The sequence below is a fragment of the Rhinopithecus roxellana genome, chromosome 14 (assembly GCF_007565055.1).
Source record: "Rhinopithecus roxellana isolate Shanxi Qingling chromosome 14, ASM756505v1, whole genome shotgun sequence".
NCBI lineage: Eukaryota > Metazoa > Chordata > Mammalia > Primates > Cercopithecidae > Rhinopithecus > Rhinopithecus roxellana.
This window is the reverse complement of record NC_044562.1, coordinates 72,057,384-72,194,766: the sequence shown is the minus strand read 5'-3', so window position 1 is coordinate 72,194,766 and position 137,383 is coordinate 72,057,384. Positions and strand designations below refer to the sequence as shown.

Sequence of the window (137,383 nt, the reverse complement as noted above, 5' to 3'; positions counted from 1 at the left end):
GAGGCCAGGAGTTGGACGAAGGAGGTCAAAGTGAGAAACACAAGCGGGTCCACGCAGTCACCCAGAGCTGGTCTTTGTCAGTTGGCTCATGAATAACCAAAAAACAAAAGAATGAGCAGTGACATAGAAAACAGAAGAACCCACCTGATGTTGGTCCAAAGGAAGGTATAGTGCCCCTCCTTTGCTGAGGACAGACATATTGGGAACATATTATTTCATTTTGTTACTTAAGGAAATGATGAGAGGGCACACAGACCACATTCTTCCTGCACTTAATCACTCTTGTTATTTGCCATTGACTGTTCCTAATGCAGAGGCACAAGCCATTCCATCACAACAAGGCAGCTGGCCTAGTGGCACGTGTACATCATTAAATATGTGAAGTTATCCTACCTATTGTTAACAAATTCTGAAGTTAGCAAACTCTGTTCCTGACTCTCTTAGTAAGATGTACTGAAACTATCTGAACCTCAAATTTAGGATACTTCAGGAAAACCCACTGGAGTGCCAAGAAGAAAAGCCAAATAACAGTGGATCCAAACCAAATCCTGAGTAGTTCACAACAGCAGCAATGCCTGAAATGAATGCTCAAGCTGAATAATTGTATCATCCTTCACCCTGCAAATATCATTTTTAAAAGACAAACATTCATCTACAATAAAGATGCAGTGGAGGAGATCAGTCAGCATATCCCCCAGTATCCTTTCATGAGCAAAAAAAGCAGGGGTTGCAATCCTAGTCTCTGATAAAACGGACTTTAAAACAGCAAAGATAAAAAAGACAAAGAAGGATATTACATAATGGCAAAGGGATCAATGCAACAAGAAGAGCTAACTATCCTAAATATATATGCACCCAAAACAGATTCATAAAGCAAGTTCTTAGAGACCTGCAAAGAGACTTAGACTCCCACACAATAATAGTGGGAGACTTTAACACCTCACTGTCAATATTAGATCAATGAGACAGAAAATTAACAAGGATATTCAGGACTTGAACTCAGCTCTGGAACAACCAGACCTAATAGATGTCTACATAACTCTCCACCCCAAATCAACAGAATGTACATTCTTCCCAGCACCACATAGCATTTATTCTAAAATCGACCATGTAATTGGAAGTAAAACACTCCTCAGCAAATGCAAAAGAATGAAAATCATAACAGTCTGTCAGACCACAGTGCAATCAAATTAGAGTTCAGGATTAAGAAACTCACTCAAAACCACACAACTACATGGAAACTGAACAACCTGCTCCTGAATGACTACTAGGTAAATAAAGAAATTAAGGAAGAAATACATAAGTTCTTTGAAACCAATGAGAACAAAGACACAAGGTACCAGAATCTCTGGGACACAGCTAAAGCAGTGTTTAGAGGGAAATTTATATCACTAAATGCCCACTGGAGAAAGCAGGAAAGATCTGAAATTGACACCCTAACATCACAATTAAAAGAACTAGAGAAACAAGAGCAAACAAATTCAAAAGCTAGCAGAAGACAAGAAATAACTAAGATCAGAGCAGAACTAGAGGAGATAGAGACACAAAAAACCCTCCAAAACATCAATGAATCCAGGAGCTGATTTTTTGAAAAGATTAACAAAATAGATAGACTGCTAGCCAGACTAATAAAGAAGAAGGAAAGAGAAGTATCAAATAGACACAATAAAAAGTGATAAAGGGGAGATCACCACTGATTCCAAAGAAATACAGACTACCATCAGAGAATACTATAAACACCTCTATGCAAATAAACTAGAAAATCTAGAAGAAATGGATAAAATCCTAGACACATACACTCTCCCAAGACTAAACAAGGAAGAAGTCGAATCTGTGAATAGACCAATAATAAGTTCTGAAATTGAGGCAGTAATTAATAGCCTACCAACAAAAAAAGCCCAGGACCAGACTGATTCACAGCTAAATTATATGAGAGGTACAAAGAGGAACTGGTACCATTCCTCCTAAAACTATTCCAAACAATAGAAAAAGAGGGACTCTTCCCTAACTCATTTTATGAGGCCAAGAACATACTGATACCAAAACCTGCCAGAGATACAACAAAAAAAGAAAATTTCAGGCCAATGTCCCTGCTGAACATTGATGCAAAAATCCTGAATAAAATACTGGCAAACTGAATCCAGCAACACATTAAAAAGTTTATCCACCACAGTCAAGTTGGCTTCATCCCTGGGATGCAAGGCTGGTTCAACATACTCAAATCAATAAACATAATCCATCACATAAACAGAACCAAAGATAAAAACCACATGATTGTCTCAATAGATGCAGAAAAGGCCTTCAATAAAATTCAACACCCCTTCGTGCTAAAAACACTCAATAAACTAGGTATTGATGGAACGTATCTCAAAGTAATAAAAGCTATTTATGACAAACCAACAGCCAATATCATACTGAATGGGAAAAAGCTAGAAGCATTCCCTTCGAAAACCGGCACAAGACAAGGATGCCCTCTCTCACCACTCCTTTTCAACATAGTATTAGAAGTTCTGGCAAGGATAATCAGGCCGCAGAAAGAAATAAAGCATATTCAATAGGAAGAGAGTAAGTCAAATTATCTCTGTTTGCAGATGACATGATTGTATATTTAGAAAACCCCATCATCTTAGCCCCAAAACTCTTTAAGCTGATAAGCAATTTCAGCGAAGCCTCAGGATACAAAATCAATGTGCAAAAATCACAACCAATAACAGACAGAGAGTCAAATCATAAGTAAACTCCCATTTACAATTGCTACAAAGAGAATAAAATACCTACGAATACAACTTACAAGGAATGTAATGGACCTCTTCAAGGAGAACTGCAAACCACTGTTCCAGGAAATAAGAGAAGACACAAACAAATGAAAAACATTCCATGCTCAAGGATAGGAAGAATCAATATCGTGAAAATGACCATACTGCCCAAAGTAATTTATAGATTCAATGCTGTTCCCATCAAGCTACCACTGACTTTCTTCACAGAATTAGAAAAAACTACTTTAAATTTCTATGGAACCAAAAAAGAGCCCACATAGCCAAGGCAATCCTAAGCAAAAAGAACAAAGCTGGAGGCATCACACTACCTGACTTCAAACTATATACTACAAGGCTACAGTAACCAAAACAGCGTGGTACGGGTACCAAAATAGATATTTAGACCAATAGAACAGAACAGAGGCCTCAGAAGTAACACCACACATCTACGACCATCTGATCTTTGACAAACCTGACCAAAAAAAAGCGGTGGGGAAAGGATTCCCTATTTAATAAATGGTGTTGGGAAAACTGGCTAGCCATATGAGGAAAACTGAAACTGGACCCCTTCTTTATACCTTATACAAAAATTAACTCAAGATGGATTAAAGATTTAAATGTGAGACCTAAAACCATAAAAATTCTAGAAGAAAACCTTGGCAATACCATTCAGGACATAGGCATGGGCAAAGACTTCATGACTAAAACACCAAAAGCAATTGCAACAAAAGTCAAAATTGACAAATGGGATCTGATTAAACTAAAGAGCTTTCATACAGCAAAACAAACTATCATCAGAGTGAACAGGCAACCTACAGAATGGGAGAAAATTTTTGCAATCTACCCATCTGACAAAGGGCTAATATCCAGAATCTACAAGGAACTTATACATATTTACAAGAAAAAACAAATAACCCCATAAAAAATGGGCAAAGGATATGAACAGACACTTCTCAAAAGAAGACATTTATACGGCCAACAAACATATGAAAAAAAGCTCATCATCACTGTACTTGTACTGTGTATTTACTTGTACATTTCTAGAGAAATGCAAATCAAAACCACAATACCATCTCATGCCAGTTAGAATGGCGATCATTAAAAAGTTAGGAAACAACAGATACTGGAGAGGATGTGGAGAAATAGGAACCCTTTTACACTGTTGATGAAAGTGTAAATTAATTCAACCATTGTGGAAGACAGTGTGGAGATTCCTCAATGATGTAGAACCAGAAACATCATTTGACCCAGCAATCCCATTATTGGGTATATACACAAAGGATTTTAAGTCATTCCTCTGTAAAGACACTGCACATATATGATTACTGCAGCACTATTCACAACAGCAAAGACTTGGAACCAACCCAAACGCCCATCAATGATAGACTGGATAAAGAAAATGTGGCCCATATACACCATGGAATACTACGCAGCCATAAAAAAGAATGAGTTCATGTCCTTTGCAGGGACATGGATGAAGCTGGAAACCATCATTCTCAGCAAACTATCACAGGAACAGAAAACCAAACACCGTATGTTCTCACTAATAGGTGGGAGTTGAACAATGAGAACATATGGGCACAGGGTAGGGGAACAACACATACTGGGGCTTGTCAACAGATGGGGCATAAGGGGACGGATAGCATTAGGAGAAATACCTAATGTAGATAATGAGTTGATGGGTGCAGCAAACCACCATGGCACGTGTATACCTATGTAACAAACCTGCACATCCCAGAACTTAAAGTGTATATATATATATATCCAGAAAAGAATATCACACTGCTTACTGGCTCCTCCTCCATGTAGTAAGGGGCACTGTCATTCTTTCCACTTTCACCATTGACTGTGATGCCTCTGTGATGTCATGTAGAGTGGAGTTGATTTGTAACAACACCAGAAAAGATGTCCATAAATTACACTTCCATTCTTGGTACTAAGGGAATTTCTAAATCTAACATTTAAATTCTTCTATTCTGTGCCATTTTAAAAATTATCTCTCCAATGAGATTTTTCATGGAAAACACTTATCAAAATATTTGTTCTGAGTACACATCAAGTGCTGGTTTGACTTATACAAAGGATGCAGACTTCTTCTTGGCTGGATGTCCAATGAGGGACTAATCGTCTCTCAGGTACTGAGTGAGTGGAAAAACACACTGTTCCCACACCACAACAATCAACACAGAAGATTTCTTTGGCCAAATGTGTGGGGGGTTTTCTGCACACACCAAGCAAGAAATCAGTTCTGCCGCAGAACTGGAAGTCCTCTGATTCAATTCTGCCACCATCTACCTGGAGACAGCATCAGCTCTCACAGGGCTCAGTTCCATAAAGCTGCCCTCTCTTCAGACACCAGCAGCAAGTCCAAGTCTCGGGAACTTCTGACCAACATTCTTCAACTTGGGGCTCCAATGGGTTTGATTAATTTACTGGAGTGGCTTACAGAACTCAGGGAAACATCTCTACTTATCTTTTTATTATAAAGGCTATTACAAAGAATACAGATGAAGAAATGCATAGTGCAAAGTATAAGGGAAAGGACGCGGAACTTCCATGTTCTCCCTGGGTGCGCCACCCTTCATAACCCTTCACATGTTTATCCGGAAGCTCGCTGAAACCCTATCCTCTTGGGCCTTTTATGGGAACTTGTTGAATAAGCTTGAATGAAGCATGGACAACCATGTAGAAATGTGACTGGACAAACAGGGTATGAACTAATACTAACAGACTAAACCCAGCAAGTCCTAACTGTTCTGATTCTTCTTGGCCTCTCTGCGCAGCATTCCTTCCTCCAGGGTATGGGGCAAGACCTCTTCTGAAGTGGGGGTCTTATGACCTCTAATCAGTCAAGGTAAGCCAGAGAATTTCTTTATGACCAGCTTCAGGACAGAAAGGGAGGGTTGTTTTTCTGTGTGGTTTTTTTGTTGTTTTTTTCTGAGACAGAGTCTTGCTCTGTCACCCAGGCTAGAGTAAAGCAGGGTTTTTATGAGCCACCTTCACCTTGGGGAGAAATAACAAGGGCTTTGGGGAGTTATAAGCTAGGAACAGTTGATGGAAGCATGTAATTTATAAAAAAATATAAGTACAATAATATCACAGTTACCTTCAACTCTCCACTTAGAACTGTGCTTGGCTTATTTCTTAGCAGGACACTGTGTTCTGCTGTCAGATCCTCACCTCGTCTGACATTTGAGATACTTGAATGTAGAAACCTATGGATTTTCTTGTGCCTCTAGGTTTTCTGCTATGGCACAGTAGAAGACAAGGAGAGAAGGGCATGGGCTGCTGCTACCCACAGCTATCATCCTCTTGAACTTTACCTAGAGGTACAGGCATTGATGACCACCGGCCTTTCTCCACTTAATCTTTGGTTAGAGGCACTGGACCTACATAAAAGTCCGCTCCCCCTACCTTTTCCCTTCCTTCTTCGCACATCCTTCTGTGATCATCCTGTGCTCAACTGGCACCTTCATCCCCAGTACTTTGCATGTTCTTCTGTTGAATTTGGGGTCAATATCAACATTTCTGTTAATTCTTCATGGCTTTTCCATGTGTTTTTCATGGCTGCTATTTATTATATTTAATTCCTGCATTGTGATGGTTCTATTCACAAAAAACATCTTTTCTACAAACTCTATGAAGACATTTTGCTGTCCAGTATTATTGCCAAGTGTTTGATAAGATAGATGAGAAAGTCATTTAGGTCTTTGATTCTCAGGCCCACCAGGAAGGTCAAGAAGAGAGCAATGAGGAAGTGGGTTGTCCTATTGCTTCCAGGCACCTCAACAGCCTCCACCTTTGCTGACACCTCCCAAGAGAAGTCTGGGGCCATCTCCATCAGTCTTTGCAGAGTATGGCATCTTTTCCAGCAGGCTAGGTAGCTCTAGTTTTCATGCTGAGCTCCATAGAAACCCAAGATTCCACAGGGTCCTTTTGTTCTTCTTCAAACATTTGATTCAGTTTTTAAAATGGATGTGCAGTAGGCTTAAATGATGCACATACAGATGTATTTTATAACAAAGGTTCACACCTTGAGGCCACTAATTTGTGTCCTCACCTATGGATGGATTTCACAATACATAAATGTCACAAATCAGAATTTGTGAAATAAATTTATTCACAACCTAGATGCTGGCTATTTCTGTAGGCAGCCTCTATTCTCACTCCATGCTGTCCAGACATGGACTCAGCTTTTCTTTCAGATCCAATCCCCTCTCACCTCTCAGCTGGCTTATTGTAGCAGGCACTCATTTACTTTCCTCACAGTTCATTCTCAACAGCAGCTAGAGTGATCATGTTCACAGGATCAGCATTAAAAACCCTCCTCTAGTACATCATCTTATTTAGACTAGAAGCCCATCATTGTGATGGCACACAAGGTCATACACTACCCACCACCATTCCCTGCTTGCTGTTTCTCTTCTTATTATCCCATCTCTCTTTGGCCTCACTGGTGCACTGGCTGTTCCTCAACATGCTGGGCATACTCCTGCTCAGAGCCCTTTCTCTTTATGGCCTCGCCTTGAAACTTTCTACTTGGTTTGACCCCCATCCCCAGATCTTTACTCAGATATACCTTATCCCTAAGCTGAGAACACTATCTTTAAAATATCTTCTCTTCCCCTGCATTTCCCCCTCCATTAAAACTGTCTAGCTTTTCCATTATCACCAACATTTAGTAGCAATGTTATCACCAACAAATACACTCTATATTTTACTTATTTATTTAGTCTATTGTACCCCCTCCCCTAGTAGAAAGGAAAATCCATGTTGCCAGAAATTTCTGAATGTTTTGTTCCCTGCTGTATTCCAAGTACCTGTAAGATAGATTATCAATAAGTATTTGAATCCCCTAGAAATAACCTATGATCCTCTAAACATTACTATTAATATATAGGCTAGGTTTTCCTGGGACTTTTGCAGAGAGATGGAGGAGATGGTTTATGTCCAGGGGGAGATTCTCCTTTCAATTACTATTTTCCGGAGAGTTGAGATCAACCTACTTTGGTTTAAGAGAGCTGCTCTTCCATTGCCTTTGTATACCACTAAAAACATATTCTCTTTAGGGCAGCACAACATTTAATCAAGGAGACCAGATGGGAATGTTCACAAGAATCTGAGAGTAAGATGTGCAAAAGTCAGCTAGATTTTAGGAAAAAAGGTTTACAAAAAAATTATTATTACCTTCAAATACAATGACATATATAAGCCTAAATAAGTAAAAAAATTAAAAAAAATTTCTAGCCTCCAACCACTGACCACCTCCCTCCTCACCTCTATCACCACCCCATCAAAGAGGTAAAGTCAAACTTATTGTCCAAATTGTGGATTATCCAGGCTATCCAGATGGGAAACAATGTAATAAGATGAAATTAAGGTAGTCAATGTGATTACTTCTGGTAAAAAGTGTGGAGGGAAAGATTATTGGCTAAAAGGAAATTTGAAGAGTTCATATGCATTGTAGTCCCATGCATTTCATTAGCACCCATAATTGATAGCAATACTAATGCATTAAAAATGATTGTTCTTTACTACCTGTGTGCATTACTAGCACACTTGTTTTTCATTAACACACATAAGGGCACTATACATGTAGTAAAAATGAGTTTTTTTACTAGCCATTTTGCAAAGTTAGTGAGTATTTGTATGGCTGATCTACTTGTGTATGTAAATGTAAACACCTCTGTATGCTATGGTGACATCTTAAAGTAATTGAAAGCTCAGTATGAAAACTGTGTCCAGCCTTAAGACTACCTTCAGTTAAAAGGTTGTACCTTTTAATAGCTGAAAAGGCTGCCCTTTCAGACATATCTCAGAATAGAGAATTTATTATATAAAGTACAGTCTCATTGGGTATGCAAGGTAAATAACCCCATTAAGAACGGAATGTGAAGGAAATTCAGTACTATTCAAATAGGGCAAAGAGGGGCCAACAAGGTAGAACAAAAGGCAGTTATGGAAGTCAACCACTGCTTCTATTTTGGGTTCAGATTTTGTGCTGGATAAAATAGATTATAAAAGCTGACTGCTTATAATCAAGAAGAGCCTAAGCAAGAGGCCTGCAAAAAATGTATTCTTTTGTAAAAAAGCACAAGTAGAACATAGCCTGTTGGTCACGCATTAATTGAACAATCCCAAAAGGTGGAAAATGTTAACTACCACAAATGAACTTTCAAAGGTCTATGAATGAAAAGATCCTCTCCTGGCTCTATAAGCCCTAGTAGACCTTGTGCACAAGTTTTCCAAAGCATGAATATTCTTGATGGGTGACTCGATTAACTGTCCTCTTGTTTGACTGAGCCCGTTCCTGGTGGTGGAATTTCAGAATCATGGCTATTCCTCTCTATGGAATATTCCTCTTCTACTTGAGGTACCACACAATAGTTTCCCACCACTTAGTACCTACATTTGTTGTCATCCACATCTATAACATCTACACTTATTGCCATTTACCTATCATTACAAAAATTAAATTGCTCTTGAGCCTTTAGAATTGAATATTCCTGAAATGGAAGCACTCGATAGGTCTTGGAGGCTTATTTGGTTCACACATCTGCCTTTAGGTTGTTAAAGAACTGATTAGACTATAGGACACTGAGATATCTTCTATTTTCCAAAAAATACCATATCTACATTTGGGCAACAACTTTCCCTGTAGAGTCTGTTCTGTGTTTCTATAATATGAGTTAGCTCTTACATAACTGGCAAATAGGAAAATGAGGCTAGTCTAATTCAGAAGTCATGTTGGTCATACATGATTTTTCTCAGATTATTAATGCTTTACATTCCAAAGCATTGTCAGCTGAATATAGCCAGCTATGGAAGATCATAGAATATAGAATTTATAGCCTAACTAAGTTAGGGGAAACATCACACCATAAACAGTTCCGCTATGTACTTTGTCTCAGAAGTCCTTATTGTGTGGCTTTTTCTGATTTAGGTGTATTTTGCTTTTATCTCCTCAAGTCAGTAGCTTCAGTCCTTAATTTTATGCCTTCCATCAAGCTAGCCTCTCTCTTTCTGTTTCTTTTATTTTAGTAAAATATTCATTTTTCCCCTGTGTTCACAGTATCTTTTAAATCAGAAAGTTAAATAGACTTTTTTAAACTGAGAATATTTTATTAGGTTTTTTATTTTTGTTGGTGTTTTTGTTTAAAAGTTACTTAAGTTCTGAATGGTCTACTCCTAAGCCTATTTTACCTAGAAGTCCTGTGATTTTGCACAGTACATGTATTTTCTGAAATACTGCTTATAGCAGAAGAGTCTGTATTTCATTTCCTGATGAATGTTAAGACAGCTGTTTATAACTGGCCGTTTTCAGGGCTTGTCCTAGTAAGTTAAACTAAGATTTGAGCAGAATCATTGGTAAAGTGCATAGTGGGTTACCAGAGCAGCCCCAAGACTTGCTGAAATGTTTGTAGGTTTATTAGTTGAAAGTTCAGAAGTCTCACAGCTTATCAGTTTTAGTGCAATGCTCTTATTCCTCAGGCCTCTCCCATTTCCAACAAATGAGAAACTATAAAATGCTGCCTAAAGCATATAATGGTGACTTTTATGAATTTTCTTGAAACCATTAGAAATAATTTTTGATGTTAAGAATGTAGTTGCTCAGGCACACTGAAGCCCCTTTCTAAACCTTGTTCAGCTACATAAGAATTTTGAGTTTTCAGATAGAATTTTATTTCCTGCTCTCTCCCCTACCCCCAACCAGTGCTCATGACTCTTGTTCTGTCCTCAGACACTTCTGCTTATGGCTAATTGGGCAAAGCAGTTACATGGACGTGATCTTATGGGTGCGATTTCAACTCAATAAGCATATATCGAACACCTACTACATGTGGAGAACTCTGCTAATGAGATACGACGCTAACTCCCAAATCAGATATTGGTGTATGACCAGAGATCTTCTAGAGGCAATGCCTCAATGCAAGACAGCAACCAGAATGGAATAAGGACTCAAGTATTCTTTAAGTGTCCTTTAAATCCCTTAAGGGGCCAACCCCGATATTTTGCTGGAATGCCTTTTTTTTTTTTTTTTTTTTTTTTGGTGTAGTGTCTGCAGACAAGCTGGGAGCTGAGAGAAGGGTGGGAGAGTGATGGGCATCCATACCTCAGAAGCTACCTTATTTTGTAACTTGTCTTATCCCTGACATTAGTTTAATGACATATGTGTGTGTATGTGTTCTATTACTTCACAAAAGACCACAAATCCGTAAGTGATCTCAATAACTAAATTTCTCTATGTCACAAAGCCACAAAACCAGCTTGGAATAGTGAAATTCCCATGAAATTGAATCGATCCTCAAATTATTGCTTAAATGAAAGGACAGTAGAAACTTAAGATCATATTAATGCTAATGGGAATTACTCAGCTAATGCTGTGCAAGACCAGCTGAGAAGCACACTAGGCATGCTACAAAAAAAGCCATTATGCTCATTTTTCCGGAGATGCATGATTTGTTTTATTCTTAAAACATTTGAGGTTTAAAGTTTTTATACTATGCTTTATAAATAGAAGTGTAATGAAGTTGAAAACCAAAATAGTGCTCACCACTGTGCAGAGAAAGAGAAAGAGGAAACAGTAGCTGAATGGTGCCCATTTGAATTCCTTTTTCTAAAAATCCAATTTAATTTGTTATCAGTTGTCTCATTAACCCTAAGATTTAGAAAATCAAATGCTACTGGAGTAAAATAAGAGTGACAATGCAAAATAATTTTAAAGAGCTTATTTTTATGTTGGTTTTCTCTTTAACATTTTAAAATTAAAATGTTCTTACATCATAAAACTATTTTGCAATATGTATGTGATTTATCCCTAAGTTGGAATCCACCTGTTTTAAATGTATACTGAGCTTTTACTTATGCTTTGAAAATATAGTAGATAAAAAGCATAAATGTTCTGATATTATGTTTTGTCATCTCCAGGTAAGAAGATTGAAATCCCGAGAAACAATTTTCTGAAGAAATGAAATCGTATGCCCTCCTGAACTCTGGGGGGAAAATAGCCTCTCTGTTTGCTCAGAATATGAAACAGTAAAACAGTACAAGTAAAACAGCCAACCTTGCCACACCATGTCACAGTGCTATTTGTAGTGTTTGAAATGACATTTAAAAAGATTTTCTGGGACTTTACTTATTTATTTATTTAAGACCTAACTGGTGCAAATAATATTTGCACAATCTTGCTGATGTAAGATTTTTCAAATCAGATGTATTTTTTTCTGGGAAACTTGGGAGATTGCTTTGAAGATTTTGTGTTGCATAACTTCACAGAGAATATGTGAAAAGGAGATTTTGGAAGTGCTCTTTATAGTGGTAACATTTCTGAAAATGTTAAGAGCATCTTCCAATGTCCTTATTTCCTCAGCACTTGGAGTATCTTCAGTAGACTCTGGTCTTATAGGGTGGGCAAAAGAATGTTGAGGATGAAAACTTATTAAAAGGCAAAAAATCCCTGTTTATATTTTAATTACTATGTTTTTCAAAGAAAAAAAGCACATTTAAAGAATTTCTGCATATTGTCACTTCTCATCCCTTGGGTAATAAATGTTTCCCTTGGGCTAGATGATGGTCCAGATAATTTGGTGGTGTTGAGGTTGGAAGTGAAGATTCTATAAAAATCAAACCTGATTTGTTTTACAAGTTTGCATAATATATCAATTTTGGCAGCATATTATTGCATTTTGGGGGTTTTGAGACAGGTTTTCACTCTGTCATGCAGGCTGGAGTACAGTGGCACCATCATAGCTCAATGCCGCCTCGACCACCTGTGCTCAAGCAATCCTCCCACCTAAACCTCCCAAGTAGCTGAACTACAGGTGTACACCACCACGCCCAGCTAATTTTTAAAATTTTTTGTAGAGGTAGTGTCTTACTATATTGCCAAGCCTGGTTTCAAATTCCTGGCTTCAAGCAATCCTCCTGCCTTGGACCCCCAAAGGGCTGGGATTACAGGCATAAGCCACCACACTTGGCCCTCCTTTTGCTCTTATTGTAAGATCTTGAATTTAGGGAGAAGAGGTTTTCCTTCTCCTCATTTATGAATGTGATTAGATAAATCATATAAATAAGATGTTATATTTTACTTTGCAGTTAAACTATACTGTATTATAAAATTATAACAGTGCACAACTGAGCAAAACCACCTGTCAGTGGCAATTTGTAAATAATGACAGAAAAATCTATCTTCATATTTCTACTCAAATATTATTTTTGACACCAAATAGTTTTCTGAGTTTGATTGCTCACCTTAATCAACAAACTTGGCTCCAAATATTTGGCTCATCTCAAAAGTTAAGACTTGTCTCCAATGATAAAGATTTGGTACCACCGAGAATATTCAGAGAAATAGGTGGTAAGCTGTGAAGGTCATCCTCAAAATGGAGTTCCAATGTTGCTTTCAGAAATGGCAGCCTCATGGAGCTAAGTGGACAGTCCTAGACTTCTGGCTTTGAAGGGAGAAGAATGCACTTTGGATTTATTAGAGTTTTAAAAATTTGTATAAATTTATGAGGAACAAGTGTAAATTTGTTACATATGCAGATTGCCTAGCCATGAAGTCAGTACTTTTAGAGATCTATCACTCAAATTGTACCCATTAAGTAATTTTTCATCAGCCACCTTCCTCCAACTCCCTCACGCTTCTGAATCTCCATTTTCTGTCATTCCACACTCTATGTCTATGTGTACACATTGTTTAGCTCTCACTTACAAGTGAGAACATGTAGTGTTTGTCTTTTTGTGCACACTTGGGGTTTAGACTCTAACATATATATTTAAAAATAAAAATCTGTTGCTTTATTGTGGAGTTATATCTTGTGTACCATTTTGATTTAGAATGTATATCTTCCAGATTCTTTAAAAGTTCAAGAAACAGTTGGGGAACTGCCATGGCTTAAAGCACATCGGATCACCTCGTCCTAAAATTTCTGGGGTCAGAGAAGAGGGACAGTCCTAAGAACTATGAACGCAACTGAACCACTTGGCAATGTTAACTCACTGGACAGCTGCTGATCACCACTTTCAGGGAAGGGTTCCCTGATCAAACTCTCTGTATGTATTTACATGTTATTTTAAATAGTGATACAGCAGTTCTTGTTCACATGTTATTTTATAAAGGTTTTTTTGAATACTTTTTGTGTGTATAAATCCTTTATGCTTGTGTTAGTCAGAAGCCTCACCTCTCCCTTTTTTTTCTTCAGAGTCTCACTTTGTCACCCAGGCTGGAGTGTAATGGCATGATCTCGGCTCACTGCAACCTCTGCCTCCCAAGTTGAAGCAATTCTACTGCCTCAGCCTCCTGAGTATCTGGGACTATGGGTGTGTGCCACCATGCCCAGCTAATTTTTGTATTTTTGGTAGAGACAGGGTTTTGCCATGTTGACCAGGCTGGTCTCGAACTCCTGACCTCAAGTGATCCACCTGCCTTGGCCTCCCGAAGTGCTGGGATTACAGGCGTGAACCACTGCGCCTGGCCAGAACCCTTTTTGATCCCAAGGGGCAGAACTCCAACTAGCTTAAGAAAGAGGAAAATATTTGGGAAGGCTACAGGTTTATCTCACGTGACCTAAACTCAGGCAAGAGAGGCATGTGGCTAAACCTTACAGAAACAGGATCTAAGCATTCTCTCCAACTTTCAACTGTGTTTCTCTTTGTCTGTTGAGTTAAATCCCAATGGCTGTAAAGCAATGTCCTCTACATCAGTGGTCCCCAACCTTTTTGGCACCAGAGACCAGTTTTGTGGAAGACAGTTTTTCCATGGACCTTTGAGGGAATGATTTCGGGATGATTCAACCACATTACATTTATTGTGTACTTTATTTCTACTACTATTACATTGTAATATATAATGAAATAATTAAACGGCTCACCATAATGTAGAATCAGTGGGAGCCCTGAGCTTGTTTTCCTGCCACTAGATGGTCCTGTCTGAGGGTGATGGAAGACAGTGACAGATCATCAGGCATTAGATTCTCATAAGAAGCATGTGACCTAGATCCCTCACACGTGCATTCACAATAGAGTCTGTGCTCCTGTAAGAATCTAATGCTGCCACTGATCTGACAGGAGGCAGAGCTCTGGTGGTAATGCAAGTGATGGAGAGCAGCTGTAAATACAGATGAATCTTCACTCACTCACCTGCTGCTCAATCCTGCTGTGTGGCCCAGTTCCAAACAGGCCACAAACTGGTACTGGTCCATGGCCCAGGAGTTGGGGACCCCTGCTTTATATGGTGGAGAATGCACAGCAATGATGCCAACCCTAATATGCTACAACTCCTGCCACTAGATTCACCAAACTGTCATTTCCCAGTTCTAGTTAAATAAAGCCCAGACAGATACACGTCTAGATCCATCAGCTGTGGCCAAAGAAGTCACGCATGAGAACCTGGCAGTTCTCATTGAGATCACATGGTTGAAGAGGAAGGGGGTTGGGGAGAGAAGTTCTCAATAGGAGGGAGGTTTTGGGCAGAAAACATGATAATAGTTTATCATAGTTTCCAAACAGAAATACAAATGCCCCAGGATAGAGGTGGTAGTGTCTTAAGTGCAATGTTCTGAATGCTCAATGCATGTTTGAGACTGACTGCTTTCCAAATAACTTTCAGGACTTGAAAAATATAACTGTTCTCCAACCAGGTAGCAGAGTGGTGCAGTGGGAGCATGCTGAGTCTATAACAGTTCTACAACCTATCAAATTAGTAGGAGAAGATCTCCCAGATTTCCTTGACCTTACCCCTGAATTATTTGTAATGAAATTATAGTGAAGGGTATGGACTCTGGACCCAGACTTCCTGAACTGAAATCTACCCTTCTGACTGTGTGACTTTGGGCAGGTTGCTTAACACCCTATGCCTCAGTTTTCTCATCTGTTAAGTGGAGATAGTACCTAGCTTAGAGGGACAGAGGATTTGATGAAGATTCAATACCTGCACCCGGCAAAAAGTTAATAGCTCAATACATGTTAATTGTTATTATTATTCCCATAGTTACATAATTATAAGAAGAAACTCTACAGGAGAAGCTTCTATTTGTCTGTATATGCTGCTCCTTATGCTGGGATGGCCCTTCTCCTGCTTCGTCAATATGCAAAGCTCCAAATGTGCTGCAGTTCCAGCTTTACTCTCTGGTTGCTCAAAGCATCCTAAAGGAAGAAAACACTGACATGCTATTTGTTGGGTTGTTGATTCTGTTCTCTCCATGTACCATGATAATGAGAGTTTAGACCATATCTGGTTCATTTCCATATTTTCAAAGTTTAGCAGAGAAGATGAATGGTTGGTGGGATGACTAAAAACACTGTACATTTCAGTTTTTTCTTGCTGGTATCGCCTCTGCCATTATACTCAAGATTCCTTCTTTAATCCTTATCTTACTGACATCTTAACAACCCTTCAAAGCCCAGCTTAAAGGCCACATTTTTGGTTAGGCTTTCCCTGACCACCCAGCCTGGTCTCTACAATCTTAGCGTGTTTTCCTCCCTAGTCATGTGGCATGGTCATGTATTGTAGATTAACCTAAAAATAAGTGAGATGCACAGGTTTCATCCTTATGGTTGTAGAAATTTTACGTAGTCAAATTAATGCTTCTCTTTGCTTGTAGGTAGAATATATGTAACTAATCCTGCCTTTTAAAATATCACCTTAATATATTTTTATTATTTTATTTTAATATTTTAGAGACAGGGTCTCGCTATGTTGCCCAAGCTAGACTTGAACTCCTGGGCTCAGGCAGTCTTCCTGCTTCAGCTTCCTGAGTAGCTGGGACTACAGGCACAGGCCATAGCACTCGGCTTTAATGTATTTTTAAACATAGCTGTGTGCCTTACAGCCAGCAAAGAGTTCTTTTACTTCTTAAAGTCTTATACTTAATTTTAAAATTTGTTATATTCTTGGTAAAAAGATTGAGTCTATTAAAGGATTTATCCTATTATAAGATAAATTGGAAATTCTGTTTCCTGACTCTACTAGATTTAATTTAATTCAAATTATTAAGCATAGAGAAGCCAAATAATCTTAAGAAGTCAAAAGAAAATTTGCCAAAAAGAAGAAATATATTTGATTTATGCAACTTCCTAGTAGGTGTTGGGCATCAGATTAAAACAGTGAGCAATCTATGAGAAAAGCCCAGCTGCCAATTTTGGAAATGTGAATTACAGCTGAGGATAGTCAATGTCTTAGGTGTCCTTAATTATGAAGAGTTATGGATGGAAGTATTTCTGATCTTAAATTGCATAAAATTCCTTGTTTCTCTGTACTTTTTATGATGCAGGTGGTCATTTTTTTCTAATAGGAGGCATCGTATTTGATAGAGATGAGAAGAACTTGGAATTGGTTCTAGTTCTAGCTCCAGAGTTCCTTGTCTATAAAGACAGAGGAAATACTACCTGTCTTGACAAGGATCCAAAGACATGGGATCTGGGAGTTGTGCCTGGAAGCCACAGTATCTTTCACAAACACCGTAAGTCGTAAGCATTCATTCATGGGATATTTTATCTAAGTATTTTAAAACAATATGTTTTGTTACATCAAAACAATTAAATAAGAAAAAAAGGTGGAGGGGTAGATCTCTCCCAAGCACTGCTGAATTTTTCCAGGATGATTTATTTAAAACAGAACAAAATGAAACACAACAAAATATTTTAAACCACTCTTTCTTTCTATTAGCTGGCTTCTAAATAGGTCACATGACTAGGTCTTCAAAAGTCTAACAGAACAGGCTGAAACATTTTTAAAGTGCTGGCATGCCATATTTCTTTTTGGTATTCTCAATGTCAAATAATTTGCTAAGCTGGTCTTTTATCCCAGTGCTACCAGATGGATTTCTAAAACTTGTCCTTTCATCTGTTTGCGTCTTCTAGCTCCCATTCCAAGACCTGTGCCATCTGTTTTTCTCTTATCAATTCCTTCCTCACCCTCTCCTCCCTTCTACCTTCCCCTCTTCGCTATACTTTCCCATCAGCCTACAGACTCAAGCTTTCAAAATTGCTAAAGAATCTTTCCTCTACTCTGCCTCTTCTACACCTACCTTGTTCCCGCCTCTTTCCAGCCAAGTATCTGAAAAAGATATGTCAGCTCCTGCTTTCTCCTTTTCAGCTGCAGAGTCTGGCTTCCGCTTCCACTGTTTTCTTCAACTGCTCTTGCAGAAGTGCCCAATGTCCATTGAATGCCTGGTCAATGTTCTTTCCCTACTGCCCTACTCTACTAGGAGCTGTTGACAGCCCCTCCTCCTTCTGGTCCATGTGCAACTTCACTTTTTTTGAATCCAGATTATTTCTAGTTCTGGCATCCTTTCTCTGTCTTCTTTAATAGCTTGCCTTCTTCTGTCCACCCCACCAAGTTGTTGGCATTGCTTTTGGTTCTCTTCTTGCCTCCTTTATTGGAGAACTCATCCATTCCCATAGATTTAATTATAGTGTGTGCACCCACATGTTGATAACTCCAAATTTGGTATTTCCCATACTGAGAAGGTCATAAAGAACACCCGATTCAATAATTTTGTATTTCTAACTGTCCATTTCCTTTATCACTATTACTTTTAAAAACATAATTCTAACTATGTCACTTGCCCGCATAAAATTCACTAGTAGCTCCTTGCCACATATGGGATAAAGGTCAAAGCCCTAAACATTGCAGGGGCATGTAAAATGCTTCCCCATTCCTATCTAAGTGTCAGTCATGGAAAATGCCAGGCTGTCTTTGAACCTCAATGTCTTGCATGACTCTAGGTCTCTACTCTCACCCTCTCCCTGATCTTGCCCTCTTTGGCTTTGATCCTTGAGTGGCTCCCTATTCCTAAGATCCAATTCAAATCTCAACTTCTCCATGAAGCTTGTTCTGATTTTCCCTTAGAGACACTATATTATAACTGTTAATGTGTCCGTCTCCTGTCAGAATGTAGGGACCCTGAGTGTGGGGATTATGTCTCACTTATCTATGAATCTCATATCCTTAACACAATCTAGCATATGTAAATACTCAACAAATGTGTGCTAATTGATATATATGAATTGACTAAAGCAGTTAGTGATTTGGTGAAGCATAGCCCTGACTATAATTATATTATGTCAAATAAGAAGATAATATGTAAAAATATTAATGCAATCCTATATTCCCAGTATATAGTCTTCATGTTTTTGAGATTGTATCAGCAATGATGCCTCTATAATGTTCATATTCATGATGATTGTTCTTTTCCTAAATTTTCAGGGACTTCTCCAATTTTCATCAAGAAGTTTTAGTATCAACCTCTGCCTCCTTTTCCCCACAAGTTAGCTTTTTGTTACTTTTAGCCAAGTGGCTTTGCCTGTTCCCACCGACAGTTTTTCTATATGAGAACAGGGCCCATAACCAATACTATAACTGAATCACTTGGGAAATCAATAACTAGAAACTGTTGAGCCACTAGGAGCAGCGCTGAAGACCTAGCACATGACCTAGAGAGTATTGGGCCATTAATGTGGCTCTAGTTTTTCTGGCTAAACTACCCCCGAGTCACGAAAATTGTCTTGTTCTTAAGACCCTCAAGGAAGATGTTGCTGCCTCTATCCAGACCGTTTATGCATTGGTTAATCAAACAATCAATCAAGCTATCTATCCTGCTATCCTGCTGCCTTGTTCCACAAAGGATTTAAGATAAGATTATTTGGTTAATAAATATATCAAGACAGCAAACACTAGAAGTAATTTTTTTTAAGTCAGTGAGAAAAAGTAGGGAAAATAAAATGGAGCCAGGAATTAGGCTCCTTTCAAGGTGCTTACAACAGAGGTCTAAATATTTACTTGAGGCAATATACAATATTTCTGATTTGATTCTGAGCTTTCCTGCAGCTCCTGTAAAGAGGGACAATCTGATAAGCTATGAAATTCATGATATCTGTAAGTATAAGCCAAGTCAATTTTCCCACACAACTATTCTTTATGCTAAGACCTGAAAGATGGTTTCCATTTGCTTGGTAAATCTTCCTCCATCCCTTTATTTTGAGCCTATGTGTGTCTTTGCAAGTGAGATGGGTCACCTGAATACAGCACATCGATGGGTCTTGACTCTTTATCAAATTTGCCAGTCTGTGTCCTTTAATTGGGGCATTTAGCCCATTACATTTAAGGTTAATACTGTTATGTGTGAATTTGATCCTGTCATTATGATGACAGCTGGTTATTTTGCCCGTTAGTTGATGCAGTTTCTTCATAGTGTCAATGGTCTTCACGTTTTGTTATGTTTTTGCAGTTGCTGGCACTGGTTTTTTCCTTTCCATATTTAGTGCTTCCTTCAGGAGCTCTTGTAAGGCAGACCTGGTGGTGGCAAAATCCCTCAGCATGTGCTTGTCTGTAAAAGATTTTATTTCTCTTTCACTTATGAAAGTTAGTCTGGCTGGATATGAAATTCTGGGTTGAAAATTCTTTTCTTTAAGAATGTTGAATGTTAGCCCTCACTCTCTTTTGGCTTGTAGGGTTTCTTCAGAGAGATCCTCTGTTAGTCTGATGGGCTTCCCTTTGTGGGTAACCCAACCTTTCTCTCTGGCTGCTCTTGACATTTTTTTTCATCATTTCAACCTTGGTGAATCTGACAATTGTGTTTTGGGGGTGCTCTTCTTAAGGAGTATCTTTGTGGTGTTCTCTGTGTTTTCTGAATTTGAATGTTGGTCTGTCTTGCTAGGTTGGGGAAATTCTCCTGGATAATATTCTGAAGAGTGTTTTCCAACTTGGTTCCATTCTCCCCGTCACTTTCAGGTACACCAATCAAACGTAGATTTGGTCTTTTCACATAGTCCCATGTTTCTTGGAGGCTTTGTTCATTCCTTTTCATTCTTTTTTCTCTAATCTTGTCTTCATGCTTTATTTCATTAAGTTGATCTTCAAACTCTGACATCCTTTCTTCTGTTTGATCGATTTGGCTGTTGATACTTTATGCTTCACAAAGTTCTCGTGCTGTGTTTTTCAGCTCCATCAAGTCATTTATGTTATTCTCTAAACTGGTTATTCCAGTTAGCAATTCCTGTAACCTTTTATCAAGGTTCTTAGATTCCTTGCATTGGATTAGAATATGCTCCTTTAACTCAGAGGAGTTTATTATTACCCACCTTCTGAAGGCTACTTCTGTCAATTCGTCAAACTCATTCTCCTTCCAGTTTTGTTCCCTTGCTGGCAAGGAGTTGTGATCCTTTGGAAGAGAAGAGGCATTCTGGTTTTTGGAATTTTCAGTCTTTTTGTGCTGGTTTTTCCTCATCTTCATGGATTTATCTATCTTTGGTCTTTGATGTTGGTGACCTTTGGATGGAGTTTTTGTGTGGTTGTCCTTTTTGTTGATGTTGATGCTATTGCTTTTTGTCTGTGAGTTTTCTGTTTAACAGTCAGGTCCCTCTTCTGCAGGTCTGCTGGCATTTGCTGGAGGTCCACTCCAGACCTTGTTTACCTGGGTATCACCAGTGGAGGCTGCAGAACAGCAAAGATTGCTGTCTGCTCCTTACTCTGGAAGCTTCGTCTCAGAGGGGCACCCACCAGATGCCAGCCAAAGCTCTCCTGTATGAGGTGTCTGTCGACACCTGCTGGGAGGTGTTTCCCCATCAGGAGGCACAGGGGTCAGGGACCCACTTGAGGCAGTCTGTCCCTTAGCAGAGCTCAAGTGCTGTGCTGGGAGATCTGCTGCTCTCTTCAGAGTTGGCAGGCAGGAACATTTAAGTCAGCTGAAGCTGCGCCCAGAGCCACCCCTTCCCCCAGGTGCTCTGTCCCAGGGAGATGGGGATTTTATCTGTAAGCGCCTGACTGGGGCTGCTACCTTTCTTTCAGAGATGCCCTGCCCAGAGAAGAGGAATCTAGAAAGGCAATCTGGCTACAGTGGCTTTGTGGTGCTGCGGTGGACTTTGCCCAGTCCGAACTTCCTGGTAACTTTGTTTATACTGTGAAGGGAAAACCACCTACTCAAGCCTCCGTAATGGTGGACACCCCTCTCTCCACCAAGCTGGAGAGTACCAGATAGATGAACTTCAGACTGCTGTGCTGGCAGGGAAAATTTCAAGTCAGTGGATCTTAGCTTGCTGGGCTCCATGTGGATGGGATCCACTGAGCAAGACAACTTGGCTCTCTGGCTATGGCCCCGTTTCCAGGGGAGTGAACGGTTCTGTCTCACTGGTGTTCCAGGTGCCACTGGGGTATGAAAAAAACTCTTGCAGCTAGCTCAGTGTCTGCCCAAATGGCCACCCAGTTTTGTGCTTGAAACCCAGGGCCCTGGTGGTGTAGGCACCTGAAGGAATCTCCTGGCCTGCAGGTTGCGAAGACCCTGGGAAAAGCGTAGTATCTGGGCCAGATAGCACCATCCCTCACAGCAGGGTCCTTCACGGCTTCCCTCGTCTAGGGGAGGGAGTTCCCTGACCCCTTGTGCTTCCCGGGTGAGGCAACGCCCCACCCTGCTTCTGCTCACCCTCCATAGGTTGCACCCACTGTCTAACCAGTCCCAATGAGATGAACAGGGTACTACAGTTGAAGATGCAGAAATCACCTGCCTTCTACATTGCTCTCACTGGGAGCTGCAGACTAGAGCTGTTCCTATTCGGACATCTTGCCTGGGAATCCTGGTTCTTCATAATAGTAAAATCTCTAATAGTGCTTGGCAAAATCAAGCCAACCTAAGGAGTGCTCATTTTACCAAAGGCATTTTTCAGGATATTCCTCATTTCTTCAAAATATTGAACAAAAAAAAAAAACACTATGGAACATTTTTACAGGATATTTTAATCACTTTAAAGTATATAAGGTAAAGAGAAGTGCTGCGGATAAAAAGCCAGCTTTAACAAATGGACAAGAATGGAGATTGTGTGATACTTGAAATGTTTATGGGCTTAGTAATCAGATCAGGCAGTGTTCAAATCCTGCCTCTGCAGCTTACTAAGTGACCTTAGATGAGTTACTGAACCTAGAGCTTCAGTTTTCGTATCTACAAGATGGAGATGAAAATAATCTATTTCAAAGAATTCTTCTAAGGACCAAATGGCACTGTATATAAGCTGTCTTGCTGGGTATATATTATGTATTCAGTTAATTATAGTTTCTCCCATAAGAAACCAGCACATCAGAGTGGCCTTCACTTACACTGCTGTACATAGTTAGATAGTTAAAATAACTACCCCTTAGGTAAATATTTCTATAAAATCTTATGTATGCTATAAATTTACCTGAATTCTAATCTTTTAAATACTGAAATTCATTCTTACCTCTATTATTAATACAAATTATCAGAATTCTCGATTTGTGGAGCTTGAATTAGATCTTGCTATAATCGCTGTCACAAGACAATTCTAGACCAAACTGCTCTGACATGCATTACAGCACACTGTATTGTGATCACTTAAAAATGTATGTCAGAACCTAGGTTTAGAAATTATTTTGATATCCATAAGAAGCAGTCTCAATATTAACTTAGTTGTGAAATTTTTAAAGAAATATGTTAAGGGAAGATCAAAGATTGTGGTGCCATATTGAGCATAATAAAGCAAGTACTTAATAGAAGACACAGCAAGTACTTATTAGAAGACAAAATTCATTTCTCTTAATTAAAGGAATTAATGAGCTATGTGTGTGTCTATATATATGTGCATATAAAGGGAAGGGGAGGAAATATGTAAATGCATGCAGGGAGCTTTCATACTACTCTACAAGCTGAGCGTCCTTTAAGCTGCTACAAGAAAAAAATATCTGAGCTTCTCAGATTCCTTCCTTCCCAACTTTTAAACCTGTATCATTCATAAAGCATTCATTCCTCTTTTCTACTTTCAGAGTAACAGAAGTCCCTATATTTTTACTGCTCAAATAAACTTTTTCTTCTTCTCAGGCTTTGATTCTGTCTCCCTTTTGAAGCTGAACGTAAGTGAACTCTTTCCTGAGAGACTTTGCACATATGAAAATGCTCTGAATTTGAAAATAACTATTAACATGAATTTAAACATTTTTCCATAACAAAATAATTTGTTGTAGATCATTATTTTAGATTTTAAACTTTTTTACTTTAAAAATTAGAATTTCTGAAAATAATATACATCTTTGATATTAAATTTAGAAAATACAGGGAAAAGGGTAAGGAAAAAAAGTAACCCATATCCTATAACCAAAATATAATCAGTTAAAAGATAACTATATTTCTTTCCAATTTTTTATATATACATGTGTGTATGTATTCTTGCATGTAAGAACAGACTACATATACTGTGTAACTTTATATCCACTTTTCTCTTAATATTAAATCACGGGCATTTTCTCACATTATTAAAACTTCAAACTACATACACTTTTTTTTAGATGGAGTCTCGCTCTGTCACCCAGGCTAGAGTGCAATGGCATAATCTTGGCTCACTGCAACCTCCGCCTCCCAGATTCAAGCGATTCTCCCACCTCAGCCTCCTGAGTAGCTGGGATTATAGGTGCACGCCACCATGCCTGGCTAATTTTTGTATTTTTAGTAGAGATGGGGTTTCACCATGTTGGTCAGGCTGGTTTCGAACTCCTGACCTCGTGATCCATGCTCCTCGGCCTCCCAAAGGGCTGGGATTACAGGCGTGAGCCACCGTGCCCAGCCTAAATCTTCAAAATATTTTAAATGCATTATTTAAACACCCTCCCCCACTTCTGAACATTCTGATCATCTATTTTTTTCCACTGTCATTAATAATTCTATCATGAACTTCATTTTACCATGCAACAGGCTTTGGCCTACAGAATGTAAGCTCAGACTCAAAATACATTCTGAGGAAGAAATTATAAAGAGGAGATACTAGGGAAAGGAGTGAGACTAGGCATCTGAGCCCCCAGTCTGCCTGAGTATAAGGGAAAAAAACACATTACCATTTGACAGCTGCTCTGATGCCTGTAAAAAGTAACTTAAAGAGTTCTAATCTCTTCCCGATGGCCAGAGGTTCACATGGCTTCAGATGATACCAAGTGGTCTGTACTTGATTCCCAAGTTTAATAATGGCATTTCACATGAGCAGAGGTACAGGGAGCAACTGTGATCCCATACACAAAGCATCAGACAGTTTTAGTTTAAGAATACAGCTGTGTACATATCCATTTATAAACATGTAAGCTAAAAGGACTAAAGACTCACTGGAAACCCAAGAAAAACAATGAATGTGTTACAATGATAGATTGCAGTAAAATAGCTTTTTAAAACTTTTATCGTTGTGCTTTAGATATCTAATATTCAAAACAGAGAGAGAGAAAAATAGGCAGACCTTCATTTAAAAAAAGAACTAATTTTATGATATCATTGCATAAGCAAGAGCTTCCTGGGAAGGGGAGACAAGGGGACAATTAAAGAACAGCTGGGGTGGGGAAGGGTAGAAATACAATCTTTACAATATCAAACCCAGTATGATATCTTACGATTGCTTATAATACTCCCATCTTACTTTCAAAATTCACCTTTACTAAGTGACAAGTTACTAACCTGACAAGTTTTAAGCTATTCTTACGTTTGAAAGCGATCCTTGATAAAGCTATCAGAAGTCTAAAAATATTCAAGACTCATGCACTGAATTTATTTGTATATTAATTTTGCCGCTAGTGTGGCATGGCTGCTTTTTTCCTAACGGTATGGCTTCTGGCCATAGGAATATTTTGAAGAATTCTTTAATGCCTGAAGAAAGGGTACTTGAGATCCAATTAATTTTTTTACCTAATCAATCCAAATATTACAGTAATGATAATATCTTTGATAGTTAGCTATTCTCCAAGAAGAGAGCTACGTTTCTCCTCTACTGACTCATGGTCCCCTCTGAAAATCAGTTGAGGGCTATATCTTCTCTTCCTGAAGAAATGTGCATGCACACCTACAAAATTCTTCAGTTTCCAAAGGCCCTTGCACTCCCTGAATTCCTGTTAACAACCTGTATACCAGAAAAAGAGGAATTTACAGAGAAATTGTAAACTGGCAGACTGAGAGTTGGAGAAAGAAATAAAGGATGGGAAGTAGAAAATAAAGTTTCCCACTCTGGGCCAGACCTGGCCTAAACATTTCCTCTCACTTTTCACAGCAGCTCTGTGCGCTACATATTTTTAATAGTCAAGGAAACTAAGGTTCAGAGAGGTTATGTGACTTTCCCACAAGGTCATACTGCTGCAAAGTGGCAGAGCCAAAACACAAACCTGATCTTCTGACTTTAAGTCCAATGCACACCTCACTTAGCACTTAGAAAGTGAACTTACTATGGTTTCATCTTGGGACTTCTCAAGACTGAACTATTAGGCTAAATGCATCTACTGTGAACTCCCTGAGACGGGGGGGTCCATGTCTCATTCCCTCTACATCTCCAGCACACAGACAGCATATAGAAGGCATTCCTTAAAAGAGGAATGAGTGAATAAATGAAAACACTGGGGCAACAATCCCACTGATAGTGGCAGAAGCTACATGCAGCTGTATGTTGCCACAACATAAAGGTCCTTATCATCACTAAATATTCCTTTAGATGACCACTGGACACAGACATTAACATATTTTAAAACACATATGGTAAAATTCTTGTACTAGAACAGTGTTTAATCCTCTTGAAAAATAACTTATTAATAAAACAAAAAGTAGCTTTCTATCAATCTGCCTAATACTATCAGAATAATTAACATCCTTTGTTAACCAACTAGTGTATCTTATAAAAGCCAACTTATATTGAAAACGAATACATAAATTAGGACTACTTTTAAAAAATACTTAATTTTGCTAATTTCCTAACTAGAACGTAAGTGCATTTTTGTTTTGTTTTTGTTTTTGCAATAATTGCTCTGAAGATAAAACCAAAGCACCATTTCAATGTAGCAAAGGTAATTGGTGCATTTACTGCTCGTGGCATGTTGATGTATGACTATGTATCAAAGGTCATCCTTCTGTACTCATACATTATCAAATTTGAAAGCACAATATTTGATTCTGAACAACCTTTAAACTACCCAAAATGTGCGTGAAAAATAGATAGAGTTCTACTTTGGGTTGAAAAAAAAATGAACCCATGTTTTGGAAGCAGAAGGGTCAAGAAGCCAGTGGCAAGGTTAGATGTCAGCGCTATGAATCTCAGACTGTCTTAGCTTATCAATGAGGTCTAGTACAATGATCACAAGCTAAAATTGCTGTACTAATGAAGACAAAGGTCTAAAAAATTAGTTAGTGCAGGCCCCCTGACAGAGGGCAGTACCTCGTGGACAATAATGCAGAAATAAGGATATAAATCACTCTTTAGAGATAAGAAAACCTATAACACACAAATTGAGTTGTTTACATGTCCATTGGAGGCACTGTTAAAAACAGAAGGTGTCAGCTGCCGTATCTCTTCTTATTCATCTGGAATGCAGGTGCCCCAAATTCAGCTTCTTTATTAGAAAGCAAGGCATCTGCTTCCCATTCTCTTCTTCCAACTCCAGATACACAGCACTACTTTGCCAACACACAATTTAGTAGTCTTGTGCCATCCCGACCTGAAAGAATTGTTGACATTCACTCTGGCTTCAAATTTTTGCTTACAATTGTTTGCTAGGTAGATAAATTGGTCTTATCAGAATGTACTAAAACATAAACAGCTGTGGTTTTCTCCTTTGATGGTTCAGGTGCAGGGGGAAACAGTGGAAAAGAAAAAATTCCCTCCTTTTTCTATAATGATTGTGGTTTTTTTGAAATAAAACATAATTTAATTTCATCAAGCCCAACTACAGGAGACTGCCTTATTGAAGAGAAGATCATACAAACATACAAAAAGAATCTGGTCTTCAAAAAAGAAAACACTGTGCTGAAAAGGACCAGGAAGAACCCATAACATCTACCCAAAACATGTCTCAAGCATATCAATTTTCTTTCAATCTGTACTTTATTTCATACAATTCACAGCATCCCATTCTGAAAATTCACGATTCGTTGGCTATGTGAATATTCTTAATTGAGAATACAAGTCCATTCCAAATATATTTTTGTTTTTGTTGCTGCTAAAAAAGATATTTTTAAAAAGCAAACCACTGTAATTTAATAAAACAAGAGCCAACTCATGGCAGCTATGCAAAGTCTTTAGAATTCTTGCTATAGACAGTAAGTCACAAGTAGCCAGTTTCATTTTGGACACAGGGTGGGGAACATCACACACTGGGGCCTGTCATGGGGTGGGAGGAGGGGGAAGGGATAGCATTAGGAGATGTACCTAATGTAAATGATGAGTTAACGGGTGCAGCACACCAACATGGCACATGAATACATATGTAACAAACCTGCATGTTGTGCACATGTACCCTAGAACTTAAAGTATAATTTAAAAAACAAAAAAAGACAATGAGGCTGGGTGTGGTGGCTTACGCCTGTAATGCCAACACTTTGGGAGGCCGAGGTGGGAGGATCACCTGAGGTCAGCAGTTCAAGACAAGCCTGACCAACGTGGTAAAGCCCTACCTCTACTAAAAATACAAAAATTAACTGGGCGTGGTGGCATGCGCCTGTAGTCCCAGCTACTCAGGAGGCTGAGGCAGGAGAATCGCTTGAATCCAGGAGGCAGAGGTTGCAGTGAGTCGAAATCACACCATTGCATTCCAATCTGGGCAACAAGAGCCAAACTTCATCTCAAAAAAAAAAAAAAAAAAAAGACAATGAATAACTTGGTTGGCTTTAATTCATAAATTATACCACAACTAGAGCAAGTTTCAATTACACTTGCCATGTACAGTAACACATTTCCTTTAAATGCTATTTATTTATGTATTTATGTATTTTTGAGATGGAGTCTCGCTCTGTCACCCAGGTCGGAATGCAGTGGTGCGATCTCGGCTCACTGCAACCTCTGCCTCCAGGATTCAAGTAATTCTTCTGCCTCAGCCTCCTGAGTAGCTGGGACTACAGGCACACGCAGCCACGCCTGGCTAATTTTTTGTATTTTAGTAGAGTCAGGGTTTCACCATGTTGTCCACACTGGTCTCGAACTCCTGAGCTCAGACAATCCGCCTGCCTCAGCCTCCCAAAGTGCTAGGATTACAGGCATGAGACACTGCACCTGGCCTATTTTATTTTTTTGAGACAGAGTCTCGCTCTGTCGCCTGGGCTGGAGTGCAGTGTTGCAATCTCGGCTCACTGCAACCTCTGCCTCCAGGGTTCAAGCAATTCTCCTCTCAGCCTCTGGAGTAGCTGGGATTATAGGGTTCCCCACCCTGACTAATTTTTGTATTTTTAGTAGAAATGGGGTTTCACCATGTTGGCCAGCCTAGTCTCAAACTCCTGACCTCAGGTTATGCGCCCACCTCAGCTTCCCAAAGTACTGGGATTATGGGTGTGAGCCACTACACCCAGCCCCTTTTAATACTTTTTAGATGCATGTGTCTGACTTTAAGGTCTGAATTTCTATGGTCTATATACTGAAAGAGAAAATATTCTTACATTATTTTGCATGTTGTATGTATATGCATGTGAGTGTGTCCAGGCTCCACTAGATACAGATGTCAAAAAAGCAGCAACTTTATCCAGACCACTTCTAACTTAATGCCAGTTATAACACTAAATGAGTCAGAAATCAGATAATGAATAAAAATTAATATAAAAACAAAAAAATATGTTTAAATACCTCATTCCATAGATATTTATGGGAGCAGGGGGTGAGGGGTATTGGGATCTTCAACAATGGGAACTCATTAAACAAACACAAAATATTTTATGTACAAGTTAGAAACCTTACCCAAATCATGGATTCATGTGAATGAGGGATGAGCTCCTGTACTGTAATCCCCCTGAACACCTGTGCTGTGAGTTCATCTCCAGTTCAATTCATTCACGATTAGAGCTTCTCCTATGTCAGGCTTTGAGAGTACAAAACAGGTGAATCCCCCCACCCTCAATGTGCTCAGTTTCCATATTCTTATGTCTTGAGCTAGTCCTTCTCACTTTCAAGCTCCAATTCCTGGATTTGTAAGAGTTTCAAGAGAAGCAGCACACCAACCATTGATGCTGAGAAAGTCAGATCTATCAGTTATATGAATCCACTCAACATACCTGTAGCAGGCACCATGCCAGGTTTTGTTTTTATTTCCTGTTATTTTGTTTGAGGAGAGCAAAGGTGCGAAAATAAAAATTGAGGAACATGGCCTATCTTCAGTGTTAGGTCAAACGAAGGCGGTAGACAGAACAAATAACAAGAGGTCAGGAGACTACAAGTTACATAAAGTGTATAAAGTGCAATCAGAACAAAAAAGCAAGTAACTGCTTAGAAAAGTTGAGGATGATGTCACTCAGAAGATTACAGATAATGCTGGGTCTTGAAGAAATGAGAATTTAAAAAGAATAGATCATATGAGAGTGCATGGCATCTCTCAGATGTACGAAATATTTATCTATGGCTGGAGTATACAGGAGAGTACTGGGAAATAGGCTGAAAAGGTGATATTTGATTCTGAAGGGTTTCCGTGCAAGTTGCCTAAGGAGTTGCAATATACAAATGAGCCGTAGAATATTTTTAAAGATGTGTGTCTTAGAAAGCTCCAAGAGCAATGTGGACAATGGTTCAAAAAAAGACAGAGGAGCCGGGCGCGGTGGCTCAAGCCTGTAATCCCAGCACTTTGGGAGGCCGAGATGGGCGGATCACGAGGTCAGGAGATCGAGACCATCCTGGCTAACACGGTGAAACCCCGTCTCTACTAAAAATACAAAAAACTAGCCGGACGAGGTGGCGGGCGCCTGTAGTCCCAGCTAACAAGTTATCTGACCCTTTCCCTACTCAATAGTTCAAACAATTAAGGATTTGCAAAATTCCCCACACTACAAAATCCGCACTAAGAGTATATTTCCCATTCTGTGTGGTCTGTCTGTGCATACTACCTATTCAACAGATACTGTCTTCCGTGTGTTGAATACTGGGAATAAAATGATGAGCAACAACAGATATGGTCCTGCCTTCAAGGATTTCATAGTTTGATATGGGAGATAACATTAGGAGGAATTTCAAGGAAGGGTGTTGAATAGGGTGTCTGGCAAGTCTCAGGTTAAGACTGCCCTGAAGAAGTAACAATTATCACAAAAATATGAAAAACCAAAAAGAGCATTAATCTATTTTTTACATCTGCCAAAGGAGAGGATTCACAGGTAGTAAAAAGAGCATGGACTTAAAGATCCTAGGTTCAGATTCCATTTGCAATGCCCATAAACTAAATAGTCTTGGGGAATGAATTTAATCTGTTTGACAGGATTCTATCTCCTCACACGGTTGTTGTGAGAACTGTGTGAAAGTACTTAGCATACAGTGCCTGACCAAGAGAAGGTATTCAAACAATGTACATTTAATGTCCCACATTCTTCACCCTTCAAAATATTTATTTTCATGAAAATAAATGATTTTTTCCAGTTCTCCTAAATCAAGTGCCAGGGATCTGGTAAAAGTCTTTGGCAGCTGAAAATCTGGCCTATTCTCACAGAATCCTGGACTAAAAACTTAAAAGTCTAATTTACAAGGGAGATTTTTGAGAACATTTTTTAATCCTTCCAGAGTACTTCCAACTTCTATTAATTCTGCTGCCAAACAAAAAGGAAAGTATAAATACTTAAAAAAAATAGAGAAAAAAGCATAAAGCAGAAAATCTAGGTTTTAAAAAGCATCAAATAATATAGAACTATATAACTGGATGGTGTTTCCTTCTCCTAAAGTCCATTAATATTATGAATTAAACTAGGTATGATAGATGCTCTGGAGGACCAAGAATGGAAAATTAAATGGAATCTAAGTTTCATACACAGGCAAACTGATAAAGGGCAACTGGGGCAGGATACCTACTACTCAATAAATTTAGTAATTTTTAGTCATTTAAAATAGCATTAAAGTAGAAAATGTAGATTAGTTTCTGAGGAGGAAAGAAATTAGAATGAGACAAATAATATATGGAGTGATACAATTTAATAAGATTTTCATTCTGTACCCATTTTAATTTTTATTCTTATTTGTCTTCTAACATGTGTACTTTTCTTTATTTATATATTCATCTGTCTACATTCAGAGCCTGAATATATTTACTTATTGACCAGTAGAATGCATACACTTAAAACTTTAATAATTTTGAAACAAGTCAAATTACATAACTGTAACATACAGCAGATCATCAATTCACAACCATCTCTACCTTAGTTCATCTTTACATAAGTACTTGAATTCCTTTTAATGTCTCTTTAGGAGTTCATAAACTATATCTAGATCTCTGCTATGATTTTCACAATTAATTGAAGTTATACCAGATACTTAATACAGTATCTTCTCCCAATTTTCTAGAGTAGCTAATCTCCATGACCATTTCAAAATAGCTATTCATAATTCATAAACTATCTTTATTCTTTGGCCCTTCAACTAACTGATTTGTACACAGATAATAAATCCAACAGTTAATATTGTAAAGTAATATTATAAGAAAAAAGTTTTAAGACAATTAAGTAGTTGCTATCCACTGGAAATAAAAGTAGACTTACAAGGTTTTATTTTTTAAATAAAACTTTATATAACCTTAAGGTTGTATTTTTTAAATAACCTTAAATGCTGACACCAACATTGAGAGGCAGTGTAAAATTCATGGTTCAATACGAATCATCTTGCATTCTGGCTTGGCTCAGGTGCCTGCTATCCCTATGACCCTGAGTCTTAGCCCATTTGTGTTGCTAAGGAATACCTGAGGCTGGGTAATTTGTTGGGGGCGGGCGGAGGGGAACGAAGTTTATTTGGCTCACAGTTGTGCAGGCTGTACTAGAAGCATGGTGCCAGCCTCTGCTTGGCTTCTGGTGAGGGCCTCAGACCACTCATGGCAGAAAGCAAAGGGAAGATGGTGTGTGCAGAGATCACACAGCAAGACAGAGGAAGCAAAGAAGAAAGGGAGGGAGGCTACCAGGCTCTTTTAAACCATCAGCTTCCAGAGGAGGACAAATAGAGCAAGAACTCATTACTGCAAGGACAACACCAAGACATTCATGAGGGATCCGCTCCATGACTCAAACACCTCCAGCAATGGGGATCAAATTTCAACATGAGATTTGCAGGGGTCAAACAAACCACATATAGCACCATTTCTAAGCCATTTAGGATTTTTAGAAACTCAGCATACTATATTTAATGAAAATCATCATATAATCAGAATATCGCTCCCTTGATGCACACACACCCACATCCAAAGCTATAGCTCTCCTGATACAATTATGTTCTCCATAACAATAGTGACTGTGTGTGTCTAATGCATAAAAAGAGTTTGTATGAGAAATAGCAACTTTAAAAATAAAAGGCCTAGCTTAACAAGTAGCAAAATTTCCAAACTTGGGTTCCAAGTGGAACGATTCCAATTCAATTAAACAGCTATTTTTATTTAGTGCCCCCAATGTCTATGTGAGTGGGAGCATATCTCAGGCTGAGGAAAAGCTCAAGAAGGCTGGGAGATGAGAACACTTTGTATATGCAAAGCACAGAAAACGCTAGTATTGTTACTTTTAAAATGTGTGGTGGGGGAGGTGGCAGTGGCCATAGTTGTGGTGCAGATACCAGCCATAACTAGGAGCAAAATTACACAGGGCTTTGCAGGCCTTATTAGTAAATTTGGACCTCATTCCAAGAACACTAAAGAGTCATTAAAGGGTCTAAGCAATGGTGTGGCATGATTCATTCCCCACCTTTTTTTTTTTTGAGATGGAGTTTCACTCTTGTTGCCCAGCCTAGAGTGCAATGGCGCAATCTCTGCTCACTGCAACCTCCGCCTCCTGGGTTCAAGCAATTCTCCTGCCTCCGCCTCCTGAGTAGCTAGGATTACAGGCATGCACTACCACGCCTGGCTAATTTTGTATTTTTAGTAGAGACGGTGTTTCTCCACGTTGGTCAGGCTGGTCTCAAACTCCCGACCTCAGGTGATCCGCCTGCCTCGGCCTCCCAAAGTGCTGGGATTACAGGCTTGAGCCACTGCGCCCGGCCCCTCATTTTCCATTTTTTAAAAACTCAGGCTGCAGCACACAGAACATATAGCAAGTGCACAAGGTGGGAGACAAAGAAACCAGTTAAGAGACAGCTTGGGTGATCTGAAATGATGGAGGCCAAAATTAGAAGGCAGTACAACAGAAATTAAGAGTAAATCCTCTGAAGTCATTTACTTACATTTAAATCCCTGTTTTCCACTTACCACGTATACAACTTTAAACAAGTTGCTTCCTGCTATGGTTTGAATGCTACAAAAAGCATGTGTTGAAAATGTATGCTAAACTGTTGCATTGGAAGCTGGAGCCTAATGGAGATAATTAGGTCATGAGGGTGAAGCCCTCATGAATGGATTAATGCTCATTATAAAAGAGCTTGAGGTTGCAACTTCTATCTCTTGCTCATTCTTGCCCTCTCTTACCCTTCTGCCTCTGGCATGGGATGACAAAGCACAAAGGCCCTCACCAGATGATAGCATCATGCCTTTGGAATTCCCAGCTTCTAGAACTGTGAGTCAAATAAATTTTTCTTCATCATGTTACCCAGTCTGTGGTATTATGTTATAGTAGCTCAAACGGACTTAAATACATATTCTCTCTACAACTCAGCTTTCTCTTCTATATGTCCAAAGATAAAAATCTTCACAGGATTCTTGCCAAAGTACAAATAAAATAATACATATACAGCAGTTAGCATGTTGCCTAGCACAGAATAAGAATGCAAATGTTTATCATCATTATTAATGCGATGTGAATAGAGAAATGAGAATATAACTAGAAGATGTTTAGGAGACAAAAATTGACAGTTTGAATAAAGGGAAAAGAGATGAGTTTACAGCTTCTGGCTTAGAGAGAAACTATTTGATTAGATGAGAAACAAACGGTTTGAATGTTCTGAAGGTTTGAAGCAAAGTATAGTATTCATTCTTGAATATATGGATTGTGAGAGATAGGCCAGTAGGCAGGCAAATATATAGCTCTAAAGTAAAGGAAACAGATCAAAGCTGGAGATCTGAGATTCAGAGAGACAGATGGTTAAGTCCATTGGTGTTGAGAAGAATGCCTAGAGAAAGAATATGCAGAATGAAGAAATGATGACACTAGGTAGAACTTAAGGAATACCAACACTTAAAGGAGGTTGAGAGCAAGAGGCCAGAGAAATAAGAGAATAGTAGTGTGATATGTGAAAAGCCAAAAGAAAAAAAGCATCTCAAAGAAAGAGTATTCAACAATGTCAATAACTGCCAAGCAGTGAAACAAGAACTGAGAGTTTTCACTGGATTTATTTATTCACACAATATGCATCAAGCATTGTGCTAGACCCTTGAGATTCAGACGTGAATAAGAAAAATAAGACCCTTGCACAAACAGACACTATGTTGTGAAGACAGTAAACTAGCAAACAAATCAAATACACATTGTGATAAGAATGGTGAGTAGAGAGTGACATGATGGAGAGTAAAAGGTAGAGGCCAGCTTTAGATGGGGAGTTTGGGAAGGCATCTTTCTGAGGGAAAATTTAAGCTGAAATCTGAGGCAGGAAAGGGCATGGTCAGAAAACTGAAAGGAGTTCCATATGGCTATAGCACAATGATGGAGAGAAGATGGAGACAGAAGCTAGACCATGTTTGTAGATCATGCTCTGGACACAGAAGAGTTTAGATGATGACCCATTGAGCAATTGTAAGCAAGGAAGCTAAGATCACTCTAGCTAATGGTATTTAAGAGTTTGGCTTTCCTCATTTATACTAGTCTTAATAATCAAAATAGGACATTTTACTACTGTTTCAACCATTAACTGTTTATTATAATAATAATGAAAATAAGCTTTTGTATCTAAAAGGATACTATATGGTTACAAACATGTTACCTATTGCATTAATTTTACTAATCCTCTTTTAACCTTCCTCTATATTTCTTTCAAAGGTATTTGTCATACTATCTGTTTGAGTCTATCAAATTTCTCTGAGGTACTCACTCATTTTCAAGCAATGTATATCAGAATTTGAACGTTTTGTAACAACATGACTAAGCAAGATGTTACGAAACTCCATATGGGTAAGTAACATACAAAAAACCTGACGCAATTATTTTTAAAAAGATTATATTCTATAGAGTTTCAGTTTCCTATTTCCGTAATCTATGCATTTATACACATACATACAATAAAGAAAAGTTGATGCAAAAAACATTGGCTTGAATCTCAGCAGCTGAATTACATGTTCATATTATTTTTAAATTTCCTCATCTGCAAGAGGAAAAACTTACGGTCCTTGCATATTTTAAAGATGTTAATAAGAACCAACGCCACCATTATCAGGTAGTGTGCTACGCACATTACATTATTTTTAATTATCCTAATACCTTTCAAAAATAAACATAATTCTTCCCATTTTACAGGTGAAAAAATAATCTCAGTGAGTTTAGGTGACTTGCCCAAGACTACAGACCTGAAATTTAAGCCCAATACGGTAGGCTCAAAAACTCTGGTTACTATACTAAGATGTCCCAGACTGTTAACAGATTGAGTTAAAAAAAAAAAAATTGTCACATATGAGATATTAAATCATAAAAAGATTTTTAAATGATAAAAATGTTTTGTTCAGTTTTTAATAAACTGTGTGCAACTCAGAAACATTAGCCAGACACACCGTTCTTACACAGGTATATTTTTCCCTTCAGCATAACTTGATTTCCATTTTTTTTTAATACTGGAGAAGAGACATAAAAGGAGGCCGTAACAGATAAGCACACTGTATTAAAGGTCCAAGAATTAGCACTGAGACACATTTTTTTCCAGTTAATCCTTAATACAAATATTAAATCCAATTAACTACCAGCAACCCACATCCTATTCTCACAAAACTTGTTTCTCAAAGTTAAAAATCACAAATGCCTGGCCTAAGATGTTCCTGAATCAGAAAAACCTAACTTCTGATTAAAACCTCTAAATGTCACTATTTGTCTTAACTAGAAAGGAAACAAGTCTGAATAAAAGTATCATAATTTGCTCTAAGAAGAATCTACAGATTCATTGTATTGTGAGCTATTGCTCCTAAGATTTTTCAGGCAGCCAAGTCACCCACCAAGATACTGTTTGAAGAAGACTAGATATTTAGCAAAATGAAACTGATGCCAGATTATTTTTATTTTCCTTAATAAAATACAAACAAGAGCACAAAATTCACTTATATATCATCATTTTACATGTATAAATAATGTTCAGAATTCAAGTACAGTCAAGTGCAGAAATATTTCCTATATGCTAATGTGTAAATATAAACTAATTATATACATCATGTGCCTTTGGCCCAGTTGTAAAATAAAAGACATCAAAAAGAAACACTGCACTTCACTGTTTCATTGCATTCTCACTGAGAATTCGTACCAGTGCCTATGTAGTTATGGTTCTACCTAACTGTTCCATTGCATTCTTATTGAGAATTCGTAACAGTGCCTATGTAGTAACAATAACAAGCTTCATACCACTTAATGTAAACGCCTAAATAGACATTTCCCCCAGTTGTAAATATCTCAGGAGCTAAAATTCTATCAATTTTTAATAATGAAATAATCAAAATCTTAACCAAGTTTCATTCCTTAAAACAAACACCATTAGAGAACTTACTCTTAACCAAAGTTCTTCCTATGTCAAAATGGATATTTACAGGTTATACATACAGAAAACAAGAAGGCAATCATGTTTGTTTACTTTTAGAATGGATAAAAAATATCTAAAACCTGTCTCAATAGCATGGGTCTTTGTACATTCAAAAGGATCTTACTTCACTGATATCACTTGCTTTTAATTTTAATACCCAGTATATATAACTTTGAGATGTTCAAATAGCTAGGCAATCTGAATTCAAATGATACACAAGCATACCCTTAGAGGGGCAAAAAAAGTAAGTGCCACCGAAAAAGCAATAACTGACATCACCAAGACTATAAATATCCAATTGAAGGCACGTGGAAGCATTTACTACTCTGCCGTCAAAGATTCTCCACTTAGTTCAGGATCAGGAATAGAATCAGCTCCGGGAACTGTGGAGTTGGCTTCAATCACTGAGGCTTCCTCATTCTCAGTCTCTTGTTTCTCCTCTGGTTCCTCTGAGTCAGATGCTTTTTCAATCCCTTCGTGTGTCTGTTCTGTAGCTGGCATTTTGTCATCTGTCTGCTCTGTACTATTATCAAGAACATCTTGTTCTAAAGATTCTGCAAAGATAAAGATTCAAAACTTTAGGAATACCCAAATGTTAAAACTGCTAAATAAGGCAAGCAAAAAATAAATACACACACACACGCACGTGCACACACACACACACACGCACAGAAACCATACAATTGTCTAACATTATCCTTAAAGCCTTTTTTTTTTTTTTTTTGAGACGGAGTCACGCTCTGTCGCCCAGGCTGGAGTGCAGTGGCCGGATCTCAGCTCACTGCAAGCTCCGCCTCCCGGGTTTACGCCATTCTCCTGCCTCAGCCTCCCGAGTAGCTGGGACTACAGGCGCCCGCCACCTCGCCTGGCTAGTTTTTTGTATTTTTTAGTAGAGACGGGGTTTCACCGTGTTAGCCAGGATGGTCTCGATCTCCTGACCTTGTGATCCGCCCGTCTCGGCCTCCCAAAGTGCTGGGATTACAGGCGTGAGCCACCGCGCCCGGCCTATCCTTAAAGTCTTTTAAAATAAGTACATAACTCCCTTTACAGTTAGTATGGTAGAAGAAAAAAAATAATTCAGAGGAAATAAACTCATAATTATACTTTTTCTAATGTCCCATATTTTCATACAAAATAAGTTACTAAAGACACATCTGAAATTTGAATGTCCAAAAATCATAGTCCCAACAGAATTATGTGCTATAATACAACAGTCCAGCAAACAATGCAAATGTATTAATGTCCAGATTACATTTTCTGAAGAAACTGTTTCCCTTGTGTCCAGGCAACCCTGTAAGCAATGTGTAAATGTGTACTTTGTGGGTGGGTGGGTGGGTGTGTGTGGGTGTGGGTGGATGGTGCTTTCCTACACTGATATATATCGCTATTATCCAAAAACCAGGAAGTCAGGTTTCTATCTTTTCCAAAGGCATGACTAGTCTCTCCTCATCCCTCTCCAAGATAAGTCCTCTGTATTTAACCTCTGGGTCAGAATGTGCTACATACCTAGCATGTGAGGGAAAGAAAGAGAAGGGTCTTTTAATCCCATCTCCATAGCAGAAGTTAAGTAAGGGTACTAGTCCCTACTGAAAATTTACTCCTTTTAAACTCTCTTTTTAAGTATTACTTAATTCAAATCCCTTAATAATAATATAACAATTGTATTGAATAAACTGCCTTTAATTCTTTAAAATTTAAAGAACAGGATGGGGGAGGGAATGACTGAAGCAGACAACTTTTGGGCCACCCAATTTCTATGTTAAAGATAAAAATCTGGCTTTAAGGTATTTATTTGTTTATGTAAAAAACAGCAATTAATATTTTTGCTAGGAGAAATATGGCTAAACCATATCAGTTCAGAAAAAAAGCAGATATTTCTACTCTCATAGATGACTCCTTAAGATATACTACAAATATTACTAATTCAAAAACTCTGGAGGGAAGGCCAGCCTTAGCAAAAAGTTCTAATTAAGCTCCTTGTATAATAAAGGTCAGTTTTGCTAAATAAATAGAACTGTTTTGCAAAGAAATTATATGTTATATGCACACATGTTAATATGGAAGTCTTAGAAATCCATGGTTTTACCAAACCAGTTTTAACAAACACAAATTATCTATAGCTCACATACTCTATGCCAAGACTTTTAAAATACTTAAAAATAATTATTTCTTTAAAGAGATATCTTGGACTCTGGCTTATATAATTAGTTATAACCACCTTCCTCCTTTTAATATGTAGAATAAAGGCCCAAATTCTATAGTTTTACTATATGAAAACTTCCTATGGTCACAAAAAGTAAGGAATGTCCATAAATTAATTTGTGCCAAATTTCATTTTTTAAAATCTTATTTGTATCTTAATATGGAACTTAAAATAGCATTGCTACACACTTGGAATCTTATAAAAATCCAAGTTAGAAAAGCAGTAAGTCACTCGAATTTTGTTATTTCAATGTTCCAGAGCAGAAAGGAAAAGCAGAAAGGGCAAATGAAACTCCAGGCATGTACAAATCATTTCTGCTACAAGGGCAAACAAGTTATCTGTGGAAAACTTCAGGAGTCACCAATCATTTGTAATTCTACCCTCACAGAATATATCCAAGACAGAATTTTAAGCATCATGGTTTTCCACAACTCTCTAGCCATACAGCAGTCTTTACTCGGCAAGAACTTCACAATTTCTTATAGTTTAGTAAGCCTTCTGAAACAAACCAATAAAGCTACAAGAAATGAAAAAACAAAAAGCTCAGAATCCAGGATGTAACTCACCAATAAACATGTTTAAGTGGAAACAGGCCCATATAGTTTGTCATATTCTATCTGACAGACTGCCTCAATACTGTACTGAAACAGGAGAGGTATCAAAATTCAAGGCTTGTCATATTAAAGTTTTGTGATGTTACTATTTTCAAATATAGACTTTACTTGTCAAAGCCAATTTAATGTACAAATTCTGGGGCCATAAAGAAGTGGTTAATACAAGAAGGAGAACTACAATACTGAAATTTTTAAATGTCTGCAATACAAGAATTCATAGAAATACCATGTGCTATCATACTCAGAAAACAACAAGATACACAAAGTTTTCCAGTCACTATTGTATTTCAGAGAATATGTGGAAGACTACAAAATTGGTGAAATGTGTGGAAATTGAAAATAATCAAACAGCCTATTAATGATTAAGTTTCTTCTCCTGGGTTAATTTGCAGAAAAGCAATTTTTTAATGGCAGTAACACTACAAAAAATTGGTATGTGACATGACACCTACGATGTAGACATCAGGTAGTCTAAATAAGACAGGTAATTGATGTTTGGATGCCAATGCCATTTTGTAAGAACTCATCAAACAAGATCTAAATAATTAAGTGTAAATGATTAACAGAGAATTACATATAAATTTAACAACCACAGAGCTTTATAAGATTATTTAATGTGTTACAAACATACTTTTTTCATTTTTATGGAAGTTCTTCATTTGCCCATTCTAACAAAAACAGCAAATTTCTTCTGTGAATTTGTAGTTTAAAACAGCTTGGTGGAATAAAATATATTTCAGAAGATGTTAATATTTGGGCGTAAAATACTATGAGAGAAACCAGGCTTTGTGTTCACACTAATTAAACAACCCTACTCTTCCCTTTATGGCCCACTGAGATATGAAACAATTACCTGAATGACCTAATTCCATCTGTAAGAAAAAGGTTAAACTCGACTCTGGCATCTATAATGCCAAGAAAACAATATACCACAATGTGATAAAACAAAAAATGATCCATGCAATTTCTTTCCCCACTCCTGCCATCACCCCATCGCAACCTCAATATTCTTGGGAGATTATTATTATTATTATTATTTTACCAAATAGTAACAATTGGCTTCTGGTTGTCTGGACAAAGTCTCAACTCAGCTAGAAAACTGAAACTCATAAAACAGTGTAATTATATAATGAATATCACTGCCTCACCTATAAACTACACACATGCAAAAACATATAAAGAATATCATGTTTAGGTTTTTACTCTAGTTCTTGAAAAAATAATTTTTTTAAGAAAATTAAATAATAGTCTAGCAAAACAACTTCAGATATTTTTGCCTTGCTAACACATCAGTGCCCACTATATAAGTAAGCTACAAACTTACCCAAAGGAACTATGTTAAATTAAAATTGACATGTCTTTGAATTCACAAGTTTTAAACAAGGTACTTTTTACAAGATTTTCCTGCCTTAAGGAAAATGGTTAACTTATATTTAAGAAACAAAGGTATAAATTTCACCCCAACTCAACCCAACAACTCAGTAAATAAAATTCAATTAAATTATAACCACTCATAATAGCTAGTATTCATCAACACACAGAATACCATTTAATTATTTACCATTTCTGAACAAATCAATTAGACAAGTTAAGAGTTCAATTTTTTTTTTTTTTTTTGAGACAGAGTCTCACTGTGTCGCCCAGGCTAGAGTGCAGTGGCACAATCTCAGCTCACTGCAACCTCCGCCTCCCGGATTCAGGTGATTCTCCTGCCTCAGCCTCCCATGTAGCTGGGACTACAGGCACGCATCACCACGCCTGGATCATTTTTGTATTTTTCAGTAGAGACGAGGTCTCACAATATTGGCCAAGCTGGTCTCAAACTGACCTCATGATCCACCCGCCTCAGCCTCCCAAAGTGCTGGGATTACAGGTGTGAGCCACCGTGTCTGGCCAAGAGTTTAATTATTAAGCAATGATCTAAAACTAAACTATTAAGTGAAAGTGTTTTAGAAAACGGAGTGAGAAGGCCAAAAGATCTCTATACCTAAAACAAACATGCAAAAACATACTGCAAGCAAGTTTATATCCTGAGAAGGCTGCACATAAGTAAATATAAACAAAGGTATAAAAAAATTATTTAATGGATCTGGTAAATACATGGAATTCAACAAAATTTACATTATCAAATAGTTTAATTTCCTGGAGCATCATAACAAAAATACTAAACTTAGAATTTTCCCTTGTTCAGCGCAACCTAATGGTAACAGTATTTTGCATAAAAGAAAGGGAAGGACTTTTAAAATCATATTATCAAGTTAAATTTTACCTTATATAAATTTCACTTGCTATTTTTGATAGTATTGATTAGATGCCATGAGTTTTACTATTAGGAAGTTATTTCCAATTGGACAAAAACTATATTCTACTAAAATAATTGCATGAGACCTAGACAAACACAACTGAGCAATACAAACACAATATTAACAGTAACATTTTTAAACATGCTAGCCAAAAAAACACTGCATTAGAATACTAACAATGTAGAAACCTAGTACTCTAATGATTATCACATACCATTAAAAGAATGCTTTTTAAAAAAAAGTAAAACTGATAAACCACTGTAATATAACTTAGCAGAGATTCAAGTATTACGGTACTATCCATTTAACCATAAAAGAAACTGAGGAACCTAAAAGCAGTTCATTCCTTGGCATATTTAGTATGCCTTCAAATAAAAAGACAATCTGTATCCATAATTTCTTGTATTTCTCTAATAATCTATTACCAAAGCATCTGGATGTAAAATTCCAGAAAAAAAATACTCTAGGTATTCAGGTGAGAAATTAATGGGAGAAATTTCTTCTAGGTCTCCTCCTTTGATGAAAACTTTCCAAGATTCTGTGTGTTTTTCTAAAGAGTGGTCCAGAAATTTTAACAGCTTTGTGCCTCATCCTAAATGAGAAATCTTCCAAAATCAGAATCCAGGCAAAACTTAACTTCAAAATCCTTACATCACAGATTGAAAAAAATATATTTCTTCTATTAATTCTTGATTGCTCATAAAAATGATTACTGATATTTGTTTAAAGAAAAGTTCGGATGGAAGAAAGTTACCTTTTGGTTCCATCTGTAACTTCAATAACTTCATCTCTACAATTTTTGCTGCTAAGAATGAGCCACTTCAATACTTTTAATAATATAAGAATTAAAGCAGAAAAGTTTTTTCAGACCTCAAGTATCTACATCATTTAGAAATCAGAAGTCCAAAACACTGGCTGTTAGCAAAGAGTAGATGATTGAGATGATATGATCTTAATAGTTCAATATAATCATAAGCCACCAGTGTTCAAAACAAATGCAGCTTCATCTGTTCATCAGATATACTTCTAGTTGTTTACTAAAGGAAGCCAGCTTGGAATTGATAACTGCGTATCACAGTGTTGAGTCAGAAGTCTTGAGAAAAGTTTCAATCTTCTGGAAAGCCAAAGAAAAAGATGCCCATGGCCACTTTGATGAATCCAAAGAGAAGTATGAAAGTTATTATTCTAGAAACTATCTTAACCAAATGGAATTGTTGCTTCAGTTTTTAGCATTATGGAGTTATCAAACTCTGCCTCCAGTTTTGTCTTCATGTAATAACATTACCTTATTGGGTTGGGTTTGAGCAAGTAAGACTTCTTTCCAGGAATTTCAGACAGAAAATGAGACGTCTGGGGTATTGCTCCTCCTATATTAGATAAGAAGGAAAGGTATAGCTAGGTGTTGTTTGCTAACTATCTATCTTGACTTTAGCAGAAGATAAAAAGCATGGGACTCATTATCAAGATTTTCACTGTGTTGGCTGTTTTTTCTTGTCTGGTCTTTTTTGTTTGTTTTTGTCCCAACAATTAGCTTACAGATATTCACTTTAGCTTCTATAAGCAGGGCTAGTCATAGAAAAGACTTCAATTTTTCCTCTAGGCATCTTCAGTATGAAATCCTTTAACTTTCAGTTCCAAGAGGCTGCAATGGCAAGGCAGATGGTTTGCATGTGACAGCATGCAGCTCAGAGCACAACTTAAGCAAAAGAAAAAAATGGACATTCTGTTTGGAGTTGATGCTGCAGACTTGGAGAAGATGAATGCATTGATTCAGTGTTGGAAGAAACAGGCCTCTGTCATAGCTATCTGTATTCAAATTCACTTCCATATTTGTTAGTAAGCCAAAAGCCAAGCCCAATTCAACACAGGCATTTTAGGTTCACTCTTCAAAGTTAAAAAATATATATAGATGCTCAAACTCCATACTAAATTTCTGATATCTGAAAATTCACTGCTTCATATAATATTCTCAATTAAAGCAATTTTTACAGTACTCAATGTTTTTATGAAGAAAATATCAAATACATGTAAATGGTAATTCCTAGAAATTAAAATAATTAATCCTGACTGGTAAATAAATTATGTGAACTAAACTTCTAATATGCATTTTTTTTTCATATCACACATAGCAACAAAATATTATGGCCTATTTCATAATTTTGGCAATCTTCATAATTCAGAGCTGATTAACAAAGAGCTCCTGGCCAAATATTAACACTGTAGCAAGAAACAGCTGGCAATAGTCTAATCTTCCACCTCATCTTTTCCATTTTTTTCATGAAACTTCCTCAAGAATTCCTAAAACAGAATTGTAAGATGAATTCCAAAACCCAATAAATTCTGATAAATTGTTTCTCTACAACAAGGTTGATTTTTACATCAAAGGCAATGTTTATCTTCTGAACCTTTATAAATTGTTTCAATGAAATACCAGTCCTATTGATACAGTAATCCAAAAAAATGTAAGGATAACTTTATAATTCCAAAGTTTCCTGCTTTCTGGTAATTTCTACCAATTCATGTGGTAGATACAAACCTATTCTATCAACGTTAATCACAAATTTTGTATTTTATCCTTTGAATAGTTGTTTCATAATTTCAGTAATCTGTTTCACTCAGATAAATTGAAAAAAATAACCCATGAAAATATTACTAATCAAATCTCCCAACACTTTTTAGAAAAGGTCACTCCATATACAGTATTTAACTAGCTGATGCTAGATGCTGCTTATCACAATACAATCTGCATGTTAAAAGTAAAACACATCACACTTAACACACAGGAGGCTACAGTAACAGAGCAATAGTTGACATATGCATGCAGCAAAATCTGATAAATTAATCCATCTTTATCTAAAAGCATTATGCTTTTATTATTGTTAAACAACACATGTTATTAAGGGACAAAACTGTTTAACATATTCATACCTTCAGTAAACTGGTTGTCTGATGAAAGCACACTTCCTGATGGCAAGGGACCAACTGAACTTGAACCTTCCACCATCTGCCTCTTCTCAAAACTAAACTCAGGAAGTCTTGGAGCCTGAGGTCTGGTTTTTCTCGCAGGGTTCAAGAAAAAACAGTAGGCACATCGAAAAGCTGCAGAGAATTTTTTAAAAATAAGCAAAACCACAAACCAAACAAAGTTCAAGGACTAATTAGTTAACTCACTTAAGATTATTTTTGCAGATATTCAAAAGAACCTTTTAAAAGTTACTGTGCACGTTATTTAAATAATAATATGGTAGATGCTCTAAACAGAACTAAAGCATACTTCCTAATTATTAGAATTTTAATTTTTAAAATTGAAGGCAGAAAAGGCATAATAGGTTACATAGCAGGCTAACTACATAGTAAGTGACGCAGCAGGTTGATAGCAGAATAATATTAATGACTTAAATGAATTTGTGAGATTACATTTCTAGTCACCACAATCATTAGGTATTTTAAAATCCAGAACCTTGCACATTTACCCATGAAAATGTAGTACATAATATTTTAGAAGCATTTTCAATTTACCACAGTTTTTAATAGTGGCTACACATGAGAATCATTTGCAGAGCTTTAAAAAATATACTGATGCCTGGACCCCATACTCAGTCCATTAAATGAAACTCTTTGTAAATGGGTCCTGGGTATCATAATTATTTTAAGCTCCTCGGGTGACTGTGATGCACAGTGGGGTTTGAGAACAACTGCCCTAGAGGCTGTACATTATACAGGAAAAAACCTGAATTGTCTTCCCTGCTTTGCTCTATGTACTAAAATGAGGATAATATGCCTAACCAATGTATACAAAGACAGTATATAAAACAAAGTGATACTGCATAGAAAATGGCATAGAATAAAATATTTAAGCATAAAATATTTAAATCTCATTGCCCAATAATTCTTACCAATGTATTCAAATTCTTCCTTCAAAGCCATGCCATTATGAGAAAAACACTGCTGGCATATAAGTGCATACCTACACCATAAGGAAAAATGAACAGACCAATTACAAAAGCAGACAAAGCTCAAGACAGAGACTAATTTAGCCATCATGACTAATTTATATTTTAACACAGCTAAATATGCCATAACAAATTATGTGAGACTTAGTAAACCACAAACAAATTCATTAAACAAAGTAAACAAAAGTCAAAATTAACCAAAGTCCAAATTTCAAGCATTAAAAAATATAATTTATACATCAAATTTAAAATAAACTAAGCAACAGTTAAATGAATACGTCTTTACTAAGTTAGCAGAAACATATTTGACAACTGAACACTTAAATTTTGGTGTTTCCCAAAGTATAGTGCTGGGAATGAAAGCCTTCAAATCTGTGATAAGGCTGGAAAAGTTGGAACCCTCTTAAAGATTCACAATGAACATTATTAAAACCTGAGAAGTCTTGCAGCAAATAAACATACTTAATTTTGTTTAGTACAACCCAAAGATTAATTTCTATACATGATTCTTATACCTTTCCCAGTTACACTAAACATCTTCCTTATTTTCTATTTATATACTTTCTCAGTTCTCTGTGGATATACTCAACGAATACTTCACTATATCAAATGTCGTTCTATTTTGAATAACATACAATTCATTACATAAACAAATTCTGATTCCTTTTTTAAAATAATATTAATTAGGAGAGCTGTCAAACATCTACTACTCTATGAATTTTTTAAAAATCTATACTTTTGACAATTGCTCTGTACATATCATACGATCTTCCTAGAGTTATTTTAAGAATTGGAAAAGCATTTTGAGAACTGCTAAGTACTAAATACATGCAAATTGCTCTTAACATTAAAAGTACTACTATCACCAAGTCCAGTACTGATACCTATAAAGCTCCATTTCTTAGAACCTATCAGAATTGTATTATGTTTTTGCTCTTTAAGTTTAAAAGTTTCAATGAAATAATCCAGTTTCTCTAAAAGTTATAGCAGAATTAATATTTTTTCAAAATGGATTTAACCCAGACTATGTTGTCAAAACTTCTACTGTCAAATAATTGAATATGTACTCTTTTGCAGGGCTATAAAATATTCCATTATGCTATGAAGTCAGAAAATAGGTGCCACAAAACTGTAGAACACCTAGTGTGTGCACACACACACATCCTGTTTTCACTTTCATTTATCTACCACCCCAGTAAATATTACCTGTTTTGTGGACCATCACCAACCAGATATTCAACAATTCTATCCAAAGCACCTCGTTCTCGGGGGAGAATAGGTCTTGCTAAAGGTGGACCTGGAGGATGAAGACCTATTAAATAAATAAATACATACAAAATTTATATACATGAAATACACATAAAGTTTAATTCCATTACCAAGAACTACCCATGCTTGTTAGAACTTTTAAAAGGTTTTAACAAAATAGCAAAATATTAATTCTTATAAATCTCTGAAGAACATTCAAGTTTTCATTAATAATACGGTACTACAAAAATAAATTTAAGTATGTGCTATATTAGAACTACCTTTGCTAGTAGATTCTATAGTAGATTCCTACATAACTACTAGCAAATAAAATTATGCTTAGTTCTGTACAAACTGATTTTTTTAAATGCTCCAACTCTTAAAAGCCTACGTAATAGTAAATCAGGGGACTTCTATTTCAGGCCATAATAGAGTAACAGGAGTCAGATTTAACATCCCACCTAAAACAACTAAAATACTGTGCAAAACATATGAAGTAACAGTTTTAAAGACACTGGATATCAAGCAATGTAGGTTATTGTTCCCTGAGAAGACTAAAAACAAAACATGCCCTACAACTGCCCCAGCTTATTGCCTATAGTTTCCACTTAGCAGTGAAAGTAAACCCAGGTGAAGTGTAGCAGGCTCTCATAGTTGAGGAGACAAAGCCAGAATTCTGAGGAGGCCAAGGCATATCGAGTTCACAAGAAAGGGTACCAAGCAGGAGAGAAGGCACAGAGAAAGAACAACAAAGATCTGCAGAGCGTCTACTGGAGAATTCAGCAGAGTACTGACTGGTGTATGCACATGAGAAAACTATCTGAGGATGGAGGAAAAAGACTACTCAAAAAGGTGAAAAGAAACAGCGTTTATACAGGGCCAAGAATATTGCCCATTTCCAATCAGAGTGGAAAAACCTCCTAACACACAGGCCATTAGGTAAAGTATTCAGAAGAGTACTGTATAGGAATTTTTAAAACCCAGCATTCAATAAGGTAAAATTCACAATCTCTGGCATCAGATTAAAAATTACTAGACATGCCAAGAAGCAGGAAAATATCACCAATAAGAAAAATCAATCACAATTGACCCAGAAATCATGAAAATGACTGAATTAGTAGACAAATATTAAGACAGTTCTTATATTTTCTATGTTTGAGAATCTAAAGATTCAGTATGTTAAGTAGACATAAAAAAACTTAAAACTTAAAACCAAATTGAACTTCTACAGACAAAAACTACAATGTCTAGTATAAAAAAATCCACAGATTATGTGTACAACAGTTTAGACACTGCACACAAAAAAACTGGTGAACTTTAAGACATAGCAATAGAAACCATACAAAATGATACCCAGGCGCAGTGGCTCATGCCTGTAATTCCAGCACTTTGAGAGGTCGAGGTAGACAGATCACTTGAGCTCAGGTGTTCAAGACCAGCCTTTGAGAGTTCAAGGTAGACAGATCACTTGAGCTCAGGTGTTCAAGACCAGCCTGGGCAATATGAGAAAGCCCCATTTCTACAAAAAAAAAAAAATACAAAAATTAGCTAGGTGTGCTGGCATGCACCTGCAGTCCCAGCTACTCAGGAGGCAGAGGTAGAAGGACTGCTTGAACTCGCGAGGTGGAGGCTGCAGTGAGCCATGATCGTACCACTGCACTCCAGCCTGGGTGACAGAGCAAGACCACAGAACAATCTCAAGCAGCCTAATATGTGTGTGTGTGTGTGTGTGTGTGTGTGTGTGTGTGTGTGTGTGTATAATTGGAGTCCATCAAGAAGAGGAGAGAAATGAAGAAAAAGACAAAACTATTTAAATAATGCATATTTTCCAAATTTGATTAAATCTATAAACCCACAGATTCAAAAATATCAACAAATCCCAAATACAAGAAACATAATTTTGCTCCAACACAGTACATGAACAAATTGCTTAAAACCAATAATAAAGAGAAAAATCTTGACCGGGTAAGGTAGTTCATGCCTGTAATCCCAGCACTTTGGGAGGCCGAGGTGGGCAGATCACAAGGTCAAGAGATAGAAACCATCCTGGCCAACATGGTGAAACCCCGTCTCTACTAAAAATACAAAAATTAGCTGGGCGTGGTGACACATGCCTGTAGTCCCAGCTACTCAAGAGGGTGAGGCAGGAGAATTGCTTGAACCTGGGAGGTGGAGGTTGCAGTGGGCTGAGATCGTGCTACTACACTCCAGCCTGGGCAACAGAGCGAGACTCTGTCTCAAAAAAAAAAAAAAAAGAGAGAGAGAGAAATCTTAAAAACAACCAAAAAAAAATAGATTATGTACAGAAAAAAAGATAACAATGACAGCAGACTTCTCATCAGAAAAGACTCAAGTCAGAAAACAATAAAACAGTATGTGTAAAGTTCTGAAAGAAAAAAAACTGTCAAAAATTCTATATCCAGTATGAACATCTTTTTTAAATGAAGACTTTTTCAGATATACAAAACTGAAAGAATTCATCACTAGAAGAACAACAATACAAGAAATGTCAAAAAGAAGTCCTTCAGGCAAAAGGAAAGTGATAGCAGATGGAAAGCAAGATCTACACAAAGGAATAAAGAATCTAAAACAGTTATCATGTGGGTAAATACATAAGACTTTTTATTATTTAAATCACCTTAAAAGATAACTGACTGCACTCTATTATGCATTATATGTAATCTAGAGATGATTTAAAGTATATGGAAGGTTATGTATAGATGATATGCAAATACCATGCCATTTCTTTTAAGAGATTTGAGCATCCGTGCATTACGGTATCCACTGGGTGATCCTGGGACCAATCGCCCATGAATATATGTTCTTTCAAGTAAATATAAAACATTTACCAATACATGGCATTCTCAGACATAAAACAAGTATCAATACACATAAGAAGATTCAAATAACACAATGTATGCTTTCTAACAATAGAATTAAATTAGAAATCAGCAGCAGCAGATAAACATCTGAAAAATCTCCAAATATTTTGTGACTAAATAACATATATTTGAATAACCCAGGATTCAAAGAAAAAAGGAAAATTAGAAAGTATTTTTAACTGAATGAAAATGGAAAAAAAATCAAAATTTATGATATGCAGCTAAAGCAATACTGAGAAGAAAATTTATAATATTAAACACCTATATTACAAAAGAAGATAGGACTAAAATCCATAATTTCAGCTTCCATATTAAGAAACTATAAAAGAAGAGCAAATGAAACCCAAAGTACAGAATAAAAGAGATAATAAAGATCAGAGAGGAAATTAATACAATAGAAAATACAAAAATAATAAAGAAAAGCTGGTTCTTTGAAAAGATCAATATAATTGTTAACTTCTAGCCAGACTAATCAGGGAAAAAAAGATACAAACTATTAATATCAGAAATGAGAAAAATGGCATAATTCTGGATTGTAAAAACATTAAAAGAATAATTAGGGAATATTATGAGCAACTTAATGCCAATAAATTCTACAGGTTAGATAAAATGGACAAATTCCTTGAAAGACTACCAAACTACTAAAGTTCACTCAAGAAGATAAAAATAATTATTTGTTAAAATTTTGTTAGGAATTTTTGCATCTATGTTCATGTGTGGTATTTGTCATAGTTTTTCTTAAAGAAATTGAATTTTTAGTTTAAAAAAAAAAAAAAAACCTTTTTCTCTCAGGAAAAAAAAAAAATAGGCCCAGATGCTTCAACTGGTCAAATCTTTAAAATTAAGGAAACATTTAAATTAAGGAAGAAATAATACCAATTCTACACAAATTGTTCAGAAAATTGAATAGGGAATACTTACTCATAATGTTATGAAATGAAACCAACATAACTCTGATACCAAAACCAGAAAAAGATATGACAAGGAAAAAATAAACAAAAAAACCCCAGAGACCAATATTCCTAATGAGTATTGATATAAACATTTTTAACAAAATATTAGCAAATCAAAGCCAACAATATGCATATAAGATAATTCATCATGATCAAGTGAGATTTATTCCAGGAAAGCAAGTTAGTTTAACATTTAAAAATCAATGTAATTCACTATATGAACAGGCATTAAAACAAAGAAACAAAGTCCAATAAAAACATCTCAATAGCTGTAGAAACAGCATTTGAAAAAATCCACAATCTATTACTGATTTAAAAGAAAACCTTCAGCTAACTAAGAATAGATGGGCACTTCAAGCCAATAAGGAGTATTTATTAAAACAAAAAACCCTAGAGCTAACATCATGCTAAACTGTGAAAGAATAATTGCTTTTCCCGTAAGATCAACAAAAAGACAAGGATGTCCACTCCTAGCACGTCTATTAACACTGTACTGAAGGTTATAGCTCATATAATAAGGTAAGAAAAATAAATAAAAGAAAACCAGATTGGAAAGGAAGAAGTAGAATTTTCTTTATTCAGACAATGTGGCTATGTAGAAAATACTACATAATCTACAAAAACGTTATACTATCTAGAGCCAATAAATTAGTTATCAAGGTTATAGGATACCAGAGCAATATACAAAAATCAATTGTATTTCTATATACTAGCAATAACCAGTTGGAAATAGTTAATAAAACAATACCATTTACAAATGCATTAAAAATATGAAATAATCAGATGTGAATTTAACCAAAAAGTGTGCAAAATCTATACACCAAACACTACAAAACATTGCTGAAAGAAATTAATGACCTAAATAAGTGAAAAGAAATACACTGTGTTCATGTAATAAATTAGACAATATCATAAGAGACTAATAGTGAGTGGGGAGTGGAGGAATAACACATAAAATTTAATTTTTATTTTATATAAAAATAATAAAAATAAAGAGTTACACATTCAAACGTTATGAATTGTAACCCTATAACCTCTGAAAACTGAAAGAGAATTATTTGCAGAAGATACTCTGAATTGAAACACCACATAGAAGGCACTGAGAAGAAAGTGACAAAATAAAATGTGATGTTTGCCTTTGTAAAACAAGACAGAATGAACATAATAAGGTGGACAGCAATGGAGGTTTACACGGAGACTTCATAGAAGACTCTGAAACAAAATGGAACCCTGTTGGAAGACGCCCTGCAATATAGGGATACAAAGGTTTCAAAATGGCTGTGACAAATTCTTTCAAGTATTCAAGATGGCTTTAGGATAGCAATACATTATACTAAATTCCTATAATTTAAAGGAATAAAAAGGAAATTTGATTTGTAAATAATCACAAACTTAAAGGCTATTATCATCTATAAAAGGGCAACTGATGTCAAAATTATAGCTATTAGTAAATAAAAGTCAGGTTCTAGACTAAGTTTTTGGTATTACAAATCAAGTACACTGTTTTTTTTTTTTTTTTTTTTTTTGAGACAGAGTCTTGCTCTGTCGCCCAGGCTGGAGTGCAGTGGCATGATCTCAGCTCACTGCAACCTCCACCTCCCGGGTTCCAGCGAGTCTCCTGCCTCAGCCTCCCAAGTAGCTGGGATTACAGGCGCCTGCCACAAGGCCTGGATAATTTTTGTATTTTTAGTAGAGATGAGGTTTCATCATGTTAGTCAGGCTGGTCTTGAACTCCTGACCTCAGGTGATAGGCCCGTCTCGGCCTCCCAAAATGCTGGGATTACAGGCGTGAGCCACTGCACCCGGCTCTCAAATACACTTTTAAGATTCCATCACTGGCAGGGTGCAGTGGCTCACACCTGTAATCCCAGCACTTTGGGAGGCCAAAGTGGGCAGATCACCTGAGGTCAGGAGTTTGAGAACAGCCTGGCCAATACGGCGAAACTCCTACTAAAAATACAAAAATTAGCCAGGCCTGGTGGCGCCCGCCTGTAATCCCAGCTACTCAGCAAGCTGAGGCAGGAGAATTGTTTGAACCCATGAGGCAGAGGTTGCAGTGAGCCAAGATCCACGACACTGCACTCAAGTCACACAAGACTCCGTCTCACAAAAAAAAAAAAAGATTCCATCAGCTAAGTTACTGGTTTACTTGTGCTGAGAACATTCAATTATTATCATCAAAAAATAAACTTGAATCCAGACATGGTCATCCCTCATTATCAAATTTTCAACTTGAATAAGCAAGCCAAATTAGATTTGGAAAGCATTTAAGCCAACTTAACTTTTGCTAGAGTATTTTACTTCTACATATTTAAAGTGAACATATCCACAAAAGAATCTAGATACATGAAATAACAGATTTCATAAAAATGTCTTAAACCTCTTGCACATGCATCTTTATATTCATGCTGTTACAGACAATGGTAATTAATACAAACATCAAAAGCAATCATTGTAGGAATACTGGTCATTTTTACACAGCTTGGCAAATTATCAAGTACCTGCTGGTTATTAATTTTCAAACATATGGGAGCTCTGTGGTAATACATATTAAACTGATTCTCTTCCACAAATATGGCATAAAGAAAAAATTATGTATTAATCTTCTTTATAATAAATTATTTAACTCATTCACATTTTTGGCAATGTACAATTTAAACACAGTCTTTCACACAGAAACTAATTAAAAACTTTAGTAAAACATGTTATATTAACATGATCATAAAATCTAGGCTATTATTCCTCCTATAGCCCTATTCTTACATGTGCAAAACAGTTTTTATTACTATATATGTTGCTAAACTTTATGCTTAAAATAAATTAGATATACAAAGGTATATAATCCATACATTCGCACCCAAAAATGTTATTTCATTAAACAACCAGGAATTTTAATTTACAAATCATGGGTATCTCAAATCAACCAGATAACAACAGAAACATTAATTTTCAATCAATTTAACTTTTCTCAATTGCATAAAATATATGGCCGCCTTAAGTACTGTCATTATATATCAAATTTAAAAGTATTATTTTACGTAACTATTTTAAAAGTTTTAAGATTTGTATACATTTCATTTATAGTCAGTATTCTTAATTTGTTAATAAATGAAGAGGTTTTTTAGTCTCCTAAAATCTCATGCTGCATTTGTGAAGGAAAACAGGAAAAACATCTACTGTACTACGTAGCATTTCCATTTTTTAATGATTTTACTACACAAATACTCTGATTACCTGATATCAGCTACTGCCTAGTCTCAAAATCATTATTAATTACATATTAGTAATTAGTCATGAAATAACAAATTAATCTACATTAGAATTAAATAATCTAAAACAAATAATTTACTATCATATGCAACAATATGACATGGAAATCTATGTAAAACAATGTGATCTGTGCTAAAGCAGTGGACTTCCATGCCCCAATCACACTCCAAAAGAAACTGCAGGGTACTCTAGTCTATTACACTTCAGAATGGGATCTTCCCCTAGAGATCCACCACAGTGAAAAGAGATAATCTATGAAATAAAGACAATATGTTCATTTTAGAGCTTTATAAAATATCTACCAGAAAATACTAAGGTTCTATGCCTTAAAAAAAAATCTACTAGCCCACATTAACAAAAGTGTACCATAATACAGGAGTATTATTCCTGAAACATGTTGTCATGTTTAAAAATATATGTATGGAGTTTAGCAAAAAACATCAATACATTCCAAAAGTGTTTTCTTCTATCCCCATTTTATATAAATCTGGAGGCATTCTAAAGTTGAATATAAAAAGATATGCTGTACTGTTGGCTACAGAATAATACAAAGTTTTATTGCCACTTAAACAAAGAAGCCATAACAGTTAAATGAGCTCGAGAAATAGGTTTCAGTATCGCAAGGTGCCAGCTGTAAAGAGTTATGGCTAATTGAATATGGAACTCCTGCTTAATCAGATAACTGCTCTGCTATTTCCAAATGAAATGCCATTTCCATACCATCTGAAAATGGCCCATTTTATTGGTAACCAGAGAAAACAATATAAACTGTAAATAACATTAAGTGCTCTGTTTACCCATTCCAGGCACTGAAGTAGCAGGGGATCCAAGATGTCTTGGTAACACATTTGATGGGAGGGCTGGAGTAACAGTCCTTTCTGGGGGTCCACCAGGGGCAGAACTGTCCTTCGGTGGTCCAGGAGATACTGGAACTTGTGGAGGAGGGCCCTGGTTAGGGCTTGCTGGTGTTGGAGAAAGGTTTCTTTGAGCTGCAGTTCGCTGACGAATCTCTGAGAAGAGTAAGTACATACTAGACTTAATTTCCAATATACCATATTAGCCAATATCACAAGCAATTTATATTTATTAAAATTTTACAGCCCCAAAAGGCATTGTAGTGTCAAAATTACTTATAATAAGAAATCTATAATATGTGACATTGAAAACAAAGTACTCTATTTCTGAACTTACAGTTCAACTGTACATGTTTACACAACAAGCCATGATCTAAGCGTAGCTACTGATACCACTTTTCAAAACAAATTCAGTAAAATAAAATAACCCAATTACGTGTGAAGTCTTTTTACAGTAATCTTCCTAAGTATGATAAAGGAAAGAAAGTTTATCAGAATTAGTGAAAACTCCAAATTGCAGATTTGTTTTTCAAGATTTAAAAAACTAAAAACTAAGAGATAAAGTGAATAAGTATATTCTGGAATTATCAAAGTAATTAATCTAAGTAGTCATAGAAATGCTGAAAAAGTATTTTTACTATTAGGAGGTACCATTTCCATTCTCCTTTATGGTATTGCTATTCTTTTGGCAAATTTGTTTTGGCCAAAAGATTCAACAGATCTACTCCGTATAAACAATGTTTCATCATTAATAAATCTTAAGCTTATAGTTACAGAAATTACAAGATTCTCTGTAACAGGGGTCAACAAACATGCCAAATCCAAGCTGCCGCCTGCTTTTGTAGTTTTATTAGAACACAGGCCAGTTCTTTTGTTTACATATTGTCTATGACTGCTTTAGAAGAGTAGAGTCCTTGCAACAGAGACCATATGGCTCTCAAGGCCATTTAACTATATTTACTATCTGGCTCTTTACAAAAAAAGTTTCATGACTTGTACTCAGTAACATAAAACTAAATTCTATTATTCTCCATTCCCACCAATATTTTACTTGAATGTCAGTGGTAAGATTTCACATAAAGAAGCCTTTATACTTTTTCAATTCTACCTACCACATTAAATTATCACAAATCCTGAATTAGTGAGCTGAAACTAAATGAGTTATTTTTAATTGGCATAAATAGTAAAAATACATACGTCCAGAAGCAAAACACTTGGACTCTACTTGACAGTTAAAGATTTTCATGAAAGTTCATTGCAATTGAAAGTACAGGTCTAGCGTCAGATCTTAGTTCATCCCAATCTAGTCTACTAGCTAAGAACCAGGGTCCTGAAGTCAAAAGATTTGGCTGGAATCCTGGCGCTGGCTACATGACTTCAGATGGGTTACTTAACTTTGATAAACCCGTTATTTTATCTGTAAAATTAGGATAATATTATTAAGTAACAATTGTTATGAGAATTAAATATGATAATGTCTGTAAACTGATAGCTCACATTTAATGAATACTTACTTCAGATGACAGTTTTTGTGCACAACTAAGTATTTTCAAATGATTTTAGCTAAAATTACTGGGACCAACTAATTTTCCATTGGTTCACAATTTAGTCTTTAACCAAGCCATGGCAATAATAAATTATAAGCATAGTATCATTATAAAAATGGAAGCATCTTTATATTTTGCTACTTTCCATGCAAATTATGTAGTAAATTTCAGCTTTTACCTGAACAAATCATATCCTAACATCTGCAAATTAGCTGCTAACTTTATTTTTTACTCACAAGGAGCACCTTAATAGGTGGTTGCATATTAGGAAAGCTTTTAAATGCTACAAAATGTACTGAGATCAATAAAATCATATTAGGATTTGATAATTTAAACTGCTCTTTTGAAAATAAGGTATCAAATACTGTAAATCATTTTTCAGCCAACTTTCAGGTAAAGCATAACTCAAAAAGCGGCATTTTTTTTCCAGATAAATAAAAGTTTAGCATTTATTAGACTATATAAAAGCAGCTATTATCCTTCCTCTTCATGAAGACTTGAGACTACTTCCTCTAAATGTACATTTACCCAGTGAAAATTACCTGAAATGCTTTTACTGTCACTAGTACACCACTGAAAGGTGACTAGCTAACAAAGGACACCATGTCAAGCATTCCATAAAAGAGATGTCCCTTAATAATTCTAAATCTAAACTTAGGCAAACGGGGAAAATGTACAGCAGAGTCACAAAAGGGAGAAAATGTAGTTTCATAATTTTCAAAGGAAAAGCAAGTAACAAGGGTTACAATATCTTCAATAGTTTAAAATAACAACAAGTTACCAAATCTATATTTGGCAAAATATTATAAAATATTCTGGTAGTCTCAATTTAAAATACCTCAGATTTATCTCCTTTTAAATACCTGTGATTCATAGTTTTGTATTAATTACTCTAAAAAGTTTCCAGTACTCAACGAAATAGTCATATTAGATATATTCCACATTTCCTGCCTTAATTGTAAGACACAAAGCCCCCAAAGCTCCCAAAAGAGCCACCAAGCATTCCACATGAATCTGGCAAAAAAATCATAAGAAGTATGCCATAAGGTTAATTTTCAACTGGAGTATGTTTTAACATCCTCATCAATGATCAATGACCCAACAAAAATCACACTCACTGAGGATGATGACATGCCTATATTAGGTTTAAATTCAAAATGAAGCAAACAGACCCATTACCAACCTCTTTTCAAAGAGGTTATTTATTAAGAGTTATGAATAAAGTTAGTTTGGTTAGTGGGTACAAAATATAGTTAGATAGGAGGAATAAGAACTAGTGTTTGATAGTACAGTAGGGTGACTACAATTAACAATAATGTGTCATTCAAAATAGCTAGAAGAATTGGAATGTTCTCAACATAAGATAAATGCTTGAGGTGATGGATATCCCAATTACCTTGATTTAATCATTATAAATTGTATGCAAGTATGTAACCCCAAAAATATGTACAATTATATATTAAAAATGAAGCAAATAGAATCCAAATGATATATTTTTAAAACTACTATATTAAACAGAAGCTTAATGATAAAACAGCATAGCTGTGCAAAGCAAAAACTCTGGGATCAAATGGTCGTAATTTTAGCTCCACCCTGTTTATTAGATGTGTATGCCACCTTTTCCAAGTTGATGACATCACTCAGTGCAGCTTTCTCATAATGTGAATACTTACCTCTTATGGTTGTTGTAAAGATTAAATGAGAAAATCAAGACAAAGAACTCAGCCAAAGCACATGCGAAGTACTTAACAGGCAATAACTATTAGCATAAATAGTGCACATCTAAAGGTTCCAACGATTATAATAAATCAAAAACTAAACAATCTAGAATTTCTAAGGCAATTATTTAAAATATATAGATACTAATTAACACATTAAATGTTTCCCTAAAGTTATCTGTAAAGTACGTTTAAATGTATAAATTCACAATTTATATAAAAACTTAAATGTATAACTCTAGTTTGCTATTAAACAATATTGGGATGAATGTTTTATAATACTCATCCCTTAATTATCAGATTTTTTAAATACTTTTTTTTATGCTGCTAGAAGGTTTTGTCTCTGTTCTATTATCAAGCTGTAGTAGGAAGAACACCATACAATAATTAGGAGGCCTGGATTTTCATCTAGCTAATAGTACCAGTTCCTTTATTATTATTATTTCCACAGGTTATTGAGTAACAGGTGGTTATATGAGTAAGTTCTTTAGTGGTGATTTGTAAGATTTTGGTGCACCCATCACCCAAACAGTATACACTGCACCCTACTTGTAGCCTTTTATTCCCATCCCCTTCCCGTCCTTTCCCGAGTCCCCAAAGTCCACTGTGTCATTCTTATGCCTTTGCACCCTCATACCTTAGCTCCCACTTATAAGTGAGAACATATGATGTTTGGTTTTCCATTCCTGAGTTACTTCACTTAGAATAATAGTCTCCAATCTCATCCAGGTCACTGTGAATGCTGTTAATTCATTCCTTTTTATGGCTGAGTAGTATTCCATCATTCATTCATATATATATATATATATATGAATACAAAAAATATATATGAATACTATATATATATATACATATATATATTACAGTTTATTTACTCATTGGTTGATGGCATTTGGGTTGCTTCCACGTTTTTGTGATTGCGAATTGTGCTACTATAAACATGTGTGTGCAGTATCTTTTTCGTATAATGACTTGTTTTCCTCTGGGTAGAAACCCCATAGTGGGATTGCTGGATCAAATGGTAGTTCTAATTTTATTTTTTAAGGAAATTTCCATACTGTTTTCCATAATGGTTGTACTAGTTTACATTCCCACCAGCAGTGTAGAAGTGTTCCCTGTTCACCACACACACCAACATCTACTATTTTTAAATTTTTTTTATTATGGCCATTCTTGCAGGAGTAAGGTGGTATTGCATTTTGGTTTTGATTTGGATTTCCCTGATCATTAGTGACGTTGAGCATTTTTTCATGTTTGTTGGCCATTTGTATATTTTCTTTTGAGAACTGTCTATTCACGGTTTTTTTTTGGTTTTTTTTTTTTTTTTGAGAGGGAGTCTCACTCTGTCGCCCAGGCTGGAGTGCAGTGGCCGGATCTCAGCTCACTGCAAGCTCCGCCTCCCGGGTTCACGCCATTCTCCTGCCTCAGCCTCCCAAGTGGCTGGGATTACAGGCGCCCGCCACCTCGCCCGGCTACTTTTTTTGTATTTTTTAGTAGAGACGAGGTTTCACCGTGTTCACCAGGATGGTCTCGATCTCCTGATCCTCGTGATCTGCCCGTCTCGACCTCCCAAAGTGCTGGGATTACAGGCTTGAGCCACCGCGCCCGGCCGTCTATTCATGTTCTTAGCCCACTTTTTGACAGGATTGTTTGTTTTTTTCTGGCTCCTTATGTGAACTAAAACCCCACTATGTTCCAAATTTCCTTAACATGAGAGTGTTGGCAAAACTACAAAGGCAATATTCATATTTTCCCTAGCAGTGGTCAAAGGCTTTCTGAAGTATTGTGTCCAGTTCTAAGACTCATAAGAGAAAATTTCAGAAATTGGATTTTAGTAATGGGGATAAGGGAATCTTTAAGCCTATTTGCATATGCAGATGTGGAAACTCGTAGACTTAGGGTGAATTCTGCTTTTCAAACTTGTGAAAAAATTATACTATAGTACTATAGTCAGGGCACAGGGATATATTTTCAGGTAAATTTCTATTGTTTTCAGTATTTTTTAATTTATTTGAATGTAATTCCTTTAAATAGTCAAAATAATAAAGACATCTCTTCCTTCTACTTCCAAATTTTTCTGAAGTCCATATTCATTATATCTTCTCTTCACATTCACTCATACTAAGCTGCTCCAAATTCAGTTTCTACTCTATTTCGCTACCAAAATTGTACTCTCAATAGGTCAATGTCTTTTTATTGCTAAAAAATGACTTTATAAACTCTTCCTTCCTATAGAGGCAAAGCTTTTTGAAAAACAAAACAAAACAAAAAAATTTCTCTGCATTTCACTTCTTAACCCAACTCAATCTGGTTTTTCGGCTCCTTTTTAGCTACCACAGTATTACCCACCACTGAAAGTATCATTGCTTTGGTCACCAACAATGTGATAATACCACTAGTAATGTTGCGTTATCATAGCTACTCTTTATCAAATCCCTATTTTCTGCTAGGAACCATACTAGGCACTATATACGAATTTACTAATTTCATCTAGTATTTACATCAATTCTTTGGGGTAACTCCTATCCCCAGTTTTCAAAAGAAGAAACCAAAGTTCAGTGGTTAAGTAACTTGCTAAAATTCTCACAGTAAAATAAGAGATGGAACCAGGATTCAAATTCTGGTTTTTATGACAAAAATGCCCATATTCTCTGTGTTATGCAACCTGTCAAATTCAAAGGCCTCATTCAGTCTTCTGCTTACTACCAGTCTAGCTCTACTTTTGACTCTGATCATTCGTTCTTTTTCCTGGGCTCCTTTTTCTTCATCTACCCTTAAATGTCAGTGTTCCCTGTAGTTCTGCCTTGGGTGCTCTTACTCTATTTTCTCTCTCTGGACAATTTCACTCAATCTCATATTTCCAATAATAATCACCTATGCTTCCCAATTATTTCTAATCTGTATATCCATAACCTCAACCTTTCTCCTGAGCTCCATATGAAATAATCAACTACCTATGAACCTCAGCATCTTGCTATAACTCCCATTCAACAGATCCAAAAGTAAATTTATTATCTTCTACAGAAACCAGTATTCCAATTATGTTCTTTATCTGGCATAACATATTAACACCTAAGCAGCTGTCCAAACCAAAAACCTAGGTCACATCTTGATTCTTCCTCCCACCCCCAAACCCCGCCCCACTTTCCAAATCTAATTGCCTGTATCAATCTACTTCTGAATTATCTCTTAAATCTCTTCTTTGTCCTCAACACTATTGCTGTAACCTTATCTAGTACAGGCCTTTATCTTGTAACTGTATTAGATGATATTCCTAATTGATCTCTATGGCTCAGTCATATTCTCTCCAATCCAACCTCCATGTTACCAAAACAAAAAGTATTCTTTGTAAAATGCTAACTTGACGTAAAATTTAAAGCCTCCATTTACTTTACATGTTGTGTATAAGATAAAGTCCTGAACTCCAGAACTATACTATATAATGATGCAGACAAAGCTCTTCATAATTTGATCTCACCTTCATATGAATCCTACCTTCCTTTTTCAGGGATATGGCAATATTTGTAGTGCCTCAAGGTGCCAAGTTGTTTCTCTCTTCCAGTCCTTGCACATGGAGTAAATCCTTTACCTGAAGAGTATGTTTTCAATTCCATTCTCATAGAAAATTATTATTAAAAGTTATAATGCACTGTAATTCGTGCCTACCTTCATTTTGGTCCTTAGCATACTGTTTATTTACGTGTGTATACCCCTTTTAATCAAAAGTTAATAAGCAGAAACTGCATCTCTGCAGACACATGATGTGGGAAAGGTAACTGGTACAGAGTATGAGCTTAATAAACACCTATGAAATAAATCTACTTTCCTCTTGCATTTCAATGTTAAATTTCCAACTGCCTATTACCCAACTTATTTGGTGTGAAAAACAGGAAAATGGCCTCTCAAAAATGTCCCCTTCTTCATGTCCATTCTGTAAATATGTTACATGCAAGGCAGATAAAGATTGCAGATAGAATTAAGATTGCTAGTCAGCCTGCTGCATTTAGAATCTCAGCTTAACTTCAAGAGTCCACACAAAAGAGCTATCTTTAAGCAGAAAGCTTGCTATCAATAATAATACATAACACTTGCCAGCCTTTAGATGAGTTTATTCTTTTGTTCTACTTTTCAAATTAAAAATACATTTTGCTTTACAGTTCTTTGTCTTAACATTTACTTTCTTTTATCACCTTAATGATTTATTTTTGATCTGGTCTAACTTCTAGCAATCTGAACATTAAACCACATGAAACTTGCAGTTCACCAAAGTCCTATTTGGTAAATTACTATTTTGTAATATTTAAACAAAATACAGGAATGCCACCGGGCGCGGTGGCTCACGTCTGTAATCCCAGTACTTTGGGAGGCCAAGGCAGGTGGATCATGAGGTCAGGAGATCGAGACCATCCTGGCTAACACACTGAAACCCCATCTCTACTAAAAACAACAAATTATCTGGGCGTGGTGGCAGACGCCTGTAGTCCCAGCTACTTGGGAGGCTGAGGCAGGAGAACAGGAGAACAGCGTGAACCCAAGAGGCGGAGCTTGCAGTGAGCCGAGGTTGCACCACTGCACTCCAGCCTGGGTGACAGAGCGAGACTCCAACTCAAAAAAAAAAAAAAAAGGAATGCCAAAATAAATGTTTACTTTTATTTTCTTCAACTCATTTATTAAGCAACCACTAAGAGTAAAACACCAGCATAAGCACATTGAAGGGGATGCAGAGTTGCATACAGAGGTAGCAAGCTATCTTTAAGACAAGAAAAACAAACTCACTAAATATCCTAATACAAGCTAAATGCCATATAATGGGAGCCAACAAAGTACTATAGAGTGAAGTGAGGACTTCACAAGAAGTGAGGACTGACAAATTAGTCATCTAGATGGGATGAAGAAAGGGTTTACAGTGATGGTGGCATTTGAGATAAACAATGAAAACTGGATTGGGATAGAAAAGCCTTTGTTATCCATATTTTTTTTTTTATTATACATTAAGTTCTAGGGTACATGTGCATAACGTGCAGGTTTGTTACATATGTATACTTGTGCCATGTTGGTGTGCTGCACCCATCAACTCGTCAGCACCCATCAATTCATCATTTATATCAGGTATAACTCCCAATGCAATCCCTCCCCCCCTCCCCCCATGATAGGCCCCGGTGTGTGATGTTCCCCTTCCCGAGTCCAAGTGATCTCATTGTTCAGTTCCCACCTATGAGTGAGAACATGCGGTGTTTGGTTTTCTGTTCTTGTGATAGTTTGCTAAGAATGATGGTTTCCAGCTGCATCCATGCCCCTACAAAGGATGCAAACTCATCCTTTTTTATGGCTGCATAGTATTCCATGGTGTATATGTGCCACATTTTCTTAATCCAGTCTGTCATTGATGGACATTTGGGTTGATTCCAAGTCTTTGCTATTGTGAATAGTGCCGCAATAAACATACGTGTGCATGTGTCTTTATAGTAGCATGATTTATAATCCTTTGGGTATATACCCAGTAGTGGGATGGCTGGGTCATATGGTACATCTAGTTCTAGATCCTTGAGCAATCGCCATACTGTTTTCCATAATGGTTGAACTAGTTTACAATCCCACCAACAGTGTGAAAGTGTTCCTATTTCTCCACATCCTCTCCAACACCTGTTGTTTCCTGACTTTTTAATGATTGCCATTCTAACTGGTGTGAGATGGTATCTCATTGTGGTTTTGATTTGCATTTCTCTGATGGCCAGTGATGATGAGCATTTTTTCATCTGTCTGTTGGCTGCATGACTGTCTTCTTTTGAGAAATGTCTGTTCATATCCTTTGCCCACTTTTTGATGGGGTTGTTTTCTTCTTGTATATTTGTTTGAGTTCTTTGTAGATTCTGGATATTAGCCCTTTGCCAGATGAGTAGATTGCAAACATTTTCTCCCATTCTGTAGGTTGCCTGTTCACTCTGATGGTAGTTTCTTTTGCTGTGCAGAAGCTCTTTAGTTTAATTAGATCCCATTTGTCAATTTTGGCTTTTGCTGCCATTGCTTTTGGTGTTTAAACATGAAGTCCTTGCCCATGCCTATGTCCTGAATGGTATTGCCTAGGTTTTCTTCTAGGGTTTTTATGGTATTAGGTCTAACATTTAAGTCTCTAATCCATCTTGAATTAATCTTTGTATAAGGAGTAAGGAAAGGATCCAGTTTCAGCTTTCTACTTATGGCTAGCCAATTTTCCCAGCACCATTTATTCAATAGGGAATCCTTTCCCCATTTCTTGTTTCTCTCAGGTTTGTCAAAGATCAGATGGCTGTAGATGTGTGGTATTATTTCTGAGGACTCTGTTCTATTCCATTGGTCTATATCTCTGTTTTGGTACCAGTACATGCTGTTTTGGTTACTGTAGTCTTGTAGTATAGTTTGAAGTCAGATAGTGTGACGCCTCCAGCTTTGTCCTTTTGACTTAGGATTGTCTTGGCAATTCGGGCTTTTTTTTTGGTTCCATATGAACTTTAAAGCAGTTTTTTCCAATTCTGTGAAGAAACTCATTGGTAGCTTGATGGGGATGGCATTGAATCTATAAATAACCTTGGGCAGTATGGCCATTTTCAGGATATTGATTCTTCCTATCCATGAGCATGGTCTGTTCTTCCATTTGTTTGTGTCCTCTTTTATTTCACTGAGTAGTGGTTTGTAGTTCTCCTTGAAGAGGTCCTTTACATCCCTTGTAAGTTGGATTCCTAGGTATTTTATTCTCTTTGAAGCAATTGTGAATGGAAGTTCATTCATGATTTGGCTCTCTGTTTGTCTGTTACTGGTGTATAAGAATGCTTGTGATTTTTGCACATTAATTTTGTATCCTGAGACTTTGCTGAAGTTGCTTATCAGCTTAAGGAGATTTTGGGAGGATAAGCCGAAACAATGGGGTTTTCTAAATATACAATCATGTCATCTGCAAACAGGGACAATTAGACTTCTTCTTTTCCTAATTGAATACCCTTTATTTCTTTCTCTTGCCTGATTGCCCTAGCCAGAACTTCCAACACTATGTTGAATAGGAGTGGTGAGAGAGGGCATCCCTGTCTTGTGCCAGTTTTCAAAGGGAATGCTTCCAGTTTTTGCCCATTCAGTATGATATTAGCTGTGGGTTTGTCATAAATAGCTCTTATTATTTTGAGGTACGTTCCATCAATACCGAATCTATTGAGCGTTTTTAGCATGAAGGGCTGTTGAATTTTGTCAAAAGCCTTTTCTGCATCTATTGAGATAATCATGTGGTTCTTGTCTTTGGTTCTGTTTATATGCTGCATTACGTTTATTGATTTGCGAATGTTGAACCAGCCTTGCATCCCAGGGATGAAGCCCACTTGATCATGGTGGATAAGCTTTTTGATGTGCTGCTGAATCCGGTTTGCCAGTATTTTATTGAGGATTTTGCATCGATGTTCATCAGGGATATTGGTCTGAAATTCTCTTTTTTTGTTGTGTCTCTGCCAGGCTTTGGTATCAGGATGATGTTGGCCTCATAAAATGAGTTCGGGAGGATTCCCTCTTTTTCTATTGATTGGAATAGTTTCAGAAGGAATGGTACCAGCTCCTCCTTGTACCTCTGGTAGAATTCAGCTGTGAATCCATCTGGTCCTGGACTTTTTTTGGTTGGTAGGCTATTAATTATTGCCTCAATTTCAGAGCCTGCTATTGGTCTATTCAGGGATTCAACTTCTTCCTGGTTTAGTCTTGGAAGAGTGTAAGTGTCCAGGAAATTATCCATTTCTTCTAGATTTTCTAGTTGATTTGCATAGAGGTGTTTATAGTATTCTCTGATGGTAGTTTGTATTTCTGTGGGGTCGGTGGTGATATCCCCTTTATCATTTTTTATTGCGTCTATTTGATTCCTCTCTCTTTTCTTCTTTATTAGTCTTGCTAGCGGTCTGTCAATTTTGTTGATCTTTTCGAAAAACCAACTCCTGGATTCATTGATTTTTTGGAGGGTTTTTTTGTGTCTCTGTCTCCTTCAGTTCTGTGCTGATCTTAGTTATTTCTTGCCTTCTGCTAGCTTTTGAATGTGTTTGCTCTTGCCTCTCTAGTTCTTTTAATTGTGATGTTAGGGTGTCAATTTTAGATCTTTCCTGCTTTCTCTTGTGGGCATTTAGTGCTAGAAATTTCCCTCTACACACTGCTTTAAATGTGTCCCAGAGATTCTGGTATGTTGTATCTTTGTTCTCATTGGTTTCAAAGAACATCTTTATTTCTGCCTTCATTTCGTTATGTACCCAGTAGTCATTCAGGAGCAGGTTGTTCAGTTTCCATGTAGTTGAGCGGTTTTGATTGAGTTTCTTAGTCCTGAGTTCTAGTTTGATTGCACTGTGGTCTGAGAGACAGTTTGTTATAATTTCTGTTCTTTTACATTTGCTGAGGAGTGCTTTACTTCCAATTATGTGGTCAATTTTGGAATAAGGGCAATGTGGTGCTGAGAAGAATGTATATTCTGTTGATTTGAGGTGGAGAGTTCTATAGATGTTGATTAGGTCCGCTTGGTGCAGAGATGAGTTCAATTCCTGGATATCCTTGTTAACTTTCTGTCTCGTTGATCTGTCTAATGTTGACAGTGGGGTGTTGAAGTCTCCCATTATTATTGTATGGGAGTCTAAGTCTCTTTGTAAGTCTCTAAGGACTTGCTTTATGAATCTGGGTGCTCCTGTATTGGGTGCATACATATTTAGGATAGTTAGCTCTTCCTGTTGAATTGATCCCTTTACCATTATGTAATGGCCTTCTTTGTCTCTTTTGATCTTTGATGGTTTAAAGTCTGTTTAATCAGAGACTAGGATTGCAACCCCTGCTTTTCTTTGTTCTCCATTTGCTTGGTAGATCTTCCTCCATCCCTTTATTTTGAGCCTATGTATGTCTGTGCATGTGAGATGGGTCTCCTGAATACAGCAGACTGATGGGTCTTGACTCTTTATCCAGTTTGCCAGTCTGTGTCTTTTAATTGGAGCATTTAGTCCATTTACATTTAAGGTTAATATTGTTATGTGTGAACTTGATCCTGCCATTATGATATTAACTGGTTATTTTGCTCGTTAGTTGATGCAGTTTCTTCCTAGCCTCGATGGTCTTTACATTTTGGCGTGTTTTTGCAATGGCTGGTACCAGTTATTCCTTTCCATGTTTAGGGCTTCCTTCAGGGTCTCTTGTAAGGCAGGCCTGGTAGTGACAAAATCTCTAAGCATTTGCTTATCTGAAAAGGATTTTATTTCTCCTTCACTTATGAAACTTAGTTTGGCTGGATATGAAATTCTGGGTTTAAAATTCTTTTCTTTAAGAACGTTGAATATTGGCCCCCACTCTCTTCTGGCTTGTAGAGTTTCTGCCGAGAGATCTGCTGTTAGTCTGATGGGCTTCCCTTTGTGGGTAACCCGACCTTTCTCTCTGGCTGCCCTTAAGATTCTTTCATTCATTTCAACTTTGGTGAATCTGACAATTATGTGTCTTGGAATTGCTCTTCTGGAGGAGTATCTTTGTGGCGTTCTCTGTATTTCCTGAATTTGAATGTTGGCCTGCCCTACTAGGTTGGGGAAGTTCTCCTGGATGATATCCTGAAGAGTGTTTTCCAACTTGGTTGCATTTTCCCCCTCACTTTCAGGCACCCCAATCAGACGTAGATTTGGTCTTTTTACATAATCCCATACTTCTTGCAGGCTTTGTTCATTTCTTTTTCTTCTTTTTTCTTTTGGTTTCCCTCTCGCTTCATTTCATTCATGTGATCTTCAATCGCTGATACTCTTTCTTCCAGTTGATTGAGTCGGTTACTGAAGCTTGTGCATTTGTCACGTATTTCTCGTGTCATGGTTTTCATCTCTGTCATTTTGTTTATGACCTTCTCTGCATTAATTAGTCTAGTTGTCAATTCTTCCACTCTTCTTTCAAGATTTTTAGTTTCTTTGCGCTGGGTACGTAATTCCTCCTTTAGCTTTGAGAAGTTTGATGGACTGAAGCCTTCTTCTCTCATCTCATCAAGGTCACTCTCTGACCAGCTTTGATCCGTTTCTGGCGATGGGCTGCGCTCCTTTGCAGGGGGGAGATGCGCTCTTATTTTTTGAATTTCCAGCTTTTCTGCCCTGCTTTTTCCCCATCTTTGTGGTTTTATCTGCCTCTGGTCTTTGATGATGGTGACGTACTGATGGGGTTTTGGTATAGGTGTCCTTCCCGTTTGATAGTTTTCCTTCTAACAGTCAGGACCCTCAGCTGTAGGTCTGTTGGAGATTGCTTGAGGTCCACTCCAGACCTTGTTTGCCTGGGTATCAGCAGCAGAGGTTGCAGAAGATAGAATATTGCTGAACAGCGAGCGTACCTGTCTGATTCTTACTTTGGAAGCTTCCTCTCAGGGGTGTACTCCACCCTGTGAGGTGTGGGGTGTCAGACTGCCCCTAGTGAGGGATGTCTCCCAGTTAGGCCACTCAGGGGTCAGGGACCCACTTGAGCGGGCAGTCTGTCCCTTCTCAGATCTCAACCTCGGTGTTGGGAGATCCACTGCTGTCTTCAAAGCTGTCAGACAGAGTCGTTTGCGTCTGCAGAGGTTCCTGCTGCTTTTGTTGTTAACTGTGCCCAGTCCCCAGAGGTGGAGTCTACAGAGACAGGCAGATTTCCTTGAGCTGCTGTGAGCTCCACCCAGTTCCAGCTTCCCAGCGGCTTTGTTTACCTACTTAAGCCTCAGCAATGGCGGGTGCCCCTCCCCCAGCCTCACTGCTGACTTGCAGTTAGATTGCAGACTGCTGTGTTAGCAATGAGGGAGGCTCCATGGGCGTGGGACCCTCTCGGCCAGGTGTGGGATATATTCTCCTGGTGTGCCCGTTTGCTTAAAGCGCAGTATTGGGGTGGCAGTCACCCGATTTTCCAGGTGTTGTGTGTCTCAGTTCCCCTGGCTAGGAAAAGGGATTCCCTTCCCCCTTGCGCTTCCCAGGTGAGGCGATGCCTCGCCCTGCTTCAGCTCTTGCTGGTCGGGCTGCAGCAGCTGACCAGCATCGATTGTCTGGCACTCCCTAGTGAGATGACCCCAGCACCTCAGTTGAAAATGCAGAAATCACCGGTCTTCTGTGTCGCTCGCGCTGGGAGTTGGAGACTGGAGCTGTTCCTATTCGGCCATCTTGCTCCGCCTCCTGTTATCCATATTAAAGTACATGTGGCAGTTTTAAAATAAGACTCCAAAATCCTCTGATTCTCCTCTTAACAAACGGGAGTGGAGGGTGTCTGTGTACCCTCTCCTTGAAACTGTACTCTGACTTTGATAAAGTGAACAAAGTTGTGCCAGAATCCAGGACCTTCTGTCTCCTGTGCTCTTTGGTCTTGGAACCTGCCACCAGGGAAGAGTAAGCTCAAGTGACCCCAGAGAGAAGTCCATCTGAAGAGGAACCAACAGCCAGCACCAACTTGCCAGCTGCATAAACCACCTTGATAATAGATCCTCTAGCTCAATAAAGTACCTCTAACTAATATGAGACACAGATAAGCTGTCTCCACCAAACCCTAGCCAAACTGCAAATTTCATGAGCGAAAAAAGAATGCTATTTTAAGTCACTAAATTTTAGGATGGTTTGTTGTATACTAAATAATTGTAACAGTATAAATTTGATACTTATGTAAAGAACACCCAAATTTCTTATAAGGCAAATTTATTCAGGTGAATTTATTATTTTGTAAGGCATTTTCAGATTCTCTTAATCAAACACATCCCCAAAAAACAGCAAAATATAAAGTATTGCTCCATTTGGTATAAAGATTAAAAAAATCTATAATTTCTACTTTAATTTTCAATACATGCTATGGAACACAAGTGAGTAAACTCTAAAACCTACTGAAATAAGAAGTTGTAGTCTATTTCCTAAAACCATTAAATGTCTCTGCAAAAATAACTGATTCTGAATCTAGCTGTGGCAACATACAATTGACTTTTCTTTTGTTACATTTCATTAGTAAAGGTGCAGGGTTGAGTACAAAAGGCAAATGAAAATGTGTAAGTGGTTTCCCCCTAGAAAACAATAGGAGGGTCAGTTAAGGATTTGTTTTCAGGCTGGGCATGGTGATTGAGGTCTGTAATCCTAGCACTTTGGGAGGCCGAGGCTGGTGGATTGCTTAAGCTCAGGAGTTCGAGACCAGCCTGGGCAACACAGTGAAACCCCATCTCTACAAAAAGTTAAAAAATTAGCTAGATACAGTGGTACATACTTCTAGTCCCAGCTACTTAGGAGGCTGAGGTGGGAGGAAGGCTGGAGCCCAGGATGAGGTCACAAGTAAGCCATGAAGACACCCCTGCACTCCAGCCTGGGTGACAGAGTGAGACCATGTCTTCAAAACAAAAAGACTCATTTTTTAGGGTATACTCCAAAAATGTGATCATTCTCCCTATTTCAATCATTCACTCCTATGGTGATACCTATTCCTATAACTTTGCAACCAGAAATAACTGATCCCCTCTCAGGTTTAAGCATCCTGTTCTCCAACCACACTAACCTCTCAGTTTACCTCCTCCAACTCCAAGATCTATAACCCATTAATTATTAATTATTAACAGGTCAGTGAACATTTTTGGAAAGAGCCACCTAATAAACATCTTAGGCTTTGCAGACCACACAAGGTCCTGTTGCATATTCTTATTCTCTATTTTTTAGAATGCTCTGAAAATGTGAAAACATTCTACGCCGAAGAGCCATAAAACACAGGTCTTGGCCCACATTTGCAGGCTGCAGTTTGTGGATTCCTATATTAATACTATCAACACCTTTTGACTGTCCATCACTACCACTCATGTCTTTATTTCCCTCATAATCACCTTAAATTCCATAATCCATTGTTATAATGACTCACCAGAAACAACTTCAGCTCCTGGCCCCCTTATCAAATTATCCAATACACTAAGCAACACCCCAACCCTGGTTAAAACCAACCATTTGCCTACTCCATGCTGGCACCTACACAGGTGACCGTAACTGGAAAAGCATACAGAATCCTCCATTAAATGTATGACTACTCATTTTAAGTAGCCTTTAGAGTCCCCTGGCATTATTCCATACCTTTTCTTCAAGCCTCCAACATTATCTCCCCCAACCTCATCCTCACTAAGAAAATAGAGATACAATCAGAAAATTGGCTGGGCACAGTAGCTCACACCTGTAATCCCAGAACTTTGGGAGGCTGAGATGGGCAGCTTACTTGAGGTCAAGAGTTTGAGACTAGCCTGGCTGACAAGGTGAAACTCCGTATCTGCTAAAAATACAAAAATTAGCTGAGTGTCATGGCAGGCACCTATAATCCCAGCTACTCAGGAAGCTGAGGCAGGAGAATCACTAGAACCTAGGAGGTGGAGATTGCAGTGAGCTGAGATCACGCCACTGCACTCCAGCCTGGGTGACACAGTGAGACTTCATCTCAGAAAAAGAAAACAGATAGAACCTGACCACCCACCTATATCTGCCCATGTTCGCAGACTTTCCTCATTGCTAAAGATGAGTTATTACACACTTATCAAAAGCCAACTTCTCCACTTGTATACTAGATCACATCCCCTCTTGCCTACTCATGGACAGTTCCAAATCAATTCTCCCTACTCTCTCCTCCATCATTAATTATTCCACATCCATACTGCTGCAGATCATTCCAAGATGGTCAAATAGGAACAGCTCCAGTCTGCAGCTCCCAGCATGATCAACACAGAGGATGGGTGATTTCTGGATTTCCAACTGAGGTACCTGGTTCATCTGACTAGGACTGGTTGGAAAGTGGGTGCAACCCACAGAGGATGAGCTGAAGCAGGGTGGAGCACCGCCTCACCTGGGAAGCACAAGGGGTCGGGAGATTTCCCTTTCCAAGCCAAGGGAAGCCATCACAGACACTACCTGGAAAATCAGTACACTCTCACCCTAATACTGCGCTTTTCCAACTGTCTTAGCAAACCACACACCAGGAGATTATATCCCGTGCCTGGTTCGGCAGATTCGAAGCCCACAGACCCTTGCTCACAGCTAGCACAGCAGTACAAGATCGAATTGCGAGGCAGCAGCCTGGAGTCGGGGAGGGGCATCCGCCATTGCTGAGGCTTGAGTAGGAAAACAAAGCGGCCAGGAAGCTTGAACTGGGAGGAGCCCACTGCAGCTCAAGGAGGCCTGCCTGCCTCTGTAGACTCCACCTCTGGAGGCGGGGCATAGCTGAACAAAAGGCAACAGAAGCTTCTGCAGACTTAGACGTCCCAGTCTGACAACTCTGAAGAGAGCAGTGGTTCTCCCAGCATGAAGTTTGAGCTCTGAGAACGGACGGACTGCCTCCTCAAGTCGGTACCTGACCACCGTGTAGCCTAACTGGGAGACGCCTGCCAGTAGGGGCCAACTGACACCTCATACAGCCGGGTGCCCCTCTGAGATGAAGCGTCCAGAGAAAGGATCAGGCAGCAATATTTGCTGTTCTGCAGCCTCCACTGGTGATACCCAGGCAAACAGGGTCTGGAGTGGACCTCCAACAAACTGCAGCAGACCTGCAGCTGAGGGTCCTGACCGTTAGAAGGAAAACTAACAAACAGAAAGGAATAGCATCAATATCAACAAAAAGGAAATCCACACCAAAACCCCATCTGTAGGTCACCATCATCAAAGACCAAAGGTAGATAAAACCACAAAGATGGGAAGAAACCAAAGCAGAAAAGCTGAAAATTCTAAAAAGCAGAGCACCTCTTCTCCTCCAAAGGATTGCAGCTCCTTGTCAGCAATGGAACAAAGCTGGATGGAGAATGACTTTGATGAGTTGACAAAAGTAGACTTCAGAAGGTCGGTAATAACAAACTTCTCCAAGCTAAAGGAGGATGTTCGAATCCATTGCAAGGAAGCTGAAAACCTTGAAAAAAGATTAGACCAATGGCTAACTAGAATAAACAGCATAGAGAAGACCTTAAATGACGTGATGGAGCTGAAAAACATGGCACGAGAACTACGTGACACACGCACAAGCCTTCAGTAGCCGATTTGATCAAGTAGAAGAAAGGATATCATTGACTGAAGATCAAATGAATGAAATGAAGCAAGAAGAGAAGTTTAGAGAAAAAAGAGCAAAAAGAAATGAACAAAGCCTCCAAGAAATATGGGACTATGTGAAAAGACTAAACCTATGTCTGATTGGTGTACCTGAAAGTGACGGGGAGAATGGAACCAAGTTGGAAAACACTCTTCAGGATATTATCCAGGAGAACTTCCCCAACCTAGCAAGCAGGCCAACATTCAAATTCAGGAAATACAGAGAACATCACAAAGATACTCCTCAACAAGAGGAACCCCAAGACACATAATTGTCAGATTCACCAAGGTTGAAATGAAGGAAAAAATGTTAAGGGCAGCCAGAGAGAAAGGTCGGGTTACCCACAAAGGGAAGCCCATCAGACTAACAGCGGATCTCTCAGCAGAAACTCTACAAGCCAGAAGAGAGTGGGGGCCAATATTCAACATTCTTAAAGAAAAGAATTTTAAACCCAGAATTTCATATCCAGCCAAACTAAGCTTCATAAGTGAAGGAGAAATAAAATCCTTTACGGACAAGCAAATGCTGAGAGATTTTGTCACCACCAGGCCTGCCTTACAAGAGCTCCTGAAGGAAGCACTAAACATGGAAAGGAACAAACAGTACCAGCCACTTCAAAAACATGCCAAATCATAAAGACCATTGATGCTAGGAAGAAACTGCATCAACTAACGAGCAAAATAACCAACTAACATCATAATGACAGGATCAAATTCACACATAACAATATTAACCTTAAGTGTAAATGGGTTAAATGTGCCAATGAAAAGATACAGACAGGCAAATTGGATAGAGTCAACACCCATCAGTGTGCTGTATTCAGGACACCCATCTCACGTGCAGAGACACATAGAGGCTCAAAATAAAAGAATGGAAGAAGATCTACCAAGCAAATGGAAAATAGAACAAAACAAAAAAACACCAGGGCTTGCAGTTCTAGTCTCTGATAAAACAGACTTTAAACCAACAAAGATCAAAAGAGACAAAGAAGGTCATTACCTAATGGTAAAGGGGTCAATTCAACAAGAAGAGCTAACTATCCGAAATACACATGCACACAATACAGGAGCACCCAGACTCATAAGGCAAGTCCTTGGCGACCTACAAAGAGACTTAGACTCCCACACAATAATGGGAGGCTTTAACACTCCACTGTCAATATTAGATCAACGAGACAGAAGGTTAACAAGGATATCCAGGACTTGAACTCAGTTCTGCACCAAGAGGCCCTAATAGACATCTACAGAACTCTCCACCGCAAATCAACAGAATGTACATTCTTCTCAGCACCACATTGCACTTATTCCAAAATGGACCATATAGTTAAAAGTAAAGCACTCCTCATCAAATGTAAAAGAACAGAAATCACAATAAACTCTCTCTCAGACCACAGTGCAATCAAATTAGAATCAGGATTAACAAACTCACTCAAATGACGAATTGATGGGTGCTGACGAGTTGATGGGTGCAGCACACCAACATGGCACAAGTATACATATGTAACAAACCTGCACGTTATGCACATGTACCCTAGAACTTAAAGTATAATAATAATAATAAAAAAAAAAAAGAAACTCACTCAAAACCACACAACTACATGGAAACTGAACAACCTGCTCCTGAATGACTACTAGGTAAATAACAAAATGAAGGCAGAAATGAAGATGTTCTTTGCAACCACTGAGAACAAAGACACAACATATCAGAATCTCTGGGACACATTTAAAGCAGTGTGTAGAGGAAATTTATAGCAATAAATGCCCACAAGAGAAAGCAGGAAAGATCTAAAATCGACACCCTAACATCACAATTAAAAGAACTAGAGAAGCAAGAGCAAACACTTTCAAAAGCTAGCAGAAGGCAAGAAATAACTAAGATCAGCGCAGAACTGAAGGAGATAGAGACACAAAAAAACCCTTCAAAAAACTGATGAATCCAGGAGCTAGTTTTTGAAAAGACCAACAAAATAGACCGCTACCAAGAGTAATAAAGAAGAAGAGAGAGAAGAATCAAATAAACACGATAACAAATGATAAAGGGGATATCACCACCGATCCCATAGAAATACAAACCACCATCAGAGAATACTATAAACACCTCTATGCAAATAAACTAGAAAATCTAAAAAAAATGGATAAATTCCTGGACACATACACCCTCCCAAGACTAAACCAGGAAGAAGTTGAATCCCTAAATAGACCAATAACAGGCTCTGAAATTGAGGCACTAATAGCCTACCAACCAAAAAAAGCCCAGGACTAGACGAATTCACAGCCGAATTCTACCAGAGGTACAAAGAGGAGCTGGTACTATTCCTTCTGAAACTATTCCAATCAACAGAAAAAGAGGGAATCCTCCCTAACTCATTTTATGAGGCCAGCATCATCCTGATACCAAAGCCTGACAGAGACACAACAAAAAAAGAGAATTTTAGATCAATATCCCTGATGAACATTGATGCAAAAATCCTCAATAAAATACTGGCAAACCAAATCCAGTAGCACATCAAAAAGCTTATCCACCATGATCAGGTTGGCTTCACCCCTGGGATGCAGGGTTGGTTCAACATACACAAATCAATAAATGTAATCCATCACATAAACAGAACCAAAGACAAAAACCACATGATTATCTCAATAGATGCACAAAAGGCCTTCGACAAAATTCAACAGCCCTTCATGCTAAAAACTCTCAATAAACTAGGTATTGATGGGACATATCTCAAAATAATAAGAGCTATTTATGACAAACCCACAGCCAATATCATACTGAATGGGCAAAAACTGGAAGCATTCCCTTTGAAAACTGGCACAAGACAGGGATGCCCTCTCTCACCACTCCTATTCGACATACGTTGGAAGTTCTGGCCAGGGCAATCAGGCAGGAAAAAGAAATAAAGGGTATTCAATTAGGAAAAGAGGAAGTCAAATTGTCCGTTTGCAGATGACATGATTGTGTATTTCAAAAACCCCATCGTCTCAGCCCAAAATCTCCTTAAGCTGATAAGCAACTTCAGCAAAGTCTCAGGATACAAAATCAATGTGCAAAAATCACAAGCATTCCTATACAGCATTAACAGACAGAGAGCCAAGTCATGAGTGAACTCCCATTCACAATTCCTTCAAAGAGAGTAAAATAACTAGGAACCCAACTTACAAGGGATGTGAAGGACATCTTCAAGGAGAACTACAAACTACTACTCAACGAAATAAAAGAGGACACAAACAAATAGAACATTCCACGCTCATGAATAGGAAGAATCAATATCGTGAAAACGGCCATACTGCCCAAGGTAATTTATAGATTCAATGCCATCCCCATCAAGCAACCAATGACTTTCTTCACAGAATTGGAAAAAACTATTTTAAAGTTTATATGGAACCAAAAAAGAGCCTGCATTGCCAAGACAATCCTAAGCAAAAAGAACAAAGCTGGAGGCATCATGCTTCCTGACTTCAAACTATACTACAAGGCTACAGTAACCAAAACAGCATGGTACTGGTACCATAACAGATATATAGACCAATGGAACAGAACACAGGCCTCAGAAATAACACCACACATCTACAACCATCTGATCTTTGACAAACCTGACAAGAACAAGAAATGGGGAAAAGATTCCCTATTTAATAAATGGTGCTGGGAAAATTGGCTAGCCATACAAAGGAAGCTGAAACTGCATCCCTTCCTTACACCTTATACAAAAATTAATTCAAGATGGATTAAAGACTTAAATGTTAGACCTAAAACCATAAAAACCCTAGAAGAAAACCTAGGCAATACCATTCAGGACATAGGCATGGGCAAGGACTTCATGACTAAAACACCAAAAGCAATGGCAACAAAAGCCACAATAGACAAATGGGATCTAATTAAACTAAAGAGCTGCTGCACAGCAAAAGAAACTACCATCAGAGTGAACAGGCAACCTACAGAATGGGAGAAAATTTTTGCAATCTACCCATCTGACATAGGGCTAATATCCAGAATCTACAAAGAACTTAAACAAATTTACAAGAAAAAATCAAACAACCCCATCAAAAAGTAGGCAAAGGATATAAACAGATACTTCTCAAAAGAAGACATTTATGCAGACAACAGACACATGAAAAAATGCTCATCATCACTGGCCATCAGAGAAATGCAAATCAAAATCACAATGAGACACCATCTCACACCAGTTAGAATGGGGATCATTAAAACGTCAGGAAACAAGAAGTGATGGAGAGGATGTGGAGAAATAGGAACACTATTACACTGTTGGTGGGACTGTAAACTAGTTCAACCACTGTGGAAGACAGTGTGGCGATTCCTCAAGGATCTAGAACTAGAAATACCATTTGACCCAGCCATCCCATTACTGGGTATATACCCAAAGGATTATAAATCATGCTACTATAAAGACACATGCACATGTATGTTTATTGCGGCACTATTCACAATAGCAAAGACTTGGAACCAACCCAAATGTCCATCAATGACAGACTGGATTAAGAAAATGTGGCACACATACACCATAGAATACTATGCAGCCGTAAAAAAAGGATGAGTTCATGTCCTTTGTAGGAACATGAATAAAGCTAGAAACCATCATTCTGAGCAAACTATCACAAGGACAGAAAACCAAACACTGCATGTTCTCCCTCACAGGTGTGAATTGAACAATGAGAACACTTGGACACAGGGTGGGGAACATCACACACTGGGGCCTGTTGTGGGGTCTGGGGAGAGGGGAGGGATGGCATTAAGAGAAATACCCAATGTAAATGATGAGTTAATGGGTGCAGCGCACCAACATAGTACATGTATACATATGCAACAAATCTGCACGTTGTGCACATGTACCCTAGAACTTAAAGTATAATAAATAAATAAAAATTGAATTATAGCCAAAAAAAATACTATCGCAGACTAAAGTGATGCATGATGTCTTCTATTTAATAACGTTACTAAAATCCCAAGAAAACAGAAATTACTTATGCCTGCCTGATGCATTTTCCAATATACATACCATCCCTGCTACAATGGTCAATCAAGCCAGATAGACAAAATGAAACATAAACCCTGATATGGCTTGGCTCTGTGTCCCCACCCAAATCTCAAGTCGAATTGTAATTCCCAATGTTTGGGGAGGGACCTGGTGGGAGGTGACTGGATCATGGGGATGGATTTCCTCCTTGCTGTTCTCATGATAGTGAGTGAGTTCTCATGAGACCTGTTGGTTTAGAAGTGTGCAGCACTTCCCCTTTCGTGCTGTCTCTCCTACTCCTCCATGTAGGACATACTTGCTTCCCCTTCACCCTTCCACCATGACTGTAGGTTTCCTGAGGCTTCCCAGCCATGCTCCCTGTACAGCCTGCAGAACTGTGAGTCAATTAAACCTCTTTTCCTCATTAAAAAAAAAAAAAATTTCACGTCTTCCAAAAAGTGTTTCTCTTGCAGTTTCCACCATTTCAGTAAATGGCAACTCCATCTTTCCAGTTACTCAGGCCAAAATCTTTAAGGTCATCCTTGACTACTCCTTCTTTGACTCCATATCCAATGCATCAATAAATCTTTTGGATTCTATTTTGAAAATATATACAGAATCTGACTATTTCATAAACCACCTTAACCTGGGGTGAAGAGAAAGTAAGAGGAAATTAAGTTTTAAAAAATATAAACAAATCGTTTGTTTTTGAGACAGAGTCTTGCTCTGTTGCCCAGGATGGAGTGCAGTGGCACAATCTCGGTTCACTACAAACTCCACCTCCCGGGTTCAAGCGATTCTCCTGCCTCAGCCTCCCGAGTAGCTAGGATTACAGGTACCCACGACCACGCTTGGCTAATTTTTGTATTTTTAGTAGAGACGGGGTTTCACCATGTTGGCCAGGCTGGTCTTGAACTCCTGACCTCAAATCATACACCCACTTTGGCCTCCCAAAGTGCTGGGATTACAGGCATGAGCCACCATGCCTGGCCTAGTTAATTATTTTTAAAAACCACTTCCAATATTACTATCCAAGGTCTAAACCAAGCTTGTCCAACCCATGGCCCACAGGCTGCTTGTGGCCCAGGATGGCTTTGAATGTAACCAAACACAAATTTGTAAATTTTCTGAAAACACTATGAGATTTTTTTTTTTTTTTTTTTTTTTTTTTTTTTAGCATCAGCTATCATTAGTGTTAGTATATTTTATATGTAGCCCAAGACAATTCTTCCAGTGTAGCCTAGGGATTGGATATCCCTGGTCTAAGCCATCATCAAATGCTTTCCTACATTACTGCGGTAGCTTCCTAATCTTTCTGCTTTCACTTTTGCTCCCTCTGCAGCCTCTTCTCAATACAGTAGACTTCCTTTTAAGACATAATTAAGACCATGTCAATACTCTGCTCAAAACAAAACAAAATTTCTTAGGAAAAAAAAAAAAAAAAAACCTAATTGAGAACTGAAGTTTTTGCAATAGTCCACATTCTACAAGGCCCTGCATGAGATGTTACTTTTACTTGTTACTTTTCTCACTGCCACTTTTCCTAATCTCCCCCTTGCTCAATCTAGTCCAGTCATACAGGCCTCCCTGCTATTCTACAGCACTCCAGACATGCTCTTCACTCAGGGTCTTTGCACTTACTGATTCCTCTATCTGGAATGTGCTTCCCTCAGGTATCTAAAAGGTTCATACTCTCATTTCTTTCATCAAATGTCACCTTATCAATGAGGTGTTCCCTGACAATCCTATTTTAAATTTCAACCTGCCCTCACTCAAGGTACTCTCTATTCACCATCCTTTATTTTCTCCTAACAGTAATTTACTTTCTATCTCCTCACTCCCAACAAAAGGAGAGAAATGTTTTTACCTGTTTTGTTCACTATTGTATCACCAGGGCCTAAAATGTACCTGGCAGATAGCAGACACTCAGTAAACATGTATTGAAAAAAAAAAAAAAAAGAATAAATCAGACACTAGTGCATAAAAATGAAATTTAGTTCTGTATACCAATCAAAACCTTAAAGACAAGTTTAATTTTCCACCAGCTCCAAATATCTAGATTTGTTTAGAAATCTATAGAAACTATTCAGGAATTCATACTGTGGCAAATTCTATTTTTCATTTACATCCAAACTATTACATTTTAATCTACTAAAGACATTGTCTTTCCATCTCCCAGTCTATAATTTCTACAGAACTAAAATACTAAGCATCTAAGTAGAAAATAATGCCATTTAATGTGAACATATACATATATTTACTTTTATGTTTGGTTATTCCTTCATATCAAGTGATGGCCCTGATTTTCTAAGATTAAGCACCCATAGATAAAAATTCCTTCTAGAAAAGAGTTGGGGCAAAACTGTCAAAGTCATTAAAAACAAGGAAAGTCTGAGAAATGTCAGCCAAAAGAAGCCTAAGAAGATAAGACAACAGAATGCAATGCTGTATCTGGATGGGATCCTAGAACTAAAAAGACATCAGATAAAAATTAAGGAAATACGAATAAACTATGGACTTTAGTTAATAATAAAGCATCAAACTGTAACAAATGTACCACATGTTAATATAAGAGAAACTCAGCACAAGAGTATGTGGGAGTATTTATATTATCTTTGCTATTTTTGTGTACCTCTAAAATTATTCTAAAAAATAAAGTCTATTAAGGGGTGAGAGTGGAGGGACTAGGTTAGTTTAGGGCAATTGTCTGGTAAACATGATACTCCTTTTAGTGTTAAACCTCAGCAAATCAAAGAATACCTATCCTCAAAATTTATAATCAATAATATCCATCATAAACAACTTAATAAGAAAAAATAAAAAGAAAGATGCCTAGTACACATGACTCAAAGTTCTGGTTCAGCAATCATGCAGGAGAGTTACTAAGATAAGGATATCACAATCAGATTCATTTTGGAAAGATCTTTTCAAGGGCACATAGGTACATACATGTATCTTTTAGTGTTTGTTTTCCACTTTCTATTGTTTAAGTTTAGAAACACGCTAAATTCTAAAAACAATAAGAAAAAGAGAGAACAGTGGTTTGGCAAAAAAAATAAAGACCTGACTTCAAACTCACAGAAATTTGGAAATTAAACAAAATTAATGACTAAATCACCTATAGAAATGATAGGAACTAAGAGATATTCAAAACAAGTAAATTAAACACAAAACTAAAGTATAATTTTCAAAAAGTAGAATAAAGCTGGGATATAATTTAGAATTTTTTTTAAGTTAAGAAAAAATTCCAAACAGCAATTAATTACTACATACTTGGAAGAACAATGAACACAACAATAGTGTACCCCAGAAGAAGTATTTTTTAAAATAAAATAATTAGGCCATAAGCTTAAGGTCAAAAACCATGTTATTTATTTCTTTATTCCCATATTGTCTGCACATAACAGTCATTCAGTATTACACCTAAATGTTAATTCTTCCTAAAAGAATATCCAAAAGCAAAGTCACAGGAATCCAAAGATTCCTAGAGAGATCAGCAATCTTTTTTTTATAATTTCAATATGACATCAGAAGGAAAAAAATTTGGGTTTCAAACTTTACTAAGAAAAGATAAATTCACATTTTTAAAATAATTATGTTGCCTAAATATTAATAAATACTGAAGAATGTTAGTAAAGGGTATCATAATTTTGTTCTTTAATAAGACAGAACATACATTAGTAAAAAGTAATAGCAACAGCTTTCTACAAAATATCACATTTTAAAAATACATTCACTAAGGTCATTTTTAAAGTATTTTATACATTGGGAAAAGATTACTATAGTCAAGCTAATTAACAAATCCGGGCGCGGTGGCTCAAGCCTGTAATCCCAGCACTTTGGGAGGCCGAGACGGGTGGATCGCGAGGTCAGGAGATAGAGACCAACCTAGCTAACACGGCGAAACCCCGTCTCTACTAAAAAATACAAAAAACTAGCCGGACGAGTTGGCGGGCGCCTGTAGTCCCAGCTACTTGGGAGGCTGAGGCAGGAGAATGGCGTAAACCCGGGAGGCGGAGCTTGCAGTGAGCTGAGATCCGGCCACTGCACTCCAGCCTGGGCGACAGAGCGAGACTCCGTCTCAAAAAAAACAAAAAAAAATCCAAAAACTCAGTTACCTTTGTGTGTGTGTGTGTGTGTGTGTGTGTGTGCTGAGAACACAAGATCTACTTTCTTAGCAAATTTCAAGTATACAACACAGTATTAGTATTGTCACCATGCTGTACTTAAATCTCCTGAAGTTATTCACCTAAATAACTGAAATTTTGTATCCTTTGACTAACATTTCCCCATTTCTCCCATCCCTGCTCTCTACCCCTAGAAATAATATTTCTATTCTCTGCTTCTAAGAGTTTAACTAAAAAATATTCTTGACTGGACATGGTGGCTCATGCCTGTAATCCCAACACTTTGGGAGGCCAAGGTGGGCAGATCACCTGAGGTCAAGAGTTCAAGACCAGCTGAGCCAACGTGGTGAAACCCCATCTCTACTAAAAATACAAACATTAGCTAGGTGTGGTGACGCATGCTTGTAATCCCAGCTACTTGGGAGGCTGAAGTGGAAGGATCGCTTAAACCAGGGAAGCCAAGGTTGCAGTGAACTGACATTGTGCCACTGGACTCCAGCCTGGGGAGCAGAGCGAGACTTTGTCTCCAGATAGACAGACAGATAGATAGATAGATAGATAGATAGATAGATAGATAGATAGATAGATAGATAGATGATAGATGATAGATAGATAGATAGATAGATAGATAGATAGATAGATAGATAGATAGAGATATTCTTGAAAAATTAGTTCCAGTTATACAAAATGCTTTAGAAATTATAGAAATCTGCTTTATAGGCCAAAAAATGTTTTTGTATTTACTAGAAAGTATATACATTGTAGAAAAATTTAAATTGGTTATGAAAGTAGGAGTTTCATTGCAAGTATATATGCCTAACTCATTTTAATCATATGTGAACTTCTACTTTTTGCAAAAGTGAAGGCTTCAAAACAAAAAAAAAATGTTAATATTTCTATGAACCAAAATCCTACTTATGGAAAACGTGGAGGTGGAGGGAATTCTTCCCATATAGAAGAATGCCAATTGGAAAACCTAAAATTATTATGACTTATTTAATATCCATGATATTTGTGAATACTTATAAAAAGATTTCCATTCAAAGGTCTAGATATCATCCTACCTTTACAAAGTAGGTTATAATTCTGGGGGGTTGCAAAAATTGAAATTAAATTTTTAAAAGTAACATTCTATATTGCAACAAAACCCTTACAAACTATATTATTAAAGAAAAGAACAAAGACAAAAGTCATTGCAAACTCAGAATATCTTTTCCCATGGCAGTCTTGGGAATATTTAATGTAACCACTTAATATAATGACTGTTAAAATTTTATCTAATATTTAATGATGTAATAGGAATGACTTCATTAATAATATGGTAATACAAACTCAAAAATAAAGTTAACATTATATAGCGATAATTCAATTTTCATTTTTCTTATTTCTAAATTATTTTATTCTATTCTTAAGTGTTATTTTAGAAGAAACTTAAAATTTCACAGAAATCATAACATTTTTCAAAAATAAAACATAAAATGTAAGGATTTTCATAACAGATATTCCAAGAGATTATTATTTGAAAGTGGGAAATATTTACAAAATATTGATGAAATTACTTAAATTTTAAAAGATTAAAAACAATGATATATTTAATCTCAACACATATTTGATATCCTAACAACATATTCCCATAAAATCAAAATGAAATAAAATTATTGCTATCCACTCTAAGGCATATCCCAAATCACCAAATATAAATCTACATAGAAGCATTCTACATAAGTTTTTGCACGCCTCCAACACACTTTTGAACTCACTTGGGTAAATATGGATCTTTCCAACAGCAGCAGCAGTTTCTACAAAGCTATTTACCTTGTCCAGGTCTTGCAGTTACAGCTGCTCCAGCAGATGGCGGCTCACACTCCTGTCAATTATAATAATGTTATTACAGTGACCTATTACAATGTGCAATTTATAATAAAATAGTAGTTATATCACAGTCTTACCTTTGCTTTCTTTGAGTCTGGATCAAACCTTTCAAGTATTAATTTAGCCGTCTTGTAAGTTTCTTTTTCCATGACTTCTTCAAGCTACGAACAAAAATTCCATAAATTGTCACATTTCAAAACACACACTACTTATTTTTATAAGTCCTATTCAAAAAGGTTTAAATATGCTTAACATATCCAAATAGAATGAAAGACTTCCTACATTCGAATAATTAAAATCCAGATTTTAAAATGGCTTCTAACCTCTAATATGTTACTTGTACTTAACAGCTTTACTGTGAGGAAATACCAAATATTGCTAATTGTTTACATATAATGAGGAGAATAATTACATGCACCAACTTCAATAATGGAATGTGCAAAAATCTATCAGCCATCATTATTGGAAGTTATTAGACATGACAAGCAAATGACAGGCAATTCCTTAGATTTATTTCCTCATAGCACTTAATGCTATTAATTTAAAGAAGGTCGTTAGCCAAGAGCTTTACAAAATAAAATCTCTGTGCCAATTAACTGCTGTCAGCATCGATTTTAGATTATTTATTAGCAGAAGCAATTAGCTTGCTGCAAATGCAGTGAAAACTCACTAACTGGGAGAACAGCCATGGAATTTGTTCAAATGACTTTAAAAGATAACCCTCACCTCTTTTTTACTTAGACTCAAACAACTTTAGAGGAAAAAACTGAGCACAGAATTTAAGTAAAAATTTTACTGAGTTCTATGTTCACACTAGGGACTATAATTAAATCACTTCATTATTGTAGCATTTTATTTACCATGCACTCAAGTCACTTTATAACTTAATACACGGGTTTAACTTAAAATATAATCGCTAGTAAAGTATCACGAGCAGTTACGGCTAGTTCAACATCAGAAAAAGGTTGAACTTTAGTACAAGACAGTCATAGTTATGACAAATTACCTAATGTGTAGGATAAAATGCTTTTGCAAAAATTGGAAAAGAACCTTTTCTTTCTCAGTGACCACTGATAACCACTTAGATTTATTAAATGTCATATTCATTCCAAAGGACATTTATTTTAAAATGCAACCCAGAGCACATTTACTGAGTTAAAAATATGCTGCCACAATAGCAGTTAACAGATTCCTCATTAAACACTCAATTCAACATTTAAGAAGTAGGTACTTAGATGAATGATTTATTTGCCTTACCTTGGTTTAATGAAACTAAAATATTTTCCTATTTCAAAATTATGATAAATTCTCAAAATAAGCAAGTTGATTTTTCTGATGTAAAGGAGATGTTTATAGTATCACTTTAGAGTTAGAAAAAAAAAAGAAACTAGGAACGGGGGTAGAACGAGGGCATAATAAAATACATCCCCAAATCAACGTAATCTACATGGAATATCAAAGAAACAAATCCTTGATCTCTACACAATAGACTTTTGATGTTCTAGCAGTGTCCTGCAGTAAAACTTTAGGCAATGACGAAAACGGTCTACGTCAGCATAATAGTAGCCACTAAGCCCTATGTGATAAATGAGCACTTAAAATGTTGCTTGTGCAACAAGGGAACTGAATTTGTACTTTTGTTTCGTTTCGTTTCGTTTTGTCTTAGATGGAGTCTCACTCTGTCACCCAGGCTGGAGTGCAGTGATACGGTTTTGGCTCACTGCAGCCTCCACCTCGCAGGTTCAAGCGATTATCTGCCTCAGCCTCCCAAGTAGCTAGGATTACAGATGCGTGCCACCACACCTGGCTAATTTTTGTATTTAGTAGAGATGAGGTTTCGTCATATTGGCCAGGCTGGTCTCGAACTCTTGGCCTCAAGTGATCCACCTGCCTCAGTCTCCCAAAGTGCTGGGATTACAGGTGTGAGCCACCGCACCCAGCCTGTAGTTTTATTTCATTTTAAATAATGTAAATGTAAACAGCCATACTGATTTGGACAGATAACTCTAAAACTACTACTAGGTTTAAAAAGATTAAACTGTGATCTTTAAAACAACCACCAAAACTCCAAATCAAAATGCTACTTTATCGAATGATTGCATTCCTGGTAGATTATTCAGCAAGTATTCAAGTGTGTCTATGTTTTTATTTATCTTAAATAAAATCATTTTTAAGTACTAAAAGATGCTAATCTATTTCCCATTTTTTACATTTACTTCTAATAAAATATTTTCACATAATAGCTTAATTAACACACATCCATACAACATTTAAGTAATAATATGTTTTAAATACATTGTTCAGTGGAAAGAACATGAACTTGAAACTTCAAAGTGAGAAAAGATCTGGGTTCAATGCATATTTCCATTCTTAGGAAGACTGTTAGCACATCTGTCAGCCTCAGTTGCTCCTCTGCATAGATATTTTAATACTTCACAGCACTACTGTGCAATTTTAAAAATATATAATGTAGCAGAAAGAGTCCACAACAGTGCCTAAAATATTAACATAATTTTCAGTGACACCTCAATTACTCAGAATGGGCCTGAAACAAACTATTTCCAAAAACTCAACATATTAACCTCAAGATTCAGGAAAAAGAAACTAGGATTCTTGAGAATTCTCTAAATCAAGCTTGTCCAACCCTTAGCCACCAGCCACGTGGCCCAAGACAGCTTTGAATGCAGCCCAACACAAATTGGTAAACTTTAAAACACTGTAACATTTTTTTGCAATTTTTTATTTTTGAGCTTATCGGCTATCATTAGTGTTAGTGTAAAGAATGAATCATTTTTCTGTAATACAGTTGTACTAGAAGTTTTAGGGGCTTTTTTCTGTAATACAGTTGTACTAGAAGTTTTAGGGGCTATTATTCTATCTTAAAAGATAGAATAGTAAATACATGATTATATTAAGAGTCAACATTGTGATAAGACTGTATATTTCTATGACATGTAAAAATTATTTCTACTTGATACAACCATTACATCATAGAAAACATTAAAAGATAAAAGGCAACAAGAGCAAAAAAAGTGCACAAAACTTATTTTGTGCATACTAGCACAAAATGTCAAAAAAATTTTTTTTAAGTTTCGAAAGATAATTCTAAAAATATTTCACACTAAAATTATTCTTGAAACAGAATTTTAAAACACACAAATCATTAATTTCCCTAACCAACATTTATTTGTGAAAAATATTCCAGATGTAAGAAAACTTTCTTTCATTTCTTTCATTTTGCATTGATTTTGCAATTCAGAGTATTCAGGAGCATGTTACACCATATAAACTCATCGTTTTATCATGCTGAAAATATCGTCTGGTATCCCTGATTTGGGGTTTGCTGTTGAAATTGATGATGTTTTTACTAATTCAGATGTTATATCATTTTCTGCTTTCATATAAGAGTATTCCACAATAATAGTCACATCTTTCTTCTTTGCATTTTTTTCTGTTACTGTGTAGCCTAAAGTGAATATTCAAACACTGGGAAAAGCCAGAAAATATTACTGGGTAATATAAAAATATAACATTTGAAGCCACTATAAGGTTAAGAACTCTATAGAGAATAAAAGCTAAATTTGCCAATTTAAGGACTTCTTTTGCTTCCAAAACTTATTTCATGGAATATCATGCATAGGATTTGTACAAAGTATACTTTATACATTTATGTAAATTATAGTAGGTATATAAACATTTTTATTTGCAAGAATGACTCACCATTAATAAGAGCGTGCCATAAATGCCCACAAGACTGATTAGATTGTACCACTTCCGTATGATCCTGTACTGTTCCCAGAAATGTCAACATTAACCTGTAACTCAGCATGTCAGAATTTCTTGCTCTTGCCTTCAGCTGACATTAGTGAATTCCTTTGAACTAGTAACATCTGTAGTTGATTGTTAAGCTTTAATTCTCAGGGAACTATAACACTTTTCCTCATGCTCCCAATTTCTCAAGTGATTTTTCTCAGGATTCAGAAAAATACAGATTTCCCAAGGAATGCTAGAAATTACCACACAGGACTACTATTCTGAAAAAAGCACAAAATTTTCATGAAGCCATTTAAAGAGGTAATCTTGACTCATGTATTTTGCTAGAGCTTGATTTCTGAACTGTTTTGAAGGAATGCTCATGGATGCAGAGGGATTATCTGCTTGCACAGATTACTCAGTGATTATTAAAAACTCAAGTTTTGTTAAAGGACTACAAAATACATGAGTGGTAAAATGCACACAGATCTAGACTTGGGAATTTTTTAGATAACTAAAGATTACTTCCTAACTTCATATTAATAAGTAAATACTTATATTAAGCTCTTAAAATCTTGTTAAGATGCTTTTTCCTAATTTAACTTTTTAATCAATTGATAATTCATATCTGTCATTACAAATTACAATTTTACAAATTTCAAATTACATTACAAATCTATTCAGATTAAAGGGATGCATCCCCAAGGAAACCACTTTTAATAAAATATCAAGTAGTGACCAGCCTGGCCAACATAGTGAAGCCCCGTCTCTACTAAAAATACAAAATTAGTCAGGTGTGGTGGCACATGCCTGTAATCCCAGCTACCTGGGAGGCTGAGGCAGGAGAATCACTTGAACCTGGGAGGCAGAGGTTGCAGTGAGCCAAGATTGCACCATTGCACTCCAGCCTGGGCAACAAGAGCAAAATTCTGTCTCAAAAAAAAAAAAACCAAAGTGCAAAACTACTCAAAGCAGCTCTGTTAAAGACTTGAACAGTCAAGACCACAGACTAGTTCCAGTAGCAAACAGTATTATAACCAACAATAATAATCAAGTAAATGCAAATTGTGTTTAATTAACAAAGTGAATTAGAGCCAACTTATTTTTCTTTAGTCATACTACAAGAGAAATGCCATACTGAATTATTAATACTGATGCCTAATGAACCATTTAAACATACAGAGCTATTGAACTCTGAACTTTTTCAACTGTTGTCAGACTTAAAATGGAACATCTTTTATGTTGCAATTCCTTTAAAGGCTATTTAAAAGTAAATAGCTTGACTTATCCTTTCACACAATTTTCCAAGTCGGCTCTGTTACTCTATTGAGAGATTTTCCAAATCATATATTCTTCAAGATCCTGTTTTCTGGCCATGTGATGCCAGTGACATTGGGCTGCTTCTCATCACTTAGGACTTTTTTCTTTTCTGCTTTCCTTTGTCTTCATCTTTGCTACTTTAACTAATATTTCTCCATTTTGGTATAAGCAGGACTTGTCTCTGATCACCAGTACCAGCTTTTCTTTTTAATCTCATCAGCAAGTCAAACCAATCATATCACAACTTCTAAATCACCGACGCTATCAGTATTTTCTCACTTTGAATTTTTGGCTATTCCATAATGTGCAGAATAGCAGAAATATAATAATAAGATAATTCTGTGTTTGGCAATTTAGGGCCACCAAAATTGTCAATGCAATTTTGATAAATACTTTATAGGACACCTAATAAGGAGCAAACAAATAAAGCGAAGGAATCCTTTCAAAATTAAAGTCCTCTTACTTTTCAGGTACTTAAAGCCCTTAAAACCAGTATCTAATATCATCAATTCACAGAATAATTTTTAACGTTAGTTAAATATTGGTTATTCACAATATTCACAATATTGGTTTAATTATTACTTGTTACACACTAGACTAAAATGTATCAAATTGATCATTTGCCCCGATTACATTTTACTAAATACATTTCTATACAATATAATACTATCAGCAGTTATCATTTTCACACTTCAAAAATAAACATTAAAAAATTAGTAGCTCTATGTCAAACACCAACTTCAATTCACTTATTACAGACTACTATATTATCAACATTTAGAGCTCCTTCTGTCTTACTCATGGTCCTCTTTCCAACACATCTGAAAGGATGCATCAACTAGCCCCACAATAGATATCATGTGATCAGAGTTACTGATAGAAAGTGGAAAACTCTGAAGAAAACAATTAATCTCTCTCTCTCCCATCTCTTCTTCAGTACTTTCATGCTGAATTTCTCTTACAACCAGTCTTCTTGATTCCCTCTCTTTCTTGGTGTCAAGAAAACCTAGAACTGACATGTGGAGATATTTTGTCCTTTTGTATTTAGCTCTAATAAACAATCTGGGTACCCACCTTTTTACCCTCTCTGTCTCATTTAGACCTGGAATATGACTCATTTACTTACTTCTCAGCTTCCAACTGATATAGACTCTCAGAATCTCAAAAGTCCTTCTAAACTACTTTTTCCTATCAATCATTTTTAACTAGCAAAAACATTCACAATTTCACTTCATCATTAAAATGCTATCTAAAAGCATATTTCTTCCTTGTAGACTTATTAACTTCCAACACAAAAACATTAATTATTCAGTTCTTATTAGTTTAATATAAATTAATTTTAAATAAAAGTTAACTTACTATTTTTTTCCTCTGGGATTTTAAATCATCCAATGCTTCATCTAGAAAACAAGATTTCAATCAAAGCTAAATCAAGTATTAAGATATTTAGATATAAGAAAACATCATGCCAAATGACACATGGTAGCAAACACAAGAAAACTTTCTCATTTTAGGATGTCTCAAAATTTAACTGATGTGTAGAGACAAAAATTATCTCAATCTTCACTCACATATAGTTCATATTTTTGCCTGTGTTATATATTACAAGCCGTTTAGGGAAGAAATTGACTTTACATAGTATAAAGCACCTTTCTAAATTGAAATATATACACATATTTTTTAATGTGTTCAGAAACATTACTTTCTACTATTTCTTTTTTCCTTTCAACACCTCACCCACATTAATTTACAAAATTAGTATCAAATCTCTTTTTATACACTGGTAATAAAAATGTTCTCTTTGTTTATAAGGAAATAAGTATGTATTTTACTTAGTCAAGCCTGAAGATATTAAGCATGACTTTTTAAAAAACCTTGAAAATCTATCTTATTGCATCTGAGAAGGGACATGGAAAAAAAATACGAATAACTTTTCAAAATTAAACATTTCTAAGATTTGCCTGCTTATATAGGTTGGCATGGTGGAACAGAAAGAATCATCTCAAAGGATACCTTTTATGAATGTCAATGTTGGATTTACAAATGTATTTAAGTTTCTAGTTTTTCTCTACAAATATTTAATACAGATTGAAACACTATTCCATATGGAAAGAAGAACTTATGGCTTAAATGTTATCGAATGAAATGTAAATACTTGTTCTTAATAATTAAATTTATAAATAAAATTATTACTTCTTCACTGAAATTCTAGGTAACAAATACCTGAATACCCAACTCAAAGTACACCATTTATGTAAAAATTCAAAGAAACACAAACATATAAAAAGATGATTTTACTATAAAAAAATTTTTCAAAACAGATTAAGCAGTCTTTAATGTGCTAGCTAACTTATTACTAAAAGGGGGAGAAATCTGCTAACATCTTCAAAGAGAATAGTAATTTTTTGTTAGATAAGACCAAGCCAAACATCTGTACTTTAATCCAAGGGTCAGCAAACTTATTCTGTAAAGGAAAAAGTAAGTATTTTGGGCTTTATGGACCAAAAAGCAAAATCGAGTACGTACTTTTTGATTTTTGAGACAGGGTATTGCTCTGTCACCCAGGCTGGAGTGCAGTGGCATGATCTCAGCTCACTGCAGCCTTTGCCTCCAGAGTCCAAGCAATTCTCATGCCTCAGCCTCCCAAGCTGGAATTAAAGGTGTGTACCATCACACCAAGCTAATTTTTGTATTTTTAGTACAGACAGGGTTTCTCCATGTTGGCCAGGCTGGTCTTGAATTCCTGAACTCAGGTGATCCACCTGCCTTGGCCTCCCAAAGTGCTGGATTACAGCATGAGCCACTGCACCCAGCCTAAGAAATACGAAAGAAATACAAAATTTCCACAAACTTTATTGACTAAATTCAAATACAGGTTGAGTATCTCTTTTCTGAAATGCTTGGTGCTAGATGTGTTTCAGATTTCAATTTTTTTTTAGTTTTGGAATATCTGCAGAATACACCCCAGCTGAGCATCCCAAATCCAAAAATCCAAAATCCAAAATCCTCCAAGGACCATTTCCTTTGAGTATCATGTTGGCATTCAAAAAATTTTGGATTTAGGAGCGTTTCAGATTTTGAATTTTCAGATTTGGGATATTCAACCTATATAATAATTGAGTTCAATTTTTTGTAATATAAGTCTACCAGTGAAAAGAATGGAATACTTTTGGGGGTGGATAACATTTCACTTAATTGAGGTTCAAAGCTAAGTGTTCTCTATCATCAAAACTGATTGCAAATGATAATCCATTAATGCTGATCTGTAATGAGATTTTACATATCTGATTTTTTAAAATATCTTTTCACACAGGTAGTTACTGCCAAATACTGATACCAATCCACAAGCATATGATTTTAATTGAGCATATTCACTAGTTTGGAAGGCATTTACAAAATTCTATTAGATTCTTCTTTTGGCATTTGCCTTTTAGAGTATTATTATATTGGAAGTTAATCACCTCCAAAGACTGAAGCTCTTCAATTATACAGTGAAATGGATTTAGAAACATGAAAATTTCCTTTGCACTTGCCTTGAGGTCTGAAAAATTCTACTGGAACTATAATTTCAGCTTGGATAATGCATCTGCTGCAAATTTGTGTGAGAATGGCAATCCTGTTTCTTGTTTTCATTTTTATAGCATTTTTTTAAAAATTACTTGTCATTACAATGTTGTTTTCTAAATGACTTTACCACATTACAGGTTTTGCATATATACATTGTTTTGCCTTGCAATCTTAGGTTGCAATAATTAAGAACCATTATCAAGGCTGTAGCAAAAGCTAATTTCCAAAGCCAGTCAGTATTCAAACACAGTGGCTGAAGTTGGTTCTTCTCATTTGGAAGTATTTCAATCTAGGTTTTGAGTTCAAAATATGACAATAAAACTTTACCATTGCTAAGCCATCAAACTGCTGTGAGGCAAGTCAAGATAGCTTCTATTCATAATTAAAATTCACATAACTAACAATGGTTAAGTCCTTGAGACGAATGATGTTCCCTTTGGCACTACACACTAACAAATTCAAATATCTTCTGCAAAGTACCTGTTGTTGAATAATACAATGAATAATCATAGAATTTAAACACCTTACAGTTTCAAAAATTTTGTACAATTTGTACAACTAAGTCTTTTTCTGCTACATACATATTTTTACCACCAGTAGTTACAGTACATCTTAGCAGATTCCACTTCAGGTTGTAGGAAATTGCTGTTTTCTAAACTTCATTGAAAATATTCTCACCTAAAGTTGTTCTGCAAAGACTTTTTATAGAGACTAATTCTTCAGTCACTTCAAGCTCAGCATTGACAACTCAAACTACAATTGAGTGGTATTGATAGCATCTGTCAACTCAACCACAGCCAAGGAAGATCACTTGAAATAATTTGCCTTGTTCTTTAATTGACTACTCATGTTTGTTTTTCTGAATTTTTCTCAATTCTTTAGGCAACTGTTCTCACTGAAACGTTATTAGTCTTAAGTATATTTTCTCTGAACACATTTCTTCTGCTGCAGCAATCAAACACAATTTAATTAACTCATCATTGGTAAATAGCCTCCCTTTCTTCACGAACAAGCCACTCAGAAACTTTCTTTGGCTGAAGCTCCATTTTTCCCTTTCAGTTTCATGAAGCAATTCTGCAATAATATATTCCATTTTAAATTTTCTAATTTTTATGACCATTGCTTTCTGTGAGTTGGGAATATGATGATGAGTAGTTAGTATTGTAATGTCAAATACATATTGTACTCTTTTAGCACAGCTATAACATCATTGCATAAAAAACACAATGCTTTGCATTTTGATAACAAAATAGTCCACATTCCATTATGTACTAAAAGTGCAACATTCAAAGTCCACTTTTCTTTTCCGGTTTTTACATGATGGGTATGCATGGGTAATAAAAATAAAAAAAAATTGTCACAGTACAATACACATGACACTTAAAAACTGCTGTCAAGTTATAATTGCATCAGTTGAAAAACAATGTGAAATGATGAAATGATTAGTCCTACAAGTGCCTGAAGTGATGAGAGCACCACATACAGTCGGTCACAGGTACTCAATTCTGCCATTGTAGGATGAACGCAGTTAAAGACAGCATGACTCTGTTCCAATAAAAACTGAAATTTGAATTTCATATACATTTTACATGTCAAAATATTCATTTTAATATTGTAATAATTTAAAAATATAAAAGCCAATCATGAGCTGTACAAAGCAGTGGGCAGGACTTGGCCTACAGGCTGCAGCCACCAATCCCTGCTTTAATTTATATAGGGTCCAACTTGTAAAACAAAACAACTAAAAATAATCGAGAATAAAAAACAAGGACAGGACCAATAGCTGAGGCTTAAAAAAATACTATGTGACTGCAAGACAATCTTTCACAAAGTCGATTTTAAACATACATGTAATACCTATTCAAATGAATTAGTACACTTAAAAACAGAAAGAACCTCTGAAATATATTTTAAAGCAAAAAGAAAATCCTTTTAATAACCAAGTCCGGATCTGCCTATTTATTACATAAGTTAAAAATATTCATACATTTGATTTCCTTAAAGAAGTGTTCCAAAGGACTCTTGAAAAGGGTTTCTTATATTTCTTTTACTATCTTGCTATTCCTTGCAGTCAGAAAGCATATTTGCTTTAAACTTCTTCCTATTCTTCCACCATCTGCTATATTACTAAATATCACCAAAAACAATATCAGAAACTTAAATTTCCTTAATCTGATAAAAAGCATTAACTGTTTTTTTTTTTTTTTTTGAGACAGAGTCTCGCTCTGTTGCCCAGGCTGGAGTGCAGTGGCCAGATCTCAGCTCACTGCAAGCTCTGCCTTCCGGGTTCATGCCATTCTCCTACCTCAGCCTCCCAAGTAGCTGGGACCACAGACGCCCACCACCATGCCTGGCTAATTTTTTGTATTTTTTAGTAGAGACAGGGTTTCACCATGTTAGCCAGGATGGTCTCGATCTCCCGACCTCGTGATCCGCCCGTCTCGGACTCCCAAAGTGCTGGGATTACAGGCTTGAGCCACCGTGCCCGGCCAGCATTAACATTTTTAAAACTACAGAAAACATCATACTTAATGGCAAAATATTAAAAACTTTTCTATTAAAATCAGGAACTAGACAAGGACTCCTGCTATTCCCACTTCAAATGAATACTGTACTGAGTCCTAACTCATTTAAGAAAAATAAAATAAGAATCGGAAAAGAAGAATCAGCGCCATCAGCTCATGTTTATATAACACTTTGCAATTTTTATATGCTTTCATATGTAGTAACATTTACTACTTTTAACTGTCCTACCAAAACAAATATTTCTGTTTTCATTTTATTTTTTCTGGGTACATAGTTGCCGTATATATTTATGGGGTGCATGAGATGTTTTGATATAGGCATATAATGTGAAATAAGCACATCATGAAGAATGCAGTATCCTTCCCCTCAAGCAGTTATCCACTGAATTGTAAACAATCCAATTATACTCTTTAAGTTATTTTAAAATGCACAGTTATTATTGACTATAGTCACCCTATTGTGGTATCAAATACTAGGTCTTACTCATTTTTTCTGTTCTCATTTTATAAATTAAGAAACTGTAAGGTTCAGCTGGGCACAGTAGCTCATGCCTGTAATCCCAGCACTTTGGGAGGCTGAGGCAGGTGGATCACTTGAGGCCGGAAGTTCGAGACCAACTTGGCCAAAATGGTGAAACCCTGTCTTTACTAAAAATACAACAAAATTAGGTGGGTATGGTGGTGGGTGCCCGTAATCCCAGCTACTTAGGAGACTAAGGCAGGAGAATTGCTTTAACCCAAGAGATGGAGGTTGCAGTGAGCTGAGATCATGCCACTGCACTCCAGCCTGGGAAACGGAGTGAGATTCCGTCTCAAAAAGGGAGGGAGGGAGGGAGGGAGGGAGGGAGGGAGGGAGGGAGGGAGGGAGGGAGGGAGGGAGGAGGAGGAGGAAGGAAGGAAGGAAGGAAGGAAGGAAGGAAGGAAGGAAGGAAGGAAGGAAGGAAGGAAGGAAGGAAGGAAGGAAGGAAGGAAGGAAAGAAACTGTAAGGTTCAGGGAACTTGTTTGTACTACAAAAGATGGCCAGTGTGGCTGGAGCAAAAGTGAACAAAGGAGAGTGAAAGATGAGGTTGGAGAAATAGGAATAAGCTAGAAAGTCAGGATACGGATTCAGATTTCATTCTGGTTGCAATGGGAAGCTATTAGAGAATTTTAAGCAAAAGACACACAAGATCTGATTTATACCTTAAAAACAGACTAGTGAAGAAGCAATTCTGCAAGCAAGAGATGATAATGAATTAAAACTGTAGTAGTAAAGAAGGTGAGAACTGGTCAGATTCAAGATCATTTTGGAGGTAACGATTATATGACTTGCTGGTAATGTGAATGAATATGAAAGAAGCATCAAAACTAGCTCCCAGGTTTTTGGTCTCGTGATGGTTAATTGTATGTGTTAACTTTATTAGGTCACACAAGGTATCCAGATAATTGGTCAAACATTATTCTGGGTGTCTGTGAGGTTGCTTTGGGGTAAGATTAGCATTTCAATCAGTAGACTGAGTAAAGCAGATTGCTCTCCCTAATGAAGAGGCCCTCAGCCGATCAGCTGAAGGCCTGAATAGAACAAAAAGTTTATTCCTCCCTCCAGAGAGTGAGAACACCCCATGCCTGACTCCCTGGAGCTAGGACCTCTATCTTTTCCTGCCTTCAGACTCAAACTGAAACATCAGCTCCTTCTGGGTCTTGAACCTGCTAGCTTTCAGACAAGAACTTACACTTACTGGCTCTCTTGGTTCTCAGACATAGATTGGAATTAAACCATTAGCCCTCCTGGGTCTCCAGCTTGCTAACTGCAGATCTTGGGACTTCTCAGTCTCCATAATTGCTTGAGCCAATTCCTCATAATATTTCCTATTGGTTCTATTTCTCTGGAGAACCCTAACTAATACAAGTTTTAACTAGTAGTCATATAGGGTAAGCATTTACTGAGATGGAGAAGACAAACGGAAGAGCAGATGTGAACAAGTGGGAATAAAGGGGAGGAGCAATATTAATTCTCTTTTGGCCATGTTACTTATGAGATGCCTACTAAACTCCTAAGTGGAAATGTCAATTACACAGTTAAGTATACAAGTCTATAGCTGAAGGGAAGAGTATGGACTAAGGACTTAGATTTGGGAATCATTAACAAATAGGCAATATTTAAATCTGTGGAAGTGAATAAAATCACCTAGAGATGTACTGTCCAATGTATAAATAATAGCCAGGAGCCACATGGGGCTATTTAAATTTAAGCTATTTAAAATCCAGTACTTCATTTACACTAGCCTCATTTCAAGTGCTCAACAGTCACAAATGGCTAGCAGATACCATATTGAACAGTAGATACAGATTATTCTCATCATCATAGAAGGTTCTATCAGACAGCGCAGACTCAAACAAGTTACTGAAAAAAAAGAAAGCCAAAGACAGAATTCTAGTAGAAGAGGTAAGGCAAAAAAAACTAAAAAGAAACTACCAGTGAAGTGTTGTCAATGAAGCTTAAAGATAAAAAGTTTTCAGAAAAAGGGTGAATAAATTAATTCATATACTATTAAGAGATCAAGCTGGATAAGAAAAGGGAGCTGATTACTGGCTTTGACAAGACATAGATAATGAATGACCTTGAAATGAGCCACTGCAGTAAAAATGGTGGAAACAAAACCTAAACAAATTATGTTGAGAAGGAATAGGTGGGGGAAAAGAAGAGATACCAACTATAAACAATTTTTAAAAAATTTTTGTTTTGAACAAGAAAGAGAAATGGGTGGTAGCTTAAAGGAAATGTAGGGTCAGGAGAGGTTTTCCTCCCCCCAAAATAGTCATACTGAGGCAGCATTATATGCCAATAGGAATAACAAATTAGAAAATGATGCAAAAGAGATGATAACTACAGGAGATAACTATAAGAGCAAAGCTCTAGAGATGGCCAGAGTATTTAGAATCCAGAGCTTAAATGATGGTTAGCCATAGATGAGATCAAGGCCAGTCTTACAAAATATAATGAAGGTTGAGACCCTACTGAATACAGACAGAGCTAACTTTACATACATTCAGCCCTCCATATGGATGAGTTCAGCACTCATGGAATTAAATCAACCATGGATCAAAAATATTCAGAAAAAAAATTTTAAAAACATACAATAAAAATACAATATAGAAACTATTTATATAGCATTTACATTGTATTAGAGATTACAAGTAATCTACAAATGATTTAAAGTATGCAGGAGGACGTGTAAGTTACATCCAAATTCTACACCATTTTTATTCTTGGGGGTATTGGCCCCAATCCCTCACAGATACTGAAGGACAACTTCACTTGGTGGTATAGGTAGCTCTCATCTGTTTACATCTATTTTCTGTATAAAGTAAGACTATAGGTTAAGAGTGACCAGGTAGATGTTGCAGGGTTTGTGTGTTTGGGACTTTTGGTTTTTTTATTTGGTCGGTTGGTTGGTTGGTTTCAGTTTGGTTAGATTTGATTGTTGGTTCTTGGTAGGAGGCAGGTATTAGTGATTTGAGGAGAAATACAGTAATAAACATCACGCTGACAGAGAAAATGGTGAATTTACTGGGGAACTATAATAGGACCATAAGGCAGTTTTAAGTACATATTTGATATCTGCAATCATAGATTTAAAATAAGTTTGGTCAGGTGAGCATGTTGTATGATTTTCCTCTAATAAGTTTAGCTGCTTGGATGAGATTAAACCTGTAAATGTATTTAATCAGAATACTGTTTTGCCAGTCATTGATTAGGCATATAATTGCATTTAAAGAGGGTAGCTTTTGACAGATAAGTAGGATGATAAGGAGTAGCAAAAGGGTCAAGAGTGTCAGCAAGGAAATAGTCATTGGGGTAGATTATAGGACCTAATGTGAACAGAAGAGAAGAGAGGTTGTGAGTGAGGAGGGCAATTTGAAAATCATACATTAATATTTGTACAAACTTTATTTGGATCCTTAGTCAAACAAATAAAAATTTTTTAAAAGCAAATGATACTTATGAGATAACTGAAAAGTTAATGTTTTATATTTAATATTTTATGATATTAAGAATTCTTTTCTAGGTATGAAAATGGAGAGATACATTTGGGATACACTTCAAAATAATATATGGGGTGAAAAAATGGGTTGAGGTAAAAATGAAATAAGACTCTGTAACAAACTAAGTTTTCCATAAAGATTAATTTAACAAATATAAATTCTCTTTAAAAATGTTTGTTTTGGTTGGGCACCGTTGCTCGAGCCTGTAATCCTAGCATTTTGGGAGGCCGAGGCAGGTGGATTGCCTGAGCTCAGGAGTTCGAGACCAGCCTGGGCAGCATGGCAAAACCCTGTCTCTATAAAAATACAAAACATTAGCTGGAAGTGGTGGCATACACCTGTAATTCCAGCTACTCTGGAGGCTGAGGCATGAGAATCGCTTGACCCGGGAGGCGGAGATTGCAATGAGCCAAGATCATCCCTTTGCACTCCAGCCTGAACGACAGGCTCTTCCTATCCCCCTGACTCTGTCTCAAAAAAAAAAAAAAAAAAAAAAGTTTGTTTTATGTAAAAAAAATCTAAATGAACAAGATAGAAATAACACGAATTAAAAACAGAAGCATCTTGATCATTTATAACCTTCATCATGCTTTATAATAAACAGCTCTTCAATACTTACCACATTATCATTCCAAGATCATATTTTACAACCTGTCTTACCAGCACACTCTAAGATAGGTATTTTTAAAAACATTTATTAAAAATTGGAATTAAACTTACTATTTCTTTCTGTTCTCTTGGAAAAGAAGAAAATAAGTACTGTTCTTATGCTCCAGATGCTAAAGGGGAAGCAAAATTCCAAAACAAAACACATCATTAGAAAAAGCGAATTAGAAGCCATGTAAAATGAAAACATATATTTCCAATTAGAGTTAGGTACATTGTTTCCCTTTATATATAGAAAACTAAAAAGCATTTATTTCTGCCAGAGAACCTCAGAACCTATGCTTTCAAAGGAGGAGTTCTCAACCTAAAGTCCACAGACCTTCTGATGATCCCGTTAAATTGCAAAATTACCTCTGTGTGCATAAGTGCATTTCTCTGGAAAGATCACTGCTTTCATCAGTCTGAAAGGAATCTATGCACCCCTCAAAAGATTGAGAATATTAGAATCCCTTACTAAGTAAGCATCAATTCCAAAAACTTAATTTGTCTATTCCCACACATTAAGGAAAAATGCTTTTACAAATGTAAGAGCATTACACAAATATAAGTTGCGACTCCTTCCCTATTATTTAACAATAGAGGGACGGTCTCTAAGAGATTAAGCCAGCTGGCGGAAAAATAAACAAAAACCTTACCTTCAAATAAATACTTGGTAAGTAAAATTAGCTAAATATCTCCTTCCAAATATTTTATAAGGATAATTCTTTAGGCCTTGCATTAGTAAGACATCAAATGAATTGAAAGAATTAAAAGAAACTAAATGAATAATCCTCATCACAAACTTGTCAGGGTCATCTCCTAAATTCAATGTAAACGTAGCAAAATACCTCTTCTCCATAGAACCTGGCAGAAATAAGTACATAAGCCTGGGCACAGTGGCTCATGCCTGTAATCCCAGCACTTTGGGAGGCCGAGGCAGGTGGATCTCCTGAGGTCAGGAGTTTGAGACCAGCCTGGCTAACATGGTGAAAACCCTTCTCTACTGAACATACAAAAACTAGCCAGGCGTGATGGCACATGCCTGTAGTCCCAGTTACTTGGGAGGCTGAGGCAGGAGAATCACTTGAACCCAGGAGGCAGAGGTTGCAGTGAGCCAAGATCATGCCACTGCACTCCAGCCTGGGCGGCAGAGTAAGACTGCCTCAAAAAAAAAAAAGGAAAAAAAAGAAAGAAGTATATAAACATTATTCATCATCTTAAAACATATATTGTATCTCTTGTAAAAAAAAATCGATTGTACTGGAAATACATTCAGAATATAAGTACAAAAATTAGTTCTTCACTCTGAAATACAGCATTACTATTTTGGGGAGTCAACCTGAAAGTAGTCACCAGTGATCCCTGTCCTTTGGTACTCACACCATTGTGTAGTCCTCTCTCACCAATGTTGGTCTGTGCGACCAACAGCATGGCAGAAGTGATAGTGTATCACTTCAAGATTAAGTTATAAAGGACTGCAGCTTCCATTTTGGGCCTACTCTTTCACTTGTCTTTCTCTCTCCTGGATTACCAGCTCTGTGAGAAGACAGCTGTCATGATATGAGAACAGTCAAAGAAGTCTAGGAAAAGGTCCACGCAGTGAGGAAGAAAGGGCTGTGGTAAACACTCAGCAAAGAACTGATACCTGCTAACAGCTGCCTGTGTGAATTCAGAAGTAGATTAGGGAAAAATCAGCCAACGTGAAAAATCAGCCAACGTGAGTAAGACCACACCAGATATCTTGGGATTTGAATTCAGAACCCATTTTGGTGATGGCAAGACAATTAGCTTTGGCATGATTTATAAATTCCTGGATTATACAAAGAAAAAGGAAACTAAACATAAGCTTGCCAAAAAACAGCCTATATGGAAAGAAAAAGACCTCAAGGGAAAAGCAAAAGGAACACAAGAACAGAATGAAGAAAGTCAGGGGGATTGCAAATGCCATTGCTGATGATAGCAAAAAGAAATAAAATGTCTAGCAGTGAGCTGGAGATTTGGTAACAGCAGAGGGAGTAAAGATCTACAATGACTTTATCTACAGTGATGGGGTGGATTTAGTTAAGCCTTCAGATGACTGTGGCCCCTACCAACAGCTTAACTGCAATTTACCTAAGAACAAAAAATCCTGAGACAGAACTACCCAACTAAACTGCTTTTAACATTCCTGCTCCTCAAGAGCTGAGACATAATAAACATTTGTTGTTTTAAGCTACTAAGTTTTCGGGCAATTTGTTACACAGGAATAGATAATACACTTTTTTTAATATTGTGATGACTTATTTTTGTGACATGAAAACACCAAATAACTAGCACCAGATTCCTACATGGCACTTGGACAATTACCTAAAAGTACAAAAAACACCAGGCTTTGTCCTTACCAAGAGAAGGGAGATAAGAGAATATAGGTTAAGCATAATGCCCATAACCCTCAAGGATCCCACAATAATAGAAAAGTCTCATATTGCTTCTCCAGTGCAAACCCACTGAAATAGTAGCAGGCTGGAAGAGAAGACTTTTAAAAAGCATTCAGAGAAAGAAAACAGGTGGAAAAAAAGATGGAATTGCAGAGATAGTGGCTAGAATTCTGTAGGAAATGTATAAATTTTCTTAAATGAGTACTTTTCAAAAAGCATATATAATTGTCAGTGTGAATACTACAAAAATTGAAATATACTCTCTTCAAAATAAAACTCACTAAATCCTCTCTGTGGACAATGAACTCTTCCTCTGGTTTTTATCAGAATTCCTCCTGGATAACATGAGCTATCAAACAACAGACATTTCCATATGTCAAGTCTTCAAGACTTGAAAAGGTAAAACACATAGAATTTATTATTCTTTAGGGCTAAATTAAATGAAGTTCTTTGGCATTTTTTGTTATTTTTGTAGAGACAGGATCTCACCATGTTGCCCAGACTGGTCTTGAACTCCTGGCCTCAAGTGATCCTCCTGCCTCAGCCTCCCAAAGCTCTGGGATTATAGGCATAAAACATCATGCCTAGCCCTTTTCTATTTTTAAATAAAATTTGGAAAAAGAACTAAAGTACTTCAGGACTCTGTTTTAGTTATCCCAACAAAGGTTTTGCTCTCCCAATAATTAAAAATAACTTATTAAAATATAGCAACATACTTTGTGAAGATATTGAAGATATTAAGGATACTATTACTAACCTCTAGTTAGAGAATAGTGGCATAAGCTCCACTTCCCCCTTCTCTTCTTAAAAATAATCCAAACAAGGAGAACAAAAATAAAAATGCAAACTCCTTCTCTGGTAAAACAGAGATATAACTAAAACTCAACCATCAGATTATGTGGAGGCACTCTCAAAAGCAATGGAGATTATTACACAGGGGCTCCAAAAAGTGGAAGCAAAACAAGAAAACTGCCTATTTCACAAAGAGGTAACAAGGTAAACTTTTCCAAGTTTAAAACTTAAAACCCACGTTTGTAACAATGAGAACAAGATGCACAGCTACAGGCAGAAGCTCCTCAGTTTGGTTCCAATAAAAAAAGAGAGAAGGCAGAAATTAAAAAGAAATTATTCAGAAGTGCACTATTTACAAAGAATGTTCTGTTCCTACGGCAAGGGGGTTGGGGGGAAGTTTTGTATTGTGAAAGAAATACAATTGCCTAGCCCCACTGGCTGGAAAAGATAACAGCTAAACAAATTCACACACAAAATCCTGAATCATAAGGAAAATTCTAGTTAGCCTGGAACACAGGAAGATATGCCTTCATACCAACAAAACCTATAAATAACTGACCCAAAGTAAATGTACCACACAGTACATAGTGAAAGGTTTTAATTAATTATAAAAACCAAAAGCAAAAAAAAATGGTTTCAAAACAGACCAACTTCTTTCATATCAACAAATATAAAGTGGGCTAAACTCACTAACGTAAAAGAAAAAGACCTCCACACTGTATCACCAGACAAAACCCAACTCTATAATGTAAATTGATGCATCTAAAACTAAGAGTATTTGAAGGTTGAAAATAAAACCATAGACAAAGGTATAGCAGGCAAATGCAAACAAAACAAGGATTGTGATCTTAAAACCCCAATGGTCAAATTTTTTTAAAAAACCTTTAAACTAAAAAAAAGGTCACATTATAAAGTTTAAAAAAAAAAAATGTCATTCCTTTCCAAAAAATGTTGCTAGAGCAACTGAGCACATCCACAGGCAAAAAAAAAAAAATTAAACCACCTCGACCTGAACCTTGATTAACTCAAAATGGATTATGAACTTAAATGTAAAAAAAAAAAAAAATTAAGGCATAGAAAAAAATAAGAGAAAACCTTCACAACCTGTAGCAAGGTAAAGTGGTCTCAGAATTGACAAGAAAAACACAATTAACAAAGGGAAAAACTGATAACTTGAACCTCATCAAAATTAAAAACTTTTGCTCTGCAGAAGACCCTGCTGGGAGAATGAAAAGACAATCTAAAGACTAGGGGGAAAAAAGCTGTAAACGATATATATCCAACAAACAACTTTTTTTTGTTTGGTTTTTTTTGTTTTGTTTGAGACGGAGTGTAGCTCTGTTGCCCAGGCTGGAGTGCAGTGGGGTGTGATCTCGATTCACTGAAACCTCCGCCTCCTGGGTTCAAGTGATTCTCCTGCCTCAGCCTCCTGAGTGGCTGGGATTACAGGCATGCGCCACTATGCACTGGCTAATTTTTGCATTTTTTGTAGAGACGAGGTTTCACATGTTGGTCAGGCTGGTCTTGAACTCCTGACTTCGTGATCCACCGGCCTCAGCCTCCCAAAGTGCTGGGATGACAGGTGTGAGCCACTGCACCCAGACAGAACTTTTATCTATAATATATATAGAATTCTCAAAATTCAAGAGTAACAAAAACGAATAATCCAATTAGAAAATTGGACAAAAGTCATGAATAAACATTTTGCTGAAAAAGATACATATTAATGGCAAATAAGCACATGAAACATCCTCAGCCATTAGGAAAATAAAAATTAAAACCACAATGAGATACTGCTACATACCTATCAGAACAGTCAAAACAGAAAATAGTGATTAACACCAACTGCTGGCAAGGATGTAGAGAAACTAGATCACTCATACCCACCTAGTGGCAATGTAAAATGGTATATTTACTCTGAAAAAAAGTTTAGCAATTTCTTATACAACTAACATGTACTTACTATATGCTCCAGCATTTGCACCCTTGGGCACACACCCCAGAGAAATGACTTATGTTCATATAAAAACCTGTACAAAATATTCATTGCAGGCTTATTTGTAATAGCAAGAACTGGAAACAATGCAAATGGTCTTCAGCAGGTGAATGGTTAAACTATGGTACATTAATACCACCGAATACTACTCAGAGAAAGAAAGGAACTATTGATACATTGAACAACTTGGATGAATCTCAAGAATATACTGAGCAAAAAACGCCAATTTCAAAAGGTTACATACTATGTGATTCCATTTTGTAACATTCTTGAAATAACAAATTTGTGGAGATAGAAAACAGATTAATGGACGGCAGGGGTTAGGAATGGGGAAAGTGGAGGAAGACATGTATGGCTATAAAGGAGTAGCAAAAAGGAGCCTTGTGGTGACGGGAACAGTTCTGGATCTGAATTGTGGGGTGGTTACACAAAGCTACAGGTGATAAAATTGCATAGAAATATAAAACCCACTCAAAGGAATTTATATAAAACTGATGAAATCTGAATAGGCTCCGTGGATTGAAGAAATGTCAATTTCCTGGGTGTGAAAGTTTACTACAGTAGTTCTCCCTTAATCTCAGTGATATGTTCCAAGATCCCCAGTGGATGCCTGAAACCATGAACAGTACCAAACCCAACATATACGAAGTTTTTTTATATACATACATATCATGTAGGTATAGGGATTTAATTTATAAATTAGGCAAAGTAAGAGATTAACAAAAATAACCAATAATAAAATAGAACAAGTATAACTATACTGCAATAAAAGTTATATGAATGTAGTCTCTCTCGAAAAGCTAATATTTTCAGACTGCAACTGACCACAGTTAACTGAAACTGCAGAGGGCAAAATTGTGGATGAAGGAAAAACTACTGTATAGATGTTACCATTGGGGTAAGGTAGGTGAGGGTACCTGCAACCTGCCTGTACATTTTTTTCTGTAACTTCCTGTAAACCTATAATTTTTTCAAAATTAAAAATTCTTTTTAAAGGATGTGTTTACAATGAAGATACAACAGAAGTACTCATGCAAAAAGCAAAGCATCAACATTCATAAAACAAAACTAAAAGAAATACAGGGAAAAGTAGAAATACATTTTTATTAGGATATAGAAGATCTATACAGCATAAGGTAGTTCTCATTGCTAATATTAAACTCTGTGTAACTGAAAAGAGAATATATCTTCAAATGTTCATGAAACACTTAAAAAATTGACCAAATAACATTCCACCAAAAAACTCAATAAATTTAAATCAGAAATATTTAACATTCTCTGAAAGCAATACAATAAAACTAGAAATTGTAACTAAGACAATAAATAAAAATATAAATATATATTTGCCATCCATAAATAACTCACAGATTATAACTCCTTCTAAAAAAATCCTATCTTGTAAATAACCAAAATAAATCACTATATATCAAGACCCATGGCATAAAACTAAAGCAGTGGTCAGAAAGTATCATAGTTTCAAATACATGTACAGTGCTATTATTTCAACAAATAAAGAATGAAAATAAAGAAAAGTTTTTGGATGCTTTTATAAAATGATCACAATACCGAAAGCAGAAATTTTTCCTGGAATTCAAGAATGTTCAATGTTTAATATAATCCCTTCGTATCAAGAGAAGATGAAAAGTCATATGGAATCTCCACAGATAATGAATTGTATTTAACAACATTCAACAACCTTTCTTGGTTTAAAAAAAAAAACAAAAAAACTAAATACAGTAAGAATAGGTAGAAAATTCCTTAACATGATCAAATGTATCTGTCTCAATCCAAAAGTCAGAATAATGCCCTGAAACATCAGAAGAATTCCCAAAAAATACATCAAGTATGTCCACTATTTTCTCTACAACACTGTCCTGTTAAGCTAACATAATTAGCCAAGAGAAAAAAAAAATCAAAAATATCTAACAAGAAAAAATATCAAATGAAAAAAACAAAAGGAGGTGGTAAAATTATTGCTATTTACAGGTTATATGACTGCATACTTGGAAACTCTCAAAGAATCAACCAAAAAAATTATTAGAAACAATAAGACTATTATTGCAGTTGAATATCAAATTGGTATAGAAAATCACTACATTCATATATACAATCAGGTGAGAAATAAAAATTCTTTGACTCACATTCATCGAAGCATTTGTTCTTTTCTGAATGAAATTAATGCTACTTGGAACATTACTACAGCATGTATTTTTGTTCAATAATATCTAATGACTTGAACTAAAAAAATATGTGTCCTAGCAGCAAATACTTGGAACTTCAATATAATAGAATCACACAGAGGACAGCTTCAACATTTTAAAACCTCAATATTCAGTGTTTCACTGTACTCAAACTAAAAATGCTAAAAGTTGAAATATAGCAGAATATCTCAATTCAATCAATATAACTAAACCTTCCTTACTTTGGGTAAAGAATTAACATTCTATAAACCTGGTGGTTTTTCACCAACCTTCATATTATACAACATTATTTTGTTACCTCTTTCGCCCTTTCTGCCAAACTTGTGTTCTTTTTCAAACAACCATATCATAAGCCCTATCCAATTTATAAAAATGTTTTTAGATGAGATTGAGCAATATATAAATCTAACAATGAGCTGGGCATGGTGGCTCATGCCTGTAATACCAACACTTTGTGAGGCCGAGACGGGCAGATCACTTGAGGCCAAGAGTTCAAGACCAACCTGGTCAACATGCTGACACCCCATCTCTACTAAAACAAACAAACAAACAAACACACAAAAATTAGACAGGAATTAGTGAATGCCTATAATTCCCACTACTTAGGAGGCTGAGGCATGAGAGCTTGAGCCTGGGAGGCAGAGGATGTAGTGAGTCAAGATTTTGCCATTTCACTCCAGCCTGGGCAACAGAGTAAAACTCTGTCTCAAAACAAAACAAAAAAAAAAAACAAAAGCTAAAGTTGAATTGATATGCAGGTCTTAATATTTATAATTATGTCGACTTCATTTTTCAATTTCAATTATGTCAGCTTATTTAACCACCAAAGACTTCAGCAAAAATTACCTTCCTGTTTAGGGAAAATAGTAACAATGATTTATTTTGGTGTAAAAAATAAGAATCGAGTACTTCTTGCTTTTGTTTTTTTTGGGGGGCATATAACTCAACACCATTTTTCCTTACAAATGTCTTCTTTATTATATATAAAAGCCGTATCTAAAAATTCCTTTTGAGGTTATTTCTGGGCCTGTCGCCCAGGTTGGAGTGCAGTGGCTCGACCTGGGCTCACAGTAAGCTCTCCCTCCCGGGGTTCATGCCATCCTCCTGCCTCAGCCTCCCGAGTAGCTGGGACTAAGGAGCCCACCACCATGCTGGGCTAATTTTTTGTATTTTTAGTAGAGACGGGGTTTTACCATGTTAGCCAGGATGGTCCCGATCTCCTAACCTCGTGATCTACCCACCTCGGCCTCCCAAAGTGCTGAGATTATAGGCGTGAGCCACCCCGCCTGGCTAAAAGACACTTGTATTCTTATTAATGTATCATGAAACAAACATTTAACTTTCTTCAAAAGGTTACAAATTATGTTTGTCAACCTAGCTAGATTGAGGAAATACCTAACATGTGCTACTTGTGGGTAGAGACAGGAGGCATGAAAATTATATAAGAACAAATCCCTATCCTTAAATGGCTTTCAATTTAAGTGGAGATACAAGAAGAGAAATAGGAATATGACTACCTTCCTCAATTCCCTTGCTTAAATTTCTTCCCCAACAACCCCATTTTGAGAGGCAAAAACAAACCAAATAAGAAAGTTATGGCTAACTCCTTTGGGAAAGTCAATATCTCATGATGATGATCAGTCTCTAAAATTACAGAGAATGACATGTCTAGAAAGTTAAAATTTATAAAAGTAAGGTATCCAGAAGTAAAAGTCTACAAGATTGCTTGTAGCATTAGTTAACACAGAAACAAAACTTAATGGTTGCTGACTTAGAAAATGAACCACCTCCCGAGGTAATGCATATTTGCCAGAATAATGCAGAAATACAAAATTGTAACTTTACGTAACTCAAACCTTCCCTCAATATGGTGTGTAGTCTTAATGACTCCTACAAAATAAATTCAGCATTTATATTATGATTTAAGTTTCAGTAATACTTGAAAAGATCAGAGGGAGGCCGGGCGCGGTGGCTCAAGCCTGTAATCCCAGCACTTTGGGAGGCCGAGACGGGTGGATCACGAGGTCAGGAGATCAAGACCATCCTGGCTAACACGGTGAAACCCCGTCTCTACTAAAAATACGAAAAACTAGCCGGGCGACCTGGCGGGCGCCTGTAGTCCCAGCTACTAGGGAGGCTGAGGCAGGAGAATGGCGTGAACCCGGGAGGCGGAGCTTGCAGTGAGCTGAGATCCGGCCACTGCACTCCAGCCCGGGCGACAGAGCAAGACTCCGTCTCAAAAAAAAAAAAAAAAAAAAAAAAAAAAAAAAGAAAAGATCAGAGGGAGATAAATATACTATTGAATCTGAAAGGCAGAAAAACAAGTGGAATTATACTAAACTCCTCCATATTACATTCTGAAGTAAAAATATAATAGATTTCAAAGGATGTTATATAGAGTATTGATATTCTACCATAAAGAATAATTTTGGAATAGTTATACAATATATGCTCAGTCTTGATCCATGACCTTTCCAGTAAAAGCATTTGGGAAACTGGGAATGTGTAGACAGCAGTCACTTTTTACAGATATCAGGTAGATTTCTAAACTATATAATCAATATAGACAGTGTTGAGCAAAACAACATACTTTATTGTCCCTTTTGCCTCTAAGTCTTTAAGTAAATCCGAGTCCAGCCCTAAAACTGTTTGCTATAATTTAGATACTTGATTCTCCAAACCTCATGTTGAAATTTGTCCCCCAGTGTTGGAGGTGGGGCCTAATGGGAGGTGTTTGGGTCACGGGGGTGGATCTCATGAACAGATGAATGTCCACCCTAGGGCATGGCGAGGTTTGCCCTCTATTAGTTCCTGAGAGAGCTGGTTGTTAAAAAGAAACTGGCACCTCCCCTATCTCTTGCTTTCTCTCTCACCAAGTGATCTCTGCATATGCTGTCCCCCCGTCACCTTCCACCAGGAGTGAAGCAGCCTGAGGCCCTCACCAGATGCAGATGCTGGTGCCATACTTCTTGCACAGTCTACAGAACCATGAGCCAAATAAACCTCGTTTCTTTATAAACTACCTAGCCTCAGGTATTCCTTTATAGCAACACTAACAAACTAAGACACTGTTTCCCAAAGAAAAAAGTCCAGGGATAAGCTCACATTACACACAAAAGGCAACAATTCATGTTACACACATAAGAAAATGTCCTGTATTAAGTCTTCTTTCTTTTTACCACATCCACTTTCACATTGTGTTTTATTTCATGCTTTTTTGATTGTCATCGATCAGAAGGACAATGTTATTCTTTGTTGGATAACCGGTCTTTGCTTCAAAAAGTGAAAAGCTCACTAAAATAGAAGCTACTACAGTTGAGAACGAGGTCACAAATATCAATGAGACAAAGTGAAAAATGGCTTTGAAGCTAAACAAGCCAAGATATACTAGATGCAGGTGATGCAGAAAAATCAGAGCGACACAGTAAGGATTAGAAAGCTTCATATCCAAAATATCAGAAAGATTGAATTGAAGAAATTACATTTTTTAAAGAAATGAAGTTTTCCTGCTTCTAAAGAACAATTAGTATATAATTTATTTGCCCCCGAAAACACTTTTATGAATCATAACAGCAAATCTAAATCATAGTTTTTGGATAGCCATTATAATTAACACAGTAGAGTTCCCTATCAGACATTCTGTTACAACTAGATACAAGTCTTTTATGATCAAAAAAATTAATCTTTATATGGAAATAGATGTAAAGCGCATTTCTGAGTGTTTAAAAGTACTTAAATCAACTAAACATCTCATTCTACTTTGTAAATTGCTTTTCTCTCCTCTTATGAAAAAAGTATAAGGGAAACAAGGAAAAGGGGCTCACAATTATAAAATCCACTACTACTGGGATAAAAGCATTCCAAAAGATTTCAAAACGTGAAAACAAAGAAATTAGCAGAGACAATTATTTTGCAATATTATGAAAGCACTCAATTTCAGCTCTTGTAGCTACATACAAACTTACAATTTTACAAGCTTCAGGAGTTCCAATTTGAAAATATGCCCTGCACTAAAGACTAAACAAACACATTTTTTATAGTAGTACCCAGACTGAGGCAATGCCCCTATTAAATGCTCCCATAGCATTTTACACTTCTCTTTTATAACATTCATCATACTCATTACTTAATGTTTGCAGTCTAAGATACACAGTCAGAGAGTTTTGTATTTTTATGTACCATACACCATTATAATCCAATGTCTAAACAATTGGTACCCATAAATACTTGTTGACTGAATAAACAAACTTTTTATCAAATTGTCTCCCAAAATTCTCAGTCATGATATACCTCCTATACAGTGTTATATTATAAAATATTTATAAAATAAGGGTCAATTGCTTTATAGCAGTGACTATACAGCAGTAAAAGGAGGGAAACAGAGTTGGGGTGAATGGAATACATTCAGAATAATTTGAGCAGTTATTCTTTTGGTTTTACAAACCCTGCCCCACTTGCCATTACCCCCTACTCCACACCCAATGCCCCTAGGGGAGCATGGTCATCTACTAAAAAATCATAAAACATTGCCATATAGAGCAATTATTACTCATATTACTAGGTAATACTCCTCAGGTATACTGGATTACAAATGAAGGTTTAAAACAATTGTTCTACTATTTTAAAAAAATTTTTTCAAATTGTGAAAGAAATTCAAACTCAGTCAGATATTACCATTTAATAATAAAGAGACTGAATATATACACTAGATATACATTAACACTCTCTAGTCAGAAAAGGAAAAGATCAACAAAAAGAATAATTTACTTACATCAATGGAAAAGCAAAAAATGGGAGTGTCATGGCAAGTCTTGCTGTAAATTCATCAGGAAGATACCACAAATATACAATTAAGCATGTAAACAGATAGAGAACTGAGGAATACAGAATTAATCTTCCAACCCATAATTTTTGTAATCTCTGATTTTTTTCCCTAAATTCTTCCAATGCTTGAATTTCCTGTTAAGAGAAAATTATTCCCTGTTAGTAAATTTCAAACTTCATAAAGAAATTAAAATGTTAAAAAATGTTAACAGGAAAGATATTTAAGAAAAAACTCTTATTTAAACTTCAATAAAGCATAATACCCTAACCGTTTAAAACAGAACATAATATGGAAAAGAAAACTAAAACAAGTTAAAAATGTATAGTGCTTATTCTAACAAAGCAATTTTACAATGCAAAATTAATTACTATTTTTAAACTATCAAATTGGCAAAGATTCAGGGAATGAAATTGGTATCAGCAATAATATTTGTTGAGTCAAATAAGTAATAATTCCTTCTATAAAAGGCATTTTAAAAATCTGGCAATAAGAAAAAGAATTAATAAAAATTAAAACAGTAACCCATCTATTTATCACTCTCCATATTCCCAGAAAATCATTTTTTATAATACTATATAAAAAGCTGTGAAAATTTTGTAGACTGATAAAAACTATTATACAGTGTCTCATCTATTTTGTCCTACCTGTAACATTTATTTACACCACACTACAGATCTAATTTCATTCTAACTGGCTCTATTACTTGAAACAGACTTCTTAAGTCACTGATAGACTTTAGATTTTTCTGAGGTCACATAACATTAAAGTTCTCAGACTCACTCTATATCATTTCTAAATTCCCATACCAGATTTGGTCTCCAAAATAATATATACTACAATAGTATTTATTTAATACCTAAAATGAATTAAAATACCTCAGAGCCAAAGAACATACCTTATCTATACTTTCTAGAACTTCTACAGTTGAAGGTTTTGTCTGTTATAGAAACAGAAACAAGAGACAGCATTAAAACTTATCACAAACTTTCACGTTTTGATATAATCATTAAAGAACATTTATTTCAAAATTGAATTTTCTCAAATGTTATCAGGCAAATATGTATTCTTGTTTATAACTAAGATTTACTTAAACAAAAATTATAATTGCAAACAGAACTACGTAAGAGTAAAGAAATAAGCATTTCCCTACTTACCTTTTTTTAATCCTAGAAAGACTTTGAATTCTGATGGCTCAATTTTTACCATTCTTAACCTCAATAAAACACACTGTTATAGAAAGAAACAAATTTTGGCCAGGTACGGTGGCTCACACCTGCACTTTGGGAGGCCAAGGTGAGCGGATCACTTAGGGTCAGGAGTTTGAGACCAGCCTGGTCAACATGGTGAAATGCTGTCTCTACTAAAAATCCAAAAATTAGCTGGGTGTGGTGGCATGTGCTTGTAATCCCAGCTACTCAGGAGGCTGAGGCACGAGAATTGCTTGAACCCGGGAGCCAGACATTGCAGTGAGCTGAGATCGCACCACTTGCACTCTAGCCTGGGTGACAGAGTAAGACTGCATCTCAAAAAATTTTTTAAATTAAATTAAAAAACAAAAAAAAGTATATTTTCCTCCAAAAAATTTCTTAGGAATGATTACTCAAAAGAATTAACAGATTAAAAAAATTTACAGACTAAAAATGGTCTGATTGGCTATTGCTAAAAGTTCACTTAAGACTCTGGAGGTCAAAATCAACAGGCTATCTTCATTCTAAATTCCTAAAGTAGTTTTTGAAGATCAGATTTTAAAAGGACATCTAAGAATACTTCATTATAGCAAAGCTTGTTTGCCAAAGGTATTTTTTATACATCTAGAATAAAAATCAGCCAAAATCACTCATAAAACACTTGAAAAAATATTTACCAATTACATACTCAACAATCCAAGAGGGTAATGAATATCAGGTCATTGTAGTTCCCATAAGAGTTGTTAACATTAGAGTTAACCATATGAAATTGACATTTTGCTAAGTCCAAGCAGTTGAATACTGGCAATTCCATATGGTTCAACCTAATATGAAAGACAAAGCAAGAAGAGATAAATTTGATCCTTGGGCAGATTATTAAAAGGTCATAACAGGGTCAATATAATGCTGATCCAAAACAAAGCTGTTCCAGCAACAGCCCAAAACCTAAGTTATGTACCAAGTATAGTTAGACTCTATTATTATGGTAGTAAGGAGAAAAAAAAAGTAAGTAGTTTATCCTAGACTACCTTATCTCCTCTTACGTTTGAAAAGAGCATTTATATAAATTTTTTTTCTTTTATTTGAGACAGAGTCTAGCTCTGTCACCCAGGCTGGAGTGCAGTGGCACAATCTCGGCTCACTGCAACCTTTGTCTTCTGGGTTCAAGCGATCCTGCCTCAGCCTCCTGAGTAGCTGGGATTACAGGCGCCCACCACATGTCCAGCTAATTTCTGTATTTTTAGTAGAGACAGGGTTATATAATTTATACAATTCATATTTTCGAGCTGTAACTTTGAGATACTTCCTCTAAAAGCTTATCCAATAAAATCAAACTGAATTTCTAATTTTGTTTAACCTATAAATTCTAAAAGCACATGCAGTGTGACTTTAGTCAATATTTATGATAAGCTTCAAGTAAAAAGATACAGTGTGTAAGAAACAAATATTGTATAGAATACTTTTTTTTCTTTTTTTTTGAGACAGAGTCTTGCTCTGTCACCCAGGCTGGAGTGCAGTGGCATGATCTCGGCTCACTGCAACCTCTACCTCCTGGGTTCATTCTCCTGCCTCAGCCTCCCAAGTAGCTGGGACTATAGGTGCACACCACTACGCCGAGCTAATTTCTGTATTTTTAGTGGAGACAGGGGTTCACCATGTTGGTAGGCTGGTCTCGAACTCCTGAACTCATGATCTGCCCACCTCGGCCTCCCAAAGTGCTGGGATTACAGGCGTGAGCCACCGCACCCGGCCTAGAATACTTATTTTCAACTACCTTTCAAATAAGCTTGAAACTTAGGGAGTATAAGAAAACAAGATAGCCATTTGCACACAAATACAGAAATATAGAAATAAAAATAATTCATACATCCAAGTGAAATAATTCTGTTACACAGAGGCATTGGACACCTACAGAACAAGTGGAAGTATCAAAATAAAAAAATAGAAAAGTAATTCAAAAGAGAAGAAAAAAAGTTAAGGAAAACAGCAAACTACTATTCAGGGCTATAATGAAAGGAGACTTTCACAAATAGCTTTATGTGACACTTTTATATTAGACTCAAGAACTAGCTGTAAAGAAAAGTACCTTACCCTCCATCGAGAAAATAATCCACCCATCTTTTATTTGTAGAAACTGGGCTCAATGATAAATATCATCAATTGTCCAAAGGAATTCACAGCTAGAAATAAAGCAAGTATTTAAAATGTTAAGTTAAACACACAGCATACCCACTATAGATGTTGCAATACTGCCTAAAAAATGTTATGAAATATTAATTTCTTTGGACTCCACATGTATGGAATTTGATATCAGACAGTTATTGGGATAGAGTCTACCTTTATTTATTATTATTATTTTTTGAGATGGAGTCTCTCTGTGTTGCCCACGCTAGAGTGCAGAGGCAGATTCTCACCTCATTGCAACTTCCGCCTCCCAGGTTAAGCGATTCTTGTGCCTCAGCCTCCTGAGGAGCTGGGACTACAGGTGTGCACCACTACGCCTGGCTAATTTTTATATTCTTGATAGAGACAGAGTTTTGCTATGTTGACCAGGCTGGTTTTGAATTCCTGGCCTCAAGTGATCTGCCCACCTCGGCCTCCCAAAGTGCTGGGATTACAGGCGTGAGTCATCGCACACTGCCAAGTCCACCTTTTAAAAATCCATTCTTCAAAACCAGAACAGATTTAAAAGTGAAAATAAAATTTGAAAAGCTTTTTAAATGACAATGAAGTTTAGAAATGTATATTCTTACCACTTTGCTATTTTCTATTCTTTAAAATATGTTCTCTATGTTGTTCTGGGAACAAAGTTTTACCATACTACTTTCATACTATATACTTAAATAAAATCATTTCTACCATCCAGCTGTCTCCCAACTAAACTAGTTATCTGGAGTAGGAGTGTTTTACAATGTTTAGAATACAACCTTACAAGTAATAAGAGAAAGCCGCAACCAAGTTATTAATAAGAAAATAAGGATTACAAGGCTATCTGTGACCTTTAGCAAATCACTTAATGATTCTAAGCCTTAATTTTCTTTTCTCTAAATTACAGTTAATAATACTACCACTTTCTCATAGGATAGTCTTTAGTATTACCATCTCACAGATAAGAAAACTAAGTGAAAAGAGGTTTAGTGATTTGTCCAATAGCTCAGAAGAAATATGGCCTAGAGTCCCTTTATCTTCAGATTTCTAGCCTCTATTACTAAACACTACTGTTCAATGCCCAAATAAACATTTCTCCCTAACATTGTGTACAAGTCCCTGAAGCTAGCTTGACCTTCAATTCAGCTAGCTCTATAACCACTTCTTTTAGTTGTTTTTCTATGAATCTCAAATGTTTTATAATAGACTCAACAATATTATATTCTAAATCAACTTACTGGACAATGATTATGTAAATTTTTATTCTTTTAAGTTGAATTGTTAAAAGTATTTCAAACTGACGTATTTTAACCAGGTTACAGTTAGATACTTGCCAATGTATAAAACTACTTCTTTTCCACCCCCAAAAAGGTTACCTATGTCATATTTCTCACATTTTTTAACTGTAAACGTAAACACAAAATAATACCAGTATCAAGTAAGAACACTCACTCCACAAAATTATTTATATACTATAATTAGCATAAGGCATAGCTATCTTGGAGTTTCTTAGAAAAGTAACAAAGAGCTTAACTGTAAAATAGTTTTACTCACAAAGTAATTTTTAAGGACAGAAACACCTATAATCTGTCCTGAAAAACTCAAAAGTTTATAACTATAATGAATGTTTCAAGTCATATTTAAGTTGCAAGCTAAATGTTATTAATCATTTAGTATTTTCTAAAACATGGTTGTAGAAAATCCAGGAACTTTCATGAATTAAACTATAAATTTCTATCTGAATTATGACAGTAAGTAAATCTAAAAAACCCTCTTGAGATGCTAAAAATAATTACCAAAAAGGTGGGTGGAGGGAGTAGATTCATATGAATCACTTGTTATTCTCAAAATATACATCATTCCACTATTCTGGAACTAGTGTATGGTGTCTAGCAGTGTTCTGTACACAACCAACCTACATATTTTGAAGTAGAATTACATTCTTCAATGTCAAGTTTGTAACCATCACACCCTGAGACTATGATCAGAAATTTTAATATTTGAAACTAATGACAACAACAATATCAAACAACAGTATCAGTTAAACACTTAGGAAGTACTTCATTTCTAGGGGCCCTAAAACAAATGCAGTGTGTGTGTGTGTGTGTGTGTGTGTGTGTGTGTGTGTGTATAAATTTTTTTTTGAGACAGAGTCTCACTGACACCCAGGCTGGAGTGCAGTGGTGAGATCTTGGCTCACTACAACCTCCATCTCCAGGGTTAAAGCAGTTCTCCCACCTCAGTCTCCAAAAGTGTAGCTGCGACTACAGGCACGCGCCACCACACCCGGCTAATTTTTTTTTTTTTTTTTTTTTTGGTAGAGACAGGGATTTCACCTTGTTGGCCACGTTGGTCTCGAACTCCTGGCCTCAAGTGATCTGCCCACCTTGGTCTCTCAAAGTGCTGGGGATTATAGGCGTGAGCCACTACACACAGCCCAAATGCTTTATATTAATTTTAGCATTTAGATACTACTATCCCTCCATTTTAAAAATGAGAAATCTAAGAGAAGTGAAATAGTGTGCTAAGTAACATCCCAAAGACAGTAAGCAGCAGAGCCAAACACAGTATTTTAGTTTTGATTTTTTAAGCACCCAGCTATTACCAATAACACAAAATCAGAAATAAAGTCTGCTTCATATAGATTAGACTGGAGCATTTATATGTAAAATATATGAAAGCACCTCTGACATTATCAAATAGTTGGTAAACAAATCTACTGATTTGAAAAGTGAGTAGTAAGCACACGAAACAGTATTAGTACAATGTATCGTGTAACCCAATTCCTTTATCTGATTACATTTGAGTGTTTAAATCTGCATTAAAGAGAAGTTAAATGATTTGCAAAATCATGTAGCTCCAGCTAGGGACAGAACTGGTACTAGAAGTCTGCAAGCACAGCCTTTACTTGCTTACTGTGTATCAATTTTAAAGTAAGTACAATATGAAATACATGCATAACATCACTATACCAATTTTGACAATTATTTGCTTAAAGAATTGTTTTGGTATTAATGAAACAATCTACATCTTAGCTTCTAAGACCCCAGAAGCAAGGGATTATGCTGTTAAATTTGTACTCTAAAACAATATTAGAGTGACAGTCATTAAATGCCATATCCAGGCTTTCAGGTTCATAATCAAAGAAACGGTCAACCTGCACTAGCAATTTTTCTATCAAATTCTGATATTAAAGGAACTGATTTACTGTAATGCACACATGTAATAGGTGGTACTTTCTAACAGATGTGAAAACATAACAAAATTAAACAATTAAATCAAATATTGCTCCATAGCTTTAATTTCAGATCTCTTCTGTATTCAACCACTGGTTCTCTCCTTTCCACACAAATATCTTAACTCCAAGTCCTGTGGCCCACCACTTACTATGAAATTTTGGACAACTCAGTTACTTAACCTATCTGCTACTCAATTTCCTCATCTGTAAAAGAGGGATAGTTAAGGACCCTCTTAAATGTTGAAAGACTTAAATGACCTAATGTATTCTAAACTATTTACAACAGTGCTTGGCACACAGTGATTGCTCAATACAAACTGTTTTTACTGCTGTGGTTGTTGCTATTTTCTAATCCATCTCTCCTTTCTTTCAAATACATGGAAGATATATGGGAACCGAATAGCCCATGCATTTCCTTCTGAGGCATAAATCAGTTCACTTGCCCTGGATTGGACACTTGAGGTTGCCCTGGTTCAACCTCAAGTGACTTTTCTCCAAGAACTCTCCCATGAACATGTACAGAGTGTTTCTTTCCACTCTGATCTGATACCACAACAGGACCTGTCATGACCTTAAGAGATGGGTGCATCTAAGTGTGTGTTTCTTTTTGTTGAGACTGAATCTCACTCTGTCTGTTGCCCAGGCTGGAGTGCAGTGGCATAATCTCAGCTCACTACAACCACTGCCACCTGGGTTCAAGTGATTCTCCTGCCTCAGCCTCCCATGTAGCTGGGATTACAGATGTGTGCCACCACTCCCGGCTAATTTTTGTGTTTTTAGTAGAGACAGGGTTTCACCATGTTGCCCTGGCTGGTCTCGAACTCATGACCTCAAGTGATCTGCCTGCCTTGGCCTCCCAAAGTGCTGAGATTACAGGCGTGAGCAACCCCATCCGACCTAAATGTGTTTTTCAATGAACAATAATGTCGACCACCTTATTTGAATGTTTTCTACTAATGGCTATTTACACTCAGGTTTGAGTGTCAGAATTTTAAATCTTGGGAAATGTTTTTCTTAAATTTTCACCTCACTCCAAGACACATTAAAATAATGTAATAAAATAGATCTGGATTCAAAATATGGCTCAATCACTTACTAGCTATGCAGTCTTGGGCAGATTACTTAAACTCTCCAAGCCTCAAGTTATTGCATCTGCAAAATGGTAAAAATATCTACACTTCACAGAATTGTTGTATAAATTAAATGAAATTATGTATCATTTGGCACAGTGTACAACACATAGTAACTGCTTAATAAATTGTAGCCATTATTATTACCAAAAAACACACCTAGTATTTATATGGAACACATTTCTTTCTAACTTCTTATAAAGAAAGCACCTATTTCATAATTCTAAAATTGGAAAATTATTTCACAGTTTGTATTTTTAGTAAAATAGATTGCTCTCATTTTCTCTAGTATAAGAAATAGAGCAAAAAATTATGTAGACTCTGCCATTAAATAATCTTGTAGGCCTTTGAAGAAAACAGAAAGGAAGTTTTATGTTTATCAAATTCCAAAGTTAAATATAAGCTATTTAATCACCATCAACAGTACCTCCATAACATATTGTACTATACAATTGAAGAGTAAAGGTGATTTGTTCTAGAACTCTAACTTTCAAATGTCCTAACTGAAAAGACAATTCTGAAATAGCCCAAGCCACATTTATTGCTCCTCAAAAAAAATTAATGAAAAGTACATCTCTATTATATATTAAGCCCTCTTAATATATAATGATTAAGTGCTTGCTTTCATGGTAAGTCAATTTTCATCTGAACTAAATACCACCAAAAAATTACTATTTGATTATAAATATTTCTATATGAAATCATATCGTTTTAATAGCCATATAACTCCTTTTCTTGTATTTTCTTGTTTATATGTTATAATATATAAACACTATATAAGTTTATTAACAGCATTACTGAGCTGATCTCAATAGATAACAGAAAACCTTAAAATTCTAATTTTAAACGCACCACTCCTGTTTAAGAAAATGTGTTAAAAGTCAACTTGGTCTTCTGGGGGCTGCTGAGGAAAAGAGATTAGCATTCCCTGCCAGTTTGAACATATTCCTGAAACCAAGCTTACTCACACCCACCAAACCGTTGTTGCATAGAGTCCATTTTGTCAATGCTGACTGACACCCAAGAAAACAGTAGACACCGAGCAATACACACTGGAGGCCAAGTGGGAAAAGCAGAACATGGAAAACTCAGTGACTCACGGGTCTTGCTTAGCACTGTGAGAGCACCATCAGCAAAGCTGAGCTGACCAATTTCAACTCTTTCTCAATCCGCAAACAATGAACTGATGGAATTTAGATTTGTTTTTCTCCTTCTGCCACGCCTCTGATACTATGCATCTTCGCCCTTCCCGTCCGCCCCACAGCCCACCATCCCTGGAATAAGGACAATGGTTGGAGAGCCTCTTCTCTAAGCAGCAAGTACTCCACGCCCACACACTAGAGCCCGGCAGCATGACACTGACAGTTTTCAGTCCCTTCTGGTCTTTCCAACTCTTGGAGCCTCCACACAACTCAGAAAAAGACGACGCGGACAGAACGCTCAAAGCGGATAGCTGAGCGTAGGAAATGCTAGTTTGGGACCTTCTGACCTCTTTGCCCCACCTGTGTCGAAGTAAGCTCGACACAGGTGGGCCAAAGAGCTGGGGCTCAAGCCAGTCACCACCCGGAATCTCCCAGAATCAAGCTGGAGAAACTACCAGCCCTAGAGGGGAGAAAAGGCTTTCGAGACTCCAGCACCACCACTGCCAGTGTGCTGGGAGATCCAGGGAACAAGGCGGCGAGCCTGGGTCAGCGCGCACCACCGCGCAGCCTGACTAGCAGCCGCCGCAGAGCTCTAGGCCACTTGGCAGGAGGCGGGGGCACCAAGGAGAGGCAAGCGGGGAACCTGCAGCTTATTTCCCAGGGGCACAGCTCAGCATGCCTCCCCGCTGCAGAGCCCTCCCAACTGCCCTTGCCTTGAGCGTTCTACCTGCAAGAAGCGGGCGTAGCCCGGCCCGAGCGTCCACCCCCGCCAGTCTCGGCCGCCACCGCGCAACCTGCCTCCAGTGCAAGCAGCAGCCGCTACTGACAGAGAGACAGGCCCAGCCAACTCCTTCCCATCAAACCCCGCGCTCCCGCCGCTCGCCAATTGGCGCCGCGGCCGGCGCGCGCCGCTCCCTCATCACGTGACCCTACCCGGGGCTAGCAGTTGTTGGGGCGGGTCGGGCGGGAGGTGAGGAGCCTGTGTCTGTGGCCTCCGCAGCCAGCGTAGGCTGTCGTGTGGCAGTCATGTACTGCCATTTATTATTACTCTTAGAATATAGTTATTTCTTACTCTTCCGCTGCTTGCTTTCCTTTTAAAGCCTGTTCTGCCGTCTCGCTGAAGAAGGAAACTCACTGAAACTGGTCCTGGTGGTCTCAGACCGCCGCGCGAGCGAAGAGTTGGGAGGACGAAGGTTGGGAAGTTGAGGATGGAGATGGGTGCGTCTGGAAGGTAGTCCGTCCTGAGGAGTCCCCCATCAGCTGTCAGCCAGCCGGCAGCAGAGCAAGTTAAGAGTACACAGCTCCGAAGAAGCCAGTTCCCAACCAAACCAGTGAAGAAAAGTCAGGCTGGCCCCCAGGAGTGCTTGAGTCTCTGTCACTCATGGACGTCAAAAAGGGTCATTTGATGATTGGATGCTTACCTCACCGGTGTGAGGTAAGCTTCAAACGCCATATCATGTTGCTTTAAAACCTGCGGGTAACAGCATAAGCTGAGTTTTCTATCTTAGAACTCTTAACCCCAAGAACACTCTTGACAGGTCCTGATAGATGGACCCACAAAAAAACCACCCAGGCTATATTTGACTCGGATTTGAAACGCTGCCTAAACGGTATTAAGTTTCCTCCTCAACTGGAAAAGACAAATAACATGATACCCGAATGAGAAAAATACTAGACGTGCGCACAGTAATATGTGAGCAGGGAAACTTCAGCGAAGGTTTTTATCATGCTTTACCCCATTTACGTGCTTTACTCCATGTGCAAACATTTTTCATGGTTTTTTTTCTATTTACATACACAAAAAAAGTTTCGATGATTTTTAAAGAGTATAATAATTTTAATATGTTACATTTAAACTTTGACAATGCAAACAGGTTGTCAAGAGAAGAAGCTGAACATTGTCTGGTTGGTAAGAAAATTTATACTAGAAGCTACCACGTAATTCGCTGTGGAATTTGCTTGTCCTAATTGCCTAAATATTTAGTTACAGTTCTGTACACTTGAAAGGATGAGGGGAAGGGAACTACAGTTTAGTGTGTTACTGTGGATCAGGCACTTTCCAAATGTAGAAGAAAATGAACAGAAACATTTCACCTGTTTTGATATGGAAATTTAGCCATTTTGTTTTTCAACCTTTGCTGTTGCAAAGTATTAAAGTCCTGTGCAGTTTTGCAAATACATCTCACCTCAGAAAGATTTCCTTTCCTAAGAAGACTGGGAAGAATGGCTTTCCACTTGCCAATAATGTGTCCTCTGGTCAACTGAGCCATCAATGTCTGTACTCCAGCCTGGGCTACCAAGCGATACCCCACCTCTAAAAAAAAAAAAAAAAAAAAAAAAAAGGTAGCGAGGGGACAGAGAAGAGCTGGCTGGATGCACGAGATTCCAAACACCTAATCCCGAGATAAAATTCCCTAGGCAATTGCTCTACCAAGAGTAGAGATTTGACCTGGCAAAAGAATGGAGATAAGTATTTAATCATTAACTCTTTTAATCCTCCCAACAACCTTTTAAGTATAGTATCATTTTTCAAATGAGGAAACTGAAATGTAGAAAGATTATGGACACTGTTGAAGGTAACACTAAACCATTGCCTCCTTTATATCCTTTATAGAAGAGTTCGTCAAGCAAATAAAGTGAGGGAAAGACATTACAAGAAGAAAAATCAACATACATGCTATTGTGGCTGGACTTCAGGCTACAGGGTGGTTTCAAATATTTATTGACAAGGCCCTGTGTTAAGTGCTGAGGATACGGAGATAAATAAACCATTTGTTCTAAAGCAGCTGACACTAGTGAGAGAAACCTTAAAAAAAAAATACAATGCAGACTAAGACTAAATAAGTGCTGTGATAGAGGCTAATGTTCACGGTATTGGAAAATGATAAGAAACAGCAGCTGGAGAGGATGTGGGAAAGCCAGTGAAGGTGCTGCTTTAGCAGAGTCCAAATGTCAAGAGTTACCCCCCCCTGCTAACCCTGAAATTGTTCTGGGATATGGTTGAAAGAAGTGAAATCCAAAGAGCAACAGAGAATAACAGCAGAGAATACTTGGAGAGAGGAAACAAATTGCTCTAACCAATGGAGTTTTAAATGGTCTAGTTTAACAAATAGGTTGAATTTATCTAGGTGCTATGAGAACTTACATAAGTGGCATTCATTGGTCTGGTCAGAGAGGTTAGGTAAGGCTTCTTTGAGGAAGTCACACTAACATGAAAGATGAGAGACTGAAAAAGGGAAAGTGGGACACGGAGGGAATATCATGTGTAAAGCCTTTTTGTCAGGAGGGAACACTGCAAGCCTGAGGGACTGAAAGGAGGCTACTGTGGCTACAGCCTAGGTTGCAGGGAGAAAGTGCACCAGTTTGAAGCTGGAGACCAGACCAAGCAGAGTCTTACTGGCCATATTAAGAACTGTAATCTTTAAAAGGGAGGGGGAGGGCATTGGGAGGGGGAGGGTATTTGACATGATCAGATCTGTGTTTTGAAAAGATCATTCCAGCTGCAGTGTGGGAACACAAGCAGAGTCAGCACCGGATTAATTAAATCTATGAGTGGTGTTAGTGTTGGTAGGCATCCAAGTGGATTGGGATAGGAACAAGGAGATGGACAGAAGTGGGGGAAATGGAACAATAGGAAGTAAAGTGGGAGGTCTTGGTGATGGATTCAAATATCATAGGATAGGATGGGGACTGAGGGAGAGGGAGGAGTCAGATGACTCAGAATTTCTAGCAGACCCAGTGGGTGGATAGTAATGCCATCATTGAGATATGGAGGACACTGGAAGAGAGCCAGGTTTGAGGGAAGAGGGTAATTTCAATTTGAACACGTTGCGTTTAAGATATTTTTGTGACTTCAAGGGAAGATGTTAACATTGGATCTTTAGGTCTGCAGCACTGGGCTGGAGAAAAAAATATATATTGCCGTTTGCAATTTGTTATTTTCTGCAGGGTACTTATTTTTTCAAAATACAGATATATTTATTGTAAATAAGATGTTTTGTTTTTAAACGTATTTAGAAGCACTTGAACCTGGGAGGCAGAGGGTTGCAGTGAGCCGAGATGGCACCATTGCACTCTAGCCTGGGCAACAAGAGCAAAACTCAGTCTCAAAAATAAATAAATAAATAAAAATAAATATATTGAGAACAGAATTTTAAAAGTGAGTCTCTAGAGCAGTTTTCCAGACTTTTCTGAGAGTCACCAGGGTCCCTTATCAAAAGCTCAGATTCTCAGGCCCATCCCCTAGAGGTTCTGATTTCACGTGTCTGGTATAGGGGGCCTGGAAATGTGAATTTTTAACAAATGCCACTGGAGAATCTTATTGCTGAGTTTCTCTGGGAAGTGGTATGCCAGTGCCAGAGGCTACCTGCATAAGAGTCACCACAGTGCTTGTTGAAATAAAGATTCTCAGGCCCTGCAGACTAAATCTCTAGGGATAGAAGGGTTGTGAGGAATGGAAAAAGTAATATGGTACCCTGTCAAGTGGTCCAAAACCTCACCCTTCATCTTTGACAGAGGTGTTCTGAGCTTCCCACTGGGCAGCCCAGAAGAAAGTGGATGTCTCTTGCTGGGTGATGCATATTTAGACAGCAGTCAGCCGTCACAGGCTGCAATGATAACAGCTCAGCATAGGCCTCCTGCCCTGTCCACTGAAATGGGACTCAGCCCACTTAAATAGTCTCTTTTTCCACCTTTCCTACCAAGGCCCATTGTTCCCTCCTGGCCCCCAAATCTTTTTCAGTGTTATTTCCAGCACCCTGTCTTTCTGCTCTTGGTTCAGGTGTTTTTCAGCCAATCTCTGTGGCCAGAGCTGGGAGAGGAATTGGGTCAAATGCTATGTTTCAGTCTTGACAAGGCTTTTTTGTTCCTGAGAACCAACTTTGGAAGTGTTTTTAAAGACTGAGCTGTGTCAGGGAGGAAAAACTTTTCCTCTGCTCTCTTATGTTTCCTCCTTGGGGGCCTACAAATTAAAACAACAAAAGATAGCAAGAGAAAAAAAAACATTTAATTACATATGTAAACACACACACAGTGCAAGAAAGAAAGAGAAATTCACAAATAACTGTGACCCTAGATGGTTAGAATTTGGAGCTTATATACTATCTTAATAGGGGACGAAGAAGGGCAGAGAGGCCTTTCTAGGAGAGTAAATGACTTCTTCAAAAGAAGTGAGGGAGGGACAAAGCATTTAGAGAAAACAAAACACTTTTTGGAAAGACAAATGGACTTTTAGGAGAATAGATGGAAGATATAGTTTTGTAGCAATGTCTGGGTGTAGTGCAGATGTCTCCTTTCTGAGAAGAAAATATTAAGAGTTGCTCCCCAGGAGGGGATTTATAACAATTGAGTTATTTGGGGAGACTTTGCTTTTAGGCATGTAAGGGATTTCGGGAACTCAAGTGCCTTCAGCTCAAAATAACTTTCATGCCATGGTAGCTTATTCTGAATCCCTTTAATTATTTGTTCTCCTTGTAGTCTTGCTGTAGCAATTACAAGTCTCTGTGAGACACTGTGGATGCTTTTGAATAGAGGAAGAATCAGAACGTATGAAGAAAAAAATGATTAGAATGATTTGTTGGTGATGGCAAGCATACAGAAAAGTTTCTAAAACTAAAGTATGCTATTTAGCACAATAACACAAACACTCATGTAAACCCATATGGGCCAAAGTAGAACATTCAACACTCCAAAAGGCCCCAATGTGCTTCCCTTACAACCTTCAAGTGCCTAGAGATGGCCACATTGTGATTATTACCGTATTTACTTTCTTGTTTTTCTTTCTAGTTTTACTGCCTAATTACTCATCCTTAAGCAATATTATTTTGTATCTCTATGTAAATGGAATCACAGAGTAAGTTTTTCATTTACATATCTTGAACTTTTTTTATCTATGTCTTTAAGACTTACCCATGTTGATATGGCTGTAGTTTATTCATTTTCATTGCTGTAGGTTACTATATTGCATTGGTGTATCATAATTTATTCTACTGCTGATGGACATATAGGCTACTTCTAGCTTTAGGCTATTATAAGCAATGCTGCTGTGAAAGTTTGTGTAAACACACACAGGTACTCTAAGTACTCTTTAAGTACGTGTGTGTGTGTGTGTAAATATATATATATTTATATATATTCTGGAGCATATAAACACAGATTTCCCTGGAGCCTTTACCTTGGTATATAATCCATGGTTTGTAGAGAATGTATATATTAATATATTCAGTTTTACAAGATCATGCCAAAATTTTCCACAATGATTGTACCAATTTATGTAACCAACAACAATATACAAAAGTTTCTGTTGCACTACATCCTCACCAACACTTGATATTGTCAGACATTTTAATTTTTATTACTCTAATGAATGTGTAATGCTGTTTTATTGTGACTCTATTTTGTGTTTCCCTGATTTTTAATGAAGAATAGCCCCTTTTTATATGAGCATTGTCTAACTGTTTAGGTCTTTCCCCGTTTTTCTATTGGGTTGTTTGTATTTTTCTTATTTTTTTTATTAATCCATTATATTATGTTGAAACAAGTTTTATTGATTATATGTGCTACAAATGTTGTTCCCACTTTGTGGCTTGTACTTTCACTGTCTTAATGTCTTTTGATGAAACCAAGTTGTCAATGGAGTAAAATTCATCACTCTTCCCTTGTGATTAATGATATCTGTATCCTATTTAAGAAATCTTTTCCAACCCTAAGGTCATTAAGACTTTTATGTTGTCTTCTAAAATTTTATTGCTTTGCTTTTTAAATTTTGGTTTAGGCAGACCTGAAATTAATGTTCTTACATATGGAGAAAGGGAGGCATATCTAGATCCCTAACCCCTCCATGTGGAAAATTAGACTAGCACCATTTGTTGAAAGGTGGTCCTCTCTGCCCTACCCTGCAGTGCCATCTTGATCATGAACCAAGTAGTCATATATGTATGGAGTTGTTTCTGACCTTGGTATTCTTTTCATTGATCTGTTATCTTTTTTGTGTATTGCTGGATTCAATATGCTAACATTTTGTTTAATATTTCAGGGGATCTCACAAATAAGACTGACTTGTAATTTTTCTTTTTGGTAATATCTTTCTCTGAATTTGGTATCAAATTTTGCTAGCTACCTTCATAAAATGAGTTGGGGAATACACTTTCTTTTTCCTATTCAATTGTCTTTTTTACCCATTTATTCTTCTTGTTTTTGGAATCAAGTTGTCAAGAACCCCCAAAACTCTATGTGGATTTTTATTAAAATTTGTTTGTATATGAATTTGAGGGAAAACAATATTCTTCTATATGAGCCTTTCCTTTCAGTAATCTGCATTTGTTCAAGTGTCCTCATATATGTTTTCCAAAAATTTTATCATTTTCATTATGTAGGTCATGTATCTTATAGGAGGCAGAATTCTAAAGTCCGTCTAAGTTTTCTACCCCTAGTCAGTAAAACACTAATCTAGGCACTGCTAAGAATGTACAGATGTAATTAAGTTATAGATCTTAAGGTAGAGAAACTATTGTAGATATCTGGTTGGCCCAATCTAACCACTTGAGCCCTCATAAAAAGAGAAATTTCTTCAACTGGAGTCAGTCAGATGTGACAAAAAAGAAAAGCTGAGAAAAGATAAGGCAGAAAGATCATAGACATTCAAATCATAAAAAAATCTTGATGCCACCACGTGGTGGCTCACACCTGTAATCTCAGCAGTTTGACAAGCTGAGGCGGGCAGATGGCTTGAGCTCAGGAGTTTGAGACCAGCAACATGGTGAAACCCTGTCTCCACTGGGTAACACGGTGAAACCCTGTCTCCACCAAAAATACAAAAATCAGCCGGGCGTGGTGGCACATGCCACCTCAACTTCGGAAGCTGAGGCAGGAGGATCTCTTGAACCCAGAAGGCAGAGGTTGCAGTGAGCTGAGATTGCACCACTGCACTCCAGCCTAGGTGACAGAGCGAGACTCCATCTCAAAAAAAAAAAAGGAAAGAAAAGAAAAGAAAGGCTTGGTGCATCATTGCTGACTTTGAAAAAAATGGCCAAGGAATGCAGGTAGCTTCTAGAAGCTGAGAATGGCTCCTGGCTCCTGGCTGACAGATAGCAAAAAATGGAGAGCTCAGTCCTACAAGTGCATGGAACTAAATTCTGTCAACCACCTAATGAGCAGGAAACAGATTCTTAGAGCCTCCAGAAAGGAACACCGTAATATCTTGATTGCAGCCTTGTGAAACCTAGCACAGAGAGCTAGCTGAGTCACTCTGTGCCTGGATTTCTGACCTACAGAACTGTGAGATAATGAGTGTGATTTTAAGCTGGTAAATTATGGCAATATGGGAGGAAGATAAAACGAATATATATCTTATTAGGCGAAAATATTTTGGGTAGCTCATCAGGTAGGCCTTTAAGTAGAATGAGTCCATGAAGGTCACACTACTCAAATCCTGTGGCTGACATTGTTTCACCTTTTAGAATTTTGACTAAAAATGCATATGCTGTATATATAAGGCAGAAGGCACTTGGAGCTGCTATCAGCTACCTCCTGAAAGTGGGCTTGGTAGACAGATAGTACTTGGGAAAAGAAGGAATTAAATAGAGGAAAAACACAACACCAAAAACCAAGAGCATGGGGTAAGAGCAGAATGAGCAGTATGGCTTCTCAGCCTCTGTTTGCTCACTTCTGATTTGGACTCATCCATCACACTCTACTGAAATAAATGTGTGCTAAATGTGGTTCACATATTCCACTTAAAAAGTGAGAAAATAAAGTCTAGATCTCTGTGAAGTAACTGCAAATATTGAATGTATTTTGATACATTTTTCAAGTCTAAAGGTTTCTATTGTCATAAATAATGCATAATTCCAGAGACCGTTTGTGTCTGAAAGGCATGATTTAAAATTAGAACACAAGGTATCCTGGCATGTATACCCGTCTCAGCACCCCATGTGGGCTTAATCTAGTTATCAAAAAAGAGAGGAATATTTCCTTCTTACAATTAAAAAAAGTTCTCATTCTGGAAATATATATATATATTAGCTAAGTAGGTTAAAAATATACATTCTTGGCTTGGTGCTCAGTAACTCCAAAAGGTGACATCCTAATGCTTCCTAAAAAATAAATGATACACATGACAAATCAGGTAGCTGGTGAAACTTGAGTCTTCCCTAGTATGCATGTAAAGTTTACACATAAAATAAGGAAGATATAGCTTTAGCTAATTCAGACTGAGATTTATTGTTAATAGAAGTCATAAGAGTGCATGGTATTTAACAAAGCATAAAATATGGAAGACAGATTTCCTGCCCTGAGGAGCTTAGTAAAACATGTGCAGACAGTAGGTAACAGGAAAAATATTAAGTCATGGTGATTTACAAAGTGGTCACCAATGGAAGACCAAGTACAAGAAGATGCCTTATAAAAACAATAGGAAAATGTCTGGTTTTTGGAAAAAGATCTTGTAAAAGCTTGAAGAAAGAATGAAAAAGAGATGAGCGAAATGAGAGTTCTAAAAATGATGAAAGAGGAAAAACTGAAGGGAGAGGTGGAGAAAAAGGCTCAGGCTACTGTGAGACATGAACCAATATATGAATTATAGAATGTAGGACTGATTTGACAAACCTCTGAAAACAGACAACTGGAAATTCTAACTATACATCTCATTTCTTATAAAATTTAAGAGACAGTTTTCTCAAATAATAGACACTAGACCAAACTTCTTGTTCAAGCTGTATTATATTCTGTCTATAACATAGGTACATACAAATAAAATTACATGTAGATCTGTATACTGCTGAATTGTGAATAACTTCAAAAGTTCGATGTTTTTGAGTTATAGTGTGAAAGTAACTTCCCCTTAGAAGATATATTCAAAAGCACTAGTTTTCTTTATACATACGTATGTTACAGAAAATGCCCAATGCTGTAGCAAAACTGAAATCAGAACCAATATTTCCCTACAAGATAAAGATCAAATTCCTGTACAGTACATTCAAGGCCTGTATCATCTCCAGACTCCACCTTTGTGGACCAGACTTCTCTTTATTCCTCCAATAGGCTGTATTCATAAAATTGTCTGTCCCACTAATTTGCCTATTTTTAATTGGATCATTTGGCTAGCCGCAGTGGTGCATGCTTGTACTCCTAACATTTTGGGAGGCCAAGGTGGGAGTACTGCTGGAGCCCAAGAGGCTGAGGCTGCAGTGAGCCATGATCACTACTGCAGTCTAGCCTGGGCAGCAGAACAAGACACTGTCTCTAAAAAATAAGTTAAAAAAAGAAAATTGGATCATTTGTCTTAATTAAAGGGTTTTGAACATTCTTTATATATTCTGAATACTAACTAATTTTTAGATATGTAATTTTCAGATTATTTCTGCAGGTCTGTGGTTTGTCTATTTGTTCATTTAACATTGTCTTCAAACAGTAAAAATTTTTAATTTTCATGAGGGAAATTTATAATTTTGGTGTCATATCTAAGAGATATTTACCTAACCCAAGATCACAAATATTTTATCCTATGTTTTAATCTACAGGTTTTATACCTTAATATTTTGTTTTTAGGTCTTATAGTTATTTTGAGTTGGTTTTTTAAAGGTATGAGGTATGGGTTAACATTCATTTTGTTTGCATATGGATGTCAAACTATTTCAGCACCATCTGTTGAAAAGCCTATCCTTTTTCCATTGAATTGCCTTTGCATCTTTGTCAAAAATAAATTGGCTGGCCAGGCGCGGTGGTTCATGCCTATAACCCAGAGACTTTGGGAGGCTGAGGCAGGCAGATCACGAGGTCAGGAGGTTGAGATCAGCTTGGCTAACATGGGGAAACCCTGTCTCTACTAAAAATACAAAAAAAAAAAAATTAGCCAAGCATGGTGTCACGCACCTGTAATCCCAGCTACTAAGGAGGCTGAGACAGGAGAATCGCTTGAACCCAGGAAGTGGAGGTTGCAGTGAGCCAAGATCGCCACCACTGCACTCCAACCTGGGAGACAAAGCAAGACTCCATCTCAGGAAAAAAAGAAAATCAATTGGCTGTGTATTTGTGAGTCTATTTCTAGACTCACTCTTCTTTCCATTGATCCATGTTCTCTATTTTTGCCTTTTGCTACACCATCTTGGCTACTGTAGCTTCGCAGTAAGTCTTGAAATGAAGTAGTATGAGTCCTCCAAATTTATTCTTGTTAAAAATTGTTTTGGCTAACCTACCTAGTTCTATATGAACTTTTAAATAAACTTCAATTTCTAGAAAAATATCTTGCTGGGATTTTTATTGGGGTTCCATTGATCTACAGATCACTTTGAGAAAAATTGGCTTATTAGCAACATTGGGGTTGTCTTATCCATGGATACAATATTTCTATCCATTTATTTAGATCTTTGATTTCCTTTATCATTATAGTTTCCAGCATATAGATCCTACATATTTTTATATTTTAAATTTATACTAATTATTTCATTTTTGGTACTATTATAAATTATACTGTGTTTTAAATTTTGATTCCCAAATATTTATTGGCAATATTTAGAAATAAAAATTATTTTTGTCTTTGTACCATTTATTACTTTTCTAAAATGTTTAATTCATTCTAGGACTCTTTCTATAGATTCCATGGGATTTTTTATATTAAAATCACATAGTCTGAACAGAGAGTTTTATCTTTTCCTTTCCAAGCTGTATTTTTTTAAATCTTGTTTCTTGCCTTGCTACACTATCTAGTATCTCCAGGATAATGTTGAGAAGGAGTGGTGAAAGCAGATATCCTTGCCTTAAACTCAGTCTTAGGGAGAAAACATTGAACTTTCACTTGTAATACATTAGATATAGATCTTTTTATCAGGATAAGGAGGTTTTCTAGTTTGTGGAAAATATTTATCATGAATAGATTTTGAATCTTGTCAAATGCTCTCTCTGCAACTAAGATCATATGGATTTTCTTATTTACTAAGTTGCTATAATGAATGACATTGACTTTCAAATCTTGAACAAGCCTTGTATTCCTGGAATAAACTCCATGTGGTCATGACATGCTTTACTTTTTATATACTGTTAGATTCAATTTACTAGTATTTTGTTAAGGATTTCACATCCATGTTTATGGGAATATTGCTCTCTAGTTTCCTGTTATGGAATGTCTTTGTTTGGTAAATGAGTTGGAAAGTGTTCTTTCCTCGTATTTTCTGGGAGACAGTGTGACGTATTGGTATTTGTGTTTGGTAGAACTTACCAGCAAAACTAGTTTAATTGTTGGAAAGTTTTTAACTGCAAACTCAAAATATTCAATAAATGTAAAACAATTCAGATGATTTAGTTCTCGAGTTAGCATTAACAGTTTATGTATTTCAAGAAATTGATCTCTTTCATCTAAGTTGTCAAATTTACTAGCATAGAGTTGTTCACAATATTCCCTTATTAGCTTTTGTTTGTTTGTTTTGTTTTGTTTTTTATTTTGCTTGTTTGAGACAGGGTCTCACTCTGCTACCCAGGCTGGAGTGCAGTGACGCAATCTCAGCTCACTGCAACCTCCTCCCAGGTTCAAGTGATCCTCCTGCCTCATCCTCCCGAGTAGCTGGGACTACAGGTGTGCGCCACCACGCCCAGCTAATTTTTGTATTTTTAGTAGAGAGGGGGTTTCACCATGTTGGCCATACTGGTCTTGAACTCCTTACCTCAGGTGATCTGCCCACCTTGGACTCCCAAAGTACTGGATTACAGGCATGAGCCACCATGCCTGGCCCCTTATTACCTTTTTTTTTTTTGGGGAGGGACTCTTGCTCTGTTGCCCAGGCTGGAGTGCAGTGGCTGGATCTCAGCTCCATGCAAGCTCTGCCTCCCGGGTTTACGCCATTCTCCTGCCTCAGCCTCCCGAGTAGCTGGGACTACAGGCGCCCACCACCTCGCCCGGCTACTTTTTTGTATTTTTAAGTAGAGACGGGGTTTCACCGTGTTAACCAGGATGCTCTTGATCTCCTGACCTCGTGATCCGCCCATCTTGGCCTCCCAAAGTGCTGGATCTACAGGCGTGAGCCACCACACCCGGCCCGTTATTAGCTTTTTAATGTCTGTCGCATCAGTAGGATCAGTGATGATGTTCCTACTTACTTTTTTTGTCTTTTTTTTTTTTTTTTTTTTTTGAGAAAGAGTCTCCTTCAGCTCACTGCAACCTCCGCCTCCTGGGTTCAAACGATTCTCCTGCCTCAGCCTCCCGAGTAACTGTGACTACAAGCACATGCCACCATACCCGGCTAATTTTTGTATTTTTAGTAGAAATGGGATTTCACCATTTTGGCCAGGCTGGTCTCGAGCTCCTGACCTCAGGTGATCTGCCTGCCTCGGCCTCCCAAAGTGCTGGGATTACAGGCATGAGCCACCACTCCCAGCCCTGCTACTTTCATGTTTGATATTGGTGATTTATATCTTCTCTCTGTCTTTTTCTCAGTCTGGCTAAAGGTGTATCTTTTTTAAAAAATAAGCTTTTTATTTCATTGATTTTTCTCTATTGTTTTTCTACTCGTAATTTTTTTTTTTTTTTTTTTTTTTTTTTTTTTTTTTTTTGAGATGGAGTCTCTCTCTGTCACCCAGGCTGGAGTGCAGTGGCCAGATCTCAGCTCACTGCAAGCTCCGCCTCCTGGGTTTACGCCATTCTCCTGCCTCAGCCTCCCAAGTAGCTGGGACTACAGGCGCCCGCCACCACACCCGGCTAGTGTTTTGTATTTTTTAGTAGAGACGGGGTTTCACCGTGTTAGCCAGGGTGGTCTCCATCTCCTGACCTCGTGATCCGCCCGTCTCGGCCTCCCAAAGTGCTGGGATTACAGGCTTCAGCCACCGCGCCCAGCCTTCTACTTGTAATTTCATTGACTTTTGCTTTTCATCATTTCCTTCTATCTGTTTGCTTTGGGTTTAACTTGCTCTTCTCTCATTTTTTAAGTGGAAAGTTTGATCACTGATGTGAGACATTCTTATTCTCTAATCTTAGCAATTAATGCTACAGATTTCTTGCTAATCACTGTTTTAGCTCCATCCCCATATTTTGATGTTATATTTTTATTCTCCTTCAATCGAAATGTTTTCTAATTTCCCTTGTGACTTTCTCTTTTACCCATGCTGTATTTAGCAATTGTGTTGTGTGTGTTTTATCCAAATATATGGTGATTTTCCAAATATCTTTTTGTGATTTGTTTCTAATTTAATTATTTTATGATCTGAGGTCACGTTTTATATTATTTTATTTTTTAAAAATTTGTTGTGGCCTGGTGTGGTGGCTAATGCCTGTAAAATCCCAGCACTTTGGGAAGCTGAGGTGCAGACCATCTGATGTCAGAAGTTCGAGACCAGTCTGGCCAACATGGCCAAACCCCATCTCTATTAAAAACACAAAAATTAGCCGGGTGTGGTGGTGCACACTTGTAATCCCAGCTACTCGGGAGGTTGAGGCAGGAAAATCACTTGAACCCGGGAGGCAGAGGTTGCAGTGAGCCAAGATCATGCCACTGCACTCCAGCCTAGGCAACAGGGTAAGGCTCCGTGTCAAAAAAAAAAAAAAAAAAAAAAAAAAAAAAAAAAAAATTTATAGTTTGTTTTATTGGCCAGAATATTGTCTTTCTAGATAAATGTTCCATATACAACATTTGAAAAAAATGTGTATACTAATGTTGTTGGGTGGAGTACTCTATAAATGTCAATTAAATATACTTGGTTTCAAAAGTATTGTTCCAGTCTTTCATATCCTTGTAACATTCTGTCAACTTCTTTCAATTACTAGGAGGGGATGTTAAAGTCTTCATGTGTAATTGTGAATTTATTGCTACCATGTTTTGCTTTATGTATTTTGAAGCTCTGTTGTTAGGTATAAACACATTTAATATTGTTCTATCTTCTTGGTGAATTCACTATTTATCATCATGTGATGTTTCTTTATATTCCTGATAGTATTCTTTATTCTAAAGACTTTTACCTAACATTAATATAGCTACTCCAGCTTTGTTTTGATTAGTGATTGCATGGTATATCTTTATTCATACTTTTACTTTAAACCTATCCTATATCTTTATACTTGAAGTGGGTTTCTTGTAAACAGTATCTAGTTGGTCCTTTTTTATACAGTCTTATAATATCTACTTTTTTACTGTTTTTGTTTTTTGTTTTTGTTTTTTGAGATGGAGTCTTGCTCCGTTGCCAAGGCTGGAGTGCAGTGGCATGATCTCGGCTCACTGCAAGCTGCGCCTCCTGGGTTCACGCCATTCTCCTGCCTCAGCCTCCCGAGTAGCTGTGACTACAGGCACCCGCCACCATGCCCAGCTAATTTTTTGTATTTGTAGTAGAGATGGGGTTTCACCATGTTAGCCAGGATGGTCTCGAACTCCTGACCTCGTGATCCGACCACCTTGGCCTCCCAAAGTGCTGGGATTACAGGCGTGAGCCACTGCGCCTGGCCCTTTTTTTACAGTTTTATTGAGGTATAATTTATATATGCCTTTTGATATTGTCCCACAGGTCCCTGAGGATTTGCTTATTGATTTTTCAATCTATAATGTGTTTCTCACATTAGATGCTATTATCTCTCTTCAAGTTCACCAACTCTTCCTCTGTCATCTGCA

The 137,383-nt window shown here is 36.9% G+C and overlaps 1 protein-coding gene across 4 annotated transcripts; it reads right to left on the bottom strand.

Annotated features, from left to right (window-relative positions):
- Window positions 1–31,626: 31,626 nt before the first annotated feature.
- Window positions 31,627–123,127, bottom strand: LNPK (lunapark, ER junction formation factor). 4 transcript variants are annotated; one of them, XM_030916795.1, is made up of 14 exons: window positions 122,530–122,715; window positions 116,236–116,324; window positions 113,853–113,894; window positions 112,904–113,091; window positions 100,802–100,860; window positions 91,322–91,362; window positions 84,967–85,050; window positions 84,833–84,884; window positions 55,567–55,779; window positions 47,623–47,728; window positions 46,360–46,430; window positions 45,392–45,562; window positions 43,749–43,830; window positions 31,627–37,897 (listed from the first exon to the last, which is right to left on the bottom strand). In XM_030916795.1, the coding sequence occupies exons 2-14, from the start codon at window positions 116,260–116,262 to the stop codon at window positions 37,873–37,875; spliced, it is 1,161 nt and encodes a 386-aa protein (XP_030772655.1). In that variant the 5' UTR covers window positions 116,263–116,324; window positions 122,530–122,715; the 3' UTR covers window positions 31,627–37,872. The 4 variants fall into 4 exon arrangements, with proteins under 4 accessions (XP_030772655.1, XP_030772653.1, XP_030772652.1 ...); XM_030916793.1 differs by lacking the exons at window positions 43,749–43,830; window positions 122,530–122,715 and adding an exon at window positions 122,938–123,127; XM_030916792.1 differs by lacking the exon at window positions 43,749–43,830.
- Between the last annotated feature and the right edge of the window lie 14,256 nt (window positions 123,128–137,383).

Bases quoted from the DNA above. Each gene is read 5' to 3' on its own strand.
- LNPK (XM_030916793.1), bottom strand. From the start codon at position 116,262: ATGGGTGGATTATTTTCTCGATGGAGG. The intron at 85,051-91,321 runs GTAAGTTAACTT...TTTTGTTCGTAG, and splicing joins AATCCCAGAGGAAAAAAATA to CTTGAAGAAGTCATGGAAAA. The intron at 47,729-55,566 runs GTAAACAGAGCA...TTTATTTAATAG, and splicing joins TACTTCAGTGCCTGGAATGG to GTCTTCATCCTCCAGGTCCA.